This window comes from Chelonia mydas, chromosome 12 (genome assembly GCF_015237465.2).
Source record: "Chelonia mydas isolate rCheMyd1 chromosome 12, rCheMyd1.pri.v2, whole genome shotgun sequence".
In the NCBI taxonomy this organism is placed as follows: domain Eukaryota; kingdom Metazoa; phylum Chordata; order Testudines; family Cheloniidae; genus Chelonia; species Chelonia mydas.
This window is the reverse complement of record NC_051252.2, coordinates 19260239-19404417: the sequence shown is the minus strand read 5'-3', so window position 1 is coordinate 19404417 and position 144179 is coordinate 19260239. Positions and strand designations below refer to the sequence as shown.

The 144179-nt window shown below is 40.3% G+C and overlaps 1 long non-coding RNA gene across 2 annotated transcripts; it reads right to left on the bottom strand.

The window, feature by feature from the left end:
• Positions 1-23931: 23931 nt before the first annotated feature.
• LOC122462560 lies at positions 23932-134557 on the bottom strand. Of its 2 annotated transcripts, none has more exons than XR_006285189.1 (5): positions 134349-134557; positions 132767-132847; positions 61775-61846; positions 38495-38592; positions 23932-25164 (listed from the first exon to the last, which is right to left on the bottom strand). It is a non-coding gene; the product is annotated as an uncharacterized LOC122462560 (long non-coding RNA). The 2 variants fall into 2 exon arrangements; XR_006285188.1 differs by having other exon boundaries at positions 23932-24952.
• Between the last annotated feature and the right edge of the window lie 9622 nt (positions 134558-144179).

The following is a 144179-nucleotide window of genomic DNA, read 5'->3' as shown; positions in this document are numbered from 1 at the left end:
CATAACCTGTACTGCAGGGAACTGGCACAGGGCCTAGTGACGGCACTTTGCAACCCCTCATACATCTGCTCTGCCCCGCTCGCGGTCACAGAAGACTCTTTAAAATGCACCTGGGCACTCAAAAGGAACCCGAAACCAAACCCATAAGGGTGCATATACACTGGTGAGACAGAGCATCTGTAAGACAGACAGATTTTAGGTTAATACCTCTATGGATTTTTTAAAAAAAGAGAGTGATAAAATGACACACACCTTAAAAAAATATGCTAACTAGATCTGCTTCTTCTGTCATTTACATCCGTACAACCCAGCCACCTCCCCTGTCTAGAGACCTCAATTGCACTGCCAAGGTGTAACAGGGAAGATGTGGTCGCCCCATGTCAAAATATATATATATATATATATATATATATATATTTATTTTGTAATTGGCATAGGTTCAGAAAAGGGCAACAAAAATGATTAGGAGTATGGAATGGCTTCCATATGAGGAGCGATTAATAAGACTAGGACTTTTCAGCTTGAGGCTTTCTTCCGGCAACTCACAGAAGCTACTAGATCGCACGCCCTGGTTCTCATGGGTGACTTTAATTTTCCTGATATCTGCTGGGAGAGCAATACAGCGGTGCATAGACAATCCAGGAAGTTTTTGGAAAGCGTAGGGGACAATTTCCTGGTGCAAGTGCTAGAGGAGCCAACTGGGGGGGAGCTTTTCTTGACCTGCTGCTCACAAACCGGGAAGAATTAGTGGGGGAAGCAAAAGTGGATGGGAATCTGGGGGGCAGTGACCATGAGTTGGTTGAGTTCAGGATCCTGACGCAGGGAAGAAAGGTAAGCAGCAGGATACGGACCCTGGACTTCAGGAAAGCAGACTTCGACTCCCTCAGGGAACGGATGGGTAGGATCCCCAGGGGGACTAACATGAAGGGAAAAGGAGTCCAGGAGAGCTGGCTGTATTTCAAGGAATCTCTGTTGAGGTTACAGGGACAAACCATCCCGATGAGTCAAAAGAATAGTAAATATGGCAGGCGACCAGCTTGGCTTAACGGTGAAATCCTAGTGGATCTTAAACATAAAAAAGAAGCTTACAAGAAGTGGAAGGTTGGACATATGACCAGGGATGAGTATAAAAATATTGCTCGGGCACGTAGGAATGAAATCAGGAGGGCCAAATCGCACCTGGAGCTGCAGCTAACAAGAAATGTCAAGAGTAACAAGAAGAGTTTCTTCAGGTATGTTGGCAACAAGAAGAAAGCCAAGGAAAGTGTGGGCCCCTTACTGAATGAGGGAGGCAACCTAGTGACAGAGGATGTGGAAAAAGCTAATGTACTCAATGCTTTTTTTGCCTCTGTCTTCACGAACAAGGTCAGCTCCCAGACTGCTGCGCTGGGCATCACAGCATGGGGAGTAGATGGCCAGCCCTCAGTGGAGAAAGAGGTGGTTAGGGACTATTTAGAAAAGCTGGACGTGCACAAGTCCATGGGGCCGGACGAGTTGCATCCGAGAGTGCTAAAGGAATTGGCGGCTGTGATTGAAGAGCCATTGGCCATTATCTTTGAAAACTCGTGGCGAACGGGGGAAGTCCCGGATGACTGGAAAAAGGCTAATGTAGTGCCAATCTTTAAAAAAGGGAAGGAGGAGGATCCTGGGAACTACAGGCCAGTCAGCCTCACCTCAGTCCCCAGAAAAATCATGGAGCAGGTCCTCAAAGAATCAATCCTGAAGCACGTACATGAGAGGAAAGTGATCAGGAACAGTCAGCATGGATTCACCAAGGGAAGGTCATGCCTGACTAATCTAATCACCTTCTATGATGAGATTACTGGTTCTGTGGATGAAGAGAAAGCAGTGGATGTATTGTTTCTTGACTTTAGCAAAGCTTTTGACACGGTCTCCCACAGTATTCTTGTCAGCAAGTTAAAGAAGTATGGGCTGGATGAATGCACTATAAGGTGGGTAGAAAGTTGGCTAGATTGTCGGGCTCAACGGGTAGTGATCAATGGCTCCATGTCTAGTTGGCAGCCGGTGTCAAGTGGAGTGCCCCAGGGGTCGGTCCTGGGGCCGGTTTTGTTCAATATCTTCATAAATGATCTGGAGGATGGTGTGGATTGCACCTCAGCAAATTTGCGGATGATACTAAACTAGGAGGAGTGGTAGATACGCTGGAGGGCAGGGATAGGATACAGAGGGACCTAGACAAATTGGAGGATTGGGCCAAAAGAAATCTGATGAGGTTCAATAAGGATAAGTGCAGGGTCCTGCACTTAGGACGGAAGAACCCAATGCACCACTACAGACTAGGGACCGAATGGCTAGGCAGCAGTTCTGCGGAAAAGGACCTAGGGGTGACAGTGGATGAGAAGCTGGATATGAGTCAGCAGTGTGCCCTTGTTGCCAAGAAGGCCAATGGCATTTTGGGATGTATAAATAGGGGCATAGCAAGCAGATCGAGGGACGTGATCGTTCCCCTCTATTCGACACTGGTGAGGCCTCATCTGGAGTACTGTGTCCAGTTTTGGGCCCCACACTACAAGAAGGATGTGGATAAATTGGAGAGAGTCCAGCGAAGGGCAACAAAAATGATTAGGGGTCTGGAACACATCACTTATGAGGACAGGCTGAGGGAACTGGGATTGTTTAGTCTGCAGAAGAGAAGAATGAGGGGGGATTTGATAACTCTGGAACCACCTCTCAGGCAGTTGAAAGTAGAGGATGGTTCTAGACTATTCTCAGTGGTAGAAGAGGACAGGACAAGGAGTAATGGTCTCAAGTTGCAGTGGGGGAGGTTTAGGTTGGATATTAGGAAAAACTTTTTCACCAAGAGGGTGGTGAAACACTGGAATGTGTTACCTAGGGAGGTGGTAGAATCTCCCTCCTTAGAAGTTTTTAAGGTCAGGCTTGACAAAGCCTTGGCTGGGATGATTTAATTGGGGATTGGTCCTGCTTTGAGCAGGGGGCTGGACTAGATGACCTCCTGAGGTCCCTTCCAACCCTGATATTCTATGATTCTATGAAAAAGAGATGACTAAGTGGGGGGTGGGGGGAATATGATAGAGGTCTATAAAATCATGACTGGAGTGGAGAAAGTAAATAAGGAAGTGTTGTTTACTCCTTCTCATAACACAAGAACTAGGGGTAACCAAATGAAATTAATAGGCAGCAGGTTTAAAACAAACAAAAGGAAGTATTTCTTCACACAACGCACCATCAACCTGTGGAACTCTTTGACAGAGGATGTTGTGAAGGCCAAGACCATAACATAAAAGAACTAGATAAATTCATGGAGGTTAGGTCCATCAATGGCTATTAGCCAAGATGGGCAGGGATGGTGTCCCTAGCCTCTGTTTGCCAGAAGCTGGGAATGGGCGACAGGGAATGGATCACTTGATGATTACCTGTTCTGTTCATTCCCTCTGGGGCACCTGGCATTGGCCACTGTTGGAAGATAGGATACTGGGCTAGGTGGACCTTTGGTCTGACCCAGTATGGCCGTTCTTATGTTCTAAGAATTTGGCACAGTACCTAAGTAATGTAAATATATCCTGGCTTGAAATTGTACAAATTATTGTATAATTATACCCATATATGTGGACCATAGTATAAAGGCTACAGGGGGGCAGTGTAGTCTAGTGGATAGAGCCCTGGACTGAGACTCAGGAAATGTTGCATCGAATCCCAGCTTTGCCCCTCACTTGGTGGGTGACCTTGGGAAGTCACAGCACTTCTCTGTGCATCAGTTTCCTTATTTGTAAAATGAAGATAATTATATGGATCCCTTCTGTAAAGAGCTTTGAGATCTACTGATGAAAAATAAAGTTAGGTTTTTATTATTGTAATCATGTTTTCTAGTAGCTGAACTAAAATTAGATCCAGCAACTGTAGTAACAACCAAGAGGTGATCTGTATCTGACCAGTAGTGTTCTGTTTGGCATGCCCATATTTTCAACCAACGTTTTGTCCTTCCAACTGCATGTCACCTTTGTCTTTTTCTCTCAGCTAGCTATATTTATTTCCTGTCTTCAGAGATTTACAGTTGAAATTAATAGGGAGATAGCCATATTAAACTTAAAAAGGGTGGGCTGAATATTTTATTGTTTTAAGTCAGTTACTTTGGCTTTAAAGCTACCAATAAATTTAATTCATATAAATACAAGTGTCATGATAAGTCACAGTCTAGTGCATTAGAAAGCACTTGCTACTCTGTTAAGGACAAAGATTATTAAAATCAAGTCAGTGAGATGAATCATGATAGTGTCACTTTGGCTAATGCACTATACAAAACACTAAATGAACCTTTTTGCCCAAGTAAGAACTTTAAGGACCCACTGTCAATATCACTGCAGTTTACTTTGTAATTGCTAATGACACTAATAGGAACTCTGAAATTGTGAGAAAAGATCTGGCTATATTATCACTGTCAAAAACTGGAAGGTTTTATCTGCTACATTTTGGAGTGCATATCAGGAAACATTAAGGCTTTATAACAATTATTCATGGCTCTGCAGTATTGCAGGAATGCATTATGGTTAGGACTATGAAACTAAGAAACTTTACTACTTTGAGGTGTGTGGGGGGCTGTTTTGTTTTTTACCCAAATTGGAGCAATTTTCTAAGAATGTTTTTTTTCTTGGACATTTTAGAGCAATCCTGCTTTTTTGTAAGGGGTGGGAGACAGGTGAAAACTCCTGACTTGATAGGAGCAGCAGGCGTCATGCTAGATCTTGATTTTCATTTACTCAGAGGAGACCCAGGCCACCCTCAAGCCCAATATGGTTAAATTTCCCACCAATTTTGTTCCTACAGTTTCCTCCCTAAGGGCCTGATTCAGGAAAAGCACTTAAGTCTCATTGACTTCAGTGAGATTTAAGCATATCCTAAAGTACTTTCCCAAGTCAGAGCTTTAGTATTTCCCATCTACAGTAATAATTCCAAATGATTAACAGTATTTTGCACTTATATAGTGCCTTACATCCCATGAACTGAAACACACAAGAAAGCTCCATAAATACTATCCCCTCTATTTTACAGATGGAAGAAACAGAGGTTGAATGATAGTGACCTAAATTGCATGGAGCCAAGCTTGAGAACAGAACTTAATTCCAGTCTGGACTGACTTCCAGTTGCCTCCTCTGCTAGACAGTTTTGCCTCCTTTGTTATTCTAAATGCCTTGTTTACCCTTTTAAATGTGTCCCTCGGGTAATGTTGTCATCTGCTTTGCATCTATTTTTGTCCATCCACCACAGCCAGGGAGAGTTTAACGTGAAGTACAGTTATGTGTACATATCTGCTTCCAAGTGGATAACCTGAAACATTACTCCAAGCTGGGCAACATGTTGTACAGTTCAGTTACACCCAAAATAAGGTAGATACCATGTCATGCTTGTCATTGCTTGACCTGAAACACTAAGGGGCTGATAGGTCCCACGCCCCCACTCAAACCCTTCTACCCTAGCCTGAAGTTCTTCTTCCACAGTGGGACTATACTTAGCCTGGAAACTCAACACTCAGGGCCATAATCTTCCAGAAGATTCTACCTTCACAAGGCTTAAACTAGACTCCATGTCCTTTTCATTTCTTTTTGCTAAGGGCCTCCACTGCTGTTGGGCTACCTGGAATCCAGCTCATCAGAAGGCACATTGCACCCAGGCAGCTGAATGAGGCTTTCAGAAGGGTAAAGCCAACGCGCTACGCAAGCATGAAATCTCAGTTTGGCATAACTGAGCATACACTGGTTCAGTTTTTGCTTTGACTCTTATAGCACCTTCTCCTAAGTCATCTTTAGTGCCAACAAGAGTAGATGCTCCAGAAAAAAAAGTGATAAAGGTGGCAGCATTTCATGGTAGGGAGTTTGTGTGGCACGCAAGTGAAAGGCATGCCAGAAAATGCTGAAATCTGTTCGCATAAGAAGTTACTATTAAGCTGTGTTTTCTCTCAGGTGGCATCTGAAATAATTAAACAAAATGAAGAATATTTTAAAACTGATATTGAGTTATACTTGACTCACTCGTTACACTAAGAATACCGGCCTGTTTTAAACATTACACCTTTTAAAAATCATGCTTGTCGCATCTTCAGCTTTGTCAAATACATTTTCCTATTTTACCCTGGATATCCTACAGCAACCTTGCCAGCATTTTTTTCAAAGGTACTTGAGCTTGAATTAAATATAATGTTAGCCAGTGAAGTCAGGTGGAAGGAAAATATGAGCTTTTTAACATGTGGCTCCCTTAAGTCTTTCAGCTTTTAAGTATCCACAGTTTGGAGGTCAAACCAGACAAATTGTGCTTCTGTGTGCTCTGATTGTCTGGAATAAGAACTTGTACAATTTCACTTATTGAGGTTGGAACTGAATCTTCCAGGTCAGCTCTAATTGTCATATAAGGCACTGCAATTACAGAATTTCAAAGTTCCTTGAGGATATATAACAACTGTTGAATATTTTGATTGAAACCCTCTCTGTGCATTTGAAGGTGATAGGCCTCCCCGTGATTGTTTACTGTGGGGTATTTTTTTCTGATGAAGAAAATGCATGAAATCTTAGAAATATGCAAATCAAATGTCCTTTCTTGATTGTGCTATTACGAAATTGTGATAAATTATTACTGCTCTGTAACTGCAGCTGGACTCCTAACAGTTTTAATACAGATTTTAGTGTAAAAAAACAAAAACAAAACCTTGCTGGTATAATTTTTATATTGATTTTTCCTCCCTCTCTGTTCCCTAGCTATATGTAGCTCTGACAGGATTACAGTATTCACATTTTTGGCTGATCCCAACTAGTGATTTTGTTTGTTTTTAAATTCCTCAATTGTTCATGGCTCAGGGGATTTGCTACAGAAATAGAGACTTTGGCCTCTAGGCTGCTATGTCCATATGGATTAAAACGGATTATCATATTAAAAGTGTTTGGTGACCTAAGTGACATCAACTGATGTCCCCAATATAGTTACTAGTAGACAGTTATCCACGTAATATAAGAGCAATCCCTACAATGATTATTAATCTATAGTACAACAGTGTTTAGAAGCCCCAAATGAGATCAGGGATTTGTACAGGACCATTATGCTAGGTCTTGTACAAATACAGTGAGATACAGTTCCTGCATGAGAAAGTTCACAATCTATATAGACAAGGGTGAACGAGAAACTATTACTGGGGTGAACCTTTGTCAAGAAAGAGTCTCTCAGGTCCAGGATGGAATCTCTGGTCAAAGCCAGAGAGAGACACCAGAATAGCCCAGCAGCTAGAGCACTCTTCTGGGTTGTGGGGGATCCAGAGCAAAGAACAGGAAGAGCAGGGACCTGAACGTCAGTCTCTCATATCCAGATGAGAGCCCTACTCTCTGGACTATTAGCGATTCTCTTTGCAAAAAATGTCAAAAAGTCTCAGTTTCATCCCAGTGTGGAATGGGAAAATTTTTGCAAACCTCAAATTTTCACAGGCTGGAAAATTGTTTCCTGTTGCTCAATAAAGTATGATGTCTCTACTCCTAAACTTTCACTCCTATCTGATGTGGCATTCAGACAGGTACAGGAAGAGAAGCAGTTTCATTTCTTTACCTTGTATTCTCACTTGCCTGTCCTTTTCTCTCCATTCCCCTGTGCTGCCAGTTATACTCCCTGTAGCCACAGCTGTCCTTCACCTGACTCACAGAACTGTTATGCTTCTGAGCCCAGTTTGTTCATTTTACGTTAGCAACCATATACTTTTTTTTTAAACCACACTAAAGTGACCACTGCTTTGCATAAATAGTTTTGGTTCCCAATTTTCTTGTGGTAAATGTTTTAAAATTAAATAAGGACAAACACTTACCAGGACAGACTATATAATGTGCTAAGTTTACTTACGATAAAGATTCTGTTGGTTTCAAAAACAAATCAGGATCTTTCACCTTACCATTTGCTTCTTTCAGTTCATGAATATAATGCTGTGAAAGCCTATCATCCAAAGTGCCCACTTCAAAGTACCCATTTTATATACGGTAAATTGACAGACTGGTTTTCCTAAGGACATGAAGTAATTCAGTGATGGGATTGGGAATAAAAGCCAATCTATTCCAACCACTAAATAATAGCATTTAATAGATTTAACAACAAGTATCAATTAATATTCAGAATGATTGAAAAATACAAATCAATATATACCACTTGTGTTTTACATGAAAGCTGTAAACAGTTTTTTTTCCCCAAAAGACACACTTTCAATGTTCATCTGGCAAAACAAATTTTTTTTAAATTTCAGTTTCACATATTTTGTTTTTATGAATACATCTTTAAAGCTATTTTTAAGGAAATGAAATATCAAAATAAACTATTTCTAAGATTTGTTGTTTTTATGCCTTCATGTTAATGCGCAAGTCAATTTATAAGCATTCCACCATATATGTGAAGGTGCTTATACCAACATCTCCAGAATTATCACCACTCATTTCAGCTCATTATATACCATACTAAACCTAAACGTCTTACATGCACCCAGTGACCCAGCAGTGCAACAAGTCTTTCAATAATTATTTCTATTTACTTCAAGACTGTTGAAATAAAATTGAACGTATTATGAATTCGTTTGCACCTGAAGGTAATTATGAGCAACTATATCAACTGCTGCTTTCAGTAAACTTCACTCACTCCACTACTATACATAAGTTAAATGCATATAACAAGGGACATAATGCTTTTGCCTGTGAAACATTAAAAAAAATAGCTAATTCCAATTGGGTTTCAATGCATTTAGCTAGATATCTATTTTCTCACTACCCAACACAAGCAACTACTTGATAGATTTTTCTTTTTTTATTGCTGCTAGCAAAACCCTATATCTGAACACATGTAAACTTCAGAAAGGTTGGATCTAAACTTTTCATGGTGGGGCCTTCTTTAATTAGTCCAAGTCCTGAATTTCTTACTAAGGAAAACCTTTCATTGAAGTCAAGAGGAATTGTCCCATTATTGCTAAGAAGAGGAGTGTTAAAAGCAAAAAGTCGAATAAGCAAAAATACCTCTTTCGCTTTAAATTGTTACAAATCTATACAATGGGGAAAACTTACTAGAGCAGCAGCAGCTATGGACCTAGCAACAGGTTGGCACTTCTTGTTGCCCAGGGCCTTTTGCATAGAATTATGTTATGAGCATACTACTAAAAGTGACTGAATTTGCAGAACCAGCTGTGACCACTTTGTTTAGTGTTATGTAATTAACATTTCACTGATGATTTTCAGATCAGTTAAAATACAGAGCAACATGTACAGATAACTTTGTATATGAACTTTGGTTTGATTTACCTAAAGAGTCATCCCCTTATGACGACTCAAACTGGAGGGAGTGGGATGGTAAAGTTAGGCAAGACAACTTTCAGGCATAGTACTGCTCCACGTAATCTAGCCCACCCCTGCAGTTGCACTGCACTTCGTACCTAGCGTACAGTTCCCGCAGACAGCCAGAGAACAAGACTAGCCAGGAGCTATAAATAAGGAAATTAATGCTGCAAGATTCACAGTCCCATCTCCACCCCTGGAATAAGTGACCCCATGTGCTATGTCTCAATGAAGTTTATTGGGTGGAGTGAGCTGGCCCGTGGACATTGGGTGAGGTGAACAACTGGGTTTTCCAAACTGTGCTGGAGCAACAGACAGTATCCATACATCTGTTCTCTACCCGCACCCCCACATCAAACCTAGGAATGAAATGGGATTGCAGGTGGCTAAGAACAGATAGCTAATCTGAATAGCTGTCCTGATTTTGTGTAGGAGCTGACACATACTTGCTGTGACCATGATGCCTAATATATAGCATACTTGATGTTTGCTTAAGCATTTTCCCTGCTCTTCTGTCTTTTTTAGATAGACCACATGAGGTGGCTCAGGCTGCCTTTACAGAGAACAGAGACCTATGCAGCTGAAAGAGGAGAGGGTCTGTTCCCCTGCCACGGATCTTGCAAAACCACCTTGATCAGCAAAAACAATAAAAAGCCATATGCCTATTACAGATGGCCTCAACTCCTATTTCATCCTCCTACCAACTTGTTCCTCCATCACCTCCACTGTTGTCTCTGAAGCTTGGAACTCCATGGAAGGGTCCTGGGAATAGAATGTAATCTCTGGCATTCTCTTCCCTGTCCTTGGTTCTCCTCCTGATCCCTCACTACTGCAGTTCAGGTTTGTTTTTTTTTTAATAGCATCTCAAATTGCATTGATGCACATAGCGCACAATAAACTTTGTAGAATGGTCAGGTTTTCCTCCTTGCAAACCAGGGCCTCATTTTAATGGCCTTTCAGCCCTTTTCTTTACTTCAGTAGTGCTGGACTGAGTGAATCCCTACTCCACAAAACATTTTGTGGTCCCTATAACAGAGGTCAGCGTCAGCGGGATCTTTGTTGCCACAGACATTCACCAGCTTCTCTGATCTACCTCAGACCAGCTGACAACAGACTTGTAACCCAAGTTACAAGGATACAGATAGGATACAGAGGGACCTAGACAAATTAGAGGATTGGGCCAAAAGAGGTTCAACAGGGACAAGTGCAGAGTCCTGCACTTAGGACGGAAGAATCCCATGCACTGCTACAGGCTGGGGACCAAATGGGTAGGCAGCAGTTCTGCAGAAAAGGACCTAGGGATTAGTGGACGAGAAGCTGGATATGAGTCAACAATGTGCCCTTGTTGCTAAGAAGGCAAACAGCATTTTGGGCTGCATAAGTAGGGGCATTGCCAGCAGATCGGGGGACGTGATCGTTCCCCTCTATTCGACATTGGTGAGGCCTGGAGTACTGTGTCCAGTTTTGGGCCTCACACTACAAGAAGGATGTAGAAAAATTGGAAAGAGTCCAACAGAGGGCAACAAAAATGATTAGGGGACTGGAACACATGACTTATGAGGAGAGGCTGAGGGAACTGGGATTGTTTAGTCTGCGAAAGAGAAGAATGAGGGGGGATTTAATAGCTGCTTTCAACTACCTGAAAGGGCATTCCCAAAGAGGATGGATCTAGACTGTTCTCAGTGGTAGCAGATGACAGAACAAGGAGTAATGGTCTCAAGTTGCAGTGGGGGAGGTTTAGGTTGGATATTAGGAAAAACTTTCACTAGATGGGTGGTGAAGCACTGGAATGGGTTACTTAGGGAGGTGGTAGAATCTCCTTCCTTAGAAGTTTTTAAGGTCAGGCTTGACAAAGCTTGGCTGGGATGATTTAGTTAGGGATTGGTCCTGCTTTGAGCAGGGGGTTGGACTAGATGACCTCCTGAGGTCCCTTCCAACCCTGATATTCTATGATTCTCTTTGGAAGGTGTCTAGTGACAGAGAAATCTCTGTTGGTGAAATAGCATACAGCTGAAATCTCCAGGGTTTTCAATACAACATATATTACTAATGGGCTCCCAGAAAACTCGACTCTGGGCCAGTAGACTACAGATATTGACAACCAATTTAAACCAGTGCACTGAGAGTGCATTGGGTAGACTACTTGCATTGCTGGGACTATTAGGGCAACATTTTCTAGCTGCTCTGACCAGTGGAGAATGACAGGTTTCAGCCTTGGTTAAAGCAGTTCTGCTCCAACAGGCGTTATGAATGTGTGCGCACTATTGGGAGCTCCTGTGTGTTGATACATGATGTACACTGTATACAACTGGCATTGTCTCACTTTCTCCCTGCGCCACACCCTCTCTAAGGACAGTTTTTTTTAATTTGAGCAATTCATCCTTTTTTCTGTTTCACGTTTTATATTTGCCATGATGTGTCCATACAAATATACATGTGCATGTGTTTTAGAATGGAGGGAAGATACGGCGTTAGAAACTATGAGGACCTTGTAGTGGCAGCAATTTAAAAAGAATCTATACATTATTCACCAACAGCCCGTGGAACAGTCTAAGTGAAAAAAAATATCATTTCACCTCCCTCTCATGTTGTTTTATGTGTCGCTTAGGTGACACCAAACTAGATTTTTAAAAAAAGGGATGGGGGAGCCCATATGGAAGGCACTGAATGAAAACAGTAAGGCAAGTATCTTGCATCCTGTGATAAGCCATAATCTAGCAATGTACATAGGCAGAAAAAATATCTAAAACCACAATTAAAGTGTTTCGAATGGTAAGAAAGCATCTAATGTAATCCCCCCCAACACTAAAAATTCCTAAAAAAAATTTGATTGCTATCCAAACAAAATAATGGATATCCATATATAGAAAAGCTTCAGTTTTCTCAGTATTACATTATATGAAGCAGTTCGCTGGCATCTGGAAATGGACAGCAGCAATGCTATAGATATGTAAGCCAGTAGGGATTCAAAGAGATCAGTTATCTGCAAAAACGTGCTGACCTAGATTACAAACGCTAAAAATCTAATGGTTAAAAGTTAAACTTTCTACAAAGAATCACAGCAAGGCATGTAAGTAGCCAGCTGGAAATTGTTCGGCATGTGTTTATCATTTACCCCAGTAAATTATAAACCAAAGTTTCTGAGTGTTGTCTAAAACTCTAGCACAACAAAGCACTGAGCCTTGGAACTGAGGGCAGGGCCAGGCTCAGAGGTAAAATTAGTGAAAGTTAAAGATGGTGACAAAAATAGAAAGATTTAATAAAGCCACTGGACTCAGAAAGTGCTCAAGGCCAAACATCTCTAATTCAACTTGTTTTGCACTTTTCAGTGATTGCTTCTGTATAGCAGGTTACATATTACTACTGTAATCTTAGCAATCTCCATCTTTCCTGCTGTGCAAACAGAATATGGCTCTCTCTCTCTCTATAGATATGCTTGAGAAATCCATCTAATAGTTTTATTGTCTGGCAGGCAATTTTACTGATTGCTGATTCCTGAGTCTGAGCTAATGTAGGAATGCTTTGGTCAACTTTATCAGTCTTAGGAAAGGCTTTTTTTTGTTGGTTTAGGGTTTTTTAAAAAACAAAACATACATTGAGCAATAAAAAGTAGAAATATTAAGAAATAAAGGGAATAAGTTGGAATCTGTGAGATCTACATATTCCTTAATGAAACTAAGAATAGAAATTTCTGATCTTGTGCTTAACTTTACTGCCTAAGTCCCAAAATAGAGAATGGGCTTCTTATTCTCCCTACAGAGCCTGAGCTTCCCTTAATTTCTTGTTATTCCTGTTGATTATATCCAGATTCACACTCCCCACTCTTGAGCAGGTCCTGAAGCAAAACAACACTACTGTAAAAATTTGCATTGTGCTTTCAAGCTTTAGTTACAACCATCTTAAAATGTAACAGCTATATAGTACCACCATTTAAAACAAACAAATGTTTTTAGAAGCGTAGCCATGATAAGAAGAGTACAATGTTAAAATAACTTATTCATCATCTCTGCTCCCAGTGTATCAAGTTATCTAGTTACTTTACTGACAAAAACAATAATTTATTTCTGCTAGGTGTGCAGAACCAGAACGAGTATAGAATAGCGAGAGGAGTTCTGTTCTGCTTCATATAGCCTCAGAACTGTCAGCTACTTACTGTAAATTGTGATGGTAGAAGCATTGCTACTGGTAACGATGTAAGAGCCAGAAAAAAAAACAACACAGATTGACTATTAGACCACAAGTTATATTTGGAGGGCTGATCATCTGAAGAGTTATCTTTTGGTTTGTAAATTGCTAAGGAAGTCAATGAGACACAGACTTGGAACTCTACAATATCAGTTATACTTATTTCCTGACTTCACTGCAAATTTCAGTTATAGGGTTTATATGGATGAAATCAGGCCTTAAGTGCTACTCCTGCTTTCACAGGAGTGTATTAATGTTGTAAAAGCAACATTAATAGGGCCTGCATTCAACCTGTCTGTGGCTCCAAACACTGCTACCATTCACACATCCTCTTCCTGCTGTGGACAGCAGTCGTTCATGCCAGAACCTGTGGTGTGCACATTAAGGCTTCAGCAAGGGACTTATGCATGACGATTAAATTCTATCGACTTCCATGGACCTTAAGCACGTGCTTGGTTGAATCAGAACCTAATACTTGAATAAGGGTTAAATATCAAACAAAGACTTCAAAATTTGGCCAATATCATTAGAACTTCATGATCACAGCCTATGTTGTATCATCTTTGCTACATTTCACAGAGCATGAGCCAAGAGTACCCGCTGTAATATTTCCGTATTTGTTTGCCTGAACAAATATGATATAAAACATTAAACAATACTTTAGATTAAGCACAATTGCCAACCCCAACCATCTTAAAGTCATGATATTTTAACAACAAATCTGGGATTCTTTTTATGTTACTGATTTTTGAAGATGACTGGATGTAGAAGCTGCGGCATGTACATGATCCAGGAGGGGGTACCTGAAAAGAGTTTCATCTGCATGAAGTGCCGCCTGATAGAGATGATGGAAGAAAAGATCAGAGGATTGGAGATGCAGGTGGAAACACTCGTCAAGTTTAGAAGGGGGTTCAAGAGGATGATGGAGCAAAGACATGAGGAGGCTGAAGAGAAAAGCTCAGACTTACAAATGGAAGCAGGACCAAAGTACTCTGAGGGGATACTGCTGGGTGAGGAAAGTGGACAGTGGAAGCATGTGACTAAGAGAACCAGGCAGAGGAAAAGACGGGCTAGTGAAGGAGAAACAGAGCTCAGGAATAAGTTTGCGGAGTTGGAAAATGAAGAAGGGGCACAGCAGGTGGTCACTGAAGGTGAGAGGGCAAGGAAGACGAGAAGAACAGCTAGTCCTATAGGAAGAGGGGAAGAGTCAATGGAGATAACAAATATGTGCTCCAGGAGGATACGGGATGGGTTGCAGAGGATTGCAAGGGACAATAGGCATCAAGAGGACTTGCATCCAGAGGGAACAGGGGATAGACTGCAGAATCGCACCATCACCAGGAAAAGGCAGGTCTATGTGACTGGGGACTCCTTACTGAGAAGGATACACAGGCCTGTAACAAGAGATGATCCAGAGAACAGTAGGGTGTGCTGTCCGCCAGGTGCTAAGATACGAGTTGTGGACCTGAGGCTGAAGAGGATCCTAATGGGAGCGTGAAAGAATCCACCGATTGTCTTTCATGTGGGAACAAATGATACAGCTAGATTCTCACTGTAACGTATCTAATGGAGACTATGCCAGGCTGGGGAAGATGCTTAAGGAAATCGAGGCTCAGGTGATCTTCCGTGCGATTCCGCCTGTTCCTAGAGAAGGGCAACAAAGGTGTGACAAGATTATGATGCTCAACAGATGGCTCAGGCACTGGTGCTATAAGGAGGGCTTTGGGATGTATGACCACTGGGAAGCATTCATGGACAGAGGACTGTTCCCTCGGGATGGACTTCACCTAAGTAAGGAGGGAAATAGACTTCTAGGAAAGAGGATGGCACAACTGATCGAGAGCTTTAGACTAGCAATCTGGGGGAGATGGTTGGGAGATGTCCAGGTAATCTCCATGCCGGATTTTAACATTGAGAGGGAAGAAAAAGAAAGAAAGGATACAGCTGTGGGTAGGAGAATGGACATAAGGAGGAAGGGTAGTGTACATACCAGTGTAATGGGTGATACTGGTGGTAGAATGTCTGTGCCTAATCGGGTAAAGAATGTGAGTGAGGCCAAAACGGCAAAAATTAAGATGTTTGTACACGAATGTGAGGAGCCTAGGTAACAAAATGGAGGAACTAGAGCTACTGGTGCAGGAAGTGAAACCAGATATTATAGGGATAACAGAAACATGATGGAATAGTAGTCATGACTGGAGTACAGGTATTGAAGGGTATGTGCTGTTTAGGAAAGACAGAAATAAAGGCAAAGGTGGTGGAGTAGCATTGTATATCAATGATGAGGTAGATTGTAAAGAAATAAGTGATGGAATGGATAAGACAGTCTATCTGGGCAAAAATCACATTGGGAAAGAAAGCTACTAGAGCCTTCCCTGGGATAGTGCTTGGGGTGTGCTATAGACCACCGAGATCAGATTTGGATATAGATAGAGACCTCTTTAATGTTTTTTAATGAAGTAAATACTAATGGGAATTGTGTGATCATAGGAGACTAACTTCCCAGATATTGACTGGAGGACAAGTGCTAGTAATAATAATAGGGCTCAGATTTTCCTGGATGTGATAGTGGATGGATTCCTTCACCAAGTAGTTGCTGAACCAACAAGAGGAGATGCCATTTTAGATTTGCTTTTGGTGAGTAGTGAGGACCTCATAGAAGAAACGGTTATAGGCGACAACCTTGGTTCGAGTGATCATGAGCTAATTCAGTTCAAACTAAATGGAAGGATAAACAAAAATAGATCTGTGACTAGGGTCTGATTTCAAAAGAGCTAACTTTAATAAATTAAGGAAATTAGTTCGGGAAGTGGATTGGACTGAAGAACTTGTGGATCTAAAGGCAGGAGGTGGCCTGGAATTACTTCAGGTCAAAGTTGCAGAAACTATCAGAAGCCTGCATCCCAAGAAAGGGGAAAAAATTCACAGGCAGGAGTTGTAGACCAAGATGGATGAGCAAGCACCTTAGAGTGGTGATTAAGAAAAAGCAGAAAGCCTACAGGGAGTGGAAGATGGGAGGGATTAGCAAGGAAAGCTAACTTATTGAGGTCAGAATATGTAGGGATAAAGTGAGAAAGGCCAAAAGCCATGTAGAGTTGGACCTTGAAAAGGGAATTAAAACCAATAGTAAAAGGTTCTATAGCCATATAAATAAGAAGAAAACAAGAAAGAAGAAGTGGGACCGCTAAACACTGAGGATGGAGTAGAGGTTAAGGATAATCTAGGCATGGCCCAATATCTAAACAAATACTTTGCCTCAGTCTTTAATGAGGCTAAATGAGGGGCTTAGGGATAATGGTAGGATGACAAATGGGGGAGGAGGATATGGAGGTAGATATTACCACATCCGAGGTAGAAGCCAAACTCGAATAGCTTAATGGGACTAAATCGGAGGCCCAGATAATCTTCATCCAAAAATATTGAAGGAACTGGCACATGAAATTGCAAGCCCATTAACAAAAATTTTTAATGAATCTGTAAACTCAGGGGTTGTACTGTATAACTGGAGAATTGCTAACATAGTTCCTATTTTTAAGAAAGGAAAGAAAGTGATCCGGGTAACTACAGGCCTGTTAGTTTGACATCTGTAGTATGCAAGGTCTTGGAAAAAAATTTGAAGGAGAAAGTAGTTAAGTACATTGAGGTCAATGGTAATTGGGACAAAATACAACATGGTTTTACAAAAGGTAGATCATGTCAAACCAACCTGATCTCCTTGTTTGAGAAGGAGGACTTGTGGCATCTTAGAGACTAACATTTATTTGAGCGTAAGCTTTCATGAGCTACAGCATCCAATGAAGTGAGCTGTAGCTCATGAAAGCTTATGCTCAAATAAATGTGTTAGTCTCTAAGATGCCACAAGTCCTCCTTTTCTTTTTGTGGATACAGACTAATACGGCTGCTACTCTGAAACATGTTTGAGAAGGTAACAGATTTTTTAGACAAAGGAAACGCAGTAGATCTAATTTACCTTGATTTCAGTAAGAGATTGGCTTGTTTAGCCTAACCAAAAGAAGGCTGAGGGGAGATATGATTGCTCTCTAAATATATCAGAGAGATAAATACCATGGAGAGAGTAGAATTATTTAAGCTTAGTACCAATGTGGACACAAGAACAAATGGATATAAACTGACCATCAGGAAGTTTAGACTTGAAATTAGATGAAGGTTTCTAACCATTAGAGGAGTGAAGTTCTGGAACAGCCTTCCAAGGGAAGCAGTGGGGGCAAAAGACATATCCGGCTTCAGGACTAAGCTTGATAAATTTGTGGAAGGGATGATATGATGGGATAGCCTAATTCTGGCAATTAATTGATCTTCAACTATTAGTGGTAGATATGCCCAATGGCCTGTGATGGGATGTTAGATGGGGTGGGATCTGAGTTACAACAGAGAATTCTTTTCTGGGTGTCTGGCTGGCGAGTCTTGCCCACATGCTCAGGGTTTAGCTGATCGCCATATTTGGGGTCAGGAAGAAATTTTCCTCCAGGGCAGATTGGCAGAGGCCCTGGGGTTTTTTCACCTTCCTCTGCAGCAAGGCGCATGGGTCACTTGCTGGAGGTTTCTCTGCAGCTCAAAGTCTTTAAACCATGATTTGAGGACTTCAGTAGCTCAGACATAGGTTAGAGGTATGTTACAGGAGTGGGTGGGTGAGATTCTGTGGCCTGCGTTGTGCAGATGGTCAGACTAGACTATCATAATGGTCCCTTCTGACCTTAAAGTCTATGATTCTATGTTTTCAAGCATTTCTCCACAACTGTGTGTGCTAGAAACTTACTTTCTTAGAATGAAAGTTGGGATTTTCATATAATTACTAGATTCCAGGCAGCTGGACTTGAAGAAAAAAATATCAACTGTTGCAAGATTCTGTAATACTGCTGTGCTAAAACAGAAAAGGTGCAAATCCTTAATATACACGTTACCATTTGCGCCAATTCAGGAAACCATGTAAGTGTCCAAGGCCAGTTGGGCTATTTTTTTGGCAGATTTTATATATACCCTCCCTTTTGCAAGCCTTCCCTGAAATAAAAATTATTGAAGAAGTTTATTTTTATAAATACTTGTGGTAGAAAACAATAGAAATTTTCAGTCTACAAATATGTAGCGTGATTAACATTATGAAGCGACAACAAGTTTAAAAGACCTGCCATCTCCAAAATTGGAAGTTGGTTTTGAAAAGTTTAAGTGCTCCTGAAAAATGTAAAGCTTTCCCACAATTTTAAATCATTCTAGGCTGCACTTCATAGGCCAGAGCAACAATCACTGTCACATTGGAATGCTGTGTAATAAAAGGAGGAACAGAGTGATTTAAGACGTTTAAATTGTTCATATGAACAAAGTCTCATTTTAAAATGAGAAATATTTATTTTCCTCCCATCATGACCCCCAAAACTCAATAAAAACTGCATCAAAGAGAGTCATTAAAACAATTTTAAAATGCATTATTTCCCAGATCCCTGTAAGATGAAATTACAGCACAAAAGTTCCATGAACACGTCAGAAAACTACTATTTGTCCTCACTTCACCAGATAAGAAATCTCCTTGAGGCAGATTTGCACAAAAAGCACCCTAGTCCTGCAATTAGATCCACGCATGTCCGCCCTCTAACCTGTGAGGAGCCTCCCTGAAGTCAGCAGGACACCACATATGTTCAGGACCAATCCACATAGATCTAGTTGCAGTGACCTTCCTAATACTGAGTAGTACATTACTCCACACAAATTAGGGGACAAGAATTGTGCCTTATGGTCTCAATTCTGTCCCATCTAGAATATCTTGGCTTTTACACGAGAGCTCTTTGCCATGCTGGCTGCATTCTTTTTTCTTCCCACAGCACACATCAGTTTCAGTTTACATACGCCAAACCAAACTAAAGGGTATCTGATCCTGCTGCTTTTGTTTGTACTTCCTTGAAGTGTTTTCTTAAAATTATGCTCCTGATAATGAGTTGATCACATTTAAAGCCTTCCTTTTGCTGCCTTCACATGTTGTAATTTCAATGTGAGAAAAATCACATCTTGTTTTCCAGTTTAGATTAAATCAACACAAGAACAAAAAAAAGTGCCTTTTCCTCCCCCATTTTAATCAGCCCATCACAGCTCATCCACTTTCATGTACATTTCCATCTGACCCCATTCAGTTTTCCTCAAACAACAACATGGTTGTTATCTCAACAGCTTGCCCCACAAGTAACTATAAACATTTGCTCAGGTCTAAATGAGGTTCAGCCCTGCTGCTCAGCATGCAGCTGGGGTAGAGGTCCTTCCACAAACGCTATTTGCAGCTTTACGGAGTCATGAAACCTACATCCACAAACACCAGTTTTTTTTTTGTTTTTTTTAAAGGGAGCTCTGTCCAATTAAGTGGTGGTATTGCCTTGGCAGCTGCTGAAGGCACTAGCCAATGCAGCCTCTAGCCAGAAGGAGACGAAGCAAGGCTCTGAGAGCTAAAGACTGCTATATTGCTCATTCTGACCAATGCTCTGTGGCCTTAGTAAAGTTGGCGGACGTCAGCTTCAGTTTCCCCATCTGTAAAAGGGCACAATATCTACCTACCTGACTGAGAGGTTATGACCATTGATTTGTTTAAGTTTGAGTTCACCAGAATGCGCAGTCTCCTCCCTGTCTTCCCCTCTAATTGGTGGACACCAAGATGCGATATTTGTCCTGAGGAATTGGGAAGCTGTACCACATGGGCTAAGCGAGATCTGCATGGAGAGGGTCCCCAGTGGGCAGAATAAATCTGTTGGAAAATTTTTCACACAACAAAAAACGGAAACAGAATAAGTTTTTCCCACATGGAAATGTCAGTTCTGACGGGAAAAAAAAGTTGATTTTTCCAGGGAAAAAGGTCAACACAATTTTTGAATTTTTTAAAATTGCTGTTGAAATGAGACGGCATATTTTTCTTTCATTTAAATGGGTTAATCTGAAACAAAATTATTCATTTAGAATGTCTGAAAGTTCCTGCAGAAGATTTTTTTTTTAAACTAAAGAAAACTTTTCATTTGAATTGTTTTGTGGGAGATTAAAAGGAAATGACTGGAGAATACAAGATCTGTTAACTGAAGATTTGTAAGTCTTGAGGTTTCATTTCAGTCTGACTCATTAACACAGTGGTAGATTCTACCGCCAGCCAAACGATATGGCAAGCTTAGCTAAGGTGTTGCTTTAAATATACAGGACTTCCCTCCTCCCCCCACGGCTGACTAGGACTTGGTTCTTGACCAGATCCTCAGCTAGCGTAAATCAGCATGACTCCATTACCTCTGATGTAAGTACACCAACTTATACGAGCTCTTTGTCTCTTCTGTTCTGAATTTATCCATTGCACTGCACAGGAGGAAATGTCTTTTTGTACGATTTTTTTTTTTTTTTAAATCATACAAAATGGGTTACTGTCTTGGGAAGACAATGAAGACATCTTAACTCAGCTTGTCAGGCTTCACCGATCCTGATGGCCCCTAAGGGAAAGGCTGAGGTTTTATCCCAAACATTTATCAGATCATCCACAGTTTTAATAAAGGAGCTGAATTATACTGTACAGCACTTTTATTCTGATAAGTAGTGGCATGCGTACAGCAAAAACATGGCTTATTTTGGTGGGGTTGAATCTGGAAGCACTGGAGTTAGAGAACACTATCACTGTTAAGTGTAATTTGGTGTTCCCTAGTAATGGTTTATATGTTCTCTTAAGATACGGCCTGACTCTTCACTTCCTTGCATTTTGTGCAGTCATCTACACCTATTCAAAGTGGTTTTAATAGCAAGTAACACCACTTCTCAGAGGTGTAAATACCCATGCAAAGAATAAAGCGATAGAGAATCAGACCCATGGTGCATATCTTACATGGTCATTACTGCACCTCCATTAATCTTTCAGGGTTAAGATCATACCAACGCTATTAAAAGTCGAGAATTGTGAAGTATTGATCACTTTCACTGCTTACTGTACATTTAAATAATAGATTATATACTCAGGCCTCAGATTAGAGGCCAGGAACACTTGATACTTTATCATCTCTACAGCTATAGATTTTGCCATTATTGTATTTGCCTTGTGTTACAGTATGCTAAGATTGTATTTTTGATTTATTGCAGCATATGGGCAATTTATTTTGCTGTTTACTTTTTATGGTTGTTTATGTGGGAGGAAAATGTGGCATGAGATACATGGCTAAGCATTCACTAATATCTTCTATTAAGAGTTACAAAGCTTTCTTTGAGGAATATGGATACTTTGTACTTCAAGCAAAAATGAAATGGTGCAAACTGAAGGCAGATAGAAGAAGCAACACCTGTTAAATACAATTAGTTGTAACGAACATATCTGAAAACTAATGATGTTGAAATGCTGACATGTCTGAATGTGACACGGCTGTTCTGCATCTTTACGAGAGCTGCATTAGCCAAGCACTGCTGAAGACAAAGGTGCTGCCAGTGGGTAACGATTCAAGGCAAAGGAAGCCAGGAACTTTATAGTGGTCCAACAGGGTAGGGAAGCTGGAAAGGGAATTTAGAGCTAGAACTGGCTTGTAAGCCTCATGACATTTTGGGCTAAGGCAGTGTTTCCCAAACTTGGGACGCCACTTGTGCAGGGAAAGCCCCTGGTGGGCCGGGCCAGGCCAGTTTGTTTACCTGCCGCGTCCGCAGGTTCGGCCGATTGCGGCTCCCACTGGCCGCGGTTCGCCGCTGCAGGCCAATGGGGGCTGCAAGAAGCGGCACAGGCCAAGGGACGTACCGGCCGCCGCTTCCCACAGGCCCCATTGGCCTGGAGCGGCAAACCACGGCCAGTGGGAGCCACGATCGGCCGAACCTGCGGACGCAGCAGGTAAACAAACTGGCCCGGCCCGCCAGCGGCTTTCCCTGCACAAGTGGCGTCCCAAGTTTGGGAAACGCTGGGCTAAGGAATTTGTATGGCAACAGATATTGTTGGTTTGGTTCCTATTCCCATAGTTGGGGAATTTAACAGAGCCCTGACTGGTCTGGAGCACACATTTTTAAAAGCCAATCCAACTGCTCAATCCCTGCTTCAGTGAAATTGTGTTAATAGATTACAGATTGCCAACTCAATTCTCCAATACCTTGCATATTTAGCCATTCATCCCAGTGCAAAGTGAGTGCCAAGAGGGGGGAAATGCTACCAAATCAATAGGGTAGTGTTTTATGCTTGTGTTACACTGATTCAAATGACCTCAAGGTGCAGGGCAATGAAGAATAAGCTACTTGTTTTCTCCGCTATAAACTGCCAGATTCCCAGGACCATGTTGTGGAGGAAAAATTCAGACCAAGCAGGCCTACACTTCTCAAGGAGGCCTGAAACTTTGGTCAGGCTAACTGTGTATATGAAGCATAAGAAAGAGCGTGGAAAATTCCATTCAGAGGCAATTGCAAACAGCACAGCTTAAGAAATGTAACCATAACTGCTAGAAGTTAGAAAAAACCATTAACCGCAAAGAAAACACCTGTTAATAACAGGAAAAGCTTGTTTTTGCTAATCTCCAAATAAAGGAAAGCTACTGTTGAAACTTGCACTATATGCCAAACAAGGAATGTGCTGTTAAAGGAAGTGGGTTTAACAAATTGTGGTTTTCAGCAATATAAGCTCCTGTATTTTCTGTATACGCCGGGGCAGCTACTTAGAGCTGTTACCCCCCTGCACTTGTAATCAATAAAGGAGCCTCAGGCTTGGTTCTGATCCAAACACAATGTGTGGTTAATTTTTCCACCACAATGTAGATCACAAAGTCTAGAACAAAGCATGCAAGACCTGTCAAAGCATTCTCATGTGAGGGGATCTAGCTATTGAACAAGCTTCCTGAGAAGATTAGATTTATGAAGAGCCTGATCACCTTTAGGAAATATGCAAAACCTGATATGATAAAGTTTCTCCATTATAACCAGAATGATGTTCATCGCACCAATCAGCTCCCTATTGCTTCTGCCCCTTCTTAAAACTATTACCGCAAAAAAACCTCCCCCAGAAGAATTTTCTGTAATCTGAAGAGGGAGAAGAGCTAGGAACATCAAGAAATTCACTTGGGACTTCTCTATTGCCAACCTATTGTGGAAGGCACTCAGATACTACAATGACAGGCAGCAGTACAAAACCCTAAGATAGACAGCAATGCACTAATAAATGTATCTAAATTTACCCACACGTACAATGGTTCATTATTATATAAGTTTTAAAAGATTCTACCATAGTGCATCATTTTAAAAAAGTGACCTGCCACAATTCTGCCTCTGTCAAAAATGGGGATAGATTAGACACAGATGCTAAATGACTGGATTAAAAGGAGAGGTTCCCCCTCCCCCCCCGCCAAACAAGCTCCAGTTGTATTATCCCAATGGTATGACTCAGTTTCCTCTTCTAGCTAAGAGGCCAGTTCTGCAAATCCTTACACTCAAGTAAGGGTTTACATAGGACAGCTTCCATGACTAAGATTTATTCTAGGGACTGAAGAAAACCACAGCTGAAAAGATGGTACATCACTGATAGACAAATCTCAACAAGTTTAATGCTTCATAATAATTATATATTGCAATTCTATAGCATTTTCCATCAAATGATCTCTGCATGCTTTACAGTCATTAACAAATGTTAACAGTAGGTAGGTATTCTTTCATTTTAGATATAGAGAAAGACAGAGGTCTAGACTTTTTTTTTTTTTTTAAAGGAATGTATGCATATTTTAATGTTATGAGTGTATAAAATCCCCAATAAGCATATTTCAGTTGGGTTGTGCATATACACAAATATGCAAGTACACGAACCTTTGACTTGCATCAGGTGTTTTGCCCATGCAACTCAGTGTCAACCAAAAGCACATACACATTTAAAAATCTGGGATCTAGTGACTTACGGCATGTCTTCACTGCAGAGTTAATTTGGTTTATCTACATTCAGGTTAATTCCTTTTAAATTAGCCTAGCTTGAACAAAAGCAGCCACACCACAAAACAACACTTAAGCTGCACAGAGTTGTGTTAGCACCTGAGGAGTTTTATTAACTCAAGCTTTAGTCTATACCCATTAGCAGACCAGACAACTTGAATTAAAAGCGTCACAACACTGGACTTAGGGATTTGTGTATCTGGACGGGACTTGAGTTAGGGGCAACACTTTAGTTATAACTTGAGTTAACTCTGCAGTGAAGACAAGCCCTTAGTCATCTAGCACATCTCCAGAAAAGCCTCCATCAACCTCCCACCAGAGAGTTTGAAGTTGGTCTCCCCAGGCAAAAACCCCTGGGGGAGTGCAGCTGCAGCAAATTTACCATTTACCCTCCCCTGTGGGTGAATGCTTTTTGCTAGTGCAGCTGTGTCTTTGGGTACCTGGGGGATCCATTTTACCCTATCTTGTAGTCCTGGGGACGAATCAAGACCAAAGACTGCAACACTATTCCCTCTTTACAAAAGCATATGCCCATGGAGAAACAGCAGCAGCCAGAGCTGAAAAGAAAAAACAAAACAAAACAATAAAATACATTCTAATCTATTTTCAGGTTTGCAGATTCTGTCAAAGCTTCTTATGAAAACTTCACATCAGGAAAAAATTCAGAAGATTGAAGTCACAAGCCTTTTCTTCAGGATCCTCCATCAGCCGAGCCTATCCAATGTTCTCAGAAGCACCAACAGAAGTTAGTTCTTAATTTTTAGGCTCTCTGGAAAGGAAGGGAAGAAGGAGATACTCCAAATGATGATAGAGGGGAGAAATGGGTCTGCCATTCACCAATCACGTCAGTCAAAGCTAGCAAGCCACTAATACTCTGCTTCAGCCACGCTAGTGTTCAATCCAGTGCTTTTATTTGTAGACAGGGACAATGCACAAAATACCACTAACATTACCACCCAACTAAAATATGTTGTACTGGATTTGCAGTTTAGAACCTCAAATCCAGATGAAGCAGAACTTCAGAATTATGAACACCAGAATTACAAACTGACTGGTGAACCACACACCTCATCTAGAGCCAGAAATATGCAATCAGGCAGGCAGGCACAGACCAAAAAAAGGAAATACTGTATAGTACTGTGTTAAATGTCAACAGCTAATCAAAAAAGGGAAAATTTGAAAAAGATTTGACAAGGTCAGGAAACTTTCTGTGCTTGTTTCATTTAAATTAAGACAGTTAAAAGCAGCATTTTTCTTCTGCTTAATAAACATTCAAAGCTATATTAAGTCAATGTTCAGCTGTAAACTTTTGAAAGAACATACTGGTTTGTTCAGAAACAACAACTTTTCAGAGTTACAAACAACCGCCATTCCCGAAGTGTTCACAACTCTGAGGTTCCACTGTAGTATGTTCTAAAAACAGAAAGGCTGCACATAACAAAAATATTGACTACTGAGACTAATCAGTAAAGTGGGTATAAAGATTAAATGAAGAGTAACAAAAAGGACTTAAGCATATAAACTCAGACTTTAAGGCCAGAAGGGACCATCATGATCCTCTAGTCTGACCTCCTGCACACTGTAGGCCACAGAACCTTGCCCATCTACTCCTGTAATAGACCCTAACCTTTAGCTGAGTTACTGAAGTCCTGAAATAATGGTTTAAAGACTTCAAGTTACAGAGTATCCACCATTAAGACTAGTTTAAACCGCAAGTGACCCAGGCCCCATGCTTCAGAGGAAGGTGAAAAAACCCCAGGGTCCCTACCAATCTGATCTGGGGGAAAATACTTCCCAACCCCAAATATGGTGATCAGTTAGACCCAGAGCATGAGGGCAAGACCCACCAGCCAGACACCTAGGAAAGAACGTAGTAACTCAGAGCCCTCCCCATTTAGTGTCCCATCACTGGCCACTGGAGATACTTGCTACTAGCAGTCGCAGACTGGCTACACGTCATTGTAGGCAATCTCATCATACCATCTCCTGCATAAACTTATCAAGCTCAGTTTTGAAGCCAGTTAGGTTTTTGCCCCCACTACCATCCTTGGAAGGCTGTTCCAGAACTTCACTTCTCTGATAGTTAGAAACCTTTGTCTAATTTCAAGCCTAAAACTTGTTTACGGCCACTTCATATCTATTACAGGTTTCAGAGTAACAGCCGTGTTAGTCTGTATTCACAAAAGGAAAAGGAGTACTTGTGGCACCTTAGAGACTAACCAATTTATTTGAGCATAAGCTTTCGTGAGCTACAGCTTTGTAGCTCACGAAAGCTTATGCTCAAATAAATTGGTTAGTCTCTAAGGTGCCACAAGTACTCCTTTTCCTTTTTCATATCTATTAGTTCTTACTTCAACATTGGCACGTAACTTAAATAATTCCTTCCCCTCCTTGGTATTTATCCCTCTGATGTATTTATACAGCCCAATCATATCTCCCCTTAGCTTTCTTTTCGTTAGGCTAAACAAGCCAAACTCTTTGAGAGCCTCCTCTCATAAGGCAGGTTTTCCATTCCTCTGATCATCCTAGTAGCCTTTCTCTGCACGTTCCAGTTTGAATTTGTCTTTCTTAAATATGGGAGATAAGAATTGCATACAGTATTCCAGATGAGGTCTCACTAGTGCCTTGTATAATGGTATTAACACTTCCCTTTCTCTGCTGGAAATACCTTGCCTGATAAATTCTAGGACTATTAGTCTTTTTCACAGACACATTATAATGGTGGTTTACAGTCATCCTGAGATCTGCCAATACACCCCAGATCTTTCTCCTCACTTCCAACTGATACGTCCCCAGCTTATTGCAAAAATTCTTGTTGCTAGTCCATAAGTGCATGACATTGCACTTTGCACTATTAAATTTCACTCTATTTCTATTACTCCAGTTCACAAGATCATCCAGATGTTCTTGTATGATATTCCAGTCCTCCTCCATATTGGCAATACTTCACAACTTTTTGTCATCTACAGATTTTATTAGTGCACTCCAACTTTTTGTGCCAAGGTCATTACTGAAAATGTTAAATAAGATAGGTCCCAAGATCAGTCCCTGAGGAACTCCACTAGTAACCTCCCTCCAGCCTGACAGTTCACCTTTCAGTATGACCCTTTGTAGTCTCCCCTTTAACCGGTTTCTTATCCACCTTCCAATTCTCATATGAATCCCCATCGTCTCCAAATTAATTAATAATTTCCCATGTGTAATGTATCAAATGCCTTAGTGAAATCCCAGTAGAAGAGATCTACTGCATTCCCTTGGGCTAAAAAAATATCAGTTATCTTTTCAAAGAAACAGATCAGGTTGGTCTGGCACGATCTACCTTTTGTAAAACTATGTTGTATTTTATCCCAATTACCATTTACCTCTATGCCCTGAACTACTTTCTCTTTCAAAAGTTATTCCAAGACTTTTTATACAACTGAGGTCAAACTAATGGGCCTGTAGTTTCCCAGATCATTTTTTGTCCTTGCTTAAAAATAGGTACTGTATTAGCAGTTATCCAGTCAGAGGGTACCACCCCTGAATTTACAGATTCATTAAAAATAGAAGCCCAATAGCAAGGATTAACAGTAATATCTAGTATCCACTCCCTTCAACCCAATTCTACATAAATACTATTAAAATGATTAGTGATCAAAAGAGCATCACATATTTTTGAAAATACTGTAGTCCAATTTAGCATTATATGTCAATCTTCCACAGTTACATACAGTACATCTATCACAAAACTATATGCCTTGATTAACTACAACCTTGATATCTAGATTACCAAATCTACAAAGTTGTTTTACACCAAATATAGCTATATCATTTTGCTCACCTCACCGACTCCCTGGTGCTCAGTTTAGATGAGGGAGGGAGGGATAGATTAAATCTCAGCACTGGGCACTGATAACAGATCGCACAGCACAACTTCTTTGCTGCAAATGTCTAGTCCACCATGGTTTTGTTTTAAAGTCCGTAATACAACACAAAAAGATACTGTTCTTTCTGTATAGTGAAGGAAGTTATGCCTTTCACCTTACAATACTGAATGCACGAATGTTTGAGGCTTTGCTTTATTGGGCTTTGCTTGCATTGCCGTTTTTCAAGGCCATAGCTTGTGACATTTTTCACTGGCACACAAGGTACAAAAACATCTTTTCACATCAGTTATTTTTGTCTGTGTGGAGTTCATATTTGGGTTACTGCCTTAAGAGAACATAGTATCTCTTCGGACATAAATTGTCACCCTCTGTCCCCAGTGGGGTTGCCCGTTTGACACGCTACAAAGGAGGGGAAAGATGGCTTTTTGACCTTGTTAACATTGATTGTAGTGAGGATTCAGGGACTGTAGCTGGCTAGAAGACAGTAAGAACATCCCAGTCAGTCCCACCTACCTCTGACAGGAAGGGGCAGAAGAGGAAAGGCAGATACAGGAGATGAAACAGAGCCACCCAGTCTTAAAGCAAAAAACAAAAATCCACCACATATCACAAATACCCACATCTGTCTGAGGACTGAATTTTGATTTATGAGAGTTACAGGAACGTCAGCTCAACTAACAAACCAAAAAGCTGTCGGAGCCTTTTGGGATACCAGCCTTATTTTACCTCAATACAAAATAATCCAGAATAAACATACAAAACTAGAATATTTACCACATGGTATGGAGTCCCCCAGTCAAGTAACCATTTTGTTTGTTGCTCTTCTCCCAATCCACCTCCTTTTGAGGAGGCTTCCTTATCAGAGAAATTAGATCCAGCTGCTCCCTGAGTGAGCAAAAAACACAACTGCTCCCTGCTCTCAGAATCAGAGCAGAGGGAAGGAAGCAAGCAGCTGTGCGGTTCCTGCCTTCTTTCCCCTTACGTTTGGGAATGTGGGTATTAAACCAAGGTGGATGTTTCTGGCCCATGAGGGGTTTTCCAGGGGCTAGTATACTGCATAACAGCAACCCTACAAACAAGAGCAGGTGAGGAGTGGGAGCTTTGTGTGTGAAGACAAAGATACCGTGTGCTTGGACAAAGACCTAGAAAAATGGCCTCCAATGTGCAATTCCTCCCTTTATTAAAGTTCCCCCCAAAAACACAACTTTGTCCTCACTGGGAACCGGAGGACCAAGAGCTGTATGGGCCTGATTCTCATTCACACTCAGGGCACTTTATATTGCTCTGGCAGCATAAATGGGCTTGAAAGTGGGCACAAATTACATTTACAAGCAATTTAAAGCCTGAGTACAACTCCGCATGGAGATGTACTGGCTTTTGGGTATGGCCTCCAGAAACTGCCACAATTGTTCCAGTAAATCTAGGTGGCTTTTATTGACCTGCTCCTTTCTCCTCCCATCCAACATCAAACAATGGTTTGGGGCAACTGCCCCAGAACCCTTAAATTCTGCCTCCTCCTGGACATGATATATTTGTGCTAGAGTTTAATAATGAAAAAGTTAATTGTACCTTTACAACTTTCTTAGCTATCACTCTGGTTTAAGTGTGGAAAAATATTCTATTTACTTAAATATTTAGATGAGCTCTTGCTCTTACACAATAAGATCAAATGACTAATGCCACCTTGCAATAAGGAAATGTATTTCTTCTTAGTCCTCTCATTCTTCTGTCCTTTCTTCAGGTTCTAATCCTGCAAACATTTATGCATATGCCTAATTTTAAGCATGTGAACAAGCAGGATCAGAGTTTAAGTAATTAATTCTATTACTCATGTCTAATGGAGCTCCCCATTAAAATCTGTCAGGAATTCTCCATGAACATCAAAAATTTAGCCATGTTTCTTTTAAGCACATGTCCTAAGACTTTCTGACCCTTACAGCTCACTAGGAATATTTTTTAAACATTTTCCACTGACAGTAAAATTTTCTTCCATTTTGTGGGAGGGCCTATGGAGGACTGTTGCACTTTTCGCACATCCTAAATAAATATTCCCCTGATTTTCAAGTGCCCAGAGTAGTGTCAAGTGTAAATTGTTGCTATGTTAACAATATGGTCATGATGCAGTATTTTTGAAGTCTACCACTTAAAGCTGAGAATTGCATCTGAAAGTTGGAAAGAATGAGAAAACGTGAGCAGGTAAGCCCCATTCTGGCTCAAACAGCGGTATACAGTACAGAATGAATAGAACAAAAGGCTCATTTATACCACAGTAAATCTAATGAAGTCAAAGGAACTACACCTATGTAAAACCAGCGTGAGATCAGAATTAGGCTCATACTTTTAACTGAACTAAATTGATATAGAATCACTTGTGTATCTGCTACGACACCAAAATGCAGCAGAAAATCTCAGAGCTACAATTCAAGCAGCCTTGTTTCATGGTGGATTTTTATGACTGAATTTCTCTCCAGGAGTCATTCAGCCTTGATGTACTATATGTCTAAAAATTAACTTGGTCAGAAGTACTGAAACAAATCTGACTGCTGGGAAGCTGACGATCCATACTTACTCCCTATCACTGTGCTGCGAAAACACACTCATGATCATTACAAGTGAGGAGGATTAAAGTAGCATAGCAGTTTAATAACATCTGGAATGTCTCCCTCAGATTTAAATAATCAATCATTCTCTTGGAATGCAAAGACTGACCTTAACAGTGTTACTCCAAATACTTTTGTTGCATTTATAGCCAGAGCTCATCTATCTTCAGAAATACAACCATGTACAATGTAAAAGAAGGTAATACACATCAAAAGGGCACATACTGCAAAACACTCTACTGCAGCCAGTGTACGATGAGAGGAGAATGATTGGCAAAGCTGTAAGGTTGCAAAATTCATAAAGTGACATTTTTATGCAGATGTAGGGCCAAACTGTTTGCATAATCACCCACCAGAAAACCCAGGCTCAGCACAGGCAGGGCACAGTGGAAGTTTTCCATGCGAATTCTGGCTCCTTCTAAACCCATAGAAGGGCATTTCTACAAACCCTCGAAGAGGAGCACCTGAGAAGCATTACAGGACAGGCCTATGGGGCACAATGCAATGCAATCCATATCCATCAATATTGATTATTCCTACTACTTCCTCCTCTGCATAAGAGGATGGGAGAGAGCAGGAGTGCTGGCACCTAGAATATAGGCACAAAATAATGCTTCTTCTGAGCATTTCCACTCAGACTTCTCCTCCCTCTGTTGAAATCAATAACACTATTCACCTGAGTGCAGATTTGTAGGACCACATCCTATTATATGCCTGTTATGGGAAGCATTTATGTGCTGGTCCAGAATTTGGCCCCAAGGTTTCACACATCTTTTCAAAATCTGCTATGAGGGTAGATATTACTAATTACATTTCTTGCATCTTCACTATACTACAAATACTTGTAAATCTTTTTTTTCATTTCATTGCACCTAAGCAATCTAAGAAGAACCCAGAGTGACGTATTACACAACTTAGAAATTATTCAGATTTCAATTTCTATCTGTTTTTCTGTTATGAAGTGAACTGTATTCTTCCTGTACTTTCTCCATCAAGGACAACGGACAGCTTGGGTGTATATTGCCTCTCCACTACAGCTTTTAGAAGGACTCTTTCCCCTGGTATTTTGATATCCTAGAACATGACGCCACATTGGTTAGGAGGACATCCTGAAATATTATTGGCCCATTTATGAGTCATGATGTATTTTTGGAAATAATTTGTATTTTTGACCAGAAATTAACTTGCCAATTCACTGCATGTTTGCCAACTGGAAAAGGGAGAACAGAGGAATCCATGAACTTTTGAAACTGCTTTGCTCATCATGAATAAGTCTTGCTGCTCAAACAATTCATGATCTGTTCAGTGCATATCTCCATATGTAATGTAGAGTCAAAGAAGTTTTAAAGAAAGGTTACATTTGTTCTGCTGAAGTGGAAAAAAATCAAATTAACACAGCTGATAGGTTAAGGAACACAGAAGCTAATACTATTTAAGTTCTGCCATGAAGTGTTAGTTTTGACATTAGGAAACCACAACTGTAAAATTTGTATTTATGTGCATCTAGAACCAATTGATTTAGTGCTTCCTTTTTTCCTAGACAACCTAATTTATATTTTAATTTGTTGGAGATAATTGATTATCACAGAGTAAATACGCTGTACTGAAAACTCTATTAAATCACTGACTTAATGGGAGCAGAATGATTTTTTCTCCCTCTCTCTCTTCTTGGATAAAGTTTTACATTCCTAAGCATTTTAAAACTAATGGCTCAAGCTCTAAAAATATTTTATAGTCTGTATTAAGCACTGTTTGGGTTCCATGTCCCTCTAGACTCCAACATAGCACATTATAGTATATAAAGCAATTTGCCCAGAGTAATGAGTTCTGTAGTAGCTGCATGAAGACCATTATCGAATTGCTGCTGCTGCAGGCAAGCATTTGATCTGATAAAAAGGGTGGTGGTGAAGGGTCTTGGAGATTTTATTTAACCTGTTTGTCTTGCACTGACAAAAGGTATGAACTATCCTCTATCCAATGATCAGCAGTAGGTGCTAGGCCACAGAAACCAAAAGACGCTTACAGCCCTGGATCAGTCTGCCTATAAAGTATAATCTAGTTGATAATTAGACAAGAAATTGAGGGGAAATTGATGAAGTATAGAGGAAACAGAAAAATACTTGAGTTTCCAGCAACTAATGATCCATAAGAGATGACCAAAAACAAACAAGAATCGGAAGGTGAATTCAGATATCATCTGTATTTTATTTAACCCCAAATCGCTACATTCCTGTAAAGCTCATGCATTCCAGTCACACTTTCATGGGCAATTTTTTATATGGCCAATTTAATGAGCAACTGTCTAGCTGCTTGAACTTAGATATAACATGGATGGGATTACTCAATTTTAAAAGGTTCAGATTTTATTGAGTGTGGAGATTTTTAGAATCCAGGTGATTTACACTTCCAATGAATGCTCTACTCTGTTGTGAAATAATTAACATTCATCAGATGAAATCAAGTGTCCTTATCAAAAACAATTTTTTTAAATTAAATCCCTGGCATATTTAATACAAACTATGAGTGTGCTGATGTGGGACTGGATTGTAACCTTACAGTCCAGCTTGCAAAAGGAGCAGTGCATAGGTGCTTCGCTCCCAGAGCAGGATAGGGTGACCAGACATCCTGATTTTATAGGGACAGTCCCAATTTTTGGGTCTTTTTCTTATATACGCTCCTATTACCCCCCACCCCCTGTCCTGATTTTTCACAGTTGCTGTCTGGTCACCCTAGAGCAGGAAAGGAACAATACTGGGATCTTAGAACCACAACCTGGCCCATCCATCCTGCTTGGTCCAGTGGGAAGTAACAGCTGAACCACTATTATTCCCTCTCCTCCGCTCAGGCTTTTGTAAGATCGGCAGGCCACGTGTAAGAGTAAAAGGGCTCTTTACACTCCCTGAATTCTCAGTGTGGGTGTCAGCACAACTGAAGTTTTAGCAATGCTTGCGTGGATGACAAACCACATTTAGAGCCACTCCAAGCCACTAACTAGTTACTAACACGGTTTAAAAAATAAAAATAAAAAAAAAAAGGCCAGGGCCTATTTAACTGTGCAACTAGTTGGACAACTCTTCTTTCTTCCCTCTCTGAGCGATAAGGCATCAGAGTGTATTGCATCTGATGCATGTTTTCCGAGTGCTCTTACGCTTTCTTCAACAGTATGGAACAGCTGCCCAGAGAACTCATGAATAGAAAAATAGACTGTAGCGTGTTTGACACATGGTTGCATTTGAAGAAGCTGCTGCTGTGTGGACACAGTTCAAGCATGTTTGTTGTAATTAGGCCAGCTGAGTGTGCCTGGGAGGAGGCGTACAACTCCACATTGGGCATGAAGGGGTTAAGGACAATACTGGACCCAGGTAGTCCCACCTCTCCAGGCCTGCAGCGCATGCTCCAGCTGAAGAAGTTGCAAAGGGAGCAATTCAGCTCAGAAGGGGGAAGGAAGACAGACCTACTTTGAGGTTTCCTGGACAAAAGCACCAGAAAAGCCTCACAGAGACAATAAGACTATGCTGAGTCTAGTTGGAGCTGAAGGTTTAGTTACCTTTTCTTTTTTCCTTACATTGAACTTGGAGCTGGGGAAGAGAAGCAAATGGTAGGAAGTGACTCGGGGGGGGGGGTATCTCAGAGGGCACTCCAGAGTGCAAGACAGTGTTGACACTCTTAGGGCCCAGGGTCAGACCTGGGTGGAGTGGAAAGGCCCAAGCTCCCCTACCAACTGCCCATGCTGCAGGATGGGCACAAGCCTCATTTCCACTTCCCTTCTCCTCTTCTGAGAAGACCATCCAGCTGGGAGGCAGCACTAGGTGTGCTATGCACTAAGCCAACGAGCCTTCCAAGGACTCTATTACAGTGCCAATAACTGGTTACAAAAAACACATACAACCCTCCCTTCCTCCTAATCGACAAGTGTTCCTATAGTACAGATGGTTTCTCAGGAAATCATTTAGTAAAGGTAAATGAAATAAAATACACCTTCAACTATGAAGGCATCTTCTCGGTAATGATCTGTAGCTACTAATCCAGAAGAGAGCATGGGAAAAATTCTGTTCTCTATTACACTGGTGTGCAGTGAAAAATTTCCCCATCAGAAAAATATGGGTTTGTGCCCCCCTCCCCAAAAAAGGGGGGGAGGTTTTACCACAGGATGATGTTAATGTCAATTAAACTCTACTATTTTCTGGCTGGAAAATGCTATTCAAAATTTAAATTTTGAAGGAGACCAAATTAAACAATTTAAAGTAAAAACTAAACAGAAAAGCTTTAGTTTCTACATTTTCTAGTGAAGAAATTTCAAAAGGGGATTTTTCCACTCTCAAAAAGTTCTGAAGGAAAAATGTGACTTTTCTGACCAGTTGTACACTGCAGGGGTGCTGCCTGGAACAATTTTTATAGAGGGTGCTGAGAGCCATTGAACCAAACTAAACCCTGTTTACAGTTCAAGCCAAGGGGTATGACAACACCCCCAGCACCCCTAGTTCACTGGTATAAAGCTGGAGCAAAAACACTGAAGATACTATGTGAAAGTTCTCTCACCCATGGTGTGAATTCTGTGAAATGTATGGTATAAATACAAACATCAGAATCTTCAAGAAAAATCTGATTCTCACTTCCTCTATGTTACAGCTGCTAGGACCTACAATTTTAGATACTCAGTTTTAATCACTGAATTCCTTCACCACAGATAGCTGCTGTAAATGTTTATTGCAAGTTAAGCATGTTGTTCACATTTTTAAACTGAAGTTTAAACATTTTCTGTAAACAAGGCTGATAATTTAACCCAACTAGTCTAAGCTGAGAATTGTTGAGGAAAAGAATATTTTGTGAACAGCTAGTAACTACAGGCTTAGATAAAAGCTGTAAAAGCAGATAAGCTAGGAAACATTGCATAACAAAGAAAGAGTAATATGCTGGCCAATCCTTTGGATTTTTACTTCAAAGGTTTACAAGTAAAATTCTGTGTTTCTGGAGGTTTTTCAAATTTTCCCATGCATCTCCTTCCTTTCAGGCTGTAAGCCTCACATTCAAAGTCAAAGGATCAGGCTATGAGTTTGCTTTTCACTTTTCATCTCATTGAAACCTAAGGAAAAGTTCCTTATTAATTTCTCTAATATTGTCATAGTGAGGTACCAGGTTTCTTCTGAGCAGAGCACCCTTGACTCCTAGTGGGCTGGATTCTGTGTCTCTTCCGAGTTTGAGTGTTCTTAGCTCAGCATCAAGACTTTTGATTTTATTGGGATTTACAGTTCATCAGTTTTCATGGTGTCTCATGGGCTCAAGTCCCATGACTCAACTAAATGTTTTCAAGTAATTACGTACATCAGCTACTTATAAATACAATCCTTAGCTTGGATCAAATCAAAAACATTAACAATTTAGCTAATAGTCCTTTGCCATTTCAATTTGTGCACACACAGGCTGTATTTGCTCTATTAGAGAAAATCCAGGTATTACATGAACAGTATTGTAGAGGAAAATCCCACCTTCAATAAAGCAATATGTAGGAACACCACAATTTTAGTATAGATACAACTTAAAATAAAAAATGGATTTTTTTATTGATGAAACAATGAGCAAAGATTACACAAAGTGAAAAGAAGGGATATGGAAAAATGATTTAGAAATAGCATGTAGTCCTGGTTATAGTTTACATCTAAAAGGATTTGACAACAGTAAGTATTTTATAACCCAATGAGAGTGGGTGACAAAGTTTAGCTTTCTTGCAATTTATTTTAAAATGATTGGTGATATAAAGCTATCCTCCTTTTATAATCTTCTATGGTGTCTCAATCTTGTTCAAAGATTTGAAAGGTTCAGTGATGGCCAAATAATGGGAATTATCCTGTTTCCATTTCCCTTGTAGAGGGATTTTGTAAGGGATTCTTCATTTTGTAATAAAGAAATAGTCTCCCCATGTTGCTGATTCTACCTGATAATCCTGGACCATGATATGTGTTATGTATCCTGAGCTGCCACTGAGAGCGATACAGATTTCACCTGACTAAAGTTATTACACCAATGGACTAGGGACAGAATTTGATTTAGAATTCCTCACTACTTAAAAAGCTTCCTTCTGCATTCATCCCCTCTTCTTTTAGCTACCCTCTCAGCCTGTTTTGCTGCATCGTTCAGTTCACTCATAACTTCTTACTTTTATGTAGTCTTATGACAAGATGTAAATACGGCATATAAGGCATTATTGGGTTCTAGTCTATGACATGGGTGATCTGGTTTGTTAGAGCAAGCTGGTACTAAGGAGGTTACCATAAGGGAAGAGTGTGTCCTCTCCCCTCCCAGATGGCTGGAGCTGGAAAGTAGTTTGAATTGATTTATTCTGGCATCGAGTTTTTGTTTTTGGAAATAAAACAAGCCCTGAGCACAGAGATATGATATAACCTGTAGTTGAGATGTAGGTTTTCCTTCTTCAGCCGTCAGCCTGCACATCAGCTAATGATGGTTTTAACTCTTCCGCTAACCAGTCTATTTGTGTTTTGTGACTTCTTTTCTTATCAGGTTTCCATTTATACACTCTTCTTTGCTACATTGATATTTGTGGCTTTGAAATGCTTTTGTCTGGATCTCCCTTCCTCTTCCTTTGAGGTACATTTCTCCTGAAGCACCTACTTCAAATGGATTTCTGTCCCTCATTTTTAATCTGAAACAAGCTTTTAGTATCATTTCTTTATTTGCAAATTGCCCTTTGTAGTGCGGTGGATAAGGCAATAAAAGTTGTGCAGGCAGTGACAGCAGCAGAGTGCTTATTCCAATGACCACTATTGACCATATATCATAATTGTTTCCTTAAGAACTTATTTTTTGTTTGAAACGGGTTTCGATTTTGTCAGTTTGTTGATTATGCAATAGAAAAACCGAATCTCTCAGTAATACGTCTTTCTCTAAGGACCACTTTTGATTGTTCTGGCACTATTGGTCTCTTTCCACCACCAAGACAAAGTCTGTTTTGCTGTTAATGAAAAGTCTGCTTATATTTTTGTCATCACTGCAAATGGCCCTTATCTCTGGTACTCATTCAAACAGAACATTAGACACCTATGTCTAACAGAAGCTACTAAACTAACAGTGGTATCAGCTTTAGGATCTACATGGCACTTTTCCATTGTGCCAATATATCACTAGACTATATTCTTTAACTCTCCAATCTAACTCACCTTAAAAACTCACTGTATTCTTCTCCACTAATTTCCTTTCCAGTTTGCATCCTCATATGAAGGAGGAAGGGATACTCATTCTGTAGCTCTTGACACAGGAGCATAAGAATTGCCCTATGGGATCAGACTTGAAGTCCATTTAGTCCAGCATCCTGTCTCTCGGACAGTGGTTAGAACCAGATGCTTCACAGAAAGATGTGAGAACCTGGCAGTAAGATGATATAGGGTTATCTGCCCCCCACAATAGGTTTCATCCTGGTCTTTAATAATCAGATATTGAGTCCTGAAATACAAGGTTTAACATCCCTTTCAAAATTTGTTACAAAGAGGTTATCCATTGATATGGATATAAAGAGCATCTATAGTTGTCATAAATGTATCTTAAATTCTTGCTGTCAGTTCTACAGTATAATCACACAGTGTGAGAAAGTATTTCCATTGATTGGTGTTGAATTTCTCACCTTTTAATTTCATTGAATGTCCCCTTCTTCATGAGTTATGAGATCAGGATCATCTGTTCTCCCCGTCAACCTTCTTTACACCATCTGTTATTTTTAAGCTTGAAAGGATTAGATTTTTTTAATCATTAAGTGTCAGTAAACTTAAATGTCACCATACACACACAAAAATGGACTAAAAATATTTCCATCGATATTAATTGAAATTTACAGATAAGCAAAGAAAGAAAAAATGCTGATTGAAAACTTAAGAGTTCAATATAAGGATATTTATTTTGACATGAGATGTTGACAATTTGTGTTAATTGTTATTAAAACATTAATTGTTTGAATCTGAATGTTTACTTTTACCCTCCCCCGCCAATAATTTCTTGCAATTATGAAAATTTAAATTGGAAAAAATGCTTAAAGCCCATAATTTTGCTCACCTGAAAAATTTAAATCAAGTAAAAAGAATTTCAAACAAACACTGATTATCCATCAAAATTATCAAACCGAAAATCAGATTTTACAAAGCCTAGTTATTTTACATACTTTTATCATATCCACTCCAATCACTCTCCTTTCTAAGATAACCAGTTCCAGTCTTTTCAATCACTGACACTACTGGCAGCATTATTCTGATAAAATTAAATATATTCTTCTCTTTTCCAGTGGCAAAGCCTGCTTCCCCATTGCCCCCATATCACACACAACAAGGGAAGATGCGGGGTTAATGAACTTGTGGTGGTAACAGTTTCATCCTCAAAAGGCTAGAAAATAAGGAGAACTCAGGGAAGGGTTTGTTAACTAGATTGGAAATTCCCCATGAAGAACACACTGGTGTGTCAGGCTGTTCTCCTGGCCTGCATGAATGACATCTACTGAAGCTGAAAACCTTCCTTCTTTCGCCACAGCGGACACAGCGGAGTCCATCAGCTGTCAGTCAGTCAAACAAAGAAAGGAGTAGCGTGGCAACTAAAAGACATCTTTCAATTCAGCTCAGTCTTTATAAAACCAGGACATCTGATAACCCTAATGGGACTGGGATGAAGAGACAGGAGCATGGGAGATTCTGAAAAGGGTGCTTTTTACATTACATTGCCAAATTTAAAAGACGCAATATTTTATTCTGGCTTCATTTCTATATGGCTGTTTATAATTACAATTATCTGTTCCGTAGCATTTTGGGCTTACGGCTTTAATGACTGCTCAGAATGTATTGTCTACATTGTAGCATATTCCAAATACCTCAATGCCAGACTATTAGATTTGTCACCAGTTTCTTCAATTAAATTACTTAAATTATTAATGTAAATGTGGCTCGGAATGCCCAGAGACATTATACCACCCCATCTTGATTCTTATTACAGCAGTATGAGACTGGGGACAGTTTTTTCCACAAGATGGTGGAAATTTCATTTCAAGCTATTCTACACCCTGCAAATTTTACTCTCCCCCCCACCAATTTTGCAATCAATAGCATGAAAATTCATATTTCAAACAGAGTCTCGGTTGGCTTGGAATGGGCCTCATTTTCATGGAAAGGAGAAGGCAGAGTTGCCAACCATTCCAGGGAGATGGCCACGGCATGCTTCTTTTCCCATACCTACACGTAACCACAGAATCTTTGGTGACACAGGCAAGGTGTGGAGGATAAGGGATTTGTGTACTTTTTTAAAAATAATACTTCACCTGTGTGATATTATCCTGCCTGACTGCATAAAGTTAGAGCAAAGAAGTCAGGGAAGTGGAAAACCAAGAGGAAGTGAAAGAATGGCAATGATAAGGTGCTATCATAAGGAATACCTAGGATCTTTGGGGAAACAATGGGGAAGTTACTAAGCAGGAAATACCCCTGGACTGGCATTAGTTTGTCAAAATTTACTCTTCCCCAGCGGAACGTAGGGTCAAAGGGTATATTAAAATCTTCACAATGCTAGCCTAGGCAGGAAGGAGGACAAGGGTGAGTGGGTTGTTAGCACTCTGACAGACACTCACACTGGGACATAGTCAGAGAGCATGCTGCAGAAGGCAGTGTCTCTTCCTGCCAGAGATGGCGGTAACTGGACTGAGGAGAACTTACACTTTAATCTTTTCATGGCAACTTTTGTAAATAAAGGGAGATAGTGTATAGGCCTTTTCTTGCCTTATACCTTAGCTCTGTGCCCTTTGGTGAAATAATAATAATGCTTTGTCTTGAAGAAACTGTGTCTGAGTCACTATTCAGCTCCTTGGTCATAGGCTCCCAGAGGTAAAGGTCTTATGGGTGCCAAACACAGTTGGGCCTGTCAGGTAAAACAGGGGGCTGCAGTTTAAAAGATCCAGTTTAGAGTGATAGGACTATTGGTTCCACCTTTGATAGAGGTGAAGGCAGCCAGACCTGGCACCTGACGGGTGCACTTGAGGGAGTGAAAGGGGTCTAAAGTGCAGCTGGCTCTGTAACTGGGACACAGCTTCTCCCAAATACTACACACTGCCCCCTCACCAATGATAAGCAGTGGCATGGAAGAGCTGCAAGAAAGGATTTTTGGTTACTTTTTCTTTCTCTTTCTTTCTTTTTTAAATGGCTGGGACCTGTCTCCCTTTCTCTGGCCTAACCCATGCCCATTCTTAAGACCAATACAACACCTGCAGACTGCATATATCCCCTGCATGGGAGCATGACAGAGGAAGGTGGGACCAGTAGAGGAAGGTGCAATGCATTTCTGCATGCTTCTCCCCACCCCGTACAGAGCAAACCGGTAACTCCCAATACATAGGCTAAAGATTTCTGTGTGGTACAGTAATTGGAAATGCTCCAAAGAAGTCACCAGGAGAATACTGCAGTTAAGTAATTTTCCTCATTGTCTAACAAAATTTTAGGTATTTTAAAAGTCGTCTTAATTTGAGAAGTTATGAATCTCAGACTGAGTGCAAAGGGGGTTAGGGAAGGGAATAAAGCTAAAAGTTTTGTACAAGTCTTCTGAAGAGGATCATAAAGAAGAAAATATAATCCTGTTTATCCCCAGTGAAGGTATTTGAGCCTAACTAAGAGCCAGAAACCTGGAATCTTAAATACATGCATAATCTCATCGAGTGCAGATATTGCATCATCATGCTACAGTGGTAAGTAAGCAACAGCATTTAGTGGCCCCCAGAGGTACACAAACTTTTTCAGTGTTCGTCATTGTGTCTTAAAACCTGCTGGAGGTTGTGTCTTGGAATGGCTCTTTCCCCCCCTCATGTACTAATGCAGTGAAAAGAGCCTTAAATACCAGTTTAAGTAGGCTGGCCCTCCCTCTCTCACACTCGTCACAGAGTATTTGACAGACTCCCAATTTGGTTTGTTGGGTTGGGGTTATGCAGTTAGATTTTTTTTTTTTTAAGTTGTTTTAGCAACTTGCTCTCTTCAGTTAATTTATTTTCTTTAGTGATCAGAGACAATTACTGCCAGTGAATGAAAAAGTAGCTTTGTCCATTAGAGAGTGACAGAAGTCATATCTTTGATGGAATTTGAGAAAAGTGGCCACCCAATTTAAAATTAAAGCAGTGTGGTGTCTATGCTAGTTTGTAGAATCCCTGGTTCCCCTTATCAACTCAGAGGAAAGTGTTTGCTCAGTATTGCAAAGCACACATTTCTCCCTGCCCCTGCGAGTCATACTGTGTTTCCTTAAAGCCCCAGTTTCTGGAGTCCTGCAATTAGATGGGAATCTCAGCTTTCAAGTTTTTTATTTTTTAAATTACGTTGAAAAAACGCATTCATGGTTGCAATGAAAAACTTGAAAACGCAACCTGGGTGCACCCTAAAGGCCCCAGAAATAGAATTCAGATTTAGTTTTTTTAAAACAAACCTCAAAATTTGTAAGTCAGTCTCATGATTTTGGAGACCTGACTCCTTATTTTTTTATGCTTGAGATTGACAATACTGTCCAAAGAAATAAAGGATAGGGTAGAATTCACTTCATCCAGATAAAACTCAACTATTCTGGCTCTACATGGCTGAAGTGCCAGTAGCCCGAGAAATACACTCCCTGCTCACCCTCTGGTGCAGTGCTGCAATCCAGACCCTGAACTACTTTGCTAAAATTCAGAAGTAGATTCATATTGAACAGAAATTATATTTGTTCATTACAATAAAAATCCCAAATCCAATAAACAAAACAAGAAATCCAATTTGCCCTCACTGCCAAGGCCAGATTTCCACCATTAAACATTAGTGCTTGTCCCATACTAGCATCTGCCTTTAGGGTAAGCGTTCCTAGAATCATAATGAGACAGGTCACGATCCAAGGCAGAATTTCATGCATTACAGGTATCAATGTGTTTTCATCATTGTAAGGATGTACTGTAACTTCGTATCTCTTTCATGAATCCTGCCTCATCGTCACATAATTCAGGCCTATCAAAGTACTGAAATACCAGCACTACATGAAAAAAATGGACAGGAAGTGAGAGCCCCAAGCATTAAATAAGTCTACCAGCTGTGACTGCACAGATGTTTGCTATTTGTTTGGTTTATTTAATATATTGACCTTCTGCCTATTTATCTGCACTCTTTTCGAGCAAGGAAACACCACGTGTGTCAAAGTAATTAAAGAAATTAGGATATATAGCAATGTGCCTTCCATGAAGGAAGGAGAAGAGGGAGAAACTGAGAGGGGGAAACAGACAGATAATTATATTTATACACATTGGTTGTATACTGCTGGTCATTATGGCTGTGCAGGTGTTTTGATATAGTTATGCCTCTAAAGATAGTGCTGAGGATTTTTTGGGGGAAGCTTTGCTATAAAAAAAGTGTGCTGTCAGACATATTGGTCCAGAAAGTAGATTGTATTTTGGGGGGGTGGGGGAGTAATTTATGATTTAAATGTAGGAATTCTCCCCCTAGAGGCATAGCATTGTTCTTGGTAAGATATACCTCTGGAGGGGGATTCTCATTTTTTAAGAAAGAACTATAGTCTAAACTGGTAACTTTCTCTAGGGTAGTGTTTCTAGCATTACAACACAGTGGTGAAAGGCTGAAATTCACTTTTGTAGCACAAGAAAATTTCTACCATAGACCTGTGGCACTATTATTCTACCTTTACATCCTAATGGCAGAGTCTATTATGGCACCATATATTAACATTGTAATGGTAGAAATCTGGTTTTGACAGCAAAAATACAATATTTTGATTATTGGGATTTCCTCCCTTGGAAAAACCTTGTATCTAAAGCTATTAAAGTGAATCCAGATCTGTGTAATTTAGCCATAACCATTATAACTATCAATATTAACGCTAAGACGACCGTTTCACTCTCTGCCTAAACAGAAGCATTTTCAGCTCACCACAGGTAACACTTTATTCTGCCATGATGACTAAGGCAGTTTAATAAAACGTGCCATTGCTTATTTGGAGCAACTTTAAGTATTCATATTGAGGGAGAGTACGAAAAGCTAGCCTCCTACTCCTTACATTTGAAGCTAGTCTATGAGAAGTAGGAAGCCGGCATCCAGCAGCGATAAACTGTCAGGTCATGATGATTTACACTGTAAATCAGCAGAGGAAGCTACCTTATATCAGAATTAATGGCATCATTCCTTTCCAAAATTGAGATACTATCTGCCGGAAGGTTTGACTGAGCTAGAACTTCATTTTACTTCATCACATCGTGCTGCTTTCCTTTATCTACCATCACTGGTTTTACAGAATTCAAGAGATTACAATAGGTGTTTTGGAGTAGACAGAGTCAAAATATAAAATAAAGTGAATCCATGTTGCATGTGGGATATAAAATATCTCAGGGATGAAATTTATGAAAATCTCATGTATATGCTGATTATTCAACATAGCCCTGAAGAGATAATTATTCTCAGATTCTTCAGTACAAATTGCATGGCAAGAATAAGCATATGATCAAAAATGAGTCAGGCTGGCAAACTCTAGCTGGACCTGGATATTACTTGGAGGCCTCCATATATGTATCGCTATTGGCTTGCTCCAGCTAATTCCCAAACGTAAGAATCCCAGAACTACTGTTTAGAATAATCGAGTAGTTCCTTTACATGGAGATCTGAACGGAAGAGATTTTAAAAACTGTCTCCATCCATTTATAGGTGTTTACAGTTCTCACAGCTTTATCTCGTGTGGAGGAGTACAGTTCAAATTGCTTACCCTGACACTATTCTCACTCCTTTTTTTGTTTTTGTTCCTACTGGCGTTTTCAGGGTACCCTACAGGCTCACCTCTTTAAATATATCCAGATCTACTAATATCACCCTAACATATGTATCAATTGTACAAATAGTGTTTTTCAAGACCCAGTGCTATCATCAAACAATTCACTAACTTATATGGTATTCCATTTAAGGATTTGTCAACCCCAAAAGTTGTTCCATTAAATTAATAAATAGTTTAGAACCACTCTTGAATTTGTATTACTAATTTCTCCAAAGGAACATTACTGGCAACAACCAAAAATACAAGGTCTATTTTCTTACTGGAAAAGGAAACTGGAGAAGTGTGCTGTTTCAGTGAAAAAAAGGTTTGATCAACTACTATACATAACCATCTCTATGCTGCATTCAGAAAGTCAGGAGTCTGACTGCAGAAAAGGTTAAGTTCACTGGACTAACAAGTGATCAGCATCAAAAAAAGATGTCAGAATAAATGAGCTAACTGATCTCTGATTTGGCAAGACTTCCTTAATCTTCCTTTTCTGAAACTTCAGTTTTGTTTTAGATTGTAAACCTAAGATAGATCCAGATCTGCAAATAGGATTGTTTAACCTCATGTATTTTACTAATTTTTTTGTTGTATATTTTAACATTTTAGACTTCTGTAAAGTAGATGCTAATAACTCAGCAGAGTGAGTGAGTTTTAACATGGTTTGATGAAGAAATGGTGTTAGCAAACTTAATTATTTCTGACCAGGAGCTCACAAAAACAAGAATACTCCTTTTAAGGGTCAGATTTTCAGTAGGTAGAAACCCTTGTCTACAAGCAAAAAATGGGTGCATAACTGCTTACACATGCATCTGCATTTGTGCCATTAGTTACCATAATTTATTGTGTAGCTGTCTAAATCTCAATCAGGGTGCACACAATTACTAGAACTGCAAAATGTGGGAACAAAATAGCATCCACACAAACCAGAGCCTCTACACACCCAAAAACTGACTAAATTGCAAATCCACTGATCACTTCTGATCCTTCTCCAGTCCATCCCTTCCCCACACTCACCCCAGCTATTCTATGCAGAACTGGAATGGAATCCAGTAATGCCACTGGCATAGTCTGCAGTTCAGCCCATTCAGGCCCAAGGACTGGATCGGTTATATTCACTACGCATCCATATTGATCTCACTAGGACATATATTCTCCACTTTCTAGTTTGTTTAAAGCACTAAGGAAAAATGAAAAAATGCTCAGCATTAGTAGCACTGTAATTAATGAGGAACTACCAAAAAGATGGGGTAATTACAGTACTCTCAGGGACATATTTAATGAGACAATCCAAAGTGCATTCAAGGTGTTTAATCCCTTGGACCTCATTTTACATCTGCTTCATTAGATGAGTGATATCTGACGATTTGAGCACTGGTCTTGCCTTCATTGTTCAGGAAATAGAGCTTATAATTATCTCCATAAAACAGGGAAGCATTTAAATATTTTGCCTACTATGTGTAGTAACAATTGCGGTTCACAACATAAATGCAGTAGACTACAATAATCGGAAGATTAAAAGAAAATTGCTAAATAATATGATTATTGCATGGTAGTGCTAGTTATAAAATATTATGTTCTTAAAAGTAAAAAATAACCATTTCCTGTAAAAAAAAAAATTCTCTTTTCAGTTTCAGGGAAGCCAGCATTATAAATCAGACAGCAGGAGACAAAAGCTATTATAGATTCACTGTGTGAAAAGTGACCTCATTGAAATTGGTTTTAGCATTGTGGATGAATGCCCAATGGCTCGAAACAGATCTAGTTCAGTCAACCTTATCTTCTTCAGCAGAAGATATTATGAAATATATTAGTTATAAAGTCAGCATTGCAAGGTCAAAAACATGTACTGTCATGTTTCATATGCAGTATTTTCAAATTCAATAAATAGAAGCAAATAAGGTAGCATTCACCAGCTGAACAGCTGGGGAACACTTAAGAGATGGCTCAGAACAAGCTGATGGGTAGGTAAATTAAAAAAAAAGCAAGCTTTAAGTAATTGAAAATAAAAATGAACATGACTACATCTTGCCCAAAAATATTGGCATGACCAGAAAACCGATGACTCCAGCCCCAAAAACGATGTTTCAACCTAGCCTGCCTTTCTAGAGGTCTTGTAGATAGCTGAACCAATATCAGGCGACTGCTTTAGGTGTTTCATATAGTAGACTCACCCACACTGCTTCAGTTTCAGCTGCACACTCTACTGGATTGTACATCTGTAAACCAGAGACTGCTGGATTAGCTGGTGACCAATGGACCAGTTACTGAGGAATGGCTGATTGTTGTAGGATGAAGGTTGGAAGAGGGAGCCCCTTATTTTCTCAGGTAGCATCTAGCTGAAAATAGTGTGAAAACCAATTTAAATGAAGGCGGTTTCCTTTCACTACGAGTTTCTAGGCTCCCTTCACCTAGGCGCACAGCACCATTCAGATTATTACCAAGTGTTTGAACTACAAAAATAAGGGCAGAAAAGAAAGCATGGTATCCTCACTGCTCCAGGAAAGAGCTAGAAAAACAGACCTACCAAAATTTAGAAGAAAAGAGGGGGAGAAATGAAATAAGTAGTTATGTAACAGTCATTCCGTTCACATCACACATTCAGGGCAGAGATTATACAACTAAATGGAAACTTCAGTGCAGGGTTTTGGGGGTCAGGGATCTGGTCAGAGAAAGAATGTAGATCCCTTCTTGAAGCTCTCTCTAAAACATAGCAAGAAAGGAATAGGGAAAATGGACTGTTCTTTGCCACAGAAGTTCCATGACAGTTTCCAGAAGGCCTAAGAATTACAAAGGTTTAATAAAGAGGACAGACCACCATATCATGTGACCATCTCAAAATATATATTCTACTTTCAAAATATCTTTGCTATATTCTTTTTGACAGAAATCTGCCACTACTTCAATATAAACAGAAGTCTTTGGCAGGTATTTACTACTGTGTATATTATGTTGCGGCCATAATATACACAGTAGTAAAAACCTGCCAAAGACTTCTGTTTATGTTGATAAATGCAAAGTAATGCACATTGGAAAAACATAATCCCAACTAGACACATACAATGATGGGGTCTAAATTAGCTGTTACCACTCACGAAAAAGATCTTGGAGTCTTTGTGGACAGTTCTCTGAGAACATCCACTCAATGTGCAGCAGCAGTCAAAAAAGCAAACAATGTTGGGAATTATTAAGAAAGGGATAGACACTAAGACTGAAAATATCATATTGCCTCTATATAAATCCACGGTACACCCACATCTTGAATATTGTGTGCACATGTGGTCACCACCCCTCAAAAAAAGATGTACTGGAATTGGAAAAGGTTCAGAAAGGGGCAACAAAAATGATTAGGGATATGGAACAGCTTCCGTATGAGGAGCGATTAAAAAGACTGGGACTTTTCAGCTTGGAAAAGAGACAACCAATAGGGTATATGAAAGCGATCTATAAAATCATGATGGATGTGGAGAAAATAAATAAGGAAGTGTTATTTACTCCTTCTCATAAACACAAGAACTAGGGGTCACCAAATGAAATTAATAGGCAGCAGGTTTAAAAACAAACAAAAGGAAGTATTTTGTCACACAATGCACAGTCAACCTGTGGAACTCTTTGCCAGAGGATGTCATGAAGGCTAAGACTATAACAGGGTTCAAAAAAGAACTAGATAAATTCATGGAGGACAGGTCCATCAATGACTATTAGCCACCATGGGCAGGGACGGTGTTTCTAGCTTCCGTTTGCCAGAAGCGATGAATGGGCAACAGGGAATGGATCACTTGATGACTACCTGTTCTGTTCATTCCCTCTGGGCACTAGACATGGCCACTGTCAGAAGACAGGATACTTGGTCTGACCCAATATGGCCATTCTCATGTTGATTTCAATGGGTTTTGAATCAGGGCCTTGGCAAGCTAAGCAGAGAGGAAAAACTGGTGAGTTAGTAAGGAAGCCCACAAAATGAAAAACACAAAGAATACAGGAGCTGACGTAGCCACACTTTCCATACCTTTTCTTCATTAAATATAATTCACAAACTAAAACACCACTAACTGTATATTTTATGTGATACAAGAGGAAGAGTAACATTTGAGGGTCTTAGGTAATTTCCTCTCCTCCAACTGTAAAGCGGTCATCAAGATATTGAAGAATCACTTTGCTGTTAACATTGAATTTCAACTAAGTAATGAGGTAGTATTTTATTCATTATGCTCCAACATAGAACATCTGCTAAAGTTATGCTCTTGCATTCTTACAAGGAAGCAAGAAGCCCCAGGGCCTTGGTCTCATTCTGATGTCTGGATCATAGCACTCATGCTCTCCCTCTAGGATTTCCCCTTATTCAGGAGATTAGTGGCATCTTAGAGTGAGGAGACAAAGAAGTAGCAAGAGCTGCTGACAGCACTAATAAGCAATCAAATTAAAGGAGTGTCAACTGACAAAGTGTGGCTTTTTAATGCTAGCTAAGACACAGCTGGAACAAGGCAGACCCCTTTTCCATCCCACATTCACAAGGGTCTTTCTGCCCTTGGGACAGGTATTCCCAAAAGAGTGCAAAAAATAATCTCCCTTCCCAAGAATTCCCTTGAATGAAGACTGTGCATTCAACTCTATCAGAGCAGGTTAGCCTACCTTACTTTGTAATGCTGAGAGGTTTACAAAGGGAAATTGGTATCCTGAATTTGAGGGGCTATACTTGCGATACCATGAACAGTAGAATAAGGCTAAATATACTTGAACATATTTACATGTGGCTTCATAACCTACATGAATGTCCTGAAATTCTAAACTAACATACCCCCAAGGAATTGCAACTGTCTGTTATGAAGCAAAACACGGACTGAATCACAATGAAAGTCAAGTAAAGCGTGGGCCCTTTACTGAATGAGGGAGGCAACCTAGTGACAGAGGATGTGGAAAAAGCTAATGTACTCAATGCTTTTTTTGCCTCTGTCTTCACGAACAAGGTCAGCTCCCAGAGTACTGCACTGAGCAGCACAGCATGGGGATGAGGTGACCAGCCCTCTGTGGAGAAAGAAGTGGTTCGGGACTATTCAGAAAAGCTGGACGAGCACAAGTCCATTAGACCGGCTGCACTGCATCCGAGGGTGCTAAAGGAGTTGGCGGATGTGGTTGCAGAGCCATTGGCCATTATCTTTGAAAATTCATGGCGATCGGGGGAGGTCCCAGATGACTGGAAAAAGGCTAATGTAGCGCCCATCTTTAAAAAAGGGAAGGAGGAGGATCCGGGGAACTACAGGCCAGTCAGCCTCACCTCAGTCCCTGGAAAAATCATGGAGCAGGTCCTCAAGGAATCAATTCTGAAGCACTTAGAAAAGAGGAAAGTGATCAGAAACAGTCAGCATGTTGCCAAGAAGGACAATGGCATTTTGGGATGTATAAGTAGGGGCATTGCCAGCAGATCGAGGGACGTGATCGTTCCCCTCTGTTCAACATTGGTGAGGCCTCATTTGGAGTACTGTGTCCAGTTTTGGGCCCCACACTACAAGAAGGATGTGAAAAAAAATTGGAAAACATACAGCAGAGGGCAACAAAAATGATTAGGGGACTAGAACACATGACTTATGAGGAGAGGCTGAGGGAACTGGGATTGTTTAGTCTGCGGAAGAGAAGAATGAGGGGGGATTTAATAGCAGCTTTCAACTACCTGAAAGGGGGTTCCAAAGAGGATGGATCTAGTCTGTTCTCAGTGGTAGCAGATGACAGAACGAGGAGTAATGGTCTCAAGGTGCAGTGAGGTCGGTTTAGGTTGGATATTAGGAAAAACTTTTTCACTAGGAGGGTAGTGAAGCACTAGAATGCATTACTTAGGGAGGTGGTGGAATCTCCTTCCTTTGAAGTTTTTAAGGTCAGGCTTGACAAAGCCATGGCTGGGATGATTTAGTTGGGGATTGGTCCTGCTTTGAGCAGGGTGTTCGACTAGATGACCCCCTGAGGTCTTTTCCAACCCTGATATTCTATGATTTGATGATTCTATGATACAACATGTGAAAACAGGAAAATACCAAAAAGACACCACCTTAATAGGTGTTCAGTTAGCCATCCCTTCCACTAAAATTCACCAAACCTTGAATTCGGTGAGCCCAGGCATATATATTAACCCCAGGTTTAATAATTTGTTAAACAATGGAAGTCTCCCATACCATTTTGCATTCTTATATAAAATAAATTATGTGACAGGCTTGGAAAAGCTATTCATGCTTAAAAGAGTCTAAGAGGAAAACAGAGTCCATTAATTACAACATTTGCCTGGGAAGAAGCAAATCAATATTTATTGGGCTACAATTTGGATAGCACTCAAGTGTATATTTAAGTCTCATTGGAGACCCTCCTGAACAGGGATGGACTTAGCCTGTGCTTGCCTGAACTGGGGCCTCTGTACTTATTGTCAAACCTACAGTTTGACTTCAGACACTAATACTTCTACCGTACTTTTAGTCTTCAATACAGTTTATGAACAGTAACTAATCCTCACAGCAGCGCAGTGAGGAAAGTACATGGTATTTCCATTTTTCAAAGAATCAGAAGTTAAGTGACTTGCCTAGCCACAACGGAGGTCGGTGTCAGTCAATTAGAACTGTGAAATCACTGGTTATCAGTACTTTGTTCACACTTCTAGACCATGATTCTCTCATGTCTGTTTTCGACTGTTTTAGGGGACTTAAACATTTCTGAATATTTTACCCTGTGCCACTGTGAATAGATGAGTTATCCTATCTTTAAGGGGGAAAAAATAAATTAGAAAAAAGGGAGACAGAATTGTGTATGGAGCAGAATATTAGTTATGTCTGCAGATCTTTAACATCTAATCCAAGTGTCTAAAAATACCTTAAAAAATCCTTTTGAGTGGCTGAAATTCCCCCCCAAATAACACCATTCATGTTTTGATTTTGCTTTCTCCATTGAAAGCCTTGTTTCCTTAGGCCATTTCTAGAGAGATGAGTCAGCAGGTTGAATATGAGTAGAGTATAGCAATATTAGTGAACAGGGAATTGCAAATTGCAATGAGGAATGTTATTGGATATGAACACTGGTCTATTCCTTTACAGTCTAATGGTAATGCCAACATAATTGTTTTAAGCACGCATTATCTATCGTTACCTCCATGTGCCAAGAAAACGCATTCACAGTAGCATCGCTGCATTTTGAGCATGACATTGCTAATAAGACATTGCAGGGTTGTAAAAATAATGTTACATTCGTAGCACCTAAGATCCTGAAGGATCCAAATGCTTCCATAAACTCTATACTTACAGTGCAGCACCAGCAAAATGCAGTCACTCCTAAAATGGAGGACAGCAGCCTGTTTGTGTACAAAAACAAACAGTGGTAGGAGCTGAAGACAAGACATCAGAATAGCACCCCTTTCTTACAGAAATATCTGTATGATCTTTAAAATGTCTCTGGTTTTGAGACCTCCTTTGAAACACCACAGCCAGAGTCTGTCATGGAACTCAACTTATTTAAGTCAGAAGGGGCCAACATGTCCACCTAAAGAAAATTTCACATCTTATAAGAACACAAACTGCCATACCGGGGCAGACCAATGGTTCATCTACTTAGTATCCTGCTTCCAATAGTGGTCATTACCAGAGATTTAGAGCAACTGAACAAAAACAGGGCAATTTGGGGTGGCTCTCCATCTTCCCCTTCCAGTTCCTGGCAGTCAGAGATACAGGGTCATTCTGAGCATGGGATTACATCCTGGACTACATGGGCTAATAGCCATTGATGGACCTATCCTCCATGAACTTATCTAGTTTATTGTAAACCCACTTAGACTTTTGATCATCACAACATCCCATGGCAATGAGTTCCACAGGTTAGTGGTGTGAAAAAGTGGGGAATTATAAGCACCTACAGGATTATAGGGTAATAAGAAATAGCCAGCATGGATTTGTCAACAAAAATATCATGCCAAACCAACCTAATTTCCTTCTTTGACGGGGCTACTGGCCTAGCAGGGAGGGGTAAGCAGCAGATGTGATATATCTTGATTTTGTTAACCTTTTGACACAGTCCCACATTACATTCTCATAAGAAAACTAGGGAATTGTGACCTAAATGTAATTACTATAAGGTGGCTTCAAAACTGGCTGAAAGCTCATACGCAAACAGTAGTTAACAATGGTTCTCTGTCAAACTGGGAGGGCGTATCTAATGGGGTCCAGGAAGGATCCGTCCTGGGTTCAATATTAGTTAATATTTTCATTAATGACTTGGATAATAGAGTAGAGCGTATGCTTATAAAATGTGCAGATGACACCAAGCTGGGAGGAGTTGCCAGCACTTTGGAGGACAGGATTGGAAGTCAAAACAACCTTGATGAATTGGTCTGAAATCAACAAGATGAAATTCATGAAGACAAGTGCAAAGTACTTCAGTTAGGAAGGAAAAATCAAACAACTACAATATGGGTAATAACTGGATGTGGGTCACAAACGGAATGTGTGTCAAAAATGTGATGCAATTGCAAAAAAAAAAAAAAAAAAGACTAACATTCCTAGGTACATTAACAGGAGTATTGTATTAAGACATGAAAGGTAGTTGTCCCACTCTCCTTGACACTGGTGAGGCCTCAGTTGAAGCTGGAGTATTGTGTCCAATGTTGGGCACCACGCTTTAAGAAAGATGTGAACAAACTGAAAAGCATTCACAGAAGAACAAAAACGATAAAAAGTTTGGAAAATCTGCCTGAGGAAAGGTTAAAAAATTGGTCATTGGTTAGTGTTGAAAAAAGACGACCGGGGGGGGGGGGGGGGAGAGGGCCGATAACAGCCTTTAAATATGGCAAGGCTGTTATATTGAGGACTTTGATCTATTGTTCTCCAGATCCACTGAAAGTAGCACAAGTAGCAATGGGCTTAATCTGCAGCCAGGGAGATTTAGGTTAGCTATTAGGAAAGACCTTCTAACTGTAAGGGAAGTTAAGCTCTGGAATAGGCTTCCAAGAGAGGTTGTGGGATTCCCATTATTGGAAGTTTAAGAACAGGTTGGACAAACACCTGTCAGGGATAGTCTAGGTTTACTTGATCCTGCCTTAGTAGAGGAAGCTGGACTTGTTTTCTTGTTGTCTTAATTCTCTGATCCTGCAATAGGATCTGATCAGACAATCTTAAACCTAGATAGTGTCCTATTGACTTGGGACTCCATACGGCCATAGGGATCTAACCCACCTGGATTCAATTGCATCATCAGTCCTTAAACTAAACTCTTGAAAGCAGGGAAATCTATTTATATTGTGAATGCCATGGGCATACAAGGCTTTGCAAAAACATTAATAAACCCATTGAAATCAGGACAGACATCAATAAAACAGTCCAAAATTAAGAAAATTTTAATATCATAACAAGCTAAACATATAAAAAAAAGCTTAAATTGATGTACACACACCCAGAAAAACTGGGAGATTCTAGTCTTGGACTTCATTGTGAAAACCACCAGCACAGCAGTGATCATCAGGGTAACTGAACAGAAGGAAAAGGGACACCATCACTCAAGGGGCTGCTGGCAGGGAAGTTGCAGAGTGAAAGCATGTCAGGCCTCTAAACAGGGGTCAGTTGCTCAAAAGTTATCCTCTGCTAGGTGCTGTATCCTGCAGAGCTTCCCTTCCTTTTAGAAGTCTGGATACCATGGTGATGGGCACTCTATTAAAAACACTGATAGAAGAAACTTTCATCCCCTTCTCTCTCCTGTAACGGTTGTTTAATTTAAACAGGCCAAGTCCATGGAGCACTAATAGCCAGACAGGGGTGAGGTTTTGTTTAAAAAAAGATTAGAAGCTACATTTAATCAGTTGTGAAGTGCTAATGGGAAAAAATAAAATGAAAATCATAGCAGCTACATAGTGTATTGTAATGAAAGACATGGGGATTTAGAACAGGGACTTGGACCTAGGTCAGAGCAGTGCCTTAACTGTTAGACTATATAGTCCCAGTCTCTCTCTCTGCCCCGCCCTTCCCTGATTCCCCCTTCCTTCTCCCCCCATTTCACACAAACTTCTGTATAGTCTTGTTTTCTTCCCGTATTGGAATGAAAACAAACTGAAACCTCAGTGTTATGCATAACTGGAATTGTTGGTTTACAGCCAGCCCCAACTGTCAAGTTATCTATGAAATTCAATATCTTCCATTGCTGAATGCAGTGATGTAGGCATGTCGGTCCCAGGATATTAGAGATAAAAGATATGGCCTCACCCACCTTGCATTGGGCCAACTTATATTGGTGAGAGAAGCTTTCAAGCTTATACTGAGCTCTCTCTACCATCAATGATTAGGGCACATGTTATCAAGTGACTTGTTAACACTTTTCAATAAAAGAAATAAGGCTTAGTTTTTCTTTGTTTAGTTTGAGGGGAAAAAAAGATTAGGAATCATCTATCATATTAAGCTGTACATTATTCCTTTTAGTTCAAGCGCAAGCTATAAAATGCTGCATTAGAAGTCTGAACAATATCAACACCCTCTACTGTATGTCTGATTCCATGCAAATATACAGACAATGCAGATATGGCTATCATTTGTCTATAATCTCTAGACTGTAGAGGCTCCCATAGTCTTGATCTGCACATGAGAAACAGAATTATTGGACTGTGACTATGTGCTCTGCTCAGCAAGACCCAATGAATTTTGTGTTGGATTGATTAAAATTGTAATTATACAATCTCTGTGATCCAAAGAACAAGTAGTAATTTTTCAGAGAGAAACACTTAACAATTGGACAGACTCAAAACTGTCTGCCTCACGGCATTTGTAGCTGCTTCTAACATTACCACAAAAATCAAAGGCATGTATTTTGACTCTCCTCCACATAATGCACCCTAATAAAAAGGGCTACAACAAAAGAATTCTGTTGATGGAATTAAGAACCGGTTTTCAGAAAGAGAAAAATAATATTTGAACACAAAAGCCACTTTGTGTTCATAAAGTACTAAGCCAGAAATGTCTGAAAATAGATAAATCAGCAATTATGTTGTTAAAACTGTCTATTTGCTATAATTTATGCTGCATTGATATTCTGTTTCTGTTAGAAATGCAGAGATTTCTAGGATGGGGTTGTGAAGTTCCCAACAGTGATGCAATAGCATGAATATCAACCTCAGGACAGATGGTTAAAAACCAGGGCACAAACCTGACATGGGTTGTGAGTTCTTGCCACACAGATGAGCATATTTCTGTGATAGATGGCCCCTTAGATCACGGATCACAGCAATAGTCAAATTACTCCTGATCCCAAAGGACAAATCACTTACACTCCAAGTCAATTGTGCTTTAGGTCTCACACCAAAGACAATGCTTGTAGCCAATTCTATAATAAATGATATGAAGATTTAATACATAGGAAAAGGAAATTAGAGATAATTTACAAAGTTAAACCAAGTAGAGACACAAATGAGTTCAAGTCTTCAGTTTCAAACTATAATCTGCAAACTCTCTTTGTCCTTTAGGCCTAACCTAGGCTGAGCAAGCACCTGGAGATGTGTGGCTTAGGCTTAGAAACACCTTGACCCACCCAGAGTCCAAGCAGCATAGAGATCCTCAGTTCTTTTGGTTCCCCCACTCCCTCTTCAGTCTTACCATATGCTCTGAGCTGCAAACTCAGCTGATAGTCATGCAAGTGGACTCCTCCCATCTTCACAGGGAGGAAAGTGAAACAATAAATGAGTGACAATTTTAATCACTGGTATTTTTAGTAAAAGTCATGGACAGGTCATGGGCAATAAACAAAAAGTCATGGCCCTGTGACCTCCCCATGACTTTTACTAAAAATACCAGTGACTAAAGCTCACCTGCTGGGAGAGGGGGTGCTCATGAAGACTGCTGCGGGGGAAGAGGCAGCCTGGGACCATCCTGCCACTGGTTCCAGACTGCTGCTCCAGGGCAGTGCTGGGGATCAGCTGCCTGGGCCTGCCAGAGCAGTGACTAGTGCAGCTCGTCCCAGGGCTTCCCCAGCTGCTGGGGTGGTCCGGGGGTCAGCTGCACCAGTGCTGCACAATTCACGGAGGTCACGGAAAGTCACGGAAGCCATGACTGCCGTGACCTCCGTGAATGATTCACAGCCTTAATAATGAGTCTTTAGTCCTTCAATTGATGGCTTCTCAATCCAGATGTAGGGAGTTTCCAGTTGTAAAATCCAACCATAATCCACCAGGTATAAATGGGTCTCCTCTTTTGGGAGGGGGTGTAACAATTTCTGTGGAAAAGCAGTTCTTCACACTAATTAATGTCCCTCTACTGTATGGCGATTCCTATAGTCACAGAGGCTAACAACACAACCTTTCAAATATAACGTTACAATATGGAAAATAGAGATTACAAGTAAGATTAATGCATGTAGCAACTGTCAAGCATTCCATAGAGTCTAAACACTTGCTTATAATTCTAATACCTATTTCATCAATATTAACCCACAAGTAAGCCAGACAGATGCCAGCTATGTAACTGTCAGTGTCCAGTTAACACATAGGGACCTTGGCAGGAACTGGCACCTAGCCTGCCAGCATTACAGGGTGTGTAAGAACACATCCATACAAATACATAGAGAGAAATCAGCAGGGATCACCTGCAAATTACAACAGTGGGGGAAAATACAAAATTTAATTGCTTCCATTTAATTTTTTATGGCAGCTAAAACTGTACAAGAAGGCTTGATAATCCACTTTCCCACGGCTAATTAGAAGCTTTCCCAAGTGAGAGGCAATCTCTGCAGAATCTCAAATTTAACCAGGTTTCTAGCCCTTTTGGTTATGAAGACAGCCTAAGTGTGAACCAAGTCCAAATCAATACTGTGCTTAATTACTAAGTCTGCTAGACAAAGCCAGTGCCTCTGCTGCTGCTCATAGTTTTGCCAAGTTGAAAACTCTTTCAAGTCCTGATGGTTTTAATGCTGCTGTTGAGAACCCAGACAAGGAATTGTGAAGCTGACAAGTTTTTGCGGGTCAATTTTACTCCACTGTTGTTTGGGAAAGTTCTTTAATACACCAAAGCAAAGGACTGGACCTATTTACTGGGAAGGACACCCCTTCCCCTAAAAGGGGACAAGAAGGTAGAGTAGCAGAGACCCTACACATACATAGCCATCCTAGCAGCCAAAGCGGATTTTCTGGAGTGGCTTCAAATTTATCAGACACCTATTAACTGGAGATTGAGAAAAGATTGACACCTGAATGGGGTGGGGGGCAGTGGGGGAAGAGAGAGCACGCACGCGTGCACCATGGAAGGAATACCAGAAGTTTAGTGTAGGAGAAGAGGCTGTTTATCCCCTGGCTATTGCTCCTGGGAAGCAGAGTTCCCCCTCTTCCTCCATATCTTTCACATCAGGCGGTTCATGTCGGTTTTATTTTGCAGTCATGAGTAACTGGTCTAATGCCATATTACTGGCTCTTCACTTTGGATTACTGAGGCAGTTTATAACTCTGGCCACAAGCACTCCCATTAACTGAATTCAAAGTTTGCTCAATTCGCCTGAACTACAAAAGGGATCTTTATATCAGAGATATGAAGAGGTTTACTTAAGTAGATTTGTGATAATTTCCAAAGAGAGTTTCAAATCTTTCCACAGGGTTCACTACTTCTGCTAGTGAAGTCAGGGAAAGAAAGTTTCCCACTTTGGCCCCAAACCAGCAAAGCACTTAAGTGAATGTGTCACTTTATGTGACCAGTTACATTGAAGTCAATGGGACTACTTGGAAGCTTAAAGTTATGCACATGCGTAAGAGTTTTGCTGGACAAAAGCCTTTAACAGCATTATACAAAATTACTCTAAAAAGGGGATTGCATTTTTTTTTTACCCCAAAGAGAACAAGAGAAAATAGTAGGTCTACAGGTAACATTCTTTAAGTGATTTTCCCTCTCCCCCCGGCCTCCTTTCCCACAACTCCCATCCAATTTTTGGGAGTGGGTATGGGGGGGAACAAAGTAGAACAAACCATCAATTTGAATTTAAAAAAATCTCCCCCTAAAAAGATATGACTGCTCCTAAATCAATCTTTTTGTGAGGGTGGAAAATGTGCACTTCGCTAATTTTCCATATTCAGGTATCTAGACATTTCCTGGTTTTGGAAAGTGGAACAACTGTACTGATAGAACATGAACTCAACTGTTCTTGTGCAAGTTCTCAACTGGGTAGAACCCTGAAGTACCAGAAATCGCAATATAGTGTTTATTCTTACACAATGTTTTGCTAAACTTCCAGACCAAAGATGATCAGAGAAATTCAAATATGCCTCTGAACTTCTGGATGCTTATCCAAACCAACATTTTGTACTTTGTATGTGGAAGCTGTACATTATTTACCTCCACAATTTCAAATGTGTGTGCATAATAAGCATCAAAAGCTCTTCTTCACGAGGCACCAAGCAATACAGCATTAGTATGTATAGCAATAGACTAAATGGAGATAGACTAGACAGAGATAAAACAGTTTTTTGGGCCAGATCCTTCACTCTTACATAGCCCACTTGAGCCAGAATACCAGAGCAAAGGGTAACTTAACCAGCTTCCTGAGGATTTAGTCAGTTTAGAGGAAATCTCATGGGGTATGTCTACACTGCATTATAAAGCTGGGTCCCATGCTTGTGGGCTTAGTTTCCAAGTCCATGCTTGAGCATCCACACTGCATTATAACAATTACTAGACCCTGGTTTCACAGCCATGCTAAAGTGTCCATACTGCACTACAGAGACCTTTTGACTCAGGCCTGCTGTTTGACCTGCATCCACACTGCAACATGACAAGACTTGGACCTGAGTCACAGAAGGATTTGGATTCTGATGCACTCCTCCAGCAGGGTCCTAGGTCCTGTGTGCTTGCTGACCTAAGTCAGGCTGATGTATGTGTGGATGGAAAGGGGCCTTGGGCTCAAACCTGAGTCAGAGCCTGGGCTTAGTGTGCAATGTAGACATAGCCCTATGTGTCCTAGGGCTGACACTTTATATATCCCAGGGTGTCACAGGGCAGACATTGGTTGCTGCTGGGGAAGGAGGATGTAAGTCCCAGTGCCCCAAATCTCCCAAATGCCCTCCATTCAGCCTCAGATTCAAAGAGCTACATTGGTGGAAACGAGTCAAATGAGCACAACATCTTCTGATGCTGTACAGAGTGGAGTTCAACTGCACCACGGGACCCAGCTCACTATCTATAAATACATGCAACACTCAGGCACTTGTCAGGCTACAAACATTGCCCAGTATTAAACACAAACTACATTCAAAACCAGCCATGTTAGTCTGTATTCGCAAAAAGAAAAGGAGTACTTGTGGCACCTTGGAGACTAACCAATTTATTTGAGCATAAGCTTTCGTCAGCTGCAGCTCAGAAAAGGAGTACTTGTGGCACCTTGGTGTTCTCAAGCGCTCGCTCTTGCTCTCTCTGAATCTCCTTCCTTCCATTTGCTTGTATCCCAACTTCAACTATCTGAATGTAAAAAGAAAAGGAGGACTTGTGGCACCTTGGAGACTAACCAATTTATTTGAGCATAAGCTTTCGTGAGCTGCAGCTCACTTCATTGGATCCGATGAAGTGAGCTGCAGCTCACGAAAGCTTATGCTCAAATAAATTGGTTAGTCTCCAAGGTGCCACAAGTCCTCCTTTTCTGTTTACATTCAGACAGCTGAAGTTGGGATACAAGCAAATGGAAGGAAGGAGATTCAGAAAGAGAGAGAAAGAGAGAGAAAGAGAGAGAAAGAGAGAGAAAGAGAGAGAAAGAGAGAGAAAGAGAGAGAAAGAGAGAGAAAGAGAGAGAAAGAGAGAGAAAGAGAGAGCGCGCGCGCGAGAACTCCAACTTCAGCTCAGGTATATTGGCTTATAATGAGAACATTTGGTTCAGTTTTCAGATGCTACACCTATTGCTCAAGTGCCATCAACAAGCCAAGCCACTCAATTTATTTTACTGGTGTTCTGAGGGGAAACCGTCGCAGTGAGCATCAAAGACCTCTTTTTTTTTTCCCCCATCCTCTACTTGCTCATCTGTGCACTTCTCCATTTCTTCCAAAGGGATAAGAGAAGAATGCAAGAGCTGTTTCATGCTAACAAGAACTAATACATATACAGCAGGTGGTGCCATTCTGTTCCCAATTATGCCAGTACACATCCACCTCCCAACAGAGAAGAGAGTGGTTGTGTTTTAATCACCGCCGTGTGTGTATTATTTTACTATATAGTCTGTTTAGATGCCAGCCCATTCTACTCCGCATGCCCTTATAAATTAGTATCAACACATATAGCATGCAGACCTTCAAATTAATGTAGCCAGCCGATAGTGTAATGCAGCAAAATACCTCCCTCATCCCACCCACAATACCATATCCTCAGCCCTCTCCCAAGGCCTAGCTCTAAATGTCAACAGATCCAGGAGCAAGTTCCAGACTAAAGGTCTATCATGGAGGAACACTCCAATGGCAACTGCCACTTCCTTAAGGAGAAGGCTCCAATTCAAGCCCCTTTACATAACACAGCTGCAGCAGTAGGGAACAGGGAGAGAGGAGGTGGTCTTTCAGATAGGGCCCAAGACCTTGACTTTAAACCACAACCAAGACTTTAAATTCAACCAGAAAGCAGCAGGCCCTAGGCATGTATGACAAGTTCTCAGAAACACCTAGTAAGTGGCACACTGCTGTCTGCACCAGATTCCAGATAGAGTTAAATCCTCTCAGTTTCCTTCCCTCATTGTCTCTCTCCACTCTAGGTACACGGTAAGTGCAGAATTAGAACTGCATTCACCACATATCTGCATATGCCCCTGCCATCATGGAATTGTTGATAATGAATGTCATGTTATCTTCTAGGACTCCATGATGGGCTGGGGAAGGGAACTCTTAAGGGAAATTTGTCACCACAACTGGGAGTCAGACACTGATCTTAGAAATCATATTGGCCATTCATAGGGATACCAGTAAGGTAGAAATGTCCCACAGGTCATGTTTAGTGTTTGGATGTAAAAGGAGACTACCCAACAGGTTTTTGTTTGCCCTATACATAGGTAGTAAACGTTCTGGATTCAAATAATCTCATTCAGTTACATAGCAATGAATACATAGGGGATACTTGCCAGCCTGTGGCCTCAGGTAGCTCAGCACCCGTTTTACTTTACTCACCGGAATTCCTTCATGGAAAGTCTCTCCTGTGATTCCCATAATTCTAGAAGTTTTCCTGGGTGCCTTCAGCTCCTGTAGAAATTAACAGTTTCCTGAGAACAGACTCTTATAACAAAACACGTTTATTAACATACCAATTGCTGTTATTTCTGAGGAATCTCCTATTGATCAAACTCAAATGGACCCCTAGGAAGAGATGCTGAGAGAGAACTTGCTGAAATCTTCAGCTCTGCGTTTATTTACTGTTCTTTCTGATGCTCTCTAACAATAACTAATACCTAGTCTTTCCCTGTTCCTTTCTTTGTGTCTGAGAGCAAGCTGACAGCTGAAGGGACATTGTTACTTTCCCTCACATCAAGAAAAATGAAGCCTAATTTCAGGTACAGGAGAATGGTCAGGAGAAAGGTCATTAGCACTTCCTTCTTGTGTGGCCCTGGTGCTTTGAAAAGAAACACCTCACCAAGTATGGTGAACTGTGAGAAAGGATTTTTCAGTCTTGCAGTGTACTGGAGTTCTGCTAGTGTGTCAGCACTAAAGTCTTCCTCAAGTGAGGAAGGTTTCCATGTGACAGCAAAGAAGAGAATTCTGAGACTGAGAAAATGGCACTCATGACATTGGAAGAGCTTACTGTAAGACTCACTTTTCCATCCCAGCTGAACATCTCCAAACACAGCCATTGGCCACCAAAGACCACTCCTGGAAGCCTCAGTCACATAAATAGTGTGTATGTACATGAATAGTCTGACTGCAGTGGGACTACTCATGCAAGTAATTCTCCTCACACAAGAGTGAGGCAAAACTGGGCCCTCAGTTACTGAAGGAAATCTGCAAGGGTAAACAAGCCAAAGCAATTTATACTTAATATCAATTACTTGTTTACAGGTCAAAAATAAAATGATGGGGTCTAAATTAGCTATTACCACTCAAGAGAGAGATCTTGGATTCATTGTGGCTAGTTCTCTGAAAACTTCCACTCGGTGTGCAGCCGCAGTCAAAAAAAGGGAACAGAATGTTGAGACTCATTAAGAAAGGGGTAGATAAGAAGACAGAATATATATTTCCTATATATAAATCCATGATACGCCCACATCTTGAATACTGCATGCAGATGTGGTCACCACATCTCAAAAAAGATATATTGGCATTGGAAAAGGTTCAGAAAAGGGCAACACAAATATAGGGGTATGGAACGCCTTCCATACGAAGAGAGATTAAAAAGACCGGGACTTTTCAGGTTGGAAAGGAGATGACTAAGGGGAGATATGAAAGATCTATAAAATCACGCCTGGTGCGGAGGAAGTAAATAAGGAAGTGTTATTTACTCCTTCTCATAAACACAAGAACTAGAGGTCACCAAATTAAATGGCTAGGCAGCAGGTTTAAAAACAAAACAAAAAAGTATTTCTTCACACAATGCACAGTCAACTTGTGGAACTCTTTGCCAAAGGATGTTGTGAAGGCCAAGGCTAACAGGATTCAAAAAAACACTAGATAAATTCATGAAGGACAGGTCCATCAATGGCTATTAGCCAGGATGGGCAGGGGTGGTGTCTCTAGCCTCAGTGTGCTAGAAGCTGTGAATGGGCGACAGGGGATGGATCCCTTGATTACCTGTTTTGTAAATTCCCTCTGGGGAACCTGGCATTGGCCACTGTCAGAAGACAGGATACTGGGCTAGATGGTCCTTTGGTCTGACCCAGTATGGCCATTCTTATGTGTTCCATCATCTACCATGCTATCAGCTTATGCTATATACACTAACTATGAGGGACAGCTTTGAGGGCCAAAGTAAGTTTATATGACATCCTTCATACACAGGGTACAGCCATGACAATGATAAGATGGAGAAGACAAAACGCTCTCTCTCAGGTATTTATATGGTCCCCCAACTACTGAGTGCCATCTTTAATGTATTTATCCTCAACACCCTTACACGGTAGAGAGATGCCTCAGTTCCCTATCTGTACAGAGAAACTAAGTGACTTGGCAAAAGACATACAGCAAGTCTATGGTGGAGCAGAGACTTGAATACATCACCTCTCAAGACACTTCTTGGATCCACGGGTTCAAATAAAGTGGATCCTGGGAGGTATCATAACTCTCCCTCCTCTGTTTAAAGCAGAAGGGGAGCTCCCCTTCCTCTCTTAGCTTGGGGATAGTACTTATCTACAATTCCCCTTTGTCTTTGGCCTGTGCACTGAGAGGAGTCACTCTTTAGTCACTGTTTGAAGCTACTAAGGAGAACAGTTCCTATGAAAATGCTAGTCCTAACTAGAAGGCCAACATTAACAGTGTAAGTCAGTGTTCTCTGAGAAAGTTATTCTGGAAAAAGAGCTGGTGTGTTATAGGGAAAAAATGACAGAAGTGAGCATACTGAAGTACTTAAAAGACCTGACTCGTCTCACTCCTGTATTGTTTTGAATCTTGTATCGATTTACACAAAGCGTAGTAGCTAAAATGCAATAAAATCCCTGCTACCTAGAAAAATGTTTAGGATTCTTTTTTTTTTTAAACTCAGTTCTAATACACATCACCCACATGAACTTTAAGAATTCCTTTCAGAGATCATGACTTTCAAGGATTCAAGGAAAGAAAGAAATCCTCTCTCAAATGGACAGGTTGATTTCTTTTTGCAAAACAGAGCATGAATTACCTTGATCTGGGGGAAAAAAACCAAACAAACCCACCACCATGATGGTTTTCCTTGCACGTGCTGCTTTTCTGAAAATCTGATTAAGTTATTGATTTTTTTTTATGACTATTGCAAGAGAGAGTATGGGTTTGTCAGAAATGTCTATATGCAGAGGGAAATCAGGTCTATCTTCAGTTCGAGAGCCTTTTGGTTCTTCTCTTAATTAGAGTATGAATGGTTACATGCTTTCAATCACTGTACAATATGAAAAGATTAACAGGTCACTTGCAGTTGTTTCTGGTGCCTTCATCAATTTTTGAGACCTGCAATTTTCCTAGTAGACAAATCAATTTAGGACAAAGTTATCTTATTTATCCAGAGAAGTCTTTTAAGTCTTCAGAAACAGAGCCCCGAAGGTTGTCTTTTTTATCCTGAAAGCAAGACTTAGCCTTTGAGAGGTCACTCAGCTTTCTTAATCTATTTAAGATAAAAACCTATCAGCATTTTGAGCCTCCTTTTAAATACTGCAGCGTTGACTATGGCAAGCATGGTGCCCCGTAAACTTGGATATGAAGAACAACATCCGCAGACATTTCATTTTTGTTTGAGAATTCACTGAGGAATATTTGTGTTCCCAGGGGTTGGGGGAAACTGCAGTGCAGAAGTGCAGGATCTTTAAAGAAAGCAATGGCTCTTCTTCATTTTGGATCCACAAGTACTAGAACAAGGTCTGCTGTCTGAAAGCCTGGAAAAGAGCCTGGCTTTAAAAGCTGATTTGGCTTCCACATAGACATCCCACTAAATGTACTAAACAAGTGGTTTCACGGGGTCCGCCAAAATAAACCAGAAAGCAGAGCCAGCATTAGACTCACTGGGGCCCTGGGCTGAAGCCAAAACCTGAGCAATTTAGCTTCATAGGGCCCCCTGTGGCGTGGAATGCGGACCCTGGCTTTTAATCTACTGGATATGCAGAACAAGTTGTGGCAGGACAGGTAGGTGGGCCATGGAGATTTTGTAGCATGTAGTTGAAGGGGGCTCAGGAAGACCTGCCCAGAACTCAGGCTTTCTTTGAAATTTCCACAGCAGCTTGCCAGGCAAGGTTCCATTGGAAACTCTTTCATCAGAAAATTTCTGACTAGCTAACTGCCACTTTTTAGGAATTTAAGGAAATCCAGGTGCATGACATGCAATACACACACACACACACACCCCCTCTCTGCATCAAAGGCACAATCCTTCTGTTGAAGTAATGGCAAAATTACCACTCACTTCACATGTAGCAATAAATCAGAAAAAAAGCACCCAGAAATTGTGCTCGGCTTCCATTATAGCGACCATTAGTTTTTCCATGCACCTCTTGAATTACAACCAAAATGCAGATTTAGTCTGGATAAGAGTTAATCTCTGGTTTAAATTCTGCCTCATTGTTTTCCTCTGCCACTTATACAGCTGAAATGAGAAGATGAGTGTACAAAAAATTCATGCCTGCATTTATGATTAATCTCATTGCCAAGAAAAAAAGACAGAGCAATTGTATAGGTCAGGGCATGGAACCTGGTACAGCCAAGAAACAGATTATAAGATTTTCCTAACTGGATATCCAATTTATTTCTATTTTAATAGTTCAGTAAGTATATTTGAATGTGTTTTCAGTAATTTATCATTACCAAAAGCCTCTTGAATTTTATTATGTACTGTATATCCTCAACTTCAGCTATAGAATATTAATTTTATCTTTGAATAGGAACAAAAGCATTTTTATCGCTCATATAAACCTCTCATTGAATTGACTTCTTACACACTGTAGTACTGATCCCACAACGAACAATGAGTAGGCAGACCCATGCAGGGCCTGACTGCAGTTATTGGGTCTCTGCCAACGTACAGCTCATTGCTAGATCAAGACTTAAGCCACTTAAGCCGAGATGTAGTAAGTGTGATCCTAGGTTCTCTAATCATGCCAGAGCAGTATGAACAATTCTGATCATTTTCCAATACCAGATTGGGTTTACAGAAAATAAAATCATTTTGTGGCAATTCTCATTACAGACATTCGTTTTCTCTGTAGAAATAGTAAATTTCTATCTGGGAGAGAAATTCATGATTTTATTCAGAGGAGAAAATTAGAAATATTCACTACTAAAATAATTCTGTTTCTGGAAGTTATAGCAAAGTTGGGCCAGAGATTAAGTTAGTGTGCATGTGCAGAATTATCAGTTTTCACACACATACCTGAACAGTGAAATGAAGCTGTACAAAGTTTTAGTGTATCTACTGTAACAGAAACTAGTTGTCATTGGACAAAAAAGCACACAGCATAATGTAGATTCAATATCAAATATTGAACATTTACAGAGAGCAGTTTATGATCAATCCACAGCATTACAAATTTCACAAACAATTTACATTAATGGATTTATTAGAGAAAAAATCGTAATCTGGCTGTGGTACCAGAAATTAAATACAGACCCAAATGAGAGCCATTTATTCAAATCTCTGGAGCTTTGGGGTTCAGATAAAACTTAAGCCAGGTAAAAAACATGTCAGGGTCTGACTTTAGTCTTACTTCTCTCTCTCACGCACACGCACAACCCCCCTCCCCCCCGTTTTTTATTTTAAGGTCTTTCACAGCACAGTTTAATTAAATAAAAAAATCCACTCTGGCCCAAGTTTTCAATGTTGCACGCCTAACAGTCATTTAAATCCCAGCAAAGATCCCACTGCATTAGAAGAGAGTTCCTACCACTGAGAGCTCACAAGACCATGCATAACAAGAGGGTTTAACATATTGTTGAGGAAATGGGACAGCAGAAGGGGAGGTTGGCAGTTGTAGAAACACTTGGTGTCTGACAATTAAGTACAAAATAAACCAGTTAACAGTATCAGTGATGTGCCTTCCACAAACTGCTCATAAAATAATTTTTTTACTCAAAGCTAACTACGTTACCTACTCTTCACCTGCAAAATCCCATCTCTAAATGCAAATGAGACTTTTTGGCAGGGGGGTACAGGTGCTCACTAGCTCTCAAAAAAATCAGGCTGCTTATGTAGATGCATTTAGTTTCTAAGTGTTGGCCTAGCAACATTGTACACTTTGAAAAGATAAGAGGATAAAGAGAACCTTTTAGCAGAACAAGAGCAAAAGGAGGAAGAGATTTTTAAACTGAGAAAAGTTAGAAATCCTCCAACTACAGCACCTTTTAAAATAAATGCACAGTAGCTATACACTTCTCAGATAGTTCTATGGATGGATCCTTTGTTCTGCTACAGTGTTGTGGCAAAAAGGGTATCCAAAAGAATAAGGTTTAATCAGATTTTCTAAGAAATTTAATGCAGCCAGAGCCAACATATAGCAGCACCTGCCTTCCCTCAAGTGGGGGACAGATGGCTCTATCCCCTGAAAGAACACTGTTTCAATTTGCATTCCCCCAAGTCTCTCCCCATATCTGGGATATGAATCATCACTTGCCCACGTCCTTATGTTATTTTAGAAAGTGCAGCCAATGCAGTTATGATAAAATAATCTCTTCCATCTGCATGTATTTGTTTCAATGAGGCTAAAACAGTATGGAGAATAGATCTCTAAAATATCCTTTCATTCTATACTGCTAAAACAATTTTAGTACGATTACTTCTATTCATAGACATGCTAACATGTAGACACCTATGTTTAAAATGAAACAATCTTTAACCAGTCTTTCTAAAGTGTCACAGGAGATGCAAAATATGCATTTTATATTAAGCTGTTCAAATAATTATGTAGGTAATATAACTTAATGAATAGCCTTGACGTTTTAACAGAAGGGACAGATAATAGAAGTTTTCCAAGTCTGCTGATTCACATACTGGTTAAAGTGACTGTTTTTGTTAGACATGCACTAGGCATGGTATCTGATCACACTGAAATCCACTCTCCCAAACATAGCACAAACACTACAGGCCACCTCATTGTAAGGATCAGTTTTGACTGTTTGGATCAGTGCTGGCAATATTTAATTGAAAACCATACTTGCCATTTACCCTCTAGGGAAAAAGTGACAGCTCTATTCTTCTGTACTGGGTTTTCACATGGAATTCAGATGCATTCTCAGGCATGCATTTTTGCTTAGAAATGCTGTACAATACAAAGTAATCTACACTTTGTGGTGATCACACTGTTCTGTTTACAATCTTTTCTTGGTGTTTAAATCTGGGGCCAAATTCTCAACGTACCTCCAAAACTTGACTAACTATGTGCGTGAAAAACTGTTTTAGCATGCAAATGAGTACAGGCAAATGTACATTCAAATTCTTTAGGCAGAGAGCAAATGATAGTACCTAATTTTCACATAAACATGCAAATGCATGCAATCACATCATTTTTAGAGGCCTGCTGAAAATTCACCTTTCAGTGACCTCAAAATATGTATCAAAGAAGTGTCACCATAAATTGCAGTTAATTTTAGTGGTCTTAAAAATGTGCTAGATAAAGAAAAGGAGTACTTGTGGCACCTTAGAGACTAACCAATTTATTTGAGCATAAGCTTTCGTGAGCTTCATCGGAGCTATAGCTCACGAAAGCTTATGCTCAAATAAATTGATTAGTCTCTAAGGTGCCACAAGTACTCCTTTTCTTTTTACAAATACAGACTAACATGGCTGCTACTCTGAAACCTAGATAAAGAACTTTACCCTCTATTTAGTAAGTACAAATCCTGGGAATATAGCAACTGTAGGGCAAGCTTCTCCCACATTGGTATACCAATGTGCTTCCCTCTGCATGTGAGACAGTAGGCCACATTCTGTGCCTTTTGTCTCTATAAGTGACATGCTTCTTTCTTCCTGTCCATCTTTTGAAGCTAATACTGAATACCAGTGACAAAATTCCTGGCCCATATTATTTCATGATTTCTAAATAATTTATTCTAATGCCATGTCACTAAGCTATCACAACCAAGGACTGGAGTAGATTAGGACATGTATGAAAGGCCAGCAAGAAAGGAGGGGTTGTGGGTGAGAGGAAAACACAATATAATGCATTAAGCGGTTGGCAGTCTATCCTTTGAGTTAATATTTATTCTGACACGGTGCCAGTGGGATTTTTCAGGGGGAGGAGATGTAAACGTCAGGTTCTGATGGCTGGTATACAATTCTTTTGTACATGTTATTAAAATCTGGTCATCAGCCACATGTATTTCGCAAAATACAGAACCAATTTGGGTAATTATTTCCTTTCCACTGAAAATTTCCACTGCAGTTTAAATTGGATAGGATATTCTCTTCCCTCCATCCTAAACTAATGTGTAGCATTGCTTTATTCTGGACAGAGATGTTGGAAAAAAGATTGCTGTATAAAAGATTATCTCCTAGACACAAACGTGTATTTCCCCTCCCCAACTGAAATGTTTGTGTGGGGGGAAGAGAACAGGCTGTGTGGTGTGTGTACATGCACACACTCAGTCCAAGATTCGCCCCAGCAGTTTGTAGAGTACAGCATGCTGAAAGGCTCTATATACATGGAAATATTACTAGTCTGCAAGTGTGGGAATTTTGAGTGTTTCACCTCTAGATGTCAAGGACAATAGTTAATTTGTGCAAAGTAGATAAATGAGGTGGAAACTAATCAGAAGCAGGTTTGTTTATCTGCTCTCTGTGATATATTACACTGCAATAATAAAACAGTAACTCGGTGTTCTATCTGGCTGAGAATAACTTCTAACATCATTTCTCATTTTTACCCATCAGATTTGAAAACATCTCCCAGTCTTTGAAGTTCAGTGAAATTCAAACCCAGTCATTAAGCCCAAACCAACTGGTAATGTGGGATTTTGACAAGATAATTAAACTTTGAGAGAGTCTGTAATATATTACTTATCTCAACTAATTTGTACATGCGTGTTCTCCCCTGTTTTCTAAATTTAATTGTGGCATTGTAAGGAATACATTGATCATCAGGATTGGAGTTTATGGTACATATGTATTCCCTTTTCTGTAGCTGTGCTGCTCATCTCCGGATGTGCATATATCTTTTTAATGAAACCACCAATTGGTTTTTGTTAGCACATCATCCTACAAACCAGGAAAAACACCTCTGGATTCATTTCCTAGTTTTCAGTACACTAATAATTTCATTCTTTGACTTGTTTGAAAGTGCCATTATTACCCCATACATTCTGGGGGGCTTTTAAAAGGAAGGGTTCTGTCTTGTGTAGGAGTCCAAAGTTTAACAAAATTAGATTGTTGGTAAAACAGAAAAATGTAACTGAGCTTCCTGACAGGGCAGAGATGGCTGTGGAAGATTCTGTAACCGAATTTTTGAATTCACAACTTCAGTTTACCTGGCAGAAGACAAGAACCTCTCCTCTCCTCCTTTTGATCATCACTGATGTGAAAGTGTTTTATGCTTGATTTTGCTGCAACTCAGACTATTAGCTCTGTCTTTGCCCTCCAAAGGACAAAAGTTACAGAACGGTAGCAATGTGTCAGAACACAAAGTGCTTCATTCCCCTCTCCAATTACTATACATTTCTAGCTAGTTTTCCTTAAAGACACCAGTTACAAGCTGTGTGTAAAGCTGTACAGGCTGGAAGGAGTTGAGGAGCTACTATTTCCGACAGCAGCTTTATCAACATAGAATGATAAAATAAATTAAGAAGAGGAACTAAGTCAAAGACTAGATAGGAAACGGGAATAATTAAATGTATGTTGTGAGAATAGCTAAGAACTTGATTTAACAGATTTTAATACACCTTCTATATGGGGTTTTTCCATACATACAATGCAAAGAAAGAAATGGAACTATATTGTACCTTTCTCCACCCTCTCTCTTTTACAAAAATGTTAAAGATGCCAACAACCAAAAAATATTCACATAGACTTTTACTTGAAAGGTTCTCAAAGTGTCTGAATTATTACTATGCAACAATCACGAAACCTACCTTCTATTCATAAAGCTATATTCCCTTTCACAAAGCACTTTATAAATGTTAAATTATACACAGAATAACCACCTCACCTGTCATGGTAAGCAGCTATCTCTGGGGTGGATCACAGCAGCATTTTAACAGTGCAGAGCAGCACTCCTAGTATTCTTTGTACCCTAACCTACAAAATCCTATCAGGCCTAATTCAAGTTGCAGGGATAGTTCTGGTACACCACAAACCATTAAACATAGTTGATATGAGGCGGCAATGTATTCTTCCAAAATCAGAACAGCAAGCAATTTTGGTCAGATTCCAAATTATTTGATTGAGTCTGCAATATCAAATATGTGGGATCTGATGTGTGTGTAAATTTACCCATAGTGGTGATGATTCAAGTGTTTTGCATATGCAAATAGCCAGCCACATACCCAAGTTGAGCACACAACTTTACTTGCTTTTTAAGAATGTGCAAGTGCATGCACATATTAGTGAATTCATGTTCTTGAAAAAACAGACCTGTTACCCATTAAAAGATAATATGCCACATACAGTAACAAAAATTAGGCATTTTAAAGTAGAGACCTACCCATAAAACAGACTGTCCAGGAATAAAAACGGTTTTCCAGCTGGGAAAAAGCATCACCTGTATTGGATTATGTAGCTATTGCAGTGATATTAAGTAGATATTTGTGCACACATCTGAAAATAGCAGCTCTATATTGTAGTTTGTTAGAATGTTTTATTTGCACTGTAGCTTGCCTGCTAACAAAACCCATTTTCACACCTCCCATTTTTGTTTTAACCCTCCCCCCCCCCGCATTCCTTCTTAGCAGAAAGGAAGGATGGACCATGCTTTCCTCCAAGATGTAAGGGTGACTCATGAGGTAGTTTGTGGAACTCTGTTTCCCTTAGATTTTTAGTGGGTGGCTTGCAAGTCCCTCAGAGTGCCCTAATCACTCTCAAACATTCCCAAGAGTCAAGTGGAGAGCACTCTACTCCCATGAAAACTAAAGGTTTAATGAAAAATGCTGGCCGACTAATTAGCAGCGGCACAAGCTGGTGCTATCATAATAAATCTCTTTCCTAAACACAGATGAAACACAAAACTAATTAGTAGCTTCATCAAAGCTGTCAAGGAGCAAAGCTGGTCAAAAAGATTATAAAGGAAAAGCACCAATCTATTTAAGGCTAAAACTATAGTATATTGGGGAGAGGGGAGGGATAAAGCCCCTCAAGGCTACAGACAATGGGAATATATTACTAATATTTTTATTGAGAAGTGAAGATTTACAAAATGTTCCCATTAACACTGCAAAATACACTAACAACAACAAACTCTGTTCCTACTGTGTCCAAATCTTAATTGTTCATGGGAAATAGATTGTAAAGGATACATGGTAAGACACCAAGAACCTTGCGATAGGGTTGTGTTTATAATTAAATGCCAAACTTACAAGCATTTTTTCCTTCCGCCATTTATTATCCATTTTCCTAACTTTGTGTAAGAACAATCCGTGGTCTGACAATGCAATGACATGACATACCTCTCCAAGTTTGGTGTACTGAAAACAAGCCAAGATACCAATCAGATTTCATGTTTTCTGTTTACTGTATCATTCGTGTGGTATTTGCAGTCCTCTTAATTATACTTTCCCACCTCCCAAAAACACAGTTAACAACCCTAGAAATGTTAGATTCCAGTTTCAAATACATTCATCTACATTTTACTCCTTGCTTTTTAAACTTCCTCTTTGAACTGCTTTACTGTATCCTCACTGCAGCAACCTATGTCCAGGTACGGGTAGTTGAAACAAAGAATCCTATGTGCCTATATTTTTCCATAATGAACAGGACATACAGATAAACTGGCATGATCACTTAAAATGTACCTGAAACACAGTATATTGGTCATATTCTTTATATTTTTATTTCCATGAAAAACAAAAATCTGGGGTCAGATTTACAAAACTATTTAGGTGCCTGAAGATACAAATGAGCACCTAGATGCTCTTGAAAATAGCACTAATTCCCACTGAAGTCTAGGTGCTTTTGAAAACCTTCTTGGCACCTATCTGCACCTTTAGGAGTCTAAACACCTTTGTAAATCTGGTCCCCAGGTTAGATTCTGTCACAAGTTATGAACATGTAACTGTGCTTTGTGAGGAATATGTAGTGCTGAGTAAATATGCCAAAAATGTGTGTGTACATTCAAATAAAAACCTCAGATTCACTGCTGTGTTATTTGTGACCCTTTTTGATTTCAGTGAGTATCTGCATGATTGATTTGTTTATTTGAGAGGATGTTCATGACAGTAATAATCTCATGAATGCTCAGGTAAATACGGTTCATATTTTGTTTGTACACATGCCATCTGGAAATCTCTAATTTCCCTAGTTTATAAAAGCTACAGTAACAAATTCTAAGAGCATAAATGTGAGTCATATGATTCAGGTGAATGATCACACACCATAAAATAATGAATAGTGAATAGCAAAGTCAATAGTTTAGCAACAGCTGAAAGACTGAAATAAGTCTGTGTAAAAAGTATCCAGACTTTCATTATGGCCACTATGACAAAAACCAAAAAAACTGTACTGTCCACACACTCCTTGCACATTTAAAATGTCAGAAATAATACTTCCCCTACTCGCAGCATCATGTATCAGCGGTATTTTAAAGCTCCCAATAATCTATAATACTACAAATTAGATAATACCAGGTTTGTGAGAAACGGAGATAAATGTGAGAATAAGGGGGAGGTTTACAAAAAACAGGTGCCCAATTCCCACTGACAGTGAGGTGAGTTGGGTGCCAACCTATCGTGCTGGACTTTGGGGGGAAAAAGAAAAAAAAATCTTCCCCTGAAGCAACAAATAAGCTTTGCCAGTTTTATAAGGGTTAAGTAGCCCAGTATGAGTGGCCATGGTATAGTGTGTGAAAAATAAACTCCCTTCAGGAAAAAAAACGTTGAGATATTTATCTATAAAAACCCGCAATTCATCTTCAAACGTGGCACCTTGCAACCTTTTTGAATAAATACTCTGGATTAAGAACTAAAACATTTCACAAGCCTTATCAAACCTGTAAAATGAAAAATCAATATGTACTGTATCTTGCACAGCAAAATTGCTGAAGACATTACAGTGTGCAATTTGCTTCCTATAGATTGCTTTGGAAATCATTTGTGTATAATTTTCAAATTACGGCTTTCTGACCATTTAAAATTATTCTTCTCTGTACAAAAAAAGAATAGGTAGAATTTCTCTCAGCTAAAGTTCTAAGTGAGTCAGTTGCCCAGCATAACATTCAGTGACCTGCTTACTCAAAGCTAGAACTCAGGGAGCTCCCAGTAATGACAGGAGGCAGCACAGATTGTGTAGTCTGGAAGCTAGGGGTTTCGGAACAATTACACAGTATGTGTGTCCAGCAACTTAAATGAACTGTCCCCATTTATAACCACTGCAATTGAGTCACATTTGTTCTCTTCCATGAACACTGCAGTACCAAACCCTCCCCCCCCCCCCTTAGCTTAACTGGTCCTCACAAATAGCGTTCAAACAAGATGCATCTTTGTATTTTTCGTTTCCCCTTGGTAAAACATTAAACCTAAGCTCTTAGGTAGAAGCAAAATATATCCAGTGAAATAATGGGTCTGAAGATTTCCTATATGTTTGAGGCTGTGAATGGTGAACCAGCTAGTGATTAATCCACTGATCCTGAATGAACCTACTGCAGAAATTCATTCTGCTGCTAAAAAGGAAGGATAAGAAATATGACAACTGACAAATGGAGATTATGATGGCAGTCAAAAGTTCAGGGATATATTAACTTTGTAGAAGTAACTCGTAGAACAATGGACTCTCCTTGATTTTATAGTTATATCTTTTGGACTGTCATTCAAAGTAATTCTGTACCACAGGCAGATTCGGTAACTACAGATGAACTGGACAGGATTGCCTTCATTTAGCATGAACAGAGCCAGCCCTTGGATTTGTGTGGCCTTATGCAGAGTAAGTAGCTCCCTTCACACCTGACTCCAGCTCCATATGCCCATGCTTTGACACTCCACTGAATACCCGATGCCTTCGTACAAAGTCTCTGAGATTAGAATTACCCTTCCACATGCACACTTGTTTGTGAGGCCTGACAACCCGTCAGCATAGTCTAGGAAGCAAAGTGTCAGAACCAAAGGATACTTTTCTAGGCGAGAAGGAGATCAAGGTAGCTAAGGAATTCAATTTCTGCTACACTCCACTGGTGCCAGCCAAACAGGACTGTGGACAGGGAAGCAAGGTTTGTGCTCTGTTTGGTGGGTTGATCATGTGCATGCAATGTGGGACAGCATAGAAGGCTCTAAGCACATAGGTAGTTCAGGCCTACAGCCACTAGTGACTATAACTATTATATAATGCTTCTGAAAATTGTGAGTGACTGGGGATCTGAAGCCCACAGCTATTTCTCAACCTCCGTTGAAGTTCATCTCTCAGAAGTAATATCTTAAAACAAACAATATCCAGAAACCAGACTGGATATTCTAGTGTTTGTACAGTTGTACAAGTATAATCTTCTTGAAGTACCTCTGGGAAGATCAAGAGATAGTGGCCCAAAAAACTGAAGTGAGGCATTTTATTTTCGATGAGTAGCTCCACTATGGTTAAGGTTACAGTAGAGATACCTGGTGTCTCTCACTTCTATGCATTGATTGTATAAGCTTAGAAGTTGTGCACATTGGGTGGTGGAAAAAGCAAATATAGATTACCTCATTACAAGAATTATGCTTGCCATAGCTAAAAGAAGACTGAGAACTTGACAACGACTTAACTATGAACCAAATGCAGTCTACAGTCACTATTTGCAAAACATTAATACATCTCTTTGCCCAGTACATGACATCAATCCTACTCCACAGGATAAAAAGTTCAAAGTGCATTGTCATCTTCAGTAAAAACCCCAGGGACCAGATTAAAACAATAGCATCATGAAGCAACATATATAACCAGCAGGAACACTTGTGACTAATTTGTTTTTATTGATTTCATAAAGAAACAGACAATGAAAAGTACAAAAACGTAAACTACTTACAGCTTGTATTTCTTTCCAAATTCCACATACCTCACAGGATCAGAAATAGAATTATCCCATTGTGCAATTTTACAGCTAGTCAAAGCTGCAAGATCAAACCATACAAAAACCAACAACACTACATAAAGGTAACATGTTTGAGGTGGGGGGGGGGAGTAACAATAAGATAGGAGAAGACATACAAGGAGAAGGAAGGAGGGGAATGGAAGAAGTGAGGTTCTGCCATTCTTTGAGCCCTCAATTTTTTTTTTATAATCAAAATGAATCTAGAAATTCATATATTTGCTCTCTAAGGTGATAAACCATTCTCTCTCAAAACACATCTTGATAGGATACTCTGCATTTGTACGGTGAATTCACCTACAGAGCTAAGCAAAATCATGAGTGGGTTTGGGTTTATAAACCCAAACCTGAAACCAGGAGTGGTTCAGGTAAGTGATTCCAGTATTGTCTTTTCTCTCAAAATAAACAAACCTTCAATAAGAGGTTGCTTTTCTCTCTTACTACAGTGAAAGGCACTATAAGGTATCTAAAGCACTAAACAGGTAAATAAAGATGCCAATATGCTGGCCATTATTTGAGCCATTGGGTATAACTATATTGAAAAATGCATTAGTAACATACACTGGGATGGTTGGTGAAGGAAGGGAGATTTTAATTCCTTACATCAATAAATAAAAATTTACTAAAAGCCTTCGAATATCAGTTAACAGACCACCAGAAGCCAACCCCATAAGCGAGCAGTAATGTTGCAAGAAAACACAAACGGATTCCAATTGGTACTATTTCAAGCTCAGCTGCTCTTCCTTCTTCAATCCTCAGTATTTCAATTAAGTCTTAAAAATATAAATACATGTCTCTAGTTACAGAGCTATTAATCCACACTTCAATGACAAACATACAGGTTGGATTCATGTTAATTAAAATACTCTACTTCACTGTTTGCTTATAATAGATGCAATATTGTGCACACATTTCTTGTATAGTTCAGCTCTTGCCAAAGATTTACCGTAAGTCCTGAGAGAGCATGTACTATTCCGAGAATGCCTCAGCTACACTCGCTATGTTTTAGACACTAACAGCGGTCAGGCATAATTAAACCATCGTTATCAATGACTGAATATTATCTTCTCTCCAGGGGGTTAGTCCAGGTCTATTCTGCAGTATGAATATGAAATTAGTTATGGCCATAATCTAATCCTAAAAAAAAAATATAGGAGGAGTGAAAATTGCTAGTCTGGCTCACTTTGGTTTACTGTGATTCTGTGCTTGTGGCAAATGCCGCATTGCTCAGGACCAACCACTGAAGAAATTTAAGCTGCCCAGGAATCTTCATGCCTTTTCAATCTCCTCTTTTCCACTCATTTAACTCAGAGCATTTCTGAAAAAACACAAAGGGTCAAATAAGATGGAAAGGGAGAGGCATATAAAGGAGAGAAGAGGGAGCAGAAAAGTGAAGAGAAGACATTGGCAGGGGCAACATGAGTGAGAGAAAGTGGTAAGAAAGAAAGAAAAGCAATGAGAGATGGGGAAAAGAAGGAATTTAACAAGCAAAAGTGTCCCTTGAAATAAAAACCAAGTACTTCTGAGGTTTATTTTTAAAATAACTAAGTCTCGCTATAGGATTTCCAGCTACATACTTCCATTTGACAGTTTATGTACAAATAGTGGATGTGCACAGTGAAGTGGTTAACTGACCATATATGTATGCACAAATTCCTGATGTGGCATTGGGTAAACACATGGTATATTTGCATATATAAAAAACATAAGTAAATATAGGTAGGCATTTTCACATGGCAATCTTCAAAAACTCTGGCTTTTTATACTTGTTTGTATTTGTCTAGGGGAGACCACTCCTGCAGGTTCTCTGGAATGATGCTGCTAATAAGAGACTCATCAGGCATATTATTGTGCAGAAATGGCACAGAATCTATAAAAATCTTTGTTAAACCCTCTTGTTCTTACAGCAGAAATGGGCACTTGAGTGCTGCAGAATTCCAGGGGCCTTGGCCATAATCATCGAGGGCAGGCCATTTTCAGATCAGCAATATAGATAAACCCCTGCTACATCACTTATTTAAAAAGCCACTAGCACACCACTACTGCTATTAAGACATTGATAGGCCATTTCTGTAGAAAGTGTATTAGCATTATATTGGCCTTGTACCAATCTGCCTCAGTTCTATTAGACTTCACTTCTGTCTTTTCAAGGCAAGCCAGCTCCCATTGCCATCCTAAGTGCTAGATGGAAGGTCATATGGTTCATTGCTACTACAGTAAACAGGAATTATATTTCAGAAATGGACTTTTCATTTTTATTATTCTCTTGGATGCAGGCAGTGTTAATTTAGATTGTGTATTTGCATAATACATAGACTCAGAATTTAAGGCCAGAAGGGACTATCATGATCATCTAGTCTGACCAACTGCATATTGCAGGCCACAGAATCTCACCCACCCACTCCTGGAATAGCCCCATAACCTCTGGTTGAGTTACTGATGCCCTCAAATCTTAATTATAAGATTTTGAGTTACATAGAATCCACCACATATTTATTCTAGTTCAAAACAGCAAGTGACTGATGTACCACTGCAGAGGAAGGTGAAAAATCCCCAGGGTCTCTGCCTATCTAACATGGGGGAAAATTCTCTCTCAGCCCCAAGTATGACAATCAGTTAGACCCTAAGCACGTCAACAGAACCACTAGCCAGACAATTCCCTGTAGTAACTCAAAGCCCTCGCTATCTAATGCCCCTTCCCCAGCAGTTAGAAATATTGGCTAATAGTAGACATGGATGTACCATATGGCATTGTAGGCAGCCTCCTCATACTATCCCCTCCAAAGCCAGAAATTTTGAATTCAGGTTATCTTGCATCCTAGAATAGGTGCTATTGAATGCAAAATTTGTTTTTCAGAGACTATTATACTTCTTGTTCTTACAGGTACAATAAAATCATTTTTGCACTGGGTCCATGGAAATCCTTGTCCTTTTTATTTATTTAGAAAAAGGAATTTTGTGCAAAGTCAAATTTCCTGGCTTAAACCAGACATACACCAGCAGCACAAAGCTCATTCTATGGAATTAAGTTCACTATTGCAAGAAAATTTCAGAAAGCACATCATGAATTGATTGTAAAAATACTGGCAAACAGCATGGGAATGATTGTTATAGGCTTGAGCAGGAGATTAAATGACTTATTTCAATTTCTTTAAAAAAAGAAAACTATAGCGCTTTTATGGGAATGGGCAGAGTATTTGAAAAACCTGTGCTGGGTTGTCAGTGGAGTCTTGACTGTACAGTAGGTTACAAAGCAGGTTTTCAATATGTAAACCAAGATCTCAGGATAGAGAAAGTGAAAAACAGTCAATGTGAAAACTGGGGTGACACACAGTTCATACAGGAAAAGAGACAGTCTGAAAGTTAGCATAATAGAGAGCTAATTTTTTTTTTATTATGTAAGGAACACTTCCCAGCCCTGCCATTGTTACAGACAAAAAAAATCCTCCACTTGTACCTAGCTGAATGTCATCACAGCAGATTCAGAACAAAGATGAAAATTCTTTTGCATGTCCAGCTTACAGGCATATGTCACAGAACCTCTTCACGTCAAATCTTGTAGTCCACTGGGAAACGTAGAAGATTTCCAACTATCTCATTCAGTTCAATAAAGCTCTTCAAGAAGCCAACAAACCTGTCACTTTACAATCTGAAATGCACAAGCATGTCTGAAGGAAAGTCATTAATAGCATAAAATGTTTGTCATAATAGGCTGATAAATGAGCTTTCATGCATACTACTCAGGATTCACTGCATTTCAGTATGCCTTTTTTAATTACTGAATGTAAATGAATTGACCTTGGGCATGACTTGAATGCTGGCTCAAGATTCCTCAGAGAAAGACTTAGTTAATACAGCAATGTCAGTTGGGTAAATTTACAATCACTTGGGTTCTGTAATAAAAATGCTTTTACTGTCCACCTAGGTTTAATTTGTTTAGCAATGTTTTTGGCTAATAGATGTTACCTTTTTTCTGTGTTCTCCTTATATTCTGCATATGCACACTATAGATACTGCACTCATCATACACATGCAAATTAACACACCTTGTCCACTAACAGATACTGAAAAATAAAGAGAGCAATGGTCTGCAATTGTCTAAGCAGAGGCTCAAAAAGGTAACTGATTCATAGTGTAACAATTGTCATTTCACTTTGCATAAACAAAAGGTTTACTGTAGCAAAGGTTTTTAACTGCATGGTATTTCATTATGTTTAATCTTCCTGTCTACAGGACACATTATGGAAAAAAACCAAAACAAAAACAAAAAACACAAACCCTTAGTCTTGTGTGTGTTGTAAGAATACCCAAATCAACATGAGAACAACCACAAATATACTTTATTCCTCCCCAGATCTCCTTTGCTGCAGATCTTCAGCTTTATGGCCTTGATCAGGAAGGCACTTGAGTACATGCCTAACTTCAAGCAGACGAACAGCCCCACTAAGTGAATAAAGTTATAATGAATGTGTTTTCATTATGTTCTCTCACACACTGTATTTTAAAGATCCAGTCCCATAATTGTGCAACCAAATCTCCTATTGACTTCAGGGGAAATACATGCATGTCAAGTCTGCCAGATCTTGAACAGAATGAGGGGCCAGATTTGAATTAAGTTTTCTGAAAATTCCAGGCATCCATGATAGATTGGGATGTATAAGACCTTCCACTGAGGTTGAGCAGAGTCAGGAAGTGTCCTTTTGAGAGCACAGCAAATGGATTTCATGGTTTCCATGTTCAATTTTGACTTTAAGTCTAAGAAGTCCAAGATTCCAAACAGATCTCTAGGGAAGTAATATGACTGAATAGGTTTCCAGACCCCAATCCTGCTTCAGGAATGATTCTATTCCTCCAGTAGCTAAAAGATGTTAAGTTGCTACCACCATCTGAGAGTTAGGTTGGATTGAGGAATGGAGAAGGGAAAAAAAATACTGCAAGAGGCTTTACTGAATTCTGTGGCATAGCCTTTTACTATTGCAGTTACCCATCTGTTAGAGATCAAAGATATGTGCTGGGATCAAAAATTGAGCCCCAAACAGGGAGAAATATTCAAACCCTAATGTGTACATTTAAGAAAATATATTAAAGTTAGAAAAACAAACTAAAAATATTACAGCTGCTTTGTTGACAAGAGAAGAATTTTAAATTAAAAACTGCTAGGAAATCAGCTAATGTGATAAATTTCAGATGTGTCACTTTACGTTCTATAACTGACCTATTTCAAGTGTTCTTGAAATACCCACTTCTAATATGTTTCTGTGGTGCACATCTGGTTTTGGAACAAGGCCATATATTTTATGAAGTAATTTTCTGATCTTCTGCATTCATTACAGCCACAGTTCTGACAGTTTGTACCTGACCTTGATTATCATTTGATATTGATACATGACTAATGGAATCTTCTGTATGAAGCTGCCACCACAATCCTGGATAATGTTGCTTAATTCTACAATAAGATTCTTGCAGTGAAAACACTTGTAATCTGTATCTCTCTTGAAATTTTAATCTCACAGGAAAAAATAGAATGGGAGAAGGAGACACAAAGGGAGAGCCATCTGGCAAACAAATGAAAAAAAAGAGACTAGTCAATTGTCACAACAAAACGAATATGAAGCCTGCATAATGAAGTCAACCTTGCTGGTATTAAAAGTGTGGGTTGCCATTTCAAACTACTACTGCATCCAGTTAAAAGTCTTCTGTCAAAATCTTATTCAGTCAGTTCAGTCACATATTATATATACACACACACAGCTTTAATAGAAATAGCCTAAACACTTAGGTGAGTGCTGTGTGCATGATTTCCCTCCCATTGACAGCAAAGGGCTACATGCATGTAACATCTCAGGTTCACTGAGCCACCACCAAATCAAGACACAACAGCTTAGACTAATTCAGTGTTTAGCTTTTCATGGTCTCCAAGGAGAAACTTACGTTTATTACAGTAAAATCCTTCTACACCTTCATATTATTGTGCAAGCCCTGGGACCAATTCTGACTGCTGAATACTGGTATGCGTCCTTGTTAATTTTATTCTGTTGGAGTTACTCTACATTTACTGAGATCAGATTGTGGTCCACTATTTGTAATATTTTATTATTATTATTGGGAATTGGAGCATGATTGCATTAGGTACCCCTCCCACCCCTCCAGCCAAAAACTACAGTCCCTGCTCCAAGAATTCACAATCTAACCCCCTAAATTTATAACACAGTTCCTACATAACCGATAGCTGCATGCACCTTAGCAGGAAGATATTTTATGGACTTTAATACATCAGCCCTTTCAAAATTCCTGTCAGTCAACTATTGTTTATATACATTACATACCAAAAACATATCAATAATTCTTGTGTGCTAAAAATAATTTCATAAAAACAACAAGGTTAATAGAAACACATACTATGAAAATAAAACTATTAGCAGCTCTTCAGCTAGCTAGTGCTGCTACATATTTTAATAATATAGCATACAATACCTACAACAAGCCTAAAGAAAGTGGCTGGAAGAAATGAGAGTTTGAAGGCCAAACCAACAATTAGTTTCCAGCTGTATCACAATTATGAAACGTCTGGCAACATAGCTTTGGCTGACCTAGGATTTGTTTTTTTGAAGCCAAACTTTGTATAGCTACATGAAGATGCGCTGTAAAAGTCTCGCATAGGCAACCATAATTCTATCATTTTGTAATTTTTGGGTTCTTGACTTTGTTTAATTGTCTTAACTTAGTTTTGTGAGATTATACACACTCGCGTGTGTGTACTATACACATACTGTACATGTATATTTTACAACTATTTTAAGAAATTGAGAGTTTCTAGTGTTAAAATATACTTAGATCAGGAAAAGCAAAAAGTTAGCAAGGAGTTGGCTTGGTAATTGTAATGAAGACTGCATATGAAAAAGCTATAAACACTACATAGGGCCTTTAAAAAATTAGCAAGTTGCCCAATAAGTCTACTTCCAAGAGCTTTACTTTTGTAAATCAAATAATTTATTACTAGCCTTCATTTCAAATGGTATTTTTCTGGATATTAGGTTTGGAAAGCAGCTGAAATATAGTAGTCATTGGTAAAGAGCTTGGCAGAAAGTCAAAAACTTTTCTAACCTTTCTTGCATGCATTGAACAAGAATGATGTCAATCCATGAGACATGCCTATTTCTATGAACGTGCACAACTTGCTTGTTTTTCAAAGCTATTTTACTTACGTTATGGATTATTTATCTTAAAAGCAGCCTCAATTCTTGTAAACAAGAAAAAAATTGTAAAATTATCCTCACTCCCACCAACCATATTATAAGATTTATCTATGAAAGCTAAATGGTTTCGAGGTACATTTTATAATGTAAACAATACAATGCTAATTATTAATTGGTTGCCGTAGAAATGTTAATTAAATGTGCCAAGATCAAATGTATCGCCAAAAGGCATACTGTACTAATCCCAAATCCATTAAGGTTTAAATTCATTTCATTCACTCTGAAAAAGCATAAAGGAAGAGGTTATGGACCACAATGAAAATCATCAAGTTAACATTCTGCAGACTTTACTCTACACCCTAGCATTTTGAGACACAGTATTACCATTATCAAGCAACAGATAATAAATCGGGGTAAAATATACTTTTTACACTGAAAGTGCCCTTTGTTCATATACAAATCTTAAATCTTGGTATTGTTATATTAAAATAGAAATGAAAATTTTATCACAAAATTGTTGTATCTATACAAGTTGAACATAATAATATCTGAAGCATTGCTCACGTCATATGAGCAGCAGAACACAGGGCATATTGCCAGTACATTCACAAATACACACTCAAATCATTCCTGCCTTATACACAACTTCAACAGAAAAGACAAAACAGACAACGGGTAGGAGAAAGGAAGTGTCATTCCCATTTGAACGATGGTTAACGGATAGTGGGGGACACAGAAATTAAGGGTCAGATTTTCAAATGTATTTAGGAGCATATAGATTTTCAAATGTATTTAGGAGCCGATAAGCACCCAGTGGGGTTTTCTAGTGAAGTTAGAACTAGTTGAACATTTTCCAAAAGAACAGTTTTCCATTGGAAAATGCTGATTCGAAGTTGAAATGGTCCATGGGAAATTCTATCCAAATTCTGACAAACTCCAAGCACATTTCACTCTGTACTAGTTAGAGTAGTAGCTATTTTTAATAACCTTGTGTTCTCCTAAATAAATGGATTCCAGGTTATTAAAAATAGCATCTCTTCTAATTAGTATAGTGCTTTTTTTTGTTGTTCAAAATGTCAGTTTCATAACAGGAGAATCTTTGCACAAAATGAAATAAGATGGTTTACTCAGCATTTATTAGAGTAGCAGCCATTTTACATAATTTTTTTAAAAAGTGAAATTTAAATACAAAAATTTACACTTTATTTTATAAAGTAAAATATTTTAAAGGAAAAATACATTTTAAAGTAGAAATGTTGAACTATTTTGAATTTAAAAAAACTGAAAATGTTTAGTTTTGAGATTTAGCTCTTCTATTCAAGCCTAAGTTAATTGTATCCAATTTGCAAATTAATTCCAATTCAGCAGTCTCTCCTTGAAGTCTGTTTTCGAAGTTTTTTTGTTGGAGGACAGTCACTTTGAGATCAGAAATCGAGTGACCAGAGAGATTGAAGTGTTCTCCGACTGGCTTTTGAATGTTATAATTTTGACATCTCATTTGTGTCCATTTATTCTTTTATGTAGAGACTGTCCAGTTTGACCAATGTACATGGCAGAGGGGCATTGCTGGCACATGATGGCATATATCACATTGGTAGATGTGCAGGTGAACGAGCCTCTGATAGTGTGGCTGATGTGATTAGGCCCTATGATGGGCACAGCTGGCAACGGGCTTTGTTGCAAGGATAGGTTCCTGGGTTAGTGGTTCTGTTGTGTGGTGTGTGGTTGCTGGTGAGTATTTGCTTCAGGTTGGGGGGCTGTCTGTAGGCAAGGACTGGCCTGTCTCCCAGGATTTGTGAGAGTGATGGGTCGTCCTTCAGGATAGGTTGTAGATCCTTGATAATGCATTGGAGAGGTTTTAGTTGGGGGCTGAAGGTGACGGCTAGTGGCATTCTGTTATTTTCTTTGTTGGACCTGTCCTGTAGTAGGTGACTTCTGGGTACTCTTCTGGCTCTGTCAATCTGTTTCTTCACTTCAGCAGGTAGGTATTGTAGTTGTAAGAATGCTTGATAGAGATATTGTAGGTGTTTGCCTCTGTCCAAGGGGTTGGAGCAAATGCGGTTGTATCGTAGAACTTGGCTGTAGATAATGGAGCATTTGGTGTGGTCTGGGTGAAAGCTGGAGGCATGTAGGTAGGAATAGCGGTCAGTAGGTTTCCGGTATAGGGTGGTGGTTATGTGACCATCGCTTATTAGCGATTATTTAGTGTTCAGGAAGTGGATCTCTTGTGTGGACTGGTCCAGGCTGAGGTTGATGGTGGGATGGAAATTGTTGAAATCATGGTGGAATTCCTCAAGGGCTTCTTTTCCATGGGTCCAGATGATGAAGATGTCATCAATGTAGCGCAAGTAGAGTAGCGGCATTAGGGGACGAGAGCTGAGGAAGCGTTGTTCTAAGTCAGCCATAAAAATGTTGGTATACTGTGGGGCCATGCAGGTACCCATAGCAGTGCTGCTGATTTGAAGGTATACATTGTCCCCAAATGTGAAATAGTTATGGGTGAGGACAAAGTCGCTACTCTGAAACCCGAGATATATAATATACATTGCAAGAGCAAGATTAAGATATTGTAATCTAGCACGATAGCTTAAGTTTCAGACTAAGCATAATAAATATTTAAAATATGCATAACCACATAAAAAGCCCTATATTGAAGCTGGACTGTACAGCTTGCACTCTGTTCCCTTTTACCATGAATATTCAAAATGCATTCTTACAGTAAGCCTTCCTAAGCACTTGGAGGCTGCTTTACCATCAGCCTGAGGGGACCATATTTGCTAAGGCAAAAGTATAATTCACTTACTTCTCAAGTATGTGTCTCCTTTATCAAATAAAAGTTCACATTAAATAAGACATTGTAACTCTACTCCTTTTAGTATTCTTGAGAGACTCCCTGGGTTCAGCTGTTTAATAGAAAGACTTTAGGAAGAAGATTTCTGTTGGAATTTGACAAGTCTGAAGCACACTGCAGAAGGAGTCAAATTGTATCTATGATTTTCTACACTAATATGTCTGTGGTGCAATCTCTAATTTCCAAACACTCGCTCTCATTATGTAGTAGAAATAAAACAATTATTGGCTGATTAGCTTGTGTTTACGTTTTTACTTTATTGCAAAGAGTTACGATTTTACTACCACTCCAACTGCATAGTAATTCTACCTTATCCAGACACCTATCAGTCTAGAGAACCTTAAACTGCAGGAAGTTAAAACCAATCATAGTGGCTGAACACGCAGCCTCTTTAGACAGAGCACTCAACTCAAGCAGTTTACAGACCTAGAGAAAGGATGCAATTTTCATAACTGTAGTACTGAAAACTCCCTTCAGTTTCCCAAACATTTAAAAACAAGCACTGATGTTACCTGGCTGGTGGGCACCCAAATTTCCCCTGTGAAGAGCTGGACTCAAGCAACCATTAGCACTTTAAAAAACAACTGTATTAAAACTAAGTCATATATATAATAATTTAAAACACGTTTTTGCATGCCAGTCATGGGCAAACTTTCTATTGACAATTCCTATTCCACTGAAAATTAAATAGATGAAGATGAAATTTCAAAGTTTCTGGCAGAATGAGAAAGAATCATTCATTTTAACCTTTCTGAAATGTTACAGAGTCTTCTCAAACCTCCCAGAGCTCCAGCAACCTGAGGGCTTGTCTACATTACCTGCCGGATCGACAGGCAGCGATTGATCCAGTGGGGGTTGATTTATCGCAGCTAATCTATATGTGATAAATCGACTGCCGTGCACTCTCCCATTGACTCCAGTACTCCACCAGGGCAAGAGACGCAGGCGGAGTTGACGGGAGAGCGTCAGCGGTCGACTTTCTGCAGTGAAGACACCACTGTTAGAAGATCTAAGTATGTCGACTACATTATTCATGTAGCTAAAGTTGCTTAACTTAGATCAATTCCCCTTCCGCGAGTGTAGACCAGGCCTGAGAAGAAGCCAGGCAGACTGCTGCAGAGATGGGGTCCCAGGCTGCCAAGTAGCTGCAAACCTGGAAACCTAGGCTGATCACAGTCTTAGCAGGCAAGCTGGTAGGAAGCCAGGCATGTTTCCATCAGAACTCTGTCTGGTACATAGAACTAGTAAAAATGTTTGGTTCCCCCCCCCCCCCCCGTCAACAAATGGTTTGTTTCAAAAGTGAAAAGTGTTTTGGAAGTTTCAAAAATTTTCCAGTTTTTCAATTAAATATCCCCCCTACCTGACAGTTTCAGAGTTCCTGTGTTCCTAACCCCCATTTCTTTCATTTAACCCCCCCTTTTTGGGGGGGAAAAAGAAAGGGGATAGTTAAGGAAAAAAGGGGGTGGCAAAAGAAGAAAACTTGGGGATGGGGAAGGAAGTCCATTTAAAATTTATTTTAAAAAAAGCTAAACATTTTCAATAAAATTTAATGAAAAACCAACATGTTTATTTTTAACTAAGTGAAAATTTAAAAAAAAAAAAAAAACACACATGAAAATTAATATTTTCTGGCCAGCTCCACAGTTCTGGTTACCCTGTTAGGAGAAAAGTAGTCAATCTTTTGTAACATGTGACTTTAAAACAAAAGTGCAGCAGTTCATTTTGTTTTAAAGTTAACAAGAAAACGATTACATTTCTTTATTTTACAGGGGATAGCACAAAGGCACTGAATAGGATAGAAAGCCCTCAAGATTCAAGAAGTCAATACTAGAATATGAGCTTTACAAAAGGACAGCAAAGCAATATTTGCAGCTTGTCTGTTATATTAGAAAGCCCTGTTAGACAAGTCCGTTACAACAACATGGCTCAAATCTGCAATTTCATTTTGAATTCTTCCACAGCAAAACATGTTTGTAATCAGAAGACTGTTAGGCAGGACACTTGAGAACATGAGGATGGCAGGGACAATTTTCAGCACACTTTGAGGATACAGGAAGAGAAGCAAAATAGTCTAGTAATAAGAATTTGCAACAGTAAGAAATGAAATGTTGCATAGCATCTACATAGCCTGAGACCAGAGGAGTGGGGCGCAGAAGAGATCTAAAGAAAGCCACACCTCATTTATGCATGAACAATAAATTGCACTTAAGTACCAGCGAGGCACACAAAAATCTTGTTGTACACTATCATACATACACAAGTGTCAGAATTCACAACTTCCCACCTCCCCAATTTCCAAGTGTGAACTGACTGCAAATGGATTTTACATGTGTAAGTATCTTTCATATCCACAAATAATGCGTAAAAATTCCACATGCAAAAAGGTGCCAGCACATGGCAAGTGGAGATTGGATTGAAAGCTCTGTGAAAGTCTAACCCCAAATGTAGTAAACAAAGTTTACACTGACACTAGTTTCTTATATGAGGAAACTTGTGAGAGACAGGTCACAGGAAAAAGCAACTGCACTTAAAAAAAAAAAAGTGAGATTTATTAGCAGTGACCATTGGAACTCTATATTCTGGCTGCTTAATAAAATGTGACCGTTCAGAAAGCTCTCCTGACTTACATGTATGTTCACTCGCACACTAAGTGAGCTAATAAATGAAGACTATTTAAGTGCTAAACCATCTTAACGGTATCAGGGTAGACCATAATGACCACAAAGACATCCTGTGTAATATTGCTAGAAGCTATGGGATACCAAACAAACTAAGCTTCATAATCAGGAGTAACATGATGCACAGCAAGAACAGATACAGGCCTGTGTGAATGGTTCAATATCGTGACTGGAGTTAGACAAGGGTGTTTTGTTTTTTTTTAAATCACTAATCTCTTTGCATTAACAATATAGACTGGGTGATGAAGTAGGCAACAAAAGATCATGGATGGATAAAATGGATTAGTGGAGATGAGTGGCATGATCTTGACTGAAGACATTGCTTTACTAAGCAGGATGTGAAACAGAATGATTGCGTTATGTTCTTATAATTGCCCTTACAAGGTAGAAACAGCAAGAATTGTATTGAAAGTCAATTCAGAGAAAACCAAGATTATGAAGGTAGGAAACTGGACTACATGGATGGAAAAAAATATCAAACAGATAGAAGAGATCTGCTATCTTGGGGTAGAGATCACATTTGAAGGTGGCTGCCATCAAGATATTCATATGAGATTAGGAAAATCAAATACGACTTTTGGTAGGATGAACAACATCCTGTCAACCAGAGGTCTCCATACCACACTCACAAACCATGAAATTGTACCGAGCACACTACTGTATGGAGCAGAGACTTGGTCAATGACAGTGGCTAACCAAAAGTTTGGCGGCTGCCTATGACAAATGGCTGAGGAAGACATTACACTGTTCATGGAAAAAAAACAAATTCAAGAGTAAAGGAGCTGACAGACCAGGACATGTAATAAAATATCAAAGAAAGAAGGCTCAGGTGGGTTGGGATATGGCAGATGGGACACATGCTAAGTAAACATTGAATTGGGTACTTGAGAAAGCAAGAAAGGCCAAAGAAGAATGGGCAGAAGACCGTGACAGAGGATATTGAATGCACTGGCATCACCTGGGAAGTACCAAACTAACGACTGAACATAATCAATGGAGAAACTAGTCTGCTTAATGTGTCAGCAGTACAGGATACACTAAGGTATCAGGGTGGCAGGTTCCAGGACCCTGCATAGGGATGCAGAGTTCCTCCACCGAGTCATCTTAAACTCAGGCGTTATAATCCTTAGTTCCTGAAGTGGATTCATGTGTGCCCAATCAGCTCACTCCAATCTAAGTGAATGAGGGGTGACTCTCTCAGAGGCAGAGCGAACTGGAGGCATCACTGCTGGGAAAACTTTAGGACAGCCAAGATAGATAGCAAGCTTGGCCTTATGTTTATGTTCTGTTATTTAAGTTACCCCTCTTCCTGGGCGGTTAGCTTTAAAGTTAAGTGTGTTTCTTTCGATAGTGTGTGTGTGTGCGCGCGCGCGCGTGTGGAACAGTGTCTATAGCACCTGTTTAAAACCATGTTAGGTAAAACCCTTAGATGGAAGCAGCTTCCCTGTCCAGTCGCCCTAGCAAAATGAAATGTATACAAGTGATCTAATCTGCAGGTGACTAGAAATGCATTTAACAGGTTACTATCCCATCCATATGGGAGTAGATAAATGCTCTCATAAGGACTGAGCTTTTTGCCAAGTATTGACAGCCAGTTGATTGAAGAAAGCATGTGTTATAAGTACTGTACTCATGGAATATTATGACTTACCATGTCATTCGGTTTTAGAATCCAGTTAATTAACATTCCTGTATTCTTATCTACAGAATTATATATACACTTATGGAAATATTACTTTAAAATGAGCAGAACATTAACAGGATTACTGTCATACCTTTCTGTACTGGCAATCAAAACACAAGATGGGTCATTCGAGGGGGGCAGAGAGGAGGGGACGGACCAACAAGGCTACTGTTTAAATCTGTGCACCAACTTTCTAGTTTCTTTTGACTGACAGCGAAATTACCAACTGATAGCTGATGTACTTTGTAAATCATTGCTCTCCATTGATGTAGATTGTATGTCTTTCTATATAGGCTCCTCTATCAATGCAGCATTAAAAAAAAAAAAAAAAGTGAGGCGATAGATACCTATGGTCACATGTGACCACTATTATCTCAAATGAACATACTACCTCCTGAAAAGCTATAGAATCATTGTGATAGATATAATCCCTCTGACAGTTTGTGCTTACACTTTGATAACAAATACTGCATTGCAGGTAGTTGAATGCAGAAAAATATATAGGAAAGAAATGTGTTTTAAATATGCAGTAGCTCTTTCAAATGCTTTAGTATTTGCAGTTTTCTCGTTCGTTAGTTTTCACTTGGCCAAAGAACAAACAATTTACTTTCTGCTCTGTGACTCATCTTTCCCATAGAAAATTCTTGTTGGGTGGCACAGTAGCTGTAAATTGGATTCCTTTCCTCCCTGTCTCTCAACACCAGTAAATGAGTAGAATCTGTTGTCTCCTTTAAATTTGCCATGTTGGCTGAATTGCTCTCATCCAAATCTTTACTCACCTGACAGAAGTTTTTCATAATGACTATTTAATAAAAAGGGCTGCTTCATCCATGAGTTGGAGAAAAGAACTGGAATTTTGATAGGAGTTGCATACTGAAAGCTATTGAAAAAAAATCTTCATTGGATGTATTCCATGCAGAGAATCCTAATATTCAGTTTGGAGAATCAGTATTAAAATATATTAGTTCTGGAAGGAATTATGAGTCAGACACATGCAGATTGCCTTGTTAGCTACTTCACTGAGAAATAAAAGATCTGTAGCACTTTTCCATTAGTGACCCAGTGAGTCCATAGCTGAGCTAGGAACAAGACACAGGAATCCTAACTCCTGCACAGAGGTCTCTATCAGCACAACCAAGTTGCCCTACCATGGAAATGAACACAACTCTGAAGAAGAGAGTTAACAGATTTCTGTGAAGACAGAGGGAACTCTATTATACTGGAAATCAAACCTGTTGAAAATATTAGCATAACCCACTAAACTTGGATTATACAAGTACCCACTATAATTCCATTTTACTGCAGGAATAATGAGTGGGTTCAGTCTGTTTTGACAATGGAACTCCCACCTGTGGATAATAGATAAATTTGCACAGTCTTGGATGCCCATACCCTGAGTTGCTCCAGTTTGGAAGAAAGTCTCCACAACATAGTAAAGTTGCTCAAACTAAAGAAAAGAATCTTTAGGTTTATAAGAGGACAATTTGAGGGCTAACAGACTCCTGATAAATCTAAAACACAATATCATATTACAGCAATACAGCAATATGATGCAAAAAACAAACAGATTTCTTCAGTACCAAATGGTACACATGCCAGAATGAATAGTGTATGTTTTAAATGCATAGGATTTGTGGCATTAATATCCCCACACTGCCCTGACCTAAACAAGCAGTAAGCACCAGTTCTTCAAATAGCCTCGTAACAGTCTCCTTGCGGTTATCTTGCTGCAATTAGTAAACGCAGGCCTATCAGCATCATAGAATATTAGGGTTGGAAGAGACCTCATGAGGTCATCTAGTCCAATCCCCTGCTCAAAGCAGGGCCAAGACCAACTAAATCATCCCAGCCAAGGCTTTGATCTGGCTGAAATAACTGAAGAGTTTGGTGCCTTTTTAGTTCGTACTTGGGAGTGGAATTGGCCCCACCCCCTGAGACGCCCTATTGAGCATGCTCCAAAGGCTCATGAACTTTTTCCTTTCTTTACCTGCTAGCCTCACACTAGTTGGAGTCCGTGGGCGGCTGCTTCACTCTTCTGGCAGTAAAACAATTTTTTTTTTTTTAAAATAGACTACTACTGTTTAAAAGGAATAGCAACCAAAGTATGGGTTATATCAGCAATAGCTTGATTTTTTTCAAATGAGATGATCATACAAATAGGTTCACTCTTATTAACACAAATCAAGGAGGAGACCATTTTGAAAAGTGCACCACCCACCTGTCAGTGTGACCTTGCATGCCCTGCACTCTTCAAAATGGCTTCCTTCGTGTTTGATACCAGAAAAAAACCACATCTGGTTTTGTCTCAGTACCGGACAGGGGACAATGGCTAAAACCACTGCTGTCCAGCTTAAAACCAGACAAGTGGTCTACCTTCAAATACCCCTACTCTGTTCTTAAATTGGCATTTCCCAATTCTCTCATTACATAACAAATAATTAACAAAAATATAAATACAAAACAATAAATATTCAAAAATATTCTAAGTTACTACTTAATATAAATACCAACCTATTTCTAAAAGCTGCCTATTCCAAAGTCATCACACCAACTCATGATTTTATCAGGAGTCTCAAAATGTGTCATTTTTCTTACAACCTCCAGGCGTCAGATCATTACCTGACAATCTCAGCTTTCCATCCCTGGATGGTGGAGGAAAGAAGCATGAAAACATGAACCCTAAAAGGTTAGAAAAATCACAAGGCAAATAAACCCTCTTCCCCTCCAAATTTTTTTAGACTTATGATTTTAAAACCAATTTCTCAGCATAGCTGCTAGAGCAAGAAGGGAAAAAAGAGCATGAGTTGAGAGGGGGAAAAAAATGCATAGTTACAGCAAAAAGTTTTTGCTGTGGATGTTTCACCTAAAGGATTTCTCATCCCAACCCTTCCCAAATAAACAATTGCCATTTCACATTTATTATAGCATCACACAGCAGGTGGAAAACTTACATGACAAAAGTCAGAAACAGTATTGTCTTTGGTTATTCTATTTCCTCTTCGCTATTAACCTCAGCTTTGTTCTCTGAGTCTGTTGCACTAAAATCTAGGATACTCATCTATAGAAATTCAAAAATGGCATGAAAGTTGTATACTGGGCTTCGTTAATATTAAAGGATATATGCTGTATGAAACAGAACACAGCTCATCATTTAGCCTTATGGAACATTCCCCTTAATGTAGTGCTCTGTTGTCTTGTTGAGAGTCAGGATATGGAGTGCCTTTTGTCCCTGCATTCTGACGTTTAAATGTGTCAGACATTGCTTTTCCGCAACTAACACTGACTTCAGCAGAGATGATACCCAGGGGGACTCAAGGTTAAAGAAGTGTTAGTGAGGACAAGAACAGAATATGAGGAAACTCAAAGGGACATCTTATAATGGTTTCAAAGTGAAAAATACTCTCTCAGACTGACTTCTGCTGCTCTACTGCAAACAACTTTGAACTTCCTCCGAGAAAGGTTTAAGAAAAACTGATCTGCTATAAATAGTAGCAGGAAATTATTTAATTAGGAATTAGGTAAGTGTGTGGTTGTAGCACTGGAGAAAATATCTAAACAGCTGTCTACAATAATCTGCATCTCCAGCAGCCACAGTAAAATCTTTAGAGACTCTAGATAATTTAGACATTCAGGAAACTAGCATTTCACAGAAAAACTTCCCTTCCTTCCCCACAGCTACCACACCCATGCAGAGTGTGATTTTGAAAAAGCACTCAGCATTGACCTCTCTCTGCTTCCCTCCCACTCTTACTCAGAAAGATGGAGGACACAAAAAAAGGTCAAGCGAAATGGAGAGTTTGCAACAGCTATTTTTATAAGTATATTCATAGATGGTTCCTTGTCCCTAGTCCCATTGGTTTTCAAATATGAATGGTTCTCTTGTCTAGAATATTAGTTCCCAGTCTAGCAATAAGCATGTAAAGAGCTTAATATGCTTTGGGATTCCAAATAAATAGGGTTGCCAACTTTCTACCTGTACAAAACCGAACACCTTGCCCCACCCCTCCTCTGCCCCAACTCCCTCTGAGGCCCCACACCCTCCCTCCCTCTCACTGGGCTGGGGCAGGCATTGGTAGGGGGTGCGGGTTCCAGCTGGGGGTGCAGGTTCTGTGCTGGGGCTAAGGATGAGGGGTTTGGGGTGCAGAAGGGTTCAGAGTACAGGAGGGAGTGCAGGCTCTGGCTGGGGATGTGAACTCTGGGGTGTGGCAGGGGATGAGAGGTTTGGGGTGCATGAGGGAGCTCCAGGCTGGGGCAGGGGTTGGGGGGCGGGAGGGGATTTAGGGTATGGGGTCCCAGCGGCATTTACCGCGACTCCCAGGAAGGGGCCACCAGGTCCCTGCAGTGCAGCCTCTAGGCACATGGGTGGCCAGGGAGGCTCCGCGAACTGTCCTTGTGCCTGCAGGCACCACCCCCACAGTTCCCTTTGTCTCTGTTCCTGGCCAGTGGGCGGTGCGGAGCCAACAGTAGGGGCAAGGGCAGTGCACAGAGCCTCCCCGGCCGCCGATGCGCTTAGGGTGCACAAGAATCTGGCGGCCACTTCTGGGAGCTGCATAGAGCTAGGGCAGGCAGGGAGCCTGCCTTAGCCCCAGGCCCCTGCTGCACCGCCGACTAGACATTTAACGGCCCGGTAGACGAGGAAGACTGGAGCCTCCAGGGTCCCTTTTCAACAAAGGCATTCTGGTCAAAAACTGGACATCTGGCAACCCTCCATATAAATAAATGAATGATGCTAATGTGTTTCAAAAGCACAGTCCAGGCCAGAAAATGCTTTGACATCAAGAACTCCCATTTAAATAGCAAAGTGATCTCGTATAAACTAAATTTGTATTTCATTGCTTCACTACTTCTATACTAAAATGAAAAATACTCTTACTGATCTTATTTTCACAAGTGAGAAGCTGAACATTTGGGGGTGGGGTGGGGGGTCATAAAAGCATCATTTAGAGATAAGTCTTTTTTTGAATGCAGGAACAACATTTTGTTTTGTGTGCTTAGACAAGAAAGTTACCACAATCAGCACTCTGGGTACTGGACGCAATTTAAATGTTCTGTGCATTGCACTCCCATTGAAATCAGCACACACAAAAATGTACCAAACTGAGCTCTTGATTTTCTTTTGGTCTCACATGGAACATAGCAACTTCCCCATGATTTGAGTTATTTAAAACCTGTTTAACTGTGGTACTTGAGAATGTAGGGAACAACTGTTCATTGTCAGGGGGATGGACTAGAACTTCAAAGAGTTCCACCTCCCCCCTCACCACCTCCTGTAATTTCTAGGCTTTAAAATTCTATTATACATAGCGACTAAGTGCTAGAAAAACCCTGCTAGGTGCTACAGTGCACAACAGAAGATATTCAGCCCAGCCCTAGATCCCGAAATACCAGAGCACTTTTTTTTTTTTTTTTTTTTTTAAGATAGAGACCAATAGAAGTCATGGGAGGGAAATGTAGCATGGTCAATGTTTATGCAAGTAGATAACTCAGTGTAGTAATGGCCTTTAAGCCTAATCAGCCACCTTTACAATTGACTCCTATTTCAAGAAAGAATAGTGTGCACAAGCATTTGGTACTTTTGTAAGACTGCTCAGAATCAGAATATGGGTGCATATTAATGCTGCTCTTGTGGTGCTTATGTATCCCTGACCAGTCTCCCTAATTAACTAGAATCTGATGCTAGCTACGACAGCATAAAATTCCTACATTCTCTTACAGTACTAGGTCTGCTTGGGATTTTAATAGAACATTTCCCCTAAAGTTGAAAGACTTTTCTAGACTTTTTCCATGCTTTTAAACAAGTGTCAAAAAGCAAGACCATTCATTTTCTGAGTTATGGATTTGCCTGTACTAAGATATGTGGATCTTGTCATTTATTTTCTGTTATGGACGGACTGTTCTTTGCTATTGAAGACATTGACTGGCTGTATCCATTTCAATAGGACTCATTTCTTTTTTTAAGAGTTTAAATTGATAGTGGAAACAGTTTGAAGGTCTGTTTACATTTCTGATATGAACTTATTTTGATTTTCTTGCTTCTTATAACGTGCCAAGGCTGAAACAGCTATTATTCCCTTTCTCCTCCAGTATTTTACCTCCCCCCACCGCAACAAAACCTTTCTTCCAGAGGTAATTTTCATTTCCAATTTTGCTGTGTCACATTTGGTTGCATCATTTACAATGTTCATGTCTGTTCTTTTCCTGCTGATGATTTTGTAGTGTTGTCATTCAGCCTTAATGAAGGTCGTTCATGGTTGGTATGATTGTGTTTCAAAGCTCAGTATGGTCAAAGATGAATTGTTATTACCATTTTCTGAGTGTCTATTAAATGTTCATCTTTATGTGATTTTTTCCTTTTGTCTGTGTTCAACTCTGTTCTGTCATTGGCGCATCATTTCAGGTGTGTGCATATATTGTACTTCCTTTTATCATGTAGATAGTTTGTGATGACAGTAGCAAAACTAATTCAGGGATGTTTTAGTAAATCTATTTTCCATTACTATAATGCTGTATTTATGAATTTCTGTGGTATGGATGTGGGGGGGTCTGTACATTGACTCCAGTTTATCAAATATTTTTGCCACGCATAATGCAGTTACACAAAGCAGATTCAATGTATTACTAAAGGTTAGACTAGATTAATAAAGCAATCCAAGTCTCGTATTTTCTCTGGAGCCCTATGCTACATCAGGTCTTCTGAAACTGGACTTTTAGTTTCTGCCCTCTCCCCCTGCCCCACCCCCAACATGTGTGTTAAAATCAGGCACTTAGTTTATGACACAGCTTTAAACTTTCACATTATATACTAGAAGATCACCCAAAAATCAATCCTAGTGTATCAGGTAATCAATAGAAGCTGTTTGATGCAATATGTGCTTGGAAACAAAAATACACGCATGCTTTTAAAAAAATCTGGAACACTTAACACACCTAAGGAAGTTGAAAGAAAAGGAGACTTGTGGCACCTTAAAGACTAACAAAGTTATTTGAGCATAAGCTTTCGTGAGCTACAGCTCACTTCATTGGATGCATTCAGTGGAAAATACAGTGAGGAGATTTATCTACACTGAGAACATGAAACAATGGGTATTACCATACACACTGTAACGAGAGTGATCAGGTAAGGTGAGCTATTACCAGCAGAGGAGCGGCGGGGGAGGGCGGGGGGGAGACCTTTTGTAGTGACAATCAAGGTGGGCCATTTCCAGCAGTTGACAAGAACATGTGAGGAACAGCGGGGGGAGGGGGGAATAAACAAGGGGAAACAGTTTTACTTTGTGTAATGACACATCCACTCCCAGTCTTCATTCAAGCCTAAAGTTAAATTGTATCCAGTTTGCAAATTAATTCCAACTCAGCAGTCTCTCGTTGGAATCTGTTTTCGAAGTTGTTTTGTTGAAGAAATGCCACTTTTAGGTCTGTAATCGAGTGACCAAAGAGACTGAAGTGTTCTCCGACTGGTTTTTGAATGTTCTAATTCTTGACATCTCATTTGTGTCCATTTATTCTTTTACGTAGAGACTGTCCAGTTTGGCCAATGTACATGGCAGAGGGGCATTGCTGGCACATGATGGCGTATATCACATTGGTAGATGTGCAGGTGAACCAGCCTCTGAGAGTGTGGCTGATGTGATTAGGCCCAGTCGGAGAACACTTCAATCTCTTTGGTCACTCGATTACAGACCTAAAAGTGGCATTTCTTCAACACCACAACTCCCCCCCTCCCCGCTGTTCCTCACATGTTCTTGTCAACTGCTGGAAATGACCCACCTTGATTGTCACTACAAAAGGTCTCCACCCCACCCCTCTCCTGCTGGTAATAGGTCACCTTACCTGATCACTCTCGTTATAGTGTGTATGGTAACACCCATTGTTTCATGTTCTCTGTGTAGATAAATCTCCCCACTGTATTTTCCACTGAATGCATCCAATGAAGTGAGCTGTAGCTCACGAAAGCTTATGCTCAAATAAATTTGTTAGTCTCTAAGGTGCCACAAGTCCTCCTTTTCTTTTTGTGGATACGGACTAACACGGTTGCTACTCTGAAACCTAAGGAAGTTGAGAATCCTTTGTTTCTGTTTTTACACATCTATGCACAGAGGATGTAAAATGATCAATTTTGCTCTTGTAAAAAAAACCACTGTCATAGCAGAATGATTATGTTTTAGATTCACCCTGAGACATCCAACATCTCTGCACTGGTGTAAAGAGAGAAGAGAATCAATCCTGTGCTTATACCATGTTGGAAAGTACACACTGAATGCCAATGGTTCAGAAGTGACAACGAGTATTTCTCCTCTTCTCAAATTTTGCATTTGCAAATATTCAGGATCAGGAAGGAGTATTTTTTTTTTTTTTTTTTAAACATGTTTAAAAATTGTAATAGCCCAACGACTGTGCTGCCTCCCTTACCCGCCCTATACTTCTTGATGTTGAGTTTGGAAGTTAGTGTCTGTTAACCGTAAAGATGAATAATTATTGCTTGTTTCTGACACACACACACACACACACACACACACACACACACACAGAGACATGCCCAATCCAGGACAATTCACAATACAAAAAAAGTTAGAAAAAGAGCAATTAAGACAGAGCTGTGACAGATACGGAGAAAATAAGGGTAGAAAAAGGCTAAATGTTTAAGGACCCAGATTCCTTAAGGAACTGCATGCAAGTGGACTCCTTTACCCCTTGTCTGCAACATGACTGCACAGGTGCAGGAGTCCATTTGAATGGAGCAGCTTGGAAGATCAGGCCTAACTGATCAAATTAGAACACAATTAAGATCTGACAGTTGTCATCCTGGCCAAAATACTAGGTCTTGAACCAGGGCCCTCCAGAGCTAAAGAGCCACAGTTTCTCAGCTGGGGCTGCAACAGACTAATATGTGGAGCAGGTACAAAGATGGACTTGTAACACACACTCACCAGTAGATGACTGGAAGTTAGCTAGTTTAATGGCAATTTTTAAAAAGGACTCTAGAGACTATGCTAGTAATTACAGGCTGAGAAGTGTAACTTCAAGACAAGGCAAACTGGTAGAAACTGTAGTAAAGAACAGAATAATCAGACAGATAGCTATTTGCTGGGGAATAGCAACACAGCTTTTGAAAATGGAAGTCCTGCTGCACCAATCTTTAAAGAATTTTTGAGGGAGTCAACAAACATATGGATAAGGGTGATCCAGTCAATATAGTGTAGATTTTCAGAAAGCCTTTGCCAAGGTCCCTCAAAGGCTCTTAAGAAACTAAGTAGCCATGGGATAAGAGGATAGGTCATCTCACAGATCAGCAGCTGGTTGAAGATAGGAAACTAAGTGTAGGATTAAATGGTCAGTTTTCACAATGGAGAGAGGTAAATGATAGAGTCATCCAGGGATCATACTGGAACTTATGCTATTCAACATATTCATTAATCTGGAAAAGAGATCGGTCAAGTGGCAAAGTTTGCAGATAATACAAAATGAATCAAGATAGTAATATCCAAAGCAGACTGAGCAGTTAGAGGGATCTCACAAAACTGGGTGACTGGGCAACAAAAGTATCAGATGAAATTCAACATCAACAGATGCACAGTGGAAAAAATAATCCCAACTATAAATATACGACGGGCTCTAAAATTAGTTACCATGGATAGTTTTCTGAAAACCCCGGCTCAATGCACAGCAGCAGTCAAAAGTCTCACAATGTTAGGAATTATTAGGAAAGGGGCGGGGGGGGGGGAAATAAGACAGAAATATCACAATACCACTATATAAATCGCTGGTGCACACACACCTTGAATAAGATGTCCAGTTCTGGTCACCATCTCAAAAAGGAGATAGTGGAACTGGAAGAGGTTTAGAGAAGGATAAAGATGATCAAGGATATAGCACAGCTTCAATATGAGGAGAGACTAAAGATTTTCATCTTAGAAAAGAGAGACAACTATGGGGGAAACATGATAGAAGTCTATAAAATCAAGTATGGTTGGAAAGCGTGAATAGAGAAATGTTATTTAGCCTTCCACTCAAAAAACCAGGGGTCGCCTAATGCAATTAATGGGCAGCTAGTTAAAAAGTATTCTCCTCTTTGTATTTTTACACACTGCACAACTAGCCTGTGGAACGGATTGCCATGGGATACTGTGATAGCCAAATGTATATGTGGGTTCAAAAAAGGAACTAGGTAACTTCACGGAGCGTAGATCCATCAATGGCTATAGTAATGACTGTCAGGAGTGAAACCCCATGCTTGGGGTGACCTCCGACTACTGGAAACCAGGAGTGGAAGATGGGGTGGACAACTCCATAATTGCGCTATTCTATACACTGCCCCAGCACTCTGATACAGGCCACTGGAAGACAGACCATGGTCTATGGCAGCTGTTATGTTCTTACAGAGGCATTTGCTGTAGGCTATTTGACTTCACTTAAAAGAAGTGGGAAAATCTTGAAAGGATTCCCCTGTAAAGAAGAGAGTATATTGGTAGCTTTGTATCCAACAGATCAATATTTTCTATTGAATATTAGGAGGAATGTCTGTTCCACTCTCCCTTCCTTTTGGTTTTTAGCCTCACAGATACAATGCAATTCACTGTTTCATTTTGGCCATTCTTTCATCCCCGAAGGATGAATAACTTCTACTCTGATTGCTTTATTAGCTGAGCTGACAACATTCAAAGTGGATCAGCCAGGTTTAGAGTGAGGAAAATAATGTTTCCGCCTCTTTTTCCCCATGGGTTCAGATGCCCATCATCGGTGGGGTAGGGAAGGTTGATAGAGCTAATCAGTTTATGAAGAGCTCTTTTGAAAAGCAAGCCTGGACTATTCTCTTCACTGAGTAAGGCTATTCTACATCTCAGCTTCCAACTGCAATGATTACAAAAGGTTGAAAGAAGCAGCCTTCTGGCTTTGCCACCAAAGGCAAAGTATTTAGTTTTTAATTTTACTTTTTAGGTTAACTCAGTGTTTTTCCTTTAAGGTTTCTATTAGTATTCATTGTGTGCGCATTATAGAAGTGTCTAGAGACCCTAACTGAGATTGGAGCCACATTGGCACTGAACAAACAGATAGCAAGAGACAGACCCTACTCAGAAGGGCCAACAATCTAAACAGAGAAGACAGGCACAAAAAAAGTGGAAGGGAAAGAGAGGTGAAGTGACTTACCGAAGGTGACATAGTAGGTCTGTGGCAAAGCAGAGACTAGAAACACAGTCTCCCTATTCCCAAAGCCAACGTAGTTAAGGAAGTGACCTGTATTCATTACTAACTACTTGTTTACTAAACTCCAATTACAAGGCTGTAACGATGTACCAAGGCTGTAACGATGCTGGTTCTGGTGGGACCCAACTGAGAGTGACGATTCAGGACAAATTGCTTGAAGCAGGACAGTTACAGCCCAAGGCTGGGGTTTCTATGCACACCAAGGCAAACCAAACCAGGCAAATAGAGAAGACTTTGGTTTTGCCCCACTGGCTAACCACAAGTCACACAAGCAATTCCCTTAGACACTCCAGTTTCCCAGTATCACCACCAGCGCCACTCGTTATGGGGACAAATGGTTATGAAAATCAATACCCCAGTAAAAGAAAAAAGGTTCTCTCGATCCCAAAGGACCAAGCCCCAAACCCAGGTCAATATACAAATCAGATCTTACCCACATCATGCTGTTGCCAATCCTTTAGAATCTAAAATCTAAATGTTTATTCATAAAAGGAAAAAGATATAGATGAGAGCTAGAATTGGTTAAATAGAATCAATTACATACAGTAATGGCAAAGTTCTTGGTTCAGGCTTGTAGCAGTGATGGAATAGACTGCAGGTTCAAATCAGGTCTCTGGAGTACATCCACAGCTGGGATGGGTCTTTCAGTCCTTGGTTCAAAGCTTCAGTTTAGCAAAGCTCCTCCAGAGGTATGAAGCAGGATTGAAGACAAGATGGAGGAGCTGCAGCAGCTTTTTAATACTCTCTTGCATGTGGTCTTTCTTTCTTTGTTCCAAAGACAAGCTGTCCATCACATAGCATGGAAAAACCTCAGAGTTCTGTCCATAAGCATGTCCCTGCATACCTTGCTGAGTCACAAGGTGTGTCTGCCTTCATTCAATGGGTCAATTGTATATCTGATGGTCCTTAATGGGCCATCAAGCAGGCTAGGCAGAGCTGACACCAACTTGTCTAGGATGTGACCCAGAAGCATAGCATAAGTTTGAAATACAGACAGTATAGAGCCAATATTCATAACTTCAGCTACAAAAAATGATACACATAGACAGCATAATCATAACCAGCAAACCATAACCTTGTCTTAGACACCTTATTTGACCCCTTTACACAGGATTTGGTGCCACTACAGGACCTTGGTTGCAACTATGTTCCATATGGTCCCAGTTCAAGTCAATAATGTAACAAAGGCCAATCAGTTACACCTGCGCAAATCCATCCACAGATGCTACAACACGCAGAGTTTGAAGATAATGGCATAGGTGCTGAAACTAGGGGTGTTGCCGCACACCCTGACTTGAAGTGGTTTCCATCATATACAGCAGGGATAGTGTATTTTTTTTGGTCAAGGTCCAAATTTCTTGGTCAAAGACTAGTCAAGGTCCAGACTCCAGAGAAAAAAAATAATAATAATAAAAAAAGATTTTGGTGTCCATTCAAAAGTGTCTGACAGTCCAGATTTGGCCTGTGGTCCACCTATTGACTACCCCTGATATACAGGGTTTACAGTTTAGTTCAATGGCTCTCAGCACCCCCACTATACAAATTGTTCCAGCACCCTTGGATAACAGAGATGCACTAGCATAACTGAGGGCAGAATCTTACCTGCTTGACTTTCAGATCGCAAATCAAGTTTGCAGGGATCATTTAGAAAAAACACATTCTCCAGTAAACGGAGAAAGTTTGATAGGAAAATTATTGCAAGATAACCATGGAATTCCACAGTGCCACCTATAGAGTCCCAAGTCAGATGTACACAATACATAGGATTATTACAGCGTACACAAAATGCTCTGTTTTACAAAGTGTTATGGAGGCAGTGACAAACCCTTTCCTAAAAGTTCCCTCTGCCTACAACACTCAGTTTTGTGCCTTTTTTCATGTCACCCCTGTGGCTGAAGAGACTGTTCACATCTTGTGCCTCAAATGGCCTTTTCACCTTCAAATACTCCCTAACATACTTATTTCACTAGGTCACCAAACAGTGAAATCCTCATCAGCCATAATTGCAGCTCTTCTGGCTGCACTGTTTGGTGTATTGTACATGTCTGAATGATGACAGATTATATGTCCCTCACAGAAGTATACTTGTTCTTATGCATTTATAAAATGCTGCTGGTGGTGTACATAAGAATTAAAAGTCCAGTTCTGCCAACAAAAAAAGGATTTCCTTCATATTATCCACACCCTGGCATTTGTTTCATGGGATGTTGACCATCCTGAGCAGCCAAAGTGTAAGACAATCTTCTTCCTTCTGGGAGCAGGTAGATGGAATATTAGATTAAAGTGTCATTTGAAGCTTCCTATTCTACAAAAAGGTAACAGATATGTAGGATAAGCTCTGTAACAGAAGGATTCCCAGAAAATAACAAAGGTTCATAAATCAGTTTGTTCTTGCTTTATTAATGTGTATTACATGTGCTTCATGCACTGCAACGTATCAAAGACATACAGCATTCCTATCAGCACTTGGATTCCAGAGGTCAGAAACATTCTTCACAATATTGCTTTACAAAATGCATTCGCTCTAACGATGATAGGTTCAAACCTATCCAACCACAACAAGGAGTTAACACTGAAGCCTTTGCAGGGTATTAATTCAGGGTTGATCCAATTTCTAGCTGACCTACTCTTCCTCACAGAAGTTACCACCAGTTCACTGCTCTGAATATTAAAATACATTGATTGGGTCCAAGGTACAGAACTCAAAGAACAGATTACAATAATTAAAAATCAATGAAAAAATTAATCTCCAGTCAGCTTTCTAATCCAAGGTATTGTTAATTCTCAGTCTCTCTTTGTCATGCATCATACTAGATGGAAATACACCAGGCATTTCATGCTACTTTAAGTCCCTATGACATGTTTTGATACAATATCTCATGACCAACTTACAAATTAAAGTGTTAATCATTCTTTCGGACCAGGACTCATCAAATTAAAATAAGATACAGTACATGGCTAGCATTTCTGCTGTTGATTATCAGATTGGGTGCCCATGTAAGAAGTAGTTAATTTAAAACTATACTTCTGAATAGCTTATTGGGAAGCTATTTAATACAGACATGTTGGAGAATTTGACAGTGGTTCAGCTTTTGCATAGCTCATCATCATAAACTTACATGCCTGTAACAAGTTGCTACAGTATTTGCAGGTGCCTCCAAATTACTTAGTCTTATAGGTAAACCACAACATAATTACTCTGGGTGAAATCCTGGCCCTATAGAAACCAATGTGAGTGTTTTCATTGAATTTAATACGGCCAAGGCTTCATCCTTGCTTCAAGACACAGACATTAATACCTTGAGGAGGACAACAAGCTTTTAAGAATTTTCTAAAAAAAAAAAAAAAAAAGCGCTGGTGTTTTCTCATTGATTCCCCCCGCCCCGCCCGGATACTGGGGAAGATGGGGGGAGGGGGAAGAAACCTGTTCACCAGTACTTACTTGCACTTATGTTACAGAATGCCCAAGATGTGCCATAAACTGTACATGTATTCATATTTCTTATCACTGTACCAAATGCTTGAGTTACAACCAAAGTATTTCAAGTAGCTATATACATATATCAGAACAAAAATAAACACGAGTCATTTAACAGACCAATTTCTGTATACCTAAAGTATCATAGTAACTCTCCCTCAGTGATGAACTCTGAATCATAAGTGAATGGTTTTGTCCGATATTCCCAAACCAGAAAGTTACGGGAAGCCTATACTAAGACTGAATTAAAACATTTCTGATTAGAATGACCCAGGGATACTCTGTCATAAGGGTATCATTAAAAATGTTTGTACTCAATTATTTTGGTATAGCTACTGTGTTTTATAAGACCTTTTTCCAGCTATTTACAGCAATCAGCACAAACTGAACTCTTCTTCTGAATACATCACAGCACCTAACTTTTAGGCACCTAGAAAAAAAAAATCAGTGCAATTCACAAAGTCTGAGTTAGGTACTTAAGTGCCTATATAATGAATGGAGAGACCATGTCTCTGAATGGCACCCACCAAAAACAGAAAATTGGGCAGGGAGCCACCTAAGTAACCAATGGGAGATACTGACAGGAGGAGTGTGTTCTAAGCCCCACCCCTCTCACCAAGATAGGTACTTAAATCCAGGCTGGAGGGAGGTGTCTCTCTGCTTGTGAATCACAGCTTTGGAGTAAGGTGCCTATGTTGTTTTTGCAAGGTGGGAGGAGGGGGAAAGAGGAGGACAACGACGACCATGACTTCCCTCATAACTTCTATCCAGTGGTTTGGGTACTCACCAGGGATGTGGAAGATCCCTGCTACAAATCCCCCTCTGATCCCACTGAGGGTTACCAAAAGAAACTACCCCTCAGACAGAGGCAAACACCTACAAGATCTCTATCAAGCATTCTTACAACTACAAGACCCACCTGCTGAAGTGAAGAAACAGATTGACAGAGCCAGAAGAGTTCCCAGAAGTCACCTAACAAAGAAAATAACAGAACGCCACTAGCCGTCACCTTCAGCCCCCAACTAAAACCTCTCCAACGCATTATCAAGGATCTACAACCTATCCTGAAGGACGACCCATCACTCTCACAAAAAACCTCTGGGGGGGGCGGGGGAGAGAAACAAGGGGAAATAGGCTTGAATAGAGACTGGGAGTGGCTATTTCCCCTTGTTTTTTCCTACCCCCCCCCCCCCGAGAGGTTCTTGTTAAACCCTGGATTTGTGCTGGAAATGGCCCACCTTGATCATCATACACATTGTACTGAGAGTGGTCACTTTAGATAAGCTATTACCAACAAGAAAGTGGGGTGGCGGGAGGTATTTTTTCATGCTTTGTGTGTATATAAAAAGATCTTCTACACTTTCCACAGTATGCATCTGATGAAGTGAGCTGTAGCTCACGAAAGCTTATGCTCAAATAAATTGGTTAGTCTCTAAGGTGCCACAAGTACTCCTTTTCTTTTTGCGAATCCAGACTAACACGGCTGTTACTCTGAAACCTGTCATTATGCAAGGCACTGCATTTAGCCGTATGGAGTGGAAATCTATCAACTGCATGAAAAAACTTGTACAGAGACAGACAGACATCTTCCTTTCCAAATGCAAACAGATGGACATCATACCAAAAGGACTGAAGGTAAAAAATCCATTACAATCTACATACCACACAGACTATGCTGACAGCTTGTGCCACACGCTCTCAAAGAAACTGTGGAACCACCTGATCAACATCCTCTACAGCAAACGGGGAAAGAAAGAATAGGCTCTCAAAAATGGATACTCTCAAAAAACCAACCTTCCACACAAACTTCCTCGTGGCTTGACTTTACTAAAACTAGACAAGGCATTTACAACACACACTTTGCTTCTCTACAAAAAAAAAAAAAAAAAAAGGACACTAAACTTTCTAAACTACTACATGCCACAAGGGGCCACAGCAATGGTTCCCTCAACCCACCCAGTAATATTATTAACCTATCCAACTATACTCTTAGCCCAGCAGAAGCAGCTGTCCTATCTCGGGGCCTCTCCTTCTGCCCCTCCACCCCCACGAACATGATACAGTTCTGTGGTGACCTAGAATCCTATTTTCGACGTCTCCAACTCAAGGAATATTTCCAACACACCTCTGAACAACATACTAATCCACAGAGACCTCCCTACCAACACTACGAAAAGAAGGATTCTGGGTGAACTCCTCCTGAAGGTCGAGACAGCAGACTGGACTTCTACATAGAGTGCTTCCGCCGACATGCCTGGGCTGAAATTGTGGAAAAGCAGCATCACTTGCCCCATAACCTCAGCCGTGCGGAACACAATGCCATCCACAGCCTCAGAAACAACTCTGACATCATAATCAAAAAGGCTGACAAAGGAGGTGCTGTTGTCATCATGAATAGGTCGGAATATGAACAAGAGGCTGCTTGGCAGCTCTCCAACACCACTTTCTACAGGCCATAACCCTCTGATCCCACTGAGAGTTACCAAAAGAAACTACAGCATTTGCTCAAGAAACTCCCTGAAAAAGCACAAGATCAAATCCGCACAGACACACCCCTGGAACCCCGACCTGGGATATTCTATCTACTACCCAAGATCCATAAACCTGGAAATCCTGGGTGCCCTATCATCTCAGGCATTGGCACCCTGACAGCAGGATTGTCTGGCTCTGTAGACTCCCTCCTCAGGCCCTACGCTACCAGCACTCCCAGCTACCTTCGAGACACCACTGACTTCCTGAGGAAGCCACAATCCATCGGTGATCTTCCCAAAAACACCATCCTGGCCACTATGGAAGTAGAAGCCCTCTACACCAACATTCCACACAAAGATGGGCTACAAGCCGTCAAGAACACTATCCCCGATAATGTCACGGCAAACCTGGTGGCTGAACTTTGTGACTGTGTCCTTACCTGTAACTATTTTACATTTGGGGACAATGTATACCTTCAAATCAGCAGCACTGCTATAGGTACCCGCATGGCCCCACAGTATGCCAATATTTTTATGGCTGACTTAGAACAACGCTTCCTCAGCTCTCGTCCCCTAATGCCCCTACTCTACTTGTGCTATATTGATGACATCTTCATCATCTGGACCCATGGAAAAGAAGCCCTTGAGGAATTCCACCATGATTTCAACAATTTCCATCCCACCATCAACCTCAGCCTGAGCCAGTCCACACAAGAGATCCAGTTCCTGGACACTACAGTGCTAATAAACGATGGTCACATAAACACCACCCTATACCGGAAACCTACTGACCGCTATTCCTACCTACATGCCTCCAGCTTTCACCCTGACCACACCACACGATCCATCGTCTACAGCCAAGCTCTGCGATACAACCGCATTTGCTCCAACCCCTCGGACAGAGGCAAACACCTACAATATCTCTATCAAGCATTCTTACAACTACAGTACCCACCTGCGGAAGTGAAGAAACAGATTGATAGAGCCAGAAGAGTTCCCAGAAGTCATCTACTACAGGACAGGCCCAACAAAGAAAATAACAGAACGCCACTAGCCGTCACCTTCAGCCCCCAACTAAAACCCCTCCAACACATTATTAAGGATCTACAACCTATCCTGAAGGATGACCCAACACTCTCACAAATCTTGGGAGACAGGCCAGTCCTTGCCTACAGACAGCCCCCCAACCTGAAGCAAATACTCACCAACAACCACATACCACACACCACACAACAGAACCGCTAATCCAGGAACCTATCCTTGCAACAAAGCCTGTTGCCAACTGTGCCTGCATATCTATTCAGGGGACACCATCACAGGGCCTAATAACATCAGCCACACTATCAGAGGCTGGTTCACCTGCACATCTACCAATGTGATATACGCCATCATGTGCCAGCAATGCCCCTCTGCCATGTACATTGGCCAAACTGGACAGTCTCTACGTAAAAGAATAAATGGACACAAATGAGATGTCAAGAATTAGAACATTCAAAAACCAGTCGGAGAACACTTCAGTCTCTTTGGTCACTCGATTACAGACCTAAAAGTGGCATTTCTTCAACAAAACAACTTCGAAAACAGATTCCAACGAGAGACTGCTGAGTTGGAATTCATTTGCAAACTGGATACAATTTAACTTTAGGCTTGAATGAAGACTGGGAGTGGATGTGTCATTACACAAAGTAAAACTGTTTCCCCTTGTTTTTGCTACCCCCCGCCCCCCAGAGGTTCTTGTTAAACCCTGGATTTGTCCTGGAAATGGCCCACCTTGATTATCATACACATTGTAAGGAGCGTGGTCACTTTAGATAAGCTATTACCAGCAGGAGAGTGGGGTGGAGGGGAGGTATTTTTTCATGCTTTGTGTGTATAAAAAGATCTTCTGCAGTTTCCATAGTATGCATCTGATGAAGTGAGCTGTAGCTCATGAAAGCTTATGCTCAAATAAATTGGTTAGTCTCTAAGGTGCCACAAGTACTCCTTTTCTTTTTACAGATTTAAATGCCTCACCAGGTGAAGGGGAATCATCCTCACACACTCCAAGAACTTTGGGGTAACCAGGGTAGTAAAGCAGTTGTGTTTATTGAAGATGTCACTATTCAGGAAAATATGGACACAATCTGTATTTTCACCAAACACAAAGAGATGAATAAGCCCAAATACAAGCGGAGATGGGTGACTGATGCACGCAGCTGATCCAGCTGCGCATCCTGATTCCCACTTTGCAAATTAACTACACTGACCTGGTGAGAGCTATCATCTTTTCACCCCAGGAATACTCCCTTTTGCAGGCAGTGCTTGCAGGAATTTTATCTACGTGATATACAAGTGTCAAGTACCAGCTCTCTCCCTCCCTTAGGGCCACATTCAGATACCCTGACTCACACTGAATAATGCCTTACTCTGCATAAAATCCATTAAAGTCAAAGGGACTGTTCATGGAGTAAGATACTACTCAACCTGAGAGTTGAGTCTGCCTCCTAGCAATTTAGTACCAATCACATCACTTTGCACAAACACTGGATACAAAGGGAAATAACCTTGTTATCACTCTTCATAATAGAAGAACGAACCATATGGACAGCAATCATCATCATAACAAATATCTAAAGACTCTTGGCTGGACTGAGAATAAATAAAAGCTTTTATACAAATAAGGATGGCCACATAACACCACAAACTACATGTTTCAGAGTAGCAGCCATGTTACTTGTGGCACCTTAGAGACTAACATGCTGCTGCAGTATTGTTCATGCAGTTAGAGCTGCTGTCCTTGAAGCTCCAGCGTTGGCTGCACAAGCAGAGATTACAGCATGTTGATTCAACAGACCTTGATGTTACTCAAAGGAAGACCAGAGGTTTGGTTTCGTGGCAAAGGCGTTTGGCCAGTTTTGTTATTGACAAAGTACAGTACCAGTGCTTCATAGGAGCTACCAGGTACACTAACAGGTCTGCCCACAACAAGGTACAATCAACAGAATATGATGCTGTCCCCTACACCAGTATAAAGTTGCCCCTCCTTCCATTCATCTTCTATACATCAGTGGACACAAGTTATTACATTTCATATACTTTTCATTATTATCCTATATCTTGGACCTGCTAGTTCAAACAAAACATCCTCATCCATTATCCTGCCATTCCTTCCTTATCTTATAAGAGGTCTATGTGTCCCTCTACCATCTCAAGAATTTGTTGACACAGCTACTGGAGTCTAAGTCGATGTGTTCTTGGACCATCCTCTCCGGTCAGGAATGTGCTTACTTGGTTAGCTAACGTCTAACGTGTTACTATTCTCCCAAGGCCTACTCAGGTTCATAGTATTAACCATGCCTAGGGCTCTAGCAAGGCCTATAATACATATGTATTTTTTTCTGGTGCTGGCTCAATGTGACTCAGTTACTTGTTCAAAGTATTAAAGAAACACATAAAAGCCATATTGGAACAGGCTGATTATTTGTCTAATCCAATGTCTCATCTCTGACAGTGGCTAGTGTCAGAGGAATATAAAAAATTCCTATAATTCACTCAGTTGTGCGAATAGGTGGCAATAGCTTCCTGAGCCCAGCTAGTGATCCTGAGCCCTAAAGATCCAGGAGTAGTAGCCCATGAAAAGTTATCCCAGCTACTGTAACCACAGATATTTTTTCCCCTATTCATTTTAATACCTAAAATAAATAAAGGTTTGAAAATCTGGACCAAATCTGGGGTTTTTAATTGTTTTAAAAAAAAAAAAAAAAAATCTAAGCCAAGCTCATTTTTTACCTTGTTTGGGTTGTTGTGAAAGTTTTGCCCAACTCTAATCTCAACCTTTAAAAAAACAAAAAAAAACAAAACCACAACAACACACCAATACAAGATACATAGGGCCTTTTCATTTTTCTTGTTCCTAATATCTGGTTAGAAACCAGCATTTAATCCACAGAGACTATTCTCTAAACCATGATGTCAGAAATGACCATTATTATGAATTAGACCATTTGCTGAACAACAAGTCTGATTTCACATTTCTTAGTTTATTCCCACACTTTCTGCTTTTATGTTGGAAATAATGATTCTAAGTTTAATGCAGAAATTGGGTTCACTGTTGCACTACTGTATTTCAGCTTTAGTTATAGAAGACCCTTTACACTAAGTGTGTCCTCTAATTTCTAATTAATTTCTTTAAAGTATATTCTCACCTCATTTTTCCTCTACTTCTTCTGGAGCAATCCATTTCCCCTGTTCAGCAATAAAAAGCAAAGAAAGATCTTCAGATCATGAGTACCCTCATTGTTAGCACTACTGCCATATGACCTTTACAAATGAAGACTTTAGTGAGATAAGCCATTCAGTTCCTTGGTGATATGAATTCCCCAAAGACTCTATTGTTTGTCAGTCTAGACAGTAAACTCTGTACAATTAACCTTTTAGTTATTTTCATAGCACAAAAAAAAAAGATAGCTGCATTTGGGGAAAAAACACAGGAAGGGGAAGCTAAAAATATACAGTTCGGTTTTATGAAGTTCTGTATTTTGGTCTAGACCCTAGTTTCCATCTACTGCATCAGAAGTTCCTGTGCAAGTATATACTATTTTGTAAAAAGATCACAAAAAAAATATTTTTTTGTGATGTAATGCTTCAAACTGAGGTTCATTCACAAGAGCACATTCAGCATAAACCCCTACCTGTCTGCACAAGCAAAGTAACTCAAAAGTTAGTCCATTTTCCCACCCCCACAAATGAAGCTAACGGCACACAAACAAAGCACACAATCTCAATCTTATTGCAGATTAGTGTGGTATAGTGTTATTTGGCTGTTACACAAAAAAGCAGGGATTTCCCATGAGGTAGAGAAATATCTGAGGCACAGTTATTGTTTGGCTATATATTAAGTGATTCTAAGTGTAATTATTAAAGACTCACCATGGCTACCATGCACTGTTCATAGGAGATGTGTTTATTTGTACCACTGTCATTCCCCCACAATCCCTGTGTACTGGGGAGCATGGATCAGTTACAGCACTGATTGTCCTGCTGTACAGTCCCCTCACTGGAACGGCACCAGTTTTATAGCATGACTGGTTTAAGGCCTTGTCTAGCCTAGGATTTAAGGGTGTGGTATTAGCAACGCATGCTAAACATATTTTTAAAAGGTCTAGTATAGACAAGAAACAATGTCTTTACCATATCCTCAACTGGTCAAGTTAAGACCTAGTCTTCCTTCTTTATTATTTAAAGTGCTATCATGGGGCCTCCTAATGGACAAGGAAGACAACAAATCTTAACACTGACCATATTAAGGAGCTAGTGTTTCTAAGGGTGTGTCTACATGACCATTTAGTTCATGGTAAGCTGGGGTGTAAGTCTACCCTGTACTTGTTTGCTGCACACCATTGTCCATGTGGATCATGCTGACATGCACGAACGCTTCCCTAATCTGCATTGGTTTAGCCTGCTTTGAAATGGGACTAGAATGTTAGTGCATATGAGCAGGGTTCACGCAGACAGTTAATGCATGACAGGCTAGTGCAGGATAGATTCACATTGCAGCTTCCTGCAAACTAACTGTTCATGTAGCCAAGCCCTAAGACTCACCAGAAGAATCAGAGGCCCAGATTTAGAAATGGGGTAGGGGGGAAGAAGTGCATGCACATTGTGTATACTCAAATCATGTCTATATATTTGTGCATGTAGTTACTGCAGTGTTAAGTACAATTGTGGTAATGTGCAGGCATATGCATTATTTCACCTGCCTAATTGTAATAATTAGAGTGAGAGGGAGGAGATGCTAGATATAGCTAAGGAGGGGGGGAAAAAAAAAAATCACTGACTGAAGACTGATTTTAATTGTGAAACTATTAAAAGACTATATTAATGTATCATATCCCATTTTCAATATAATTTATAATATGAATGGATACATTTTGTGCCATATTCTGTTCTCATTATAGTTTGTCAAGGTAATGAGTTATTAGAATTTTAATATGAAATATATTCTGTAAAATAGGATGGTGTGCCTTTGCAACACACCATCCAGTACTTTGTTAGCAGGTTATAATTCCCCTATAGATGTGGGGTGGAATAGGTGGAAATAACCAATCAAATAATGTTTAAATGGTTCCATATGCTGGGAACCATTCTTCCATAATCCATTGAATATTACAGATCATTAACATTCTGATACTTCATTTTGTGGCAGAGAGATAGTAGCAAGCAAAGAAAATGGTACAAAATTAATCAATCTCCAGGGTACGCAATGGGAAATGGCATGCAATTAACCAGTTGTCATGACAATTTGATGATGACAGACTCCTAAAAGCATAAGAAAGGCTATTCTAGGCCAGGCCATTGGCCCATCTAGCCCATTATCTTGTCTAATAGTGGCCAGTGCCAGATGCTTCAGAAGGAATGAACAGACTAGGGCAATTTCAAATGATCCATCCTGTCATCCAGTCCCAGCTTCTGGCAGCTGGAGGTTTAGCAATACCCAGAGCATGCATCCCTGACCATCCTGGTTAATAGCCACTGATGGACCTATCCTCCATGAACTTTTACAATTCTTTTTGGAACCCAATTATAATCTGCCGCCTATTAATTTCCATCTGGTGTCCCCCAAATTCTTATTATGTCAAAGGGTAAATGACACTTCCCTATTCACCTTCTCTACACCATTCATAATTTTATAGACCTCTATCATATCCCCCCCTTTGTAATCTCTTTTCTAAATTGAACATGTCCTGTCTTTTTAAATTTCTCCTCATTAGAAGCTGTTCCAGACCCCTAATAATTTTTGTTGCCCTTCTCTGAACCTTTTTCAATTCTAATACATCTTTTTTTGAGATGAGGCAATTCAGGTTTTTGATTTCAAAAGGGCTGACTTTCAAAAATTAAGGAAATTAGTTAGGGAAGTGGATTGGACTGAAGAATTTATAGATCTAAAGGTAGAGGAGGCCTGGGATTATTTTAAATCAAAGCTGCAGAAGCTATCGGAAGCCTGCATCCCAAGAAAGGGGAAAAAATTCATAGGCAGGAGCTGTAGACCAAGCATCTCAGAGAGGTGATTAAGAAAAAGCAGAAAGCCTACAGGGAGTGGAAGAAGGGAGGGATCAGCAAGGAAAGCTACCTTATTGAGGTCAGAACATGTAGGGATAAAGTGAGACAGGCTAAGAGTCAAGTAGAGTTGGACCTTGCAAAGGGAATTAAAACCAATAGTAAAAGGTTCTATAGCCATATAAATAAGAAGAAAGAAAGAAGAAGAAGTAGGACCGCTAAACACTGAGGATGGAGTGGAGGTCAAGGATAATCTAGGCATGGCCCAATATCTAAACAAATACTTTGCCTCAGTCTTTAATAAGACTAAAGAGGATCTTAGGGATAATGGTAGCGTGACAAATGGGAATGAGGATATGGAAGTAGACATTACCATATTTGAGGTAGAAGTGAAACTCAAACAGCTTAATGGGACTAAATCGGGGGCCCAGATAATCTTCATCCAAGAATATTAAAGGAACTGGCACATGAAATTGCAAGCCCATTAGCAAAAATTTTTAATGACTCTGTAAACTCAGCAATTCTCCAATCATACGGTACAACCCCTAACATAGTTCCTATTTTTAAGAAAGGGAAAAAAGTGATCTGGGTAATTATAGGCCTGTTAGTTTGACATCTGTAGTATGCAAGGTCTTGGAAAAAATTTTGAAGGAAAAGGTAGTTAAGGACATTGAAGTCAATGGTAAATGGGACAAAATACAACATGGTTTTACAAAAGGTAGATCGTGCCAAACCAACCTAATCTCCTTCTTTGAGAAAGTAACATTTTTTTGACAAAGGAAACGCAGTGGATCTAATTTACCTAGATTTTAGAAAGGTGTTTGATACTGTGCCACATGGGGAATTATTAAATTGGATAAGATAGGGATCAACAGGAAAATTGAAAGGTGGATAAGGAATTGGTTAAAGGGGAGACTACAATGGGTCCTACTGAAAGGTGAACTGTCAGGCTGGAGGGAGGTTACCAGTGGAGTTCCTCAAGGATCGGTTTTGGGACCAATCTTTTTATTACTGACCTCGGCACAAAAAGTGGGAGTGTGATAATAAAGTTTGCGGATGATACAAAGCTGGGAGGTATTGCCAATTTAGAGAAGGACAGGGATATCCTACAGGAGGATCTGGATGACCTTGTAAACTGGAGTAATAGTAATAGGATGAAAGTTAATAGTGAGAAGTGTAAGGTCATGCATTTAGGGATTAATAACAAGAATTTTAATTATAAGCTAGGGACACATCAATTAGAAGTAACGGAGGAGGAAAAGGACCTTGGAGTATTGGTTGATCAAAGGATGACGATGAGCTGCCAATGTGATATGGCCGTGAAAAAAAGCTAATGTGGTCTTAGGATGCATCAGGAGAGGTATTTCCAGTAAGGATAAGGAGCTTTTAGTACCGTTATACAAGGCACTGGTGAGACCTCACCTGGAATACTGTGTGCAGTTCTGGTTTCCCATGTTTAAGAAGGATGAATTCAAACTGGAACAGGTACAGAGAAGGGCTACTAGGATGATCCGAGGAATGGAAAACTTGTCTTATGAAAGGAGACTCAAGGAGCTTGGCTTGTTTAGCCTAAGTAAAAGAAGGTTGAGGGGAGATATGATTGCTCTCTATAAATATATCAGAGGGATAAATACCGGAGAGGGAGAGGAATTATTTAAGCTCAGTACCAATGTGGACACAAGAACAAATGGTTATAAACTGGCCACCAGGAAATTTAGACTAGAAATTAGACGAAGGTTTCTAACCATCAGAGGAGTGAAGTTTTGGAATAGCCTTCCAAGGGAAGCAGTGGGGGCAAAAGATCTATCTGGCTTTAACATTAAACTCGATAAGTTTATGGAGGAGATGGTATGATGGGATAACAGGATAACATGGTTTTGGTAATTAAATATTCATGGTAAATAGGCCCAATGGCCTGTGATGGGATATTAGATGGGGTGGGATCCGAGTTACCCAGGAAAGAATTTTCTGTAGTATCTGGCTGATTAATCTTGCCCATATGCTCAGGGTTTAGCTGATCGCCATATTTGGGGTCGGGAAGGAATTTTCCTCCAGGGCAGATTGGAAGAGGCCCTGGAGGTTTTTTGCCTTCCTCTGTAGCATGGGGCACGGGTCACTTGGAGGATTCTCTGCTCCTTGAAGTCTTTAAACTACGATTTGAGGACTTCACTAGCACAGATATAGGTGTGAGGTTTTTTGCAGGAGTGGTGGGTGAAATTCTGTGGCCTACGTTGTGCAGGAGGTCAGACTAGATCATAATGGTCCCTTCTGACCTAAGTATCTATGAATCGATGAAAGGTGTGATCATACCAGGGATTATATAGCGGCATTAGGATATTTTCTGTTTTATTATCTATCCCTTTCCTAATGGTTCATAGCATTCTATTAGGTTTTCTTTTTTTCCTTTTTTGGGTTGGGGGTGGATGTGAAGTGACTGCTACTGCACATTGAGCAGATTTTTGGAGAGAACTAGTCATTATGACTTCAAGATTTCTTTCTTGAGTGGTAACAGCTAATATAGAACCCTTTCCTTTGTATGCATAGTTGGGGTTATGTTTTCCAACATGCATTACTTCACATTTAGGCAGATTAAATTTAATGTTGCATTTTGTCACCCACTTTCTTGAGATCCCTTTGTAACTCTTCATAGTCAGCTTTGGATTTAACTATCTTGAGTAATTTTGCATCACCTCAGACTTGTGTCTAGAACTTATATTTATTTTGTGTATACACATATACACTTGGCTTAGAAGAAATGAAGTTATGAAATAATGAAGTCCCTACCAAATTGTGCCAACATAATTTACCAGATATAACTCCATATTATCTACAAAATCTGACAGCTTAAGTAGTTTACAAATAAAAATATCTTTAGGTATCTGGGTGGGGGAGGAAACTAAGTGATGGATCACTTGATTACCTGTTCTGTTCATTCCCTCTGAAGTCCCTGGCATTGACCACTGTCAGAAGACAGGATACTGGGATAAATTGACCTTTGGTCTGACCCTGTATGGATGTTCTTATAATTGGGTACATAACAAATGCCCCCCCCCAAAATATATATATAAATATAAAAAAAAAAAATCAGATGTGTTGCCATATGTGAAAATTTACAATTGGAAAACTAAATGGATCCCTGAAAATGTAGTATAACTTGATAATAAAATGAGAATCTTTGCTACTAGGGATAAGGTACCCAGTAATTAAACAAATTGGAGAAGATTTAGAGCAGTGGTCTGCTTTTGATCTCAATTTACACGGAAAGAGCAGTGTAATACAATGTTCATTAATTGTCCTTATTTTTAATATTTTTACCCCAGAAGTCTCCACACTTGGAGTGGTCTACTACTCTGGAGCCTTACAAGTCTAGCTGGGGTCATGTATTTTGACATTCATTCTATAAATGAGGTCAAAGGTCTGATTTTCAAAAGTGCCCTGCATCCAGCAGTTCGTTATTCTCTATGTGCCCAGATCGTCAATCTCCAGGGCAAAGGTGGATTCTACCATGGATAGCAAAATCAATCCCTTCCTTAACCTGCTGGCAGAATTTTAACAAGCCCCCCCACACCTGTTTATCTTTCATTCACAGCAACTCTCATCCCCTCAAAAACATGAAACTCATTGTATTTCTGTAAAGATAGGTATCATGGCACAGAATCCATTATGCCAATGAAACTCTGTATTGCTAATAAGGGAATAGCTATGCTAACAATTGCATTAAGCTTCTAAATATGCCCTGCAAAGCTCAGACTTCTAGAATCAGTGTACTGACTGTTCATGTAGTTAATAAAAAGCACTACATCTTCCCTTTAATCAGCCTGATTCCTCAGTTGTTAGTAAAGACAGACTTGTTACTAACTTGAAACTCAAGCCAGGTTTGCAAACCACTGGAGTGAATCTAGGCTGATTTTGAGGGCTTGATGCTAAAATCATGCAAAGTTTGAAGTTTCATATTAATTCAACATGAAAACAGTTTCAATGAATTTTTCCTGAGATATTTTGGATTCTTGAAACTCATAACTGGTGCTCTGAAATTCAGAAAGGGAAACCGTTACATTTTGTACAACTCTAGCTCTAGCGCCAGACAGGTGGTGTAACAGCATCTTTCTGCATGATTTCTCCAATAGTGGTCATGCTCTACCCATTTGTCTTCACAATTGTTCTAGATGGAGGGGTCCTCCCCACCAGATTTAAATATTGATAATCAGGAGGTTTGTATCCCAGTAAAATGTTACTTTAACAACATTCTCCTTGGTAGAATGCAAATTATTTACAACTACATATTAGAATTGTATTGTTAGCCTTAGAAATTGGAACATTTCCTAGAAACAGCAGAAAACAACTTTGGCTAACCCTGATGTACAGTGTGATAGTAACAAAAGTCAAGTATGTGCTACATAATTTATCAAAACCCAAATTAAAATAATGCAGGAACCTGCGCATTGATATATGTTTAGTAAAATCTACTATGACCACCACCATCAAATACTGATATACCTCAGTGTTTTAGAGAGCTGAATTCAGGCATAAAGCTACTTTATTATAGTTTTGATGGAACTGTTGCATTTACCATATGTAATTATGTTCTAGAATTTTAAACATGTTCCAAATATATTCAGAAATAGCTGCAGTACTTCTATGGTTCATGTAATTCTGTTGATGTACAGGTTTAAGTAAGTTTCTTCCCTATTATCAGTTGCCATACTAGTGTCAATAACGTATAAGCAACTGAGGAATAGTAAGTTCTACTTGCTGGGTCAAAGAAAAAACACTGGATTTTAGTAGCATTGTTTCTGCTGCTGAGGGCAGTTTAAGATCTCCTCATTATTAAAAGATTGTAACCTCAGGTGGGTATGCTTTACTGTATCTATAGTCTTTCATATGACCTAAGGAATGATACAGCAGAGACTGCTTATAAGAAATGGATAATTAATCCACCCCACCAGGATACAAATAGCAGTAATATTTATTTAGGTGAATCAGCAAACCACGCACTCTCTCAATTCAGAAATATACTTATGGGAGAAAGCTTGTGATCACCATGAAGAGAACATGCCCAGCTTTTCATTTCCATTTCTATTTACCTCCAGGAACATGCATTACCAACCTTGGGTATCTAGGTGGCATTTTCCCCTGACACATCAGGCTAAATTACCAAAGCCCAAGCAAGGAGACCTGGAATGAAATCAGGGTCTTGCTGAAGTCAATGGTAAAACAATCACGGATTTTACTGAGGCCAGGATCCCACCCTGCTGTTCTACCCTTCCTCCTTGGATCATAATTTTGTCCTTTTAGACACCTTAGCTCATTTTTCAAGTGATCATCCAATTCTCTACCTACATTCTCCAGATGGCATTTTCATCTGAGGTCAAAGCTAAAGTGAGACAGACAATGGAAATCCTAGAATAAGGCATGCACCCTCAGCCCTAGATCCAAAAAGCCTTGCCAGAGAACAGACTGCCAGATCTTCAGCTGGAATAACTTGACAGAACTCCACCAAAGTTAATAGAGCTCTGCCAATTTACACCAGCTGAAAATATCATCCAGCATCCTTAGGATGCTTCCAGAGGAAAGTCACTCAGACAGTAGCACATTGCACCTCCATGAATTGATATGGCCCGCTCTGGTTCATTTCTTCTTTTACCTTAGATGTGGTGCAAATTTAGGTCAGCCAATTTATAAGTAGCAACATAGAGTCTCACAGGGCTTTGCCAACAACGCTTTTATTTCTAATATAGGAGACATAAATTAGGAATATTTGAAACCTCATAGGCATCCTACTAGATTAATGGTAGCAAGTAATAAAGCAGAAGCATTGTTTTTAGAAAAAAAACTGTTTTCAGGCTCTTTGCCTTTCAGTAACCCTTAGTAAGTTGGATAAACTTCATTTTTAAAATCGTAGTAATGTATTGGAGAAGGGGCAGGGGGGAGGAGGAGGAGATAGAAAGACCTAATGCAGTGATGTAGGAAGGAAACTTTAAAAGTGAGGGGGGGGAAGAAGAGAGGAAGGAAAATTGTAGATATGATCACTGGACTGCCAATATTTTGGATTCAAAACATGCGGCAAAATGTATTCCTTCAGATCACATCTTTCCTCTGCTCTCTCCTCCCATCACCACATTTAATTCTGAATTAGCATGTTTACAGCTTTTTAATGAGCTGAGACATTGGCTTTATTGACCTCAAAGCAGCCTCCAATCACCACCAAAACGGTTGCCTTCAGTAGTTGGGTCTACTGGTAATCTTGGACTTCCAAGATTACCACCACATCAGAGCAGGCAATGTTAACACTGCACTTGATTTAGGAGCAACCCTAATTCTAAAAGAAAGTTAGAATCTATCAATAGAAAAAATACATTTCCATTCAGACATTCAAGATAGACATCTTTGATTTCTTAAGGGATTTGACCCAGCCTGACTGAAATGTCATCTGTAGGGAAACACCAAGCTTCTGTATTTACAAGTCAACCCTGACAGATACTGTTGGTAACTGAAATGCCTGTCAACATATAGCAGGGAAAAACATTCCTCTAATTTAAACCACACCCTGGAGAATACTTGCTGCCTTCAAGATACTACAGCAGAACAGATCTTTCCCATCACTGAAGAAGTTACTGTAGGTTGTAGGAGAGAAAATTGAGACCATTAAAATTTAATACAGTTTCTAAAATGGCATGTGCCTCAGAATTATAAATTACATATCATATTACTATATGTCAATTGCTCTTTCAGTTCCAGCCACCATTTAGCTAATTGTCTGATCACAAGTAAAGTTTCTATAAAGGTCAGTTATAGACTTTCAGCAATATTTTGTACCTCGTGATGGGCAATACTGTAAATTGTCTAATTTCCAGTTCCAGAACATTTCAATGTGCGTTTTCTCATATTAAAACTGCAGCGTGTGGATTGAATGCATTAGTCTAGAGATCACAATGAAGTTACTATAATTCAGCATATTCAGATGGTAACAGCTTCATTAGCAGCATGTACCCCCATCATCATGAATTGTATTGGTTATATGAATTTGGCCAATTGTGAAGCTCAGACTCCCAAAACACAGACCCTTAGAGCTAAAACATCATCTGTTTTCTGTAGTGGTATTAGGTCTTCTTTTGTAATGCCCACAAAAGAAATAAGGCAACATGGTCACACATGCTGATGCACACTCCATTCGGGTGGGGGGGGAAGAAAGATTTTATTTATATATACAGATGATAGATACACACACACCCCTATATATCCCTGAACAAATTCAAATGAAGAGTGAAGAATATTAGGAATATATCTGTCTGCATTAGAAATTCTCATGTATCCCATATAGAGAATAGAGGAGACTCTTATCCAGGCAGGCATATTGTACGAGACTACACCAAGGTATTTCAACAGTAATCACATTATATTTATATATAAATATAAAAAAAGACCAAAAACAGCTGGTGCAACAGCAATTTGCAGCAAAATATCTTTATAGGTTGTGAGTATGATCCCACTAAAGCATTTGAGATTCTACACGCGATTCAGAGCAATGTAGTGCATGGGAGTAAAAGCAAACATGCTGGGCTTGTTTTGGTTTTAATATTAGCAAACTCTGAATTTAAGCAGAACAGGCAGCAATAGCCTGCATAAAGTTCAAGACATTTATGTACCTATTAGCCAGATCACAGTTAATAAACCCTAACCCCAGTCAGGCAAGGTGAGTCTCCATCAGAGTTATGTACTGTAATTTACAGGAAATTAGATTAACTTACAATAAAAAAAGACAATATTTATGGCTACTGATGCACAGCAGAACACACTGATGAAGCACAGAAGTCTAAAACACCAAAGCTGCTTAAATGAAAACCTATCAACCCCTCCAGCTGTTATGTGGTACAAATAACCAGTATCATATAGTAAGAAAGAAATATTCATCTCTAATCCAAAGTTGACCAGAAGCCTCATAAAACCCCACAGCAAATACACTCACACCTGAAAAAACTAAAGCCCCAATTCAAAAAGACACGGAGGCACATGCTTTAACTTGAAGCACATTCTTAACCCCCATTACTTAAAAAGTTAATCACATGCTTTCCTGAATTGGGGCCCAAGTCATTTTGGTCTCAGTTAAGACAATTAGAGGCACTAATGATTCATTGTGGATTTTCACACGAGCACCTTTGTCAGGCACCAAATTGCAGTCTTCAGCAACCAAGTTCTCTTAATAATTAGAGATCACCTGTTTGTTTCAAGCACAGAAACCCTCTCATTTGAAATACATTATTTTGAACTTTTTGGCTAAAATGAGATTTCAAAACTCAGAAAGAATCTCAATAGTTTATACAAATTCCTATGAAGTGCACTACACTTTACACTATTAAGGTATTTTAGTCTAATTTTTTTATAGGGTTTAAATTCAGTTCACTTTGAATCTAAACCACCATTGGTTTGCTCATCCATTTAACAGCCCACAGGAAAAAATGAAACAAAGGTGGGTCAGAATTCAATATGATCAGGGATCTTTGCAAGATGCAAAATGCTATTTAAGCCACACAGAAAAGTTATGTCTTCAGAGGTACAAAAAAATTATCTGCTTGGGATCTGCTTGGCTACATTTAAATTTTGGAACATATCAGATCATTAGTAAGGGTTGTTTTTTTTTTAATTACTTTCTTCTTTCCCATAAAAGAAATGGGCTACAGTATTCCCAGAACAATCTTTTAGAACAAGTTTAAATAAATAGAAATTTTCAGTGTTGTTGTAGATGTGTTGGTCCCAGAATATGAAAGAAACAAGGTGGGATAGGTAATATCTTTTATTGAACCACCTTCTGTTGGTGGAAGAGAAGCTTTCGAGCTTCACAGAGCTCTTCTTCTCTCATGTTAATTACCCACTCTGTCATGTTTAATATGAACAGTGAAGAATGGAAAATCATTTATATTATTGTTTGTTAATGTCATAGTGCTATTTAACATGTGGACACATCAATACTATGGATGGTGGGCAATTTTCTAGAATGTTTTTGGTTTTAATTGACAATGCTTGAATGACTGTCCTGTGAAGTATATAATCAAGAAAAGGCAGAAGTTGTTCTTAAATCAAAAGGTCAAATTATTTACAAAGAAACTTTATAACCAGATTCAAAGTGATAAGCAAACATTGCTACTTAGTATGGACAAACTGCTGGGAATCAAATTTTGTAAGTCTTGTAACTCTTTCTGGGGTTCATAAAGTTTCTAAAGCTGTCCGAGCTAAAAACTTTTCCCTGTCATTTAACTGCAAGTTTTTCCTCTAGCACTCTAACAAAGAGCTTGCACAATTCCTGGGAGCCCACTCCAACATATCAATGCTTATCTATCATTCCAGGACATGAACAAAAGCACAGTGAAGCCAGCAGGAGTCTTTCCATTGACTTCAGTGGGCTTTGGACTAGCCTTCTATTGATAAATGAGTATTTATCAAAGCCCTGATTATCGCTGGACAATAAAACAACTCCATCTTTTAAAACTGCTCTTTCTCGACATGCAATCTATTGTCAGCACTTTATTAATATGGACTATTACATAATATGGAGTATTACAGCAACATTAGCAGTATCTCATGACCCATTTAATGAATCTAGATTCAACTTATGTGGTGTATAAATCTTCAAAATTTTTAATATGGAGGAGAGAAGTCAATACAAATGGTTTTTGGAGTCTTCAGAACTACAGTATACTTACATTGCCTGGGTATTTTACTATTGTTAAAAAATCTGCAAGATGTGCAAGGATTCAAATTCATCTTGGTGTTACATTTTGTGTCTGGAGAGGTCCTGTTCCATTCACTGTGAACAGACCAGTTTATTACAGAAAAGCCAGATTTTACTTTTTTCCAGTTGGTGCTAAGTGAAATTTAGGATTTACTTTCCTCCAACCCTGTGAAACACTATCCACATGTCTTGCGTATTAATTACACAAAATCAGCATAGAGGATTCTATTTCATGCTGGATGCCTGGTCAAGTCTTTTTAGGCACAAGCAATTAGAACAAAGGGGATCCGTCTTTCCCATATGATGAAAGATGATTCAAAATCAGAAACAGGTCACCCAGCCCTAATCTTCAGCAAAGTCACTAATGTATGTTACATGAAGAGAAATATTCACTTAAGGATGAGTTAATTTTAAAACAGTTCTTGATAACCATACACATAGATCTAGGATTTCTTTCCCTCTTTTGGTTCTCATACAAATATTCTGTGTTCATCGTTGTGGATCTGAAGCAAATCCCACCTTTTAGTTGTGCTTCAACTTTCATTGGTTGTTTTTACCACATCCTGTTGTACTGATGCATAACGGAAGCATGTTCCGCATTTTGTCCTTTATCTGTCTGGATCCTGTGAACTCCCTCTTGAAGTCCTTTGGAGGTGTGAAGCACACTCAGCCACCATTAACAAGCCCTACATTTGAAACTTATTTTATATTTACCTTTCAAAATTGATTTAGTAACAGTCTATAAAATGATTAATCAAAAATACTTTAAAATGATCTTGACCATTTTATGTCTCAATTTGCCAAAATGTATTATAAAGGAAAGCCAGGCTACAGATTATAGGTACAAGCACAGAGGGCCAGGAAACTCAATCCTGAACGGATCTCAGAGGGATTCTTTAAAAAGAATATTAAATAGATAAGTGTATCAGTTTGTCAAACAGTTGACCAGATCCTGCAACAACTTGTGTGTTACCTAGGATTTGCTGTGGAAGGCTGCTGCCTGAAGAAATCATTGAAAAAGCCAAACAGGGACAGAGAAGATTTCTGCACTGTAGTTTATAGCTTGTGCTGATCGCAGTGTTACCACACTATAGCTCTTGAGAGCCCATCCCTACCACTTGTTAACATGGTTGTGTGCCGCCCCCCTCCCGCCAATTATAATGAATGTGAACAGGACAACTTAGATTTACAACCAGGTTAAGGAAAAATGTTACAGTAGTTCCTTCATGCAAAGTGGCTATTGAATGGATCTACTTGGTGAGCACCTTTACTCAGTCTGTATGCCAGTGGAAAGGATTTAGCCCTATAATTTCAGATTATGTGCTAAAAATATGTTATTTACCAAGGCCAGACTGCCTTTTTCAACAAAACCCTGCCTTTACCTTCATGAGCCATACCAGATTGGGGGCGGGGGGGGGGGGGGGGGGAAGGGGCGCAGCAGCAGCAGGGAGGAAAAATGTAACCATTAGGATTTAATTTTGCACATTTGCTGTATTACCAGAAAACACACCATGACCCCACGGATAAACTGTGTTGCCATTTCCAATTACCATTATTTCTTATGGAAACAGGAACATACAGTAATCAAGAGCATGAGTAGCAGAGTGGGCTAAATTGTACTGGCTAAGAAGTTGCTGCACATCACCATGGTAGATGTTCTTCCTTCATAAACTGCTACTGCAAATACATTATTCATAAGCTTATATTTTAAGAATTGGCAAGTTTTCAGCAATAATGTTTTAAAGCTGCCAGAAATTGTGTTAGAGTTTCTTTGTTTTTTAAAAAACTCTTCTGCTACTGCATTGTGTGTAACCAGACTGTAACTCTTAGAGATCTTGCTACTTTTGTTCCATTTGTCTGGACTACATTTAGTTCTCTGCTCTTCCAAAGAAACACATTATGAACTCTGCAGAACTCTAAAGGAACCATAATTTCCACCAGATATCTCCAGTCTGAAGTCTACCAGGTCTCAGAATTTTGGCCTCAAAAAGCCTATGAAAAAGACAAGATTACAAATACCAAGCTATTTGTCTTAACTTAGGCTTTACTTGAGTTCCCACAAAAAGCAAACACACAGCCTTAGCAACCATTAATGATGCCGAAGAAATACAGGAATAGTAAAGAGACAGCTTCATACACTGAGAACATTTCTAAGTTGCCTCTTCCTTCACAGAGCATAGGTGCAAAGTGTACACATCAGCATTCAGTGGAGTGGCATTACTAACCCCTGAAAACAAACAAACCACACTGATAAATATGCCCCTATATCCAAATAGGCAGAAATATTATATAAACAAAATTTAGTAATACACAAGAGATACTGTACATTTATACCAATCAATTTTGGCCAAATAGTTGTTTGAGAACCCATTTTTGCTAATTCAGGGCAATACTAAGCCACCTGATTCAATGACAATTGTCTCCAGAATTATCTCTGGCTATTACAGTTCCAGCAAGAACCATGTGGACCAGAATTCAGTTAAATGAATTAGGCTGAGTGTGAAGCAACAGTTACAGAATGTGACTTTGACACAGCAGCCTCCCAGAGAATGACTTTATAAAGTATTAATGAAGTGTATCCACTGTGGCAGTACAGAAAAGAATTTAACTCAAGGGAACATAAAAAACAGCATCGCCCCATAATAGGACAGAGACAGCCATTTTTCTGTGTTTCTAAGCCTAATGAAATCACAGCCAGAGGTGAAGCACCAGACCTCAGATGGTTGCTGCATGCATATTGGCGGCACCTACTGTTGCAAGAAGTCTTTAAATATAAAGAAGTAATAATATAAAGAACAGGAAAAAGTTTTAGGGAAGTGTTCTGTTGTGGGTTTTTGTTTTGGGGTTTGGTTGTTTTTGGAATTGGCACACTTGTTATTAGTACTGCTTGCTGTGAATATCACTGGGAAAGGTCACTTGAATCCTGCAGTTCACAGCATCACAAACTGCAGGCTCAGATAAAGGCATCAGACTGTGGAAGATAATATGTTCCTCCTAAGCTACACCCCTTGATCCCTACATGGAAATCATAATTTGCCCAGCAAGGATTGCAGCAAAAGCCATCAATATTTCCCTGTGAATGTAATCCCAAATTATAGACTACATTCATTATTAAACTGTTTAACTACGACTGTATACCCAAATGCTAGTGTGTCCAAGAGAGGATGTGCAGCGTTGCCATACTGTATCATTATAGAGAAACCAGTAAGCCACAGTATGCCATAAAAACCTGAAGCTGCTGAAACTCATCCCTGCTAGACAGGTGGCATTCATATTCTGAAATTTTCAGCGGCTTATTAATCTCTTTATGGTTTCAAAGGAGCACATCACTTGCCCCCATTGGCATGGGGAATAGATTGCTACTTTTCAACTTCATTTGTTTTCTTGTCTCTTTTTTTCTTAAGTGCATTTATCATCAAGTTCTAGAAATAACTCCGTTTAAAACACCATGCAAGCAAGTACATGAGGAGCATGCCCTGGCTGCCTTCGGATTGATACACTGAAAAAGCCTCCCAGGATTAGGTTCTCAGCAGCTGGTCAGGTCCTTGGTTAAGGGGCTGTGTCAAAGCATTCGTAGTCACCTTTCCCATAGATTAAAAATAAAATAGAGTGTGATTTTTCCCCCCAGAGGCAGTAGTTCTAGTGATCTAAGGGCATTTCTACACAAGCACTTACTGACACCCCAGCTTGCTGCACAATCTATAGTGTTCCAGGGCACCTTGCACTAACTGTCCATGTGTGGACCCTACTGATGCTTATTAAAATTTTCCTTGTAGATTCTGACATATTGTGGTTTGAAACAGCAGTAGCTCAATGCACATTAGAGAACTTTCAGTGTTTATCAGCAGGGTGCACACAGATAGTTGGCGCATGTATGCTGCAGCACTATAGGTTGACACCCCAGCCCACTGCTCAGTAAGTGCTGCTGTAGACATGCCCCTAGCCAATACACTGACTTCCTGGAATTACAGAGTCAAATCCCAGCAGGCTCAGCCAGTCCAGCATTCCTCTGAGGAGAAATTGAGTACTATACAGTTTATTATATGTGCATAGAATCATAGGACTGGAAGGGACCTCGAAAGGTCATCTAGTCCAGTCCCCTGCACTCAAGGCAGGACTAAGTATTATCTAGACCACCCCTGACAGGTGTTTGTCCAACCTGCTCTTAAAAATCCCCAGTGATGGAGATTCCACAATCTCCCTAGGCAATTTCAGTGCTTAACCACGGACATTAGAAAAAACTTCCTAACTGTCAAACCTAAACTGCCCTTGCTACAATTTAAGCCCATTACTTCTTGTCCTATCCTCAGAGGTTAACAAAAAAAAAAAAAGTCTCCCTCCTCCTTGCAACAACCTTTTATGTACTTGAAAAACTGTTATGTCCCCCCCTCACTCTTCTCCAGACTAAACAAACTCAATTTTTCCCCCCCCCAATGTTCCCTCATAGGTCATGTTTTCTAGACCTTTAATCATTTTTGTTACTCTTCTCTGGACTTTCTCCAATTTGTCCACATCTTTCCTGAAATGTGGTGCCCAGAACTGGACACAATACTCCAGTTGAGACCTAATCAGTGAGGAGTAGAGCGGAAGAATTACTTCTCATGTCTTGCTTACAATACTCCCGCTAATACATCCCAGAATGATGTTTGGTTTTTTGCACCAGCGTTACACTGTTGACTCATATTTAGTTTGTGATCCACTATAACCCCCAGATCCCTTTCTGCCGTACTCCTTCCTAAGCAGCCATTTCCCATTTTGTAAGCATGCAACTTTCGAGTGAGGTCTTCGAAAGCTAGGTCTTGTCTGTTCAAGATCCCATACTGCTTTACAGGGGGGAAAAAGGGTTGTTACTGTTGTCCTGGACCAAAATACTCCAGCACCTCCCTGTTTTGCTTTGCAATTCACCACTTGGGTACCACCCTCTACACCAGAGGCTGTATCATCAAACCTAAGCCTTCAAAATGAGAAGCCCGGTCCCAAAATATACTGAGGTTGCCTTAAAGCAGTGGTTCTCAACTCTGGTCCACTGCTTGTTCAGGGAAAGCCCTCGGAGCGCTGGGCCAGTTTACCTGCCATATCCGCAGGTTCGGCCAGTCGCAGCTCCCACTGGCCACGGTTCGCCGCTCCAGGCCAATGGGGGCTGCAGAAAGCGGCATGGGCCGAGGGACGTGCTGGCCACCCTTCCCACAGTCTCCATTGGCCTGGAGCGGTGAACTGCGGGTAGTGGAAGCCGCGATCGGCCAAACCTGCGGATATGGCAGGTAAACAAACTGGCCCAGTGCGCCGGGGGCTTTCCCTGAGCAAGCGGTGGGCCAGAGTTGAGAATCACTGTCTTAAAGAAAAAAAAGCGTGTGGTTTTGGGGTTATTTTTGTTAGTTTTAGACACCATACACACACACACACACACACACACACAGGTTCTTTTTATTCACTTTGTCGGTTTTGAACCTTCACAATTATGCTTTTCTCCACAGCCACGAGGGCTAGAAACCTTAAAAAAAAAAGTTGAGATTTTTCACATTCACATGATTCAAGGAGCTGACGCTCTAAGAAAAAACACCAACTACTGCAAGATGTGATAAAAGTCACAAAAGTTGACAATACTGCAGGTGATTGTATTTTAATTCTGTATGGAGATCATGGAAGTTTTTTGGGAGTCCCCAGAATGAAAGGAAACATAAAAGACATTTTTTTTCCCTAAAGGATCTCAAACACTTCACAAATCCAATCCTGCAACTAACTCCCAACGCCTACATTTGTCTAGAACTTGATCAAAACACAAGCATCTGTCCACAAGTCAAAGTTATAGCCACAAATTCCCTGATTTTGCCTCTTTTGACATTTAACATATGATGAATAGTTTTTAGCATTAAAAAAGCATAGCAGAACACAAACTTCATTCATTTATGCAACTGTCAGTCTAGTCTCAAGGCATTTTTCTGGAGCACGGTGTAGGGGTTAGCCTGTACAAAGACAGCTGCCATATCAGAGCATGTATTTGTACAGAAAGAAATCCTTCAGGTACTACTGAAGTGCAGCCACCTCAGGAGCAGAAAGCAGCAATAATGTCCAACTCCTCAGAGTTTCACTCAGACTTTGTCTCCACTGCTAAAAAGGTATATTTTCCCTTAGGTAACTAATGCACATAAATGCTCATGAGCTATCCTGAGGTAAAAAAACACAAGACAAGTGGTGTTGTAGCTATGTTGGTCCCAAGATATTAGAGAGAGGATGGTGAACAAATATATTTTATTGGACCAACTTCTGTGGATTGGACCAACCAATCTGGTGAGAGACATAAGGTTTACCGCTTACACAGAGCTCAGTGGCAGTTCCCACACTTGTCTTTCACACCAACAGAAGCTGGTCCAATAAAAGATATTACTTCACTCACCTTGCCACAGTAAAGACAAGGCACTTCAGTTTTATGAAGAGGTAAACTGACCGAGGTCAATCCCTGGAGGGGGCATAGAGCTGTTTACCTCATGGTAAATCTAAAGGGCCCTGTGTTTTTACCCCAGGATAGTTACCCAGAGGTAAAAATCAGACCATTTTAAGCAGAGAAGACAAGGCCCTAGAAATGAGATCCTAGACAAAAAAATTGCTATTCCCACTATGTAATATTCTATTGTAAGGCCCTGTTCTGTACACACAACTTAACCCGTATAGTAGATTCACTGCAGGATATAGGATTGTTATGCTTCAGTTTTAAGAGCTGTTCCTCTCGGCCACTCCACTGACTCCTAAGCAGTTCTGCCACCCACCACATCTGATTCCAGACAGAGGAGAGGTAGCATGTTGAAGACATCAAAGAAGGAGATACCACAGGTGCTGGAACTAGGGGCAGGGCTGTCCCTGGGGGGTGTGGGGGGCAGGGCCCAGGACAAATCAGCCTCCCCACTAGTCTCCTCACCGTCCGCCTGGCGTGCCCACCCACCACTCACTTCCTCACACCTCACTGCCCGCTGCTCTCCTCGCCATCCTCCTGCCCCTCACCTCCTCATCCCCCTCCTGCCTAACACTCACCGCCTGCCCACTGCTCACCTGCCTGCTAGTCTCCTTGCCGTCCATCCGCCATGACCCCCACCTCCGCTGCTCTCCTCTTTGCCATCTGCCCGCCTCCTCACCTGCCTCCTGCTCGCCTCCTCATCCCGCTCGCCCACCCGCCTCCCCACCTGAATATTGGGACAAGTGGCTTCCCAATTGTACATTGGTCGGGATGCTAGACAAAGGTCTAAATATTAGGACAGTCCCAATTTTATCTAAGTGCGGGGGCCCCCAAAGCATGGGGCCCAGGGCAGTTGCCCTGATTCACCCTACCCAAGGGACACCTCTGACTAGGGGTGCTGCAGCACCCCCTGGTTTGAAGTGATTTCCATTATATACAGGGTTTACAGTTTGGTTCAATGGTTCTCATCACCTCTACTATAAAAATTGTTCCAGCACTCGGTAGAGACACTGTGAGCAATACTGCAGGGGGTTAAAAGAAAGCTGGTAGCACCTTATCTGCCCAATATACTGCCACACAGAATGGGGCTATGCAGGTCTTCCCATTCCTCAGGCCACGTAATTTTGATGCCTCATCAAGAAAGTGGCAAACTTGATCTCGGGGTGAGGAAGGAATATCCCACAGGTATCTCTAAAAAGCAATGGCAGCAGAGCCAGTACTGATCCAGAAGCATACACAGCTTGTGTTGGCTCTCTAGCATTTCTTCTCATTCGAAAGGAGATTTCTCACAATCACAAGCAACATGGCACTGCACAGAGAGTTGGACTGTATTTTCAAACAAAGCATCTAATTATGCTCCCATTTTATTGTTCTCAGACAATTGTGGAGACGATTGATAGAATATAATTGCTGAGGTAGCCACTACGAGACAACTTGTATCTTATTTTAAAAAGCCCTTTCTACAAACGTCATCCATATACTACACATAGATTCTGCCCTAAAGCAGATATGATAAAAAGGAGGGTATTCTAAATACTCACATTTTGTTGGTTTATGAGTTACTTGGTTTGTTCACGTAAGCTTCCAGAGCCGATGCCTTATGTGGACTGTAAATGCTTGACCTGTAAATCAAAAACAGCCAGGCTAACATCCATGGTGGCGAGAGGGAGCAGAGAAAGAGGGTGGAAAACGAGATATAGCCTGCTTAAGTCATAAATGCATTTTCACTGTTGCCTCGATAACATAGAAAGTATATAGTTATTGTCACTCCTGCAGAAGCACTTTGGGAACCCTACAGTCAATTGACTCACCCAAGACCTCCTCAGTACTAGTCAGTACTAAAATAGTTGTATTTCTCAGAAAAGCCATACTGTGTTCCTGTTTTACCATTCCACCTTCAGATATCACATAATACAAGAATTCTGCCAATCTCTGGGATTTCCAGATATACCAGCACTTTCAATGCTTTTTTAGATGTATTTGGACTATACTGATTTCTGTCTAGTTTCATTTTATTATTTTTTGGGTGGAGGTATTATCTTCTAAAAATTGTAGTAGTAGTGGCCACACAGATCTTTGCAATATGATCACTGCTAAGGGGATATTGTTAATATTAGAATGGGTTGCAATTAGGGGTCACTGATGTAAACACCTAGGGTGAAAATCCCCTTAAAAAGAGTTAAGATGCTATTCAGTAACTGCATCTAGAGTCTTGGTAAGTAGATTCAGTGGTTTCACATCTTTCTCATGCACTTAACTGTAAAGCTCTATTCTGTTAAAGGGGCTACATTTGGCCCCAGATGAGGAGTTCTGGACAATGGGCGTTCCTATGTAAACAATTCAGGGGTTGAACAAGTGCTGCTGTGTGTTAATCAGCAGTGAAGTGAGATAACCTGTAGAGAGAAACAATAAAGCTGTGGGGCAGAAATGCCTGGACCAAAATCTCTGGGGTAGGGAGTAGCTAGAGTATAGTCTATTACTATCTCTGTTCAAGGAAACAGGATGTGTGTACATTTGGTAAATAAACAAGTTACACTAAAGAAATACCTGACTCTGCATCATTTCTGTTCCAAACAGGAACTGATCTTCAAGGTCCTGAAAATCTGCTACCACGCAGCAAAGGAGCAACATTTACCTAAGGTACCTTGAACGCATACATAGCGCTTTACAAATGTAACATAGTCACTGTCTGAAAGCACTTATAAAATAAGGCCACAGAGTTATATGTGGTCACACCACTGAGAGTGTGCAGAATCACACTCAAGCTAACGAAGCTGTGCAGGGGTCACACCGTACAAAGCAATTTGCAGAATCAGAGCTTAATACAGATAGCCTAGTACATGACATGCAACAATAATTCAAACACATAGTGACAGAGGAACAAGCTAAGGTGATCAACAGTAGAAAGCTGTAAAGCAGGAAAGGGTAGAATGGGGTAGTGTTTGCTCCACAGTTAACATGGGCAGACAAGAGAGCCCAAGCAGGTGGATTGGCTTGTTAAAACCAGAAGAAAAGGTACTTTAGAGATAGCTGAAATCAATTATTTAACTAATATTGGGTTTAATAACAGCAACACAGACATAATCCAAACCAGAGAAACATGGGATAGTTTCTTTCCGTTACCTAAGAGTAGTACAAGGCTTATTGCAAGTTACCGGTTGAGATTTCCTTTCTGAAGTTCTGCATCCTCCCTCTGTGAAGCAGTTACCTACATTAACTTTCCCCTAGTAGATTGCTACTGCAAGGTTTTTAATATCTCAGAAGGCACCTGCTGCTTCAGATTTCCAGTAATTGGTAAATGCTGCACCTGTGAGTTTCAGTTAGGCAAGCCAGGTTTTAATGGCTACTAGAAGCCAGGAAATAAGTGGCAATTTATACAATCACCACTTTGGATAAGAGTAGAGGGAACAAAAGAAAACAAATGTTCAACCACTTCTTTTTCAATAAGTGACATCAACCTTTTTCATGGGCTGCAGCCACATTCTATCATTCAATTAAATATGCAGTTACCCCTGTGCAAGGGGCATTTTCCAGAAAGCCATGCTGCAGCAATTTAAGAAGAACAGATACCTCCCCTTTCACATCCTATTTGTATTACATTCTGAGGATATTAACCCAGAAATCTGACCTTCCCAAAAATCTAGTTAGTTGATCCATGAGAGAGATACAATATCAGTGTGGCTACTGCAACTTTTGCCTCCTGCTTGCCACACTATCACTTTTACTTAATTCCCTTAGAAATAGGGATGATTTATTTGTCTGGAATCTGAAGCCAGAAGTGCCTGCTTTAGTACTAGGAAAGGCCATTTTGGAATGTGAGTAGGCCTGAGAATACTCCTTATTTTATGTCACACAGCACTCATGGTGGCAGAAGGGCAGTACTGCGGGCTCCTACTGAAAAGGAAAAAGCAGTATGTTTATGTTCTGCGGTGGTGATTTTCTCTCAGGCCCTCAAAATTAAGTGTCTGTTTGTGGTTTAGCATCTAGCTTTTACTGCTTTCCAAGAAGGCAATAGCTCCACCCTCCTGAAAAGTACAAAGATTTCTAAATGTGATCAATAGAGCGGATCAGATCTATAACTATATTTCTTTTTGTTTATATGTTTCTCTGTTTTAGTTTTTTTGCAAAAAAAAGTTGAAGTGAACCTTTTTTAATTTAAAAAATGTTTTCTTTTGATGGAGAAAAACTCACCTTTTAAATAGAAAAAATAGGGGGAGGGTGGAATAAAAGTGGGACTGAAAGTGGGTTTTTTCTCCAACAAAACCAAAAATATATGAAGTTTATTTGAAATCTCCACTCAACACTGAAAAATGCCAACTTAAAGCTATGACAGTAATTAGAACCTTTGTTTCTATCAAAAGCAATAAAAATGTGCAATAAAAAAAAGCCCCCATGTCAGCAGGTATAATTGCATTGATCAAATCAGTATAATAGTAATTTGCCTCCTAAAACCTTCATAAACTTTAATAAACATTAATGTTATGTAGAGTCCTTTATGAAAGTCCATAATATATTCCATTTCAACCTTTCTAGAAACTGTATTAATCTCTTCTTTGTTCAAGAGAGAGATATTTGTTTTGTTTTTGGTTTGCATGCTTTCCAAGTCTATAGAGCAGTGGTTCCCAAACTTGTTCCGCCGCTTGTGCCTGGTAGGCCAGGCCGGTTTGTTTACCTGCCACATCTGCAGGTTCGGCCGATCGCGGCTCCCAGTGGCCATGGTTCGCTGCTCCAGAAAAATAATTAATTTAAAATTTTCAACTACTTCCATTTAAAAAAAGAAAACTACAGGAAGGAGGTGAGTTTTTGACTCCATATTGTAGGGCACAGACTGAAGAAGACTGGTTCAGGCACCTGGTCACAGACAGCTTTTTAATAAGGTTTCTGTTTGTTCCCAAGCCATGTCATGCGGCCCCAAAAATACTATTGGAATTTAAAGTACTGTAGGTGGAAATAATTTTACAACTCGGAAACTGATGTATAGTCCAAATGACAGTGCGCATGAAATCAACATAGGACTCTGAGTACGTATTTGCAGGCCTCAGAGGTAACTTATAAAGAGAACCTATTGCTTTCAATATCTCATTTGCTTTCTCATAAAGCATGCTTCAGAATTTCCTTTTCCATGACGGACGTGTCTGCCAACAAATTTACTGAATGCATGGCTCCTGCTGCAGTTAGCATAGTGTTTAAGAAAAAAGTCCTCGATCAGTGAGTGCCAGAAAACATTATGTGGCTCATTTTCTTTCAAATGACAGTGCCTCCATTTCAACACAGTTGCTTCTCACAGCGAATACCAAAACCACCCACTCCAATTCTGAGTCTAGTAGCAGGACAACTCAAAATCATTTTCAAACTGTGTGTGTAAATAAGAAAAAAAAATTCCTGCACAAGAGCAAATAAAAATATTGAAAACTTTAACAAATGGCTGAATTGAAAGAAAATACATATACTGTAAGCAGTCTCTGTTATATTACTGAGCACAGAGATCTAGTATATGACATACTAATGGCTCTGAGTGGAGTGGGATCTCTGGGAAGAAGCAGATATTTCTTTGTGACATGCTCCTGGAGGAAAAAATCAACATTAAAGTAACGCTATGTTGAATGCCCTATTTATGCTTGAGACAAGGTGGGTGAGACAATATATTTTATTGACCAACTTCTGTTGGTGAGAGAGACAAGCTTTTGAACTACAGTACACCCTTGCAATAATGAACTCCTAGGGATCCAAGCCATTTGTTTGGTATAGCCAGGGGTCCATTATAGTAAGAGATAGCCCTGGGGCGTTGGTGGGGGTAGGAGGCAGAGTGCTCCTCTGGCTCCAGCCAAGGCCTCAGGAGCACTCTGCCCCAGGACCGGAGAAGCTCTCTTACCCCCCCGGGGCCAAAGGAGCACTTTGTCCTAGCCACTGCCCCAGGGTCAGAGAATCTGTCAGTCCCCTGCCACAGCCCCAGGGCTGGAGGAGCTCTCAGACCCGCACCAGGGTGGGCAGGACTTGTGGTGGAATCCAGGGACTACGTTCGCTATAGCCCAACGTTCGCTATTGAGAAGGGCTTTATAGCGAGGATCTACTGTACACAGAGCGCTTCCTCAGGTCTGGGAAAGGTACTCAATGTCACAGACACATACTAGATCAGACAGATAGTTTATCATAAGTAGTTAGCACATATTCTAAGGGCCAATTCAAGGTGAAGTGGCCCATTACACCCCTCTAGTCATAGGACAAAAAGGGGGGTTAGAGGGTTACAGATAGTTGTAATAAGCCATAAATTCAGTGTCTTTACTAAGACCATGATTTTAGTGCCTAGCAGTTACTAATTTAAGCTCCCAGTCTCATCTTTTGGAAGTGTTGTGTAGGTGACATGAATGGTCAGGGCCGTCCCTACCCATACGCAAAGTATGCAGCTGCGTAGAGCACCAGGAAATTTGGGGCACCACATTTCCTGGTACCCTGTGCAACTGTATGCTGCTCCAGACCGTTCCCTGGCTCTTCCCCATGGCCCCCGCCCCTGCTCTGCCCTAGCCCCGCCTCTTCCTGCCCCTGCTCCACCCTAGCCCCGCCCCCCACTCCACCCCTTCTCCAAAGCCCCCACCTTCTCCTCTCCAGCCCCGCCCCTTCCTGCCCCTGCTCTGCCCCACCCCCACTCCCCTGAGGACTGCAGCAAGGCCGGGCCTGCACTCACGGGCGGCAGGAAGTGCAGTGACCCGGCCCCAGCCACGCTGCCGGTGAGTGCTGGGAGACAGTTCCCCTTTGCCCCCCAAGCCAGCCCCACCCACGGAGGCCTGGGCTCCCCTCCACTCCCCCTGCAGGGGGGCTGCATAGGGAATAGCTAGGGACAGCCCTGTGAATGGTCACCTTGAATCATCCCTTAGTATATGTGTTAGCTACTTAGCTAAACTGTTTGATCCTGTACGTAGCTGTGACACTGAGAACCTTTCCCAGACCTGAAGAAGAGCTCTGTGTAGCTCGAAAGCTTGTCTCTCACAAACAGAAGTTGGTCCAATAAAAGATATTACCTCACCCACCTTGTCTCTCTAATATCCTGGGACCAACACAGCTAAAACAACATATTTTATATGCTTGGTATTCCACATCTTCTCAGTTGTACCCGAGGTGGGGTTTTTTTGTTTTTGTTTTTGGCTTTTTTGAACAACCATTCCATTCATCTGTGAAAGACTCCTGTGTTTCATTTACATTCTCAACAGCTTTTGCTAAAATTTTGGCTACATAGCTTCATTTGTAATCTTACATGTCTGTAAGTAGAGTTGCATGCCAGGTATCATCTCTCTCCCACAGTCCAAAACAGGAAAAACATGCACAGAGCTTCACCACAAGGGTGGGATGACCACAAATGGTGACTGCTAAGCCCAAACTCACACTTTTTTTCCTAAAGCAATAGTATTCCATGCCTCAGATGCCTGTTTAATCCTGTTTAAATTAGAGGGATGCCACAGAACAGCATCCAGACTCATAGGCAAGGGCAAAAAACTATTACCCATAAACCCAGGGCTGGTACAAAGATCTGAACAAGTATAAGTGTTAGGGTTCCTGCCCACTGGACAAGAAGAACAGGGTAAACTGGAGGCAGACTAAGGGTATGTCTACACACAGATACCCATGGCTGGCCCGTGCCAGCTGACTTGGGCTTGCGGGGCTCATCATTGCATTGCCAGTCAGAGGAGAGATTGGCCAGAGGAGCTGAGTGGGAATGCAGTTTTGTTTATTCATGCAAGAGAAGCAGCACTAGCAGTGGTACACCTGGTTCCCTAGAAAAATCCCACCCATGTTCCTCAACTCTGAATTAGAAGAAAGATTTTTGTGAGGTTCAATTATCAGGTTCATTCAATAATTTGCCCTTCTCCTTTTGGTGGGGGTGTCAACAGGGATGCCAGTTGTGATGGTTCCACTGTGCTAGGACACTAGAAACTAGATTGTGTGGCCTCCATATTTATTTCAGTCACTGCCCATATGGAATAGATTTGAATCCGCAACCTAGAAGTGAAAGGCTGTATGATTGAAGTAAAATGTCTCAAGTATTCCGTGTGTGGATTCATTTTTCACTAACCTCCTAGAATGTTCTGGACCTTTGCAGAATTTTGTGGAACCTTCCAGACTTCCTGAGAACTACATTTTCCTTGAACCTCCTAGAATGTTGTGGAAGTGCACTGGTGTTTTAAGACTTGATTGCCGATGAGAGACTGACATCGCTTGCTATTTTATCACTTGAGAATGGCATTGGCCAGTCTTTGGATCTCTCTGATGCTGTGCTTCAGTTTGCAAAGGCAAAGGTGAGAAAAGCAAGCTTTTAAACTAAACAACTAGGGTTAACATTTTAAGGCTGTCATCTACTATAACACTGTTTAATACTGGTCTGCCCAAGGTCGGTGCATAGTTCAATTTCTTGATGTTAGTATATTTCAGTTAGCCTTAAAATTAAAATAAGGTATTCAGAAGTTTAATAAATGGAGGGGGGGGGAACAGTGTACACACTGCGCCTCTCCGGATTCGGCCCCTTGGCCCTTCTCCTGGTCACTTAACAGTGTTATGTTACATATGTTACAGAAGCAGACTGCTGTTCATAGATTATATTCTATTTCGAGGCATAAAAACTGATATCTAAATTCCCACATAGGAAGCAAGGTGAAATAGTTCCATTTGAGATTTGCACACACTACCATTGATAACTCTTGAGTTACCCATTCTTCTTAACCCAACTTATACAACCATATATCATTATGCAATATACTTCCCAACAACTGCTTGAAACATCACCCTTAATACAGAACTGAAACTTACATACCCCCCACAAAGAATATTAATTAGGAATGTCTACAGAGGGAATATTTATTATGAGAAAATTGACTTAAGCATGTTGAAGCAATGCTAATTGCACCAAACAGAAGGCAAGGTCAATGATATGTGATGAATGCTTGCTCTAAAGCCATTATTGCTGTTGTGAGCTGCCCAAGGGCAATATTGCTATTATGAACTGAAATTCATTTTTCTTAAAAATCACTTTTACTGCAAGATTATTTTATTTCTCAAGAGTTTGGAAACTGAAGTAACTTTTCCTTAATTCTCTGTGTTTTCTCATCAGCCGCTCATGGCTGCATTTCTTTTTATTTTGTTTGAATGAGAAGTACAATAGATATTTATTCCCTCAGTAGAAATAGAAAGGGGACAGTGGCAGAAACACATAGGATTTAGCAGAAACAGAATTTATGTGTTGCTATCCAGTAAGTTATCTCACCTTCCTTTCATGCACCAGTGTGAGTCAGTCCTAGTTATATTAGTTGGCATCATTCTGATCTTGAATACCTGAAGGAATTAATCCCTGACATAAAGAAGGTCTTCCTTCTCATTCTCTAGTTTTGCATCCTGGTAATCTCAATTTATTGAAATCTCTTTTCACAAGACTAAAAAAATTGGGGTGGGGGGAATAAATGGGACCTGATAATCTTCAATTGTGTTAAGGGCTGTCATAAAGAGGATGTTGATCAATTGTTCTCCATGTCCAGTGGAGGTAGGCAAGAAATAATGGACATAATCTGGAGCAAGGGAGATTTACGTTAGGCATGAAGAAAAACTTGAACAATAAGGGTACTTAAATTCTGGAATAGGCTTCAAAGGGAGGTTGTGGAATCCTCCTCATTGGAGGTTTTTAAGAACAAGTTGGACAAACACCTGTCAGGGATGCTGTGATGGGGTGTGTACTCCTCACTGGGCCTGAGAAGCCAATAATGTTACCTGGCTGCACCTAGAGGGAGAGCCAGGGTTACCTGATCATGAAGCCCAGCCAGGGTGGAGCAGGCTGATTAATATAAAACCAGGAAGTACACAACAGATTTATGAGGACTGCTGGGAGCTTGGGAGAAAAAATTGTATGGCTTGTCACAGACTTCCTCCTATTGTCAGGGTCAAAAATGGGTACAGGAGATAGGTAAAAAAATGTAAGGGGACTGTTGCCCCCTTACTAACATTCAGTGGGGGTGTTTTGGTTGGCTAGCTCCGAGTACTAAAAAGGTGGAAGGGTCAATGGGGAATCAGGACCCTGAGACTGACAGCCCCCAGGAACAATGGGGAGAGGCCCAATACTCCAGGTCAGCATGAATGACAGGGCGGGCAGGCTAATCAGGGAGTTAGGAGGCCAGGGAGGTCCCGTCCTCTGTGTGAGCTGGATTTGCCTGGGTCAGACAGAGTGGGGCCGAGCTAAGGGGAAAGCAGGGGCCCGAGCTAAGCTGGGGAGCAGAGCTGTGCCAGATCCAGAAGGACCAGAAAAGCAGCCCAGAGAGAGCAGACCCTGTCCTGGGAGCAGAGCTGCAGTCCCAAAGCCAGAGGCACAACTCGGAGAGAGCAGACTTGCCCTGGCAGGAGAGCTGCAGCAACCAGAGCCAGAGGGGCCAGAAAAGCAGCCCAGGAAGCAGGTCAGTGCTGGGAGCAGAGTCACAGAAGCAGCCTGCAGAGCAGACCTGTCCTGGGAGGAGAGCTGCAGCAACCAGAGCCAGAGGGGCCAAAGAAGCAGCCCAGGGAGCTGGAGGCAGAGCAGCAGCAGCAGTGCTGAGACAGAGTGGTGTAGCTGGGGCTGGAGCAGTCCAGAGCTGGGGAGAGCGAGGGGGACCCTGGGCAGCAGGCCCAGCACAGGGAAACGCCTCAGCTAAGAGGCTCTGCAGGCCAGACTTGGATCGTAACTCCGACAGGGTGGGGGCGACACTGAGAAGAAGTGTCCTACCACTTAGAGCCTGAGAGCGTGTGGCCACCACCAGAGCAAGTGTCCAACCCACAGCATCCCTGCAGCAAAGCCAGGGCCTGAGAAGAAGGCCTGGGACTTACAAGGAACAGACTGTGAACTGCCCTGACATTCCAGAGGCTCTGTTTGTGATGTTCTCTGCTACAGAGCGGGTTGATGTGTTTCCTTTAACCTTTCCCATTGTTGATTAAATAACTTGCATTTGCTTTAACTTGTATGTAATGGTCAGTGGGTCAGAGAAGTGCCCAGTGCAGAGAGAGTACCCCGGAGTGGGGACACCCAAGCCCCTGTCCTAGGTGACCACAGCAGGGTTGGGGGTTGAGCCCCCCAGGAATCCTGGGCCCAGCCTTATTGGGGTTACAAGGACTCTTCCAGACAGGAGAGTGGAAGGGGAGTCCTCAAGGGCAGGGAGGCCACTGGGTAAAGGCAGTGGGAGCAAGGACTCAGATCCTTTCACTAGCCCACTTCACCAGGGTAGTGCAGAAGCCAGGAAAGTTCCCCACAATAGCGGGACTATTCCTCCCGCTTACAAAAAGAAAAACAGAGAGAACTAAACATTTTTAGTTATGGGAAATCAAATTACAAATGGACAGTTATTCCCCCATTTGTGGATTTGGAATTGTGTGAAAGGGAAGGAAAAAGATCACACATTTATAATTAATGACATTTCTGAATTTACTTATAAAAAATGGAGCCAGCTTTGCTAAGTCTATACAGATAGGTCAAAAGATGACAGTCTTGGAACCCAGAAATCTAAAAGGGTTTTGGATTATATGACTGTCCTGATGGCTGAACAAAGGGGCATAATGTTGGCACTAAACTGGGTAAGAGATGTGCAACCAGCTACAGTTTTAATTTTTACCTGATTCCTTGTTAGGCATTCTAACTATCAGAACAGGGACTTCAGAAAGCAGAAATGACATAATGAGTGAAATAATGCTCCTCACTACAGAAATAATGCAAGCAGGTAACAACAGTGTGGATTCTGGCACATATTGGAATACCTGAAAATGAGATGGCTGACAAAGCAGCACAACAAGCTCTAAAAAATAAGGTGGTGGATATCAAGATACTCTTAAGTAGACAAGAATTTAAAAGTGTCGTCACGAAGGAGCTTGCAAAAGAATGGAATAAGGGAACAAAAGGAGGACGGTTTTATGATGTATGCTCAAAAACTGAAGATAATACTGTACTCCACAATCATGATAGAAAAAGTCAGGTAGTCATATTTAAATGATAAGCTAAACTTTTTTTAAAAGACAAAGATGGTCTGTGCAATGTCTGCAAAACCAAAGAAACTGCTGATAATGTTCTGTTGGCATAGTGAGCAATATTCTATGGAAAGAAAGTTTCTTCATGAAAAATTGAGTCAGCTGAGAATCAAAAATTTTTCCCTAAAGAGACTAGTGAGAATGTCAGGGAAATGGAATATTGTGAAAAAGCCTTGCTGCACTTCCCGAAGAACACTAGACTGAATGAAAGGATGTAAAAATATAAAATAAAAAAATAATCTTGGCTAAAAATGAATGAAGAAAGTGACAGTCATAGCCACCTGGAATAAGGCTGCTGCACCAAAAAACCAAAAAAAGACAAAGAAGGGGTTACAGGGATGAGGTCTGCAGTCACTTCATACAGGGGAAGGGAGTTGGCCAGGGACAAGATAGCAATCTGTGGAGAGAGTAAACCCTGGGGTCCTGCCCTGGACTCAGGAATCTGGCAAGAGGCCGAGAAAGGTGAAGAGGAACAGAGCAGAGGAATCACCAGTGGTAAACCCAGAGATAGGCAAGAAGATAGAGAGGTGGAGTAGGAAGGGAAACAGCAACAGGTTGCTGAGGCTTAGCAGACTTCGTTTGCTAGTCATAGGGTCCCTGGACTGGAACCCAGAGTGGCAGGCAGGCCATGGGTTCCCCTACGAACCACTAGGACTATGGCACTGGGCCTAGACTTGGAATGGAAAACTGTCTGAGACAGCATCCAAACAACTTGTCTGGTGGGACTTTGTCATCCCGGAAGTGGGGGACTATACAGTGATCTGGCTGGAGGGGTCACAGCGCAAGCAATGTAGGGAAGGGGGCACCATACAGGGCAAGAGCTAATTCCTAAATCCAGCTGCAAGGAGGCACACATACGGTGAGTGGATCTATCACAAAGAGTCTAGGTTTACTGCTCCTGCTTCAATGCTGGGGGCAGGACTTGATGATTTCTTG